Below are 121,896 nucleotides of genomic sequence, written 5' to 3' on the forward strand. Positions count from 1 at the left end.
GAGCTCTTTTCTTCCTTTAAATGTCTTCAGTTGGTAAATAACAGGTGGCCTTCCACTAGTCCTGGATGGTTTAATTTGCTCCTGAAACCCACAGATCTAGACCCCCCGCTCTTGGGCCCTCTGGGTGGTGTGCACACGTGTGTTACATGGCTCTGTGCCTAAAGCCAGGGACGCAGCAACCGGTGTGCCCATCGGCCAGGGATCCGGGCGGTCATTTAGTGAGCGCTCAGGTGCTGGCCCCTTAGGGAAGGGCGCGTTCATGAGAGCCCGCGTTCCATGGCGAAGGGAGGGAATGAGTGTGAGCCGTGGTCAGCCCGTCTGTGTTCACGGGGCTCCAGGGAAATCCACACAAAGCCTCCGTTACCTGGGGAGGAGGATCAGGCCGTGGTGGACAGGCTTCCTTTTTCTGGTATCTTCTTTCAGGCTTTTAAGACTGTAACTGTTTGTGTGTCAGGAAGGAAATGCCCTGTTTGGGGACATGGGAGTGAGATTTTGCTCCTTCACACCTCAGCATAAGGACAGTTGCTCATCGTGAGGGTCCCTGGGGCTGGTCTGGAGGCCGTCAGAGTGCACACAAAGCCCGGGGTCCAGGGAGGCCCCTTAAAACAGACCGTGGACCAGCTGGGCCTCTGGCAGGAGGTCTGTGTGGGGCACAGGCATATCTGGGTTTTCAACAAGCTCCCAGGTGCTGCTGTCAAGCCAAGAGCCAGTGCAGAGGCCCCGAGAGGGCACTCATCCGCCTACCCCAGGGGCAGATGGGGGCTCCGGGAGGAGAGGGGAGTGCAGCCCTGGGGCGGCCTAAAGTCCCCATGCTGGGCACCCTGAGCTGGTCAGAGCCGAGCTTTGAATATGGGCCACGTATTCTTTTCCCTTCCCCTGGTGCCATAAGAAAGTAGCACAGTCTGGGGCTTAGCTTGCAGGGGAACCTGCCTCCGCTCAGCTCTGGGGCAGCTCTGAGCGAGGCCAGGGCAAGCCAGTCTCCTGAGGCCCCCGTCCTCGGCTAGCAGATGGCGCTTCCCTGTGACTCTTCACACCATCTCCCCTCTGTCTGTGTCTGGTCTTGATAAGGACACCAGTCCTACCAGAGTGGGGGCCCAGCACCTCAGACTGACCCTGTTCAAACATGGCGCTGTCTGTAGGTGCTGGGGTTGGACAGGACACGACTTGGCCGAGACTGGATATGAAGCCCCGTGGGCACCCGCATCGCTCGCGGCTGGTGAGGAGGCGGATGGGGATGCAGCTCGGGAGGTGGGGGAGGCCGGCCGACTCTAGGAACTATCTAGGGTTCCGTCATGACTTCGTGGTTGGCGAGAATGTGTGTCATCTTTTCAAGCCATGCCTTCTGCATGCCGAGGCTGCAGGGGCCCGGCGGCTGCTTCCACACGCGCCTGTGACCACACAACCGCACGGTGCTGACGGGTGTTGTCCATGCTGCGCACTTAGCTTTGTCATTGGTCTGCTTGTCTGCAGGTTCAAAACTTCCATAAAACTTTTGAAACAACCCTCCAGATGAGCCTGGTTGGGTTCTGCCAGGAACCACAGCTGCAGGGGCCTGCACCTCGGGGGCTGGGCTCTTTCTGCCATAGTCGCTTCCTTCCGGTGGCCTCTGCGTGAGAACTGGTAGGCACTGAGGGCGAGTGCAGGGTCCCCGCTCGGGGACAGGGACAACTTAGGTTTCTGAGCAGCACTGTAACCTCTGCTCTCTGTCTGCAGAGGGCCCATCTCCTCATCTGGGCCGCTGTGCCGCAGCAGAGCCCTTGAGGGTTAAATAAACGCTGCCAGGCCCCCTGCCCGGCTGGGCCCAGACGCCCCCTCTCCGTGGCCTGCGTGTGAACCTACATGGGGCGCCTCCGCTGCCTCTGCAAGGACATGGTTTCTTTCCTTCTGTGTTCCCAGCCTTTAGCCAGATACCCAGCACATAGTAGGTACTCAGTCAATGCATCAAATGCGCAGATGGTTGTGCTGTGACTTGAGAGGCCTGGTCCCTCCCTGAGGTGCCACGGGGGGAGGTCAAGCAGCCTGTCCACCCTGCCGAAGTGGCGACCTGGACTTCCGAGCCAGCAGTGTCTGGGGGAGACGGAAGGCGGGGCCCACGCGGGCGTCTCAACTTCCTGGTACTCACAGGTAAAGGGAAAGAAATGTGTGGTGTTAGCTTTAATAATCGATCGGATGGCAGACTGACACCCAAGTATTTCCAAGGTAATATGTCAGCATACACTCTGTTAAATGTATCCAGGGCCGGCTCGAGGGAGGCGTGTGTGGCTGTGGGACAGTTCTCTATCTTTATTGCAGTTGTAGTCACACAAATTGACATTCATGATGGAGTGACCTAGGGTTAGACCCTGCATCCTGCCCCTGTCCTGGTTTGGGTGTCGTGGGACAGACATATAAGGTGTCCCCCTGGGGAAAGCTGGATGAAGGGTAACAGCTTTGACATTTGACACAGTTTGCGTTCTTTAAACAAGAAGTTGCTGAACTCTGTGTGTCTTCACGCCTGCACCCTGGCTCAGTCAGACGGGACGCGTTTGCCTGTGCTGGCAGCCACGCGTGGCCCGCGTCTGCTGCCCCGTCCCCTCCGGCCTGGTGTTTGGCAGGTGGAGTCCCAGAGGCTGGAGCTCTCACCGCCTGCCTGTCTGGGATGAGCTGCTGATGGTGGAGAAGGGCGCCTCCTCCCAGTCTGTTTTCGAATCTGTTAAGTGGGGATGACCGTGTGCCCCCCAGAGCTGTTGCAAAAGGTAAAGGAGATACGGCAGACTGAACCCAGCATGGGCCCAGGTCACCGTGCAATGGCTGGGAGCCGATGTCCACCAGTTACAGATTTAAAATCCAAAATGGCAGCTGCGTCTGGCTGTGCCTGATGTCACAAACCCCTGGCCTCTCTCTGCTCATTTTCCCTGAGTGATTGAATTCCCCGACATCTTTCCTCGTTTCCACGCTGGGCAGGAGATAGGGTGACCTCCCCTCAGCTCAGGCACCTGACTCCTGCTGCCTTAGATATGCTGGCCCTTTTGGAAAGACCTCGCTGGCTGCCCACACAGAGGCCAGACCTGAGAGATTCACACAGAGCCTCTTAGGAAGCCCAGGACTTCTTTGTGAGCCCTGGGCTGCCAGCAAGCGGCTGCTGTCACCATATAAGGCCATTCCCTCTGCCCCCGCCCAGCAGGGCATAGGTGAGCAGCAGCTGGGCTCACTAGGCCGCAAGTGCTCCTCCACCCAAGCGTGTGCATAAAGGCCTCAGCGATGGGGAACTTTTGAGGCCTTTTATGGCTTTAGAGGAAGACAGAAGATCTGCACACCACAAAAGCAGAACCGCAGCCTTCGCCTGAGAGACGTGGGTTGCACTCTGGGTGACACTTAGCACAAAGCCAGCGCTGCCTGAAGCCAGGGTGGCATGGCCATTGCCAGGCAGCTGCATGCCCACTCGAGTGACCCTGCTGTGGGTCCCGTGGGTGGTCAGAGGCACTGAGAGGAGCCACACAGGGCCTGCAGGGGATTCGGGTGGGGTGTGCGCTCCTGCCTGGGTGCACGTGGACTCCCCTGCTCCCGGCAGGCTGCTTGCCTCCTGTCCTGTGCCGTCTGCTGGACTCGGCCTCCACTCCCCCACTTCTTGCCCTCAGGGCTGGGTCCAGGGACGGCCCTGGAGGGGAGTGGACAGGAGGGTCAGGGGAGCAGGAAGGGAGGGAAGAAAGTGGAAGCTCATTCCGGGCAGAATGGAAAGGCCAGTGGAGGCTCAGAGCTGGGAAACGGGTGGTGGAGGCCGTGGGGCCCGGACTGGGGCCAGAGGGAGGGGCCTGCCCCAGACAGTAGGCAGTCACAGGACGGTGAGGAAGCCGTGAGGCGGGACCTGTCGGATCTGTTGGTGGAACTGAGCCTCTGTGGACGGAGCGGGTGAGAGCCAGCTCCCTTCCCACGTGGCAGTGGCTTCTGGATTCTGGAGCGCCTGCTGTGGCCCAGGTCCCCCCTGTCCTGTCTCATACTGCCTTCCCCAGCTGCCCTGTCCTGGAGACCCTGTCGCCCTCCGGGAGGCTGGTCAAGTGTTGCTTGGGCAATTCTAGGTGGGAAGCAGAAAGTGCCCAGGGTGGTTTGTGCTCTGAACTCGCCCTTCCCGCCAGGTTCCAGATTTCATCTTGCACCATGTGCCCTGCCCCCACCGCCCGACTGGCCGGACCAAGGGACAGGAAATAGTTTTCAAAAGAGGCAAAACTAACCTTCAAAAAGCATCAAAGAATGCGGCCCAGAAGGGAGAGACGGGGGCGTCGTGTCGCGGCAGAGACCAGGTGGTCAAGGTCAGAGCCACGGGGGTGTCACGGCAACCATGCCGACCCTCGATGTGTGGCACCTCTGTGGTCTTCGTCCCCCAGCCCACATTGCGAGAACATCGGTGGCGGGCACTTTACAAAACGCCTGACCAGATTGCTCAGTGCAACCAAGGCATCCACAACCAAGGACACTCTGAGAGACTCAATCCAGAGGAGTGTAAGGGGACAAGGTGGCTAAATGTCATCTGGGATCCTGGAACCAAAGAAGGACGTCAGGAGAGGGAAACTGAGGCAATCTGAATAGAAGACAGCCTTGAGTAACCGACGACGTATCGGTGTTGGCTCATGGATGGTGATTCACGAATCAGTGAAGAAGATGTGTATGGGGGCTGAGATGGGGGGGTCCCACAGAGCCCTCGGAGTCAAACCTAAAGCCACCTCTTCTAGCTACATCAGAAGGCAGGGCAGAGCATTTTCTGGTGACCGCGAGCGCCACCTTGTGGTCACATGGCCACATTGGCCCTGGTCAACCTCTGCAGGAAAAAGATCAGGAAGGCTCAGCCCCATCGTGAGCCAGTTGCCCCTCGGATTCGGAAAGGGAAAAGGTCTGCTTCCTGCCCTGTGGTGGCTCCTAATCCGGAGCAGGGAACAGGCAGGTCACCCACGGGGCTACTTATCAGCACAGTCTGCGCCTTTGCCTTGGGTTGGTCTGAGCTGACAAATCCTGGGGTACTTGGCCCAAGACATCCTCCTGGGGCAACCAGCTCTATTTCCTGCTGTCCTTCAAACATGCTGGGGTGTGATGGGGTCAGCTGCCCCTTTGTTCCCCAAGAAAAGCTTAGACCTTCCCATGATTTCTTTCCTGTTTGTTGTTAGGAAATTAGGTCCCAGGGTCACCTTAGCTTGACAGCAATGGCAACTCGTAAGTTAACATGTGTGGTCGCAGTCAGTGAGACCCTGGCCTGGCTTTCCCCTCTGGGAGGTGGCGTTCCTCTTCCTTGTGCCCCTCCTCCCGGCAGCTGCTGTTTTTGACTGGGGTTGCCAAGTAAAATCAGGATGCCTAGCTAATTTGAATTTCAGATAAATAATCACAATCATCTTTTTTTAGTGTAATTATGTCTCATGAAATATTTGGAACTGTTGATGTTAAAATTCATTATTTATCTGAAATAAAACTTAGCTGAACAGCCTGTGTCTTTATTTGCTCCAATTATTATTTTTTAAATTTTTATTTATTTTTGGTACCAGGGTTGAACCCAGCAGCACTTAACCACCGAGCCACATCCCAAGCCCTTTTTACCTTTTTAAATTTTGAGTTGGGGTCTTGCTAAGTTGCCAAGGCTGGCTTTCAACTTGAGATCCTCCTGCCTCAGCCTCCTGGGCTGCCAGGATTCCAGGGCTCCACCAACCGGCTTTACTCCAGTTCTTGACCAGCCCAGTTGGGCCCCCTCTGGGTGGCAGGGAAGGTGAGGGGTGGGGCAGAACACCTCTACCTGCCTGGTTCCCGGGAGTGGTGGTCTCTGACAGCTGCTGTTGTCCACAGGCTAATGACCCAGGACACACTGAGGCATCCCCCAGGGCTCTGCAGGCTGGAGCAGGTGACCAGGGCTGCGCTTCCTCTCCAGGCCGATTCTGGGGCCCCTCTGTCTTCACGCAGAGTTCAGCCTCTTCGGTGCCTCCTTCCCTCTGCTTCTGGCTTCCATCTGGACACCCTTGGGTCCCCTCTCTCCATGAGAAACCCTGTGGTGACAGGGGCCCACCTGAGTCACCTGGGACACTCTCACTCGAGGTCCTTGCCCATCTCATCTACAGTCCCTTTTGCCACTTGAGCCCACAGTCAGCGTTCTGGGGATCAGGAGATGGACATCTCTGGGGCTAAGCCGCCTCCCACAGGTAGCCAGCTGGCCTCGGGCTGTCTGCGCCTGGCCCTGCCTGGTTCTGTCTGACCTGGCTCACGGCCGTCCCTGCACCCTCTGCACCCCTCCTGATGGGTCCCCTAGCTGACTGATGCCACCGCTCTGACCGGCACCCTCCCTCTTCACTTGTGTGAAGGTCCCTGCAGTCTCTCCTGCTGGGCCTTTGCTACTCTGGGAGGCCCCTTCTGTGTTGGCTCCAGGTACCGTGCCTTCCGTACCCAGGTCCCCACCTGGGCTTGGGGACAGGTGGGCACTTTCCAGGAGCAGATGCTCTGCCCCCGCTGTCACTCAGCCGCTTCACAAGTCACACGGACATTGACTGGAGCCTCCTGAGAGGAGCCACCAAGGCCTCCCGCCCCACCGCTCTCAGGGGAAACGGAATTCCAGCCTCTGAATCTCTCCCCAAGCACCCCCATCTCCAGGGACGTGAGCCTTTCACACCACTGTCCGGGAGGGTTCGAAACGTTGCGTACTTGCTACGAGGAGTTTTTGGTGAAATTCACCTAAGACAAAATCAGCCCTTTGGAAACGTCCAGTTCAGTGACGCTAGCTCACTCGCGCGGGGTGCCTCCACCAGCCGAGAAGCATTCTAACCTCCTCGGACGCCCGCCAGCATTAGCAGATCCTCCCACTCTTCCTCCCACCCTGGCCCTGGGCTGCCACCAGTCCCCTCTCCCAGGCTTTGCGGGACGGACATGTCACGTGAATGGGGTGAGCACTGAGGGGCCCCCTCGCATCCTGTTCCCAGGTTCCTCTGTACTCCCGCCTCTCAGTGCTTCATTCCGCACCTCTGGAGCGCCAGGTGTGTTCCCCCGGTGGAGATCCGTACTTGGCTCATTCACCCGATGACGGTTCGGAGTCCACCTTTGGGCCCTGCGCTCCTCCTCCTACGGAGGGGACACCTGGCTCAGGTGTGGCTGTAGGCCTAGAGGAACGCCTGGTCTGGGGTTGCTCGGCTCTTTGAGGAACCGCCAGGCTGTTTCCGGGGTGCTGGTCCAGGACCGCGCTCCCGCCTCTGCGCGGACACTCCCTATTTCCTTAAGTTCTCGCCATCCTAGCGGGTAGGCGTATGTTTTATCTTTTTTCTTTTCTACTTTGAAATGCTGCATATGGTCCAGCATGCTTTGTGCGATTTGCTAACTGTGAGCCACGTGTGGTGATCTGAACCTGAATTAAAACCAATCTAAATTCAATAAAATCAAAACATCTTTCTGTTCCATGTCTGAATGTGGCTCACACAGCACAGCGATGAGGAATCTCTGCCCTCATGGATGTTCACGGGGCAGCGCTGGGGGCCCCTCCCTTGGAAGGCAACCTCAACTGTATTTCCTGTTGGGTGATGGCCTCCCTAGCGCTTTGTCAGCCCAAATGGAGGCTCCCTGGATCTTTCCGGAGACTGGTAGTCCGAGCACGTGGAGCGTGTGGGGAGAGACAGTGGCTGCCCGCTGCAGAGGGTGCCTGGCAGGCAGCTCAGACCTTCCGTGGAGGTGTCAAAGTTGGACTTTGTGTCACCTGCCAACCTTGCTAGCAGGGCACCCCCATGGATGGCAAGGCCAGAAGTCAGGACCTTGGGGAGCAAAGGCGAGATCAGCGCCCCAAGTTGGCATAAACACGGGAGCCAGGCCCCAGCACACAGCTGCTGCTTGTGGGGACTCCCAGGGAGCGGCTACAATAGCACCATGGGTGTTGAAAGGGTCTTTGTATGAGAATTTCAAGTCCTTCGAATCTCCCCTGATTCTAAAGCCACGGAAGGTGCCTGTCCCAGCAGGGGAGCAGCTGCTTGTTATGGCTAGGTGACGCCACACTAGCAGCTGGCAACACCTCCCGCTATATAAACTCCCACACCCCTGCCCTTAGGCCACTACTCCCCCACCCCCACATCTTCATCTCCACCCAGATTCCCAGATGCAACTGCAAATGTGCAGAAAGCATGGAGGCCAGGACTCGGGGACTCCTGTGTTCCAGTACCCTGTGTCTTGACCATCAGGAGTCCTGTCTGCAGGTGACAGACACCTATCTGGAGCCAGCAGAGGTGAAGAGTCACTGGTGTACAAGAGGTGGCGTTGGCTGGGCTTGGGCATCTGTTTCTCCTGAGGCCTTGGCTTCACGGGTCAGAGGGATTTCTCCGTGAGGGATCATGTCTTGTGAGCGGTTGTCAGTCAGGTCCACAGCCCTCAGGCAGGAAGGGATTCTGTTTTTGTCCCAACTAAATGGCCAGGAAACATCTGATTGGCAAGCAGCAGGGTGCCTGGGTCCCTCAGAATCAGCTCACTGGCGTCAACCTCACCACAAGTGCAGGCAAAAGCTCCCTGGCCGCCCCTCCTTGTATCCTGCAGGAGGAGTTGGGGCCCTGAGGCTTCACCCATGTCGCTGGGGATGGTGGGTCCCCGGCAACCCTTCCTGCCCTAGTCGCAGGAGGGCTGAGCCCGACCAAAGCGCTCCCCAGAGGAGGAGTACTTAGAAATGGCCCTGCTGAGCGTGCTGGCCACTCCCCTGCCTCCAGTATCAGCTGGAGTCCTTTTCTGAGGTCACCTCTTGCAACAGGTGTTCCTGACCACCCCTCAGTTCTGCAAGGAGACAGGCAGACCTGGCAGGAGCATTGGTCAGGCGCCTACATTCTCCTGGAGAGAAGAAGAAATAGACACAGTGAAACCAAACAGCGGCGGAGAGCGGCGAGGGCGACGCCAAGGCGCAAGAAGCCCAGCAGCCCTCCCGGGGTGGCGAGGGCAGCCGGTCCTGGGGGCCAGCAGGCTTCAGTCAGGCTAGGCAGGAATGGGCAGGAGGTGGCCTGTTCTGCTCTAGGCCACTCTGGCAGCTGGCTGGGGTGGAGTTTACAGAAGGGGACACGCAGGTCCCTGAGACCAGAATGGGTGGCAGGTGGAAGAGAATGGGGCAGGGCCTGGGGACCTTGCAGCAGAGCCCAAAGGGTTCAGAACCATGGATCTGAGCTTGCCTGGGACGGCTCTGGTGCCCGGGTCAGGGAGCAGTGAGGAGGCAGCGAGGCCGGAGCAGAACAGCAGGAGGGAGGCTCTCTTCCCCACCTCTTTCTCGCCCAGTGCTTGTGCCCAGTGCTGGAGCCGTCTTATGGGGCTGGGGTTTTCTCTTCAGAATCCCTTTCCCGGGACTCAGCTATGATAAACCACCTGCCCTCTGTGTGAGCAGCCCAAGTCCTGCCCTGAGGTGAGCTGCTCTCGGGAGGTTCTTGCTGCTTCCCTCAGTGCAGGGCCTGCTGGGGACTGGCCCCACGCGGCCTCCAGGAACCCAGAGCCAGGCAGAGAAGTGATTCCTCGCAACTGAACCAGATGGCACGTGCACTGCATCAGAAAGAGCCCTGGACACGGGGCCAGGGGTCCCCATGCTCCAGCTGCGTGTCCCTGGAAGTCACTTAACTTCTCTGAACCCTGGTTTCTCCGTGACGGGCATAATGGAGTATTTGGGGCGTCATGGATGTGGCTCTGATTCTCATAGGACAGGACATGGAGAGGCAGTAGCCCTGACACAATGAAGGAAGATGTCCAGTGGCCTCAGTTCTCAGGACTAGAAATCCTGTTCGTAGTTCCCACCCGGTTTCTTGCTTATAGCCTGTGCACCTCCACCTCTCTGGTCTTTATTTTTTCCTTGATTTTCCCATAGCCACACCCCCACCATGAGATCAGCACCTCCAGCTCCTTCAGCAGGTGGGGGCTGGGTGATGGAGGAGGAGTGCCCAGGCAGGGCAGTGGGCTCACTGCTGGCTCGTCACCCCTTGCACAGCGGTGGTGTGCCACACGCCTGCGTACACTGGAAGGACAGTGCTGCCCCTGTGGATCTTACAGCTGTCCCAGCCCAACCTGGGTTGCTCCTGTAGTCTGTCAGGTGCGCTAACCTGGGCCGCTCACTTGAAGAGGCCAAGAATTTCCACATGGCGGAGCTCAGGTCAAGTTCAGATGAGGCTGTGTGCGAAGGGGCCAGCAACAGGTCTTTGCAAAGTGGACCTCCGAGTTAAGGCGCTGTGGGTCACAATGTCCAGAACCTGCTCGCCAGGAGCCACTCTGGGCTGCAACTCTGGCCCCCACTCCAGTCACTGCCACCACAGTCCTCTAGGAGGAGCAGCTGAGTCCTTCCGAGCCACAGAATTTCAAACCACAAATTCCTGGGGATGACTTTAGAAAGCAGAGTCCTCAGTAGGAAGGCAGTGTTGTCATTCAAGGGGGTCATTGTAGAGAAATCAATCCTGCTCCTCTTTTTACCAGCCTTTTGGTTGCTTTTATCTGTCTGTTATCCCAGCTTGGCAAGTGGCCAGGAAGGGTTTTTACAGTCCTCACTGTCCAGAGGGCAAGACTCAGTGTGTTAAGCGCTCCATTGGTAGCAGCATGGGGTGGGGGGTGGATTGGTGGAGGCAAGGAGGCCATTACCAAGGTCCAGCCTGAACCACCTGGTCCTTGGGACAAGAAAGGAAGTGAGCAGGTGCAGGTCATATCTCAGAGGTGAAACAGATTTAGTAGCCAAAATAGGGAGAGGAGGAGGAAGCTTCCAATGACTCCAGTCTCTTGTTGGGCTGTGGAAGGTGGTTGGAAGTAAACGGAAGAAGCAGTTTGAGGGAAGGGGCTGATCAGGCTTGCTGAGTGGGAGGTGCCTGTGGAACAGCCTCGCAGAGATGCCAAAAACCAATCTACCGGGTCAGAGTCCAGGTGAGCAAACCTGCTGGACATGCAGGTTTGGTGCTCAACAGAGGGCAGGTGAGAAAGGGTGCGCTCTCAGGAGCATGCATGGGGTAGGAAGAGGGGAAGGAAGAAGCAGGAGGGGCTCCAGAGGAGTAGAAGCCAGCAGAGCCTGGGAGAAGGTGGGAGGAAGGAATGAGCACCCCGGAAGCCAGGAAGAACTGATGAGGAGGCAAGAGTGCCGCACTCAACCCTGCATGCCAGGGCTCAGTGCCCTCTGGTCAGTGACAGGGTCCCCAGGACAGACTTTCCGTGGGATTAGGAAATGAGCAGAGGGTGAAGAAATGGAAGCTATGGTGTCAAGACATTTTGGAATGAGGGGTAGTGAAGCTGAAAAAGGGCCCGCAGAGGTCGGGGAGTGTTCACCCAAACTGGGCTGAACGCTCGACTGGGAGGAACTGGTAGGCCAGCCGGGTGGAAGGCGGCCCCGGGGAAGGCTCTAGGTCAGGAAGGAATCTCCCTCAGGACCAGAGGGTGGGGTGTCGAGGACAGGGGGCTCTGTCTTCGGAGGCAAGCGGAGCAGGGTCCTCAGCTGGGTCCCCTTTTGGGTCACTCTCCGGGGCTGTGTTCTGCCCCCAGCTCAGCCTCGCTCCGCGCTCAGCTCCCCTGTTCTAGCCCGGTCCGGGCGCCTCTCCTCCCCAGCAGCCCTGTCGGCCCAGGCACTGCCTCTCCACGCTAGCCACGCTCCCAGCTGCGGCGGCGGCTCGCTCCTTCTTGGGACTCGGGTCCACGGCGCCCGGCCCCGCCCACACCGCTGCAGCCCGCCCACTCCCCTAAGGCGCCTCGCCATTGGCTGACTTCGTTCCTGGGGCTCCGCCTCCAGATTCCGCTTCCTTGATTGGGGCACTTGACCGCCTTTCAGAACCGTTGCCAGGGAACGGGCCCGGCAGGGGAGACTCCCCAGAGGAAATTCCGCCTGCTGCGGGACCCCCTGGACCCACCGGAAGGCAGGCAAGGTCCGTGCAGGTCGGTGAGCTGAGCGGGAGGCGCGGGCCAGGCTCCACCGGGGTGCGGAAGAGGGCAGAGCGTGTTCCGAGTGGGCCTGAGCCCAGCGGCTCCCGGGCTGCCCAAGCCTGTCCAGGCCCCCGGAGTGTGCCTGGGGACAGCTCAGAGGGAGGGAGGGCCTCCCGTGTGGTCCTTCTGAGCACAGAACACTGGCCTTCTGCCATCTGTGTAGTCAGATTAGAAGGTCCCCAGAAGTGCCCTCCCATGGTCAAGGCCAGCTGTCCGGAAGGGAGAGCCCTGAGAGAATGTGATCATTGACACAGGAAGGAAGCAGTGCATCTGTGGAGGCAGCAGCGAGTGGGCTATATATGGAGGGTGTGGGGGCCAGTTTTCCTGGCTTGTCCGTCACATGGAGCTGATAACCAAAATCATAGCTAAGGAAGAGGAGAAGAAAGTGCTCCCAGGACACAACCCTTTGAGCCCAGGATGGAGGGAGGGAAGCCAGCCTTGGGCCAGCAGGAACTCCTTGCTTGTGCTCAAGCTGCCCCTTGCAGAAGGACCTCTGGACTCTGGGGCATAAAGAGGACTTAAAGTTGGTTGGTTCTGATGGAGTGGTTGGAGTGTCCCCAGAGAGGGGACATGGAGAGCCATGTTTGTGGCTTTAAGGATGATGGCCTCTTGGAGGTAGAGGGTTTGAGACTGCCAACCAGGGTGGAGCCCACTCATAACAGGACTGATCCTGAGAAGCTTGCAAAGGAGTCCACAGAGCATCCTGGGACACCGCAGGAAGTGTGCCCAGAAAAGACGCGGCTCATTTACCCAGCCATCTGCAGTGCCTTAGCGCAGGACTGCTTCCCTTGTTCCCAGCCCCAGACAAGGAGCTGCCTCCGCTTGTCTCAGCTATTTCTGTCTTTGCCCTTCCAGTGCCCTGGATTGCTTTATTCAATCCTTCGGCCTTGTGTTAAATTATTCACTGATGATTGTGAAAGCACTCCAAGCCAGGCTTCATTCCAGAGCCTGGCCATAGGTACAGGGACACGGCAGAGGGATTTCACACTGAAGGAGCAAGATGGGATCTTCTCTGGATCCAGCATGGGCAAGTGGGAATTTACAGCCAAGGAACGGGTCGGGGTCTGTGGACAGAAAACGACCAGAGGCTACGTCAGGAGTGAGGGGGATTCTGGCTAGCCTGACCTCACCGAGTTCTTGCAGAAGACAGGCCAGGGGTGGAAAAGACAGGCCAGGGGTGGAAAAGACAGGCCAGGGTGATCGGATGTCACCCGGGGGCTGGTGGAGGATGAAGAACCTTCTTTTCCACCCCAACACTGATGGCAGAGGTTTCTGGCCTGATTAAAGAGGCTGTGGCCGGGAGGGATCAGCTATGGGACCTGCGTGCCATTGCTATTTCTTTTTTCTTTTTTTAATGTTTTTAGTTGTAGATGGACACAATATCTTTATTTTACTTATTTACTTATATGTGGTGCTGAGGGTGGAACTCAATGCCTCACACGTGTCAGGCAAGCGCTCACCACTGAGCCACAGCCCAGCCCCATTACGGTTTATCCACACAGCCTTGCAGGGGCTATAAAGAAGACAGGTTGCCCTGAGTTCTTTTGTGATATGTCTCGTCATCAGGGCTCTGTGGGCACAGGGACAGCCATGCAGGGCACAGGGCTGTGTCCTCCAGTGACTGGTCCCTCCCTCATAGCTCTTTGATTCTAGGCTGCCCGCCTCCTGGAGGCCACACACCGACCTCCCTCCTCCTTGAAGAACCGGTATTGCCAGCAGGGCTGTGCTCTGGGCCCTTCCTGGCCGCTCCTGGTGCTGCCCTGCTCCGGTCTCTGGCTGGTCCGTGGCCTCCCTGGTGGTGCTTACCCGGGCCAGTTCCTTCCTCACAGTCGCTGGGGCCTGGTGAGATCCGGCCAGGCCTGCAGGCCTGCTGTCTTCAGACCCCAGAGGAGGAGCGTTTCTAGGAGAGCAGGAAGGCCAGGCCCTCGCACCCTGCCTGCCCGCACCAGACCTCGCCTGCTGACCACCATTTCACCCCTGTGCTGTCCCCAGGGACACTGTACACTCTGGTGTGTGGTTTTCCCACGGGCCCATCCCCACCGCTCCGGCTGCCCTCTTCCGGCTCCTGCAGGCAAAGCCTGTGCCAGGCTTTCTCTGGTGGGGCCTGGCACCGACGGCTGGTGAGTAAGGTCAGGAGGCCGTGACCTGGGGGAGGCGGGACTGTGGCTTCCTTGTGGCACTCCTCGGTGGGAGGAGGCCTCTTAGCCTTGACCCCTTGGTAGAGGATTCCTTCATTTTGGATGGGGAGGGAGTTTTCCCAGGATTTGGGAATCTGAGGTGTGGTGTGGACATGGCTCATTTCTTAAAGGGACTGGAGGTGGCATTGGTGCAGGGCTCGTCCCTGCTGCCAGCCTTCCTGGGGCTCAGCTGTTTTCCTCTCGAGGTGGATGTCGTCTGCCTGTGTGCACTGAGTCGCTGCAGTGCCCGATGTGGTGGGCTGGGGACTGCAGAGCTGGGGTCCTGAGCCTGCCCCTCAGCTGGTCAGGTTGTGGGCGGGTGAGTGGCACTGACCCATGGGGCTCCTGATGCTTGGGGCAGTGAAGCCCCATGGGAACTGGTGTAGGGAGCCCGGGCTGCTGCTCGGCACCCAGCCAGACTGGCTCCGAGGTGTGTACATGGGGACCCCCAGGGAGGCAGGAACAAGCCATGTCCTGAGAGGGTGGCAGGGAACGGCACAGGGGCCTGTCACCTGAAGCTCAGATGCTGGCCATGTGGCCGTGGACCCATCTCTGTTGCGACTTTCAGATCTGAGTGGGGAGTCGGGCTGGGAGGAGCTGTGGTGGGGCTTCGCCTGCCGCGATGGAGGATAAAGCCAGAGGAGGAGACGGGCAGGGCCCACTCCCTGGTGGGGCCACAGAGGAGGCGACCTCCGAGCAGAGACGGAGGAACCAGCCTGGGCCGCTTGGTGGAATAGCTTTGGGGTCAGCGGCCCACCTGACCATGGTCACGTTCAGGGGGCAGCAGGGCCCAGCGGGGCAGGGGAGGGGCTTGCACTGCCTCTTGGCCAGGGTGTCTGAGGGCGGCAGGAAAAGCTGGGACACTGAGCAGCCTTGGAAACCAAAGGCGAGGCAGGGAGGCCCTGTGAGCCAGACGGAGCAGAGGAGGCCACCCTGGGGACCTCCATTCTGATGCCCATGATGCTCCAGGCCACCCTGGGAGCCACCAGAGGCCTCCAGGGCTCAGCCCTGGCCAGAAGCTGTTCTCTCCAGACCTTTCTCTCCTGGTCACCGGGAAGTCCTTAGTCTCCACCCTCGGGGTGAGCGGCGGCCTTCGGTCTGCAGGAAGACGTGGGAAGCGTGATGCTCGGGATGAAGGCCCAGCTAGCGATGAAACGTAACCCGCCAGGCACATTGTCACGCGTTTGTCATCATGCAGGTTTCCCCAGAGCAACGAGACAGGCTGCAGGGAGGATTCTAGCACCAGCTTTTTGGTGACTTGGCAAATTCACAACTTTTGAGAAAATCTTGAGCTTCCCCTGTGAGAGGAGAGAAAATAGGAACCTAAAAACACATCTGGCCACGCTGTCCTGGTTTATCAGCAGCACAGGCCGGGCTGCGGCCATCTGGCCTCCAGGGCTGGGGCAGCTTTGCACCTTGGGGTCTCGTCTGCCTCTTGACCGGTCGTGAGTGCTGGCATTCACCCCACGAGCGGTGTTTGACGCTGCCCTCACTTGTCTGTCCTGCAGGGAGCCCACCGGGTACGGCAGAGATGGGGAACAGCAGGAGCCGTGCGGAGCCGGAGCGCTGCCCCCAGTTCCTTCCCGAGGAGCAGGCGGAGGTCGACTCGCTGTTCGATGCCCTGTCGTCGGGCGAGGACAGCTCTGAGCCCTCGTCCAGGTCCTTCTCACTGCGGGCGCTGAAGGCAAGAACGGCAGCCGCACCTGGTGCTGTGTTGGGCGCAGGGGTCTGTGCACCGTGGCCCTGGGCCGGAGGGAGCACTCAGGGGTCGGCCCTCCGTGAAGAGCCGAGGGCTGTGTGGTGTCCCACGGCTTCTGGGCCGCTCCCTGTCATGTAGTATCATGTAGAAGCAGCCATTGGCCACATCGAAAGATCCCCTCCTCGTTATTGAAGTCACTATAGTCATATTTGTATGGAAGAAAGGCTCTGGGGACTGCCACAGTGTTTGGGGCACTTCTGGCTTGAGCTGATTTGGGGCGTGCCTCCTGCCCCGGAGCTTGTCTCCTGGCCACCCTCCCCGACACAGGGTGGTAGGCTGGGGGACAGGGCTGCCTCAGCACCTCGGGTGCAGTGTGCCCTGGGATCCTCAGTGCTCGGATGCGACAGTGCTCCTCACATTATATTGAAGCCTCACATTGAGGGTCTCCTTCAGGGAGGTGCCACTGGCCATTTCCATGGGACCCTCAGCTGGAGTTCAGGTGCTCAGGCTGAGATGTCAGGAGGTGGGGAGTGCGGGTCTGTGAGGCCCAGAAGAGCAGAAGGCAGCCGACCTGCGTCGGGCCCACCCACACTTGGCAGACGAGGAAGCTGGCCAGGGAGGTTTTGGGCTCCAGCTGCAGGCGCAGGCCCACGTGTGTGCCTGTGTCTCCTCTAGACCAGGAGCGCCCTGTGGGCCTGGGCACCCGCAGCTGGAGCTGAGAGGACCAGGGCCAGGACCTGACTGACTGCACTGGACTAAGGGTTGACCTGGCCACTGAGGGTCTGCTGCCCAGGGAGGGCTTAGTGTGCTTTGCATCAGAACCCTGGAAACTGACAGAAACAGGAGCTCCTTCCGAGTGTGACGCATGGGAGCTGCAGAGGACTGACGCGGTGGCGACCGGCACGCGCAGCCCTGTTGGAGCTCCACGCCTGTGTTCTTTTCTTCTTATTTATAACCCCTGGTCAAGTTGTGTTTGATGCTGGAGCCAGAAAGAAAAACAGTATTTGCATGATATCATTATTAAGGTTCTGATTAAGAAACTGAAAAGTTTAGTACAAATAATTAAAAATGCCTCTCGAGCGCAGAGTTGGGAGAGCCGTAGCCTGCCTAGGTGTCCGGCAATGCCTAACGCAGAGGCCAGTTAGCCCTGCACAGACGTGGTGCGTAGGCGTGGCAGGGTCTGACCGAGGTGGTCTTCCAGGAGGAGTAACGAGAGGTGACAGCAGAGGCAGGAAAGACATGGTCAACCTGGGAGACTGCAGTGTGGCAAGCAGGACAGGAGCCGAGGGAGGGGTCTGTGAGCCGGGCACTGCCTGCGAGTCCTGGGAGGAGGCGCAGCTGCTGAGAGCACCGTGGTCCCAGCCCCCACGTGGTCCTATTTCCCCGTGACTCCACCAAGTTGAACTTGTGCCTTCTCCAGCCCTTTCTCCTGCTCGTCCCCAACAGAACCACATTGGGGAAGCCCTTCCTCCAGAGATGGTCACCAGACTGTACGACGGCATGCAGAGAGTCAACCCGACGCGGAGCGCACATGGGCCCAGCCAGGGCGTCTCTCAGGAGCAGTTCACGGTGTCCATGTCCCACCTGCTGAAAGGCAACTCTGAGGAGAAGAGTCTCATGATTCTGAAGATGATTTCTGCCAAGGAAGGTCCCGTGACAGTCAGAGAACTCCAGCAGGTAGAGAGGACGCGGCCCCCGGTGCCTCCCGAGAGTCTTGGCCTGGGCCGGGGACCTGGGGCAGCGACTCTGCTGAGATGTCCACTCTCGGGGAAGCCTAGACCTCACAGCCGTTTGGCTGAGGCCAGGACTCCTGGACAAAGGCCGTGGCAAGACTTGCGGTCAGCCAGGTGTGTCCCTAGAAGGATGGGAACCTGTGTGAGTCAGTGACGTCCCCACATTGCAGTCCACCCCGTGGGGCCTTAGAGAGGACTGGCCTGCCCCACAGTGGTGTCTTGGGGTCTCGGGTCACAGTGGACAGTTGTTCATGGTGGATTCTTGATCTTCAAGTTTACAGAGGATCTGGTTGGCTCTGTGGAGCACGTGCTGGCCCATAGGCAGGAGCTGAGGGGCTGGACCCGGAAGAAGGCCCCCGGGGCCCCCACCAGGGTGCAGGCGCTGGCTGCTCACCTGCTGTCTGAGATGAAGCTTCCAGGCAAGTGCCCGAGCATCCTCGCTACGCGGCTGCGTGGTAGAGGGGGTGGGGCCGGCCCCTGGGCGTGTGGGAGTGCCTGGAATTCCCGAGATCCGTGCTCCTGCAGAAGCACTGGTGCGCCCCACCTGGTTACTGACGTGGCCAGTTAGAATCCTGCCCCCCACGTCTCCCCTTTGGGCAGTCTGGATAAATGCTTCTCAATTTTTTGTGGGTCTCCTCAGAACCAGCTTTTGGTTCTATTGATTTTTTTGTTTGCATTTTTCTACTATTTCATGTATTTTTGCCCTAGTCTTTTGTTTTCTTCCTTCTGTTTGCATTCGGCTTAGGTTTGTTGTCTTTTCCTAATTTTTTAGGGTATGGGGGAGATGACTGATCCGAGATCTCTCTTCCCTGCAGGCAGCGTCAGTGTAGGCAGCTCTGAATTTCCCTCCAAATGCTGCTGTAGCTGCTCCCCATGAGTTTTTGGGTTTGTTTCATTCATCTGAGAGTTTTCTAATGTCCCTTTGGCCTAATTTTTTTTTTTTGGCCTATTGGCTATTTAGAAGTGTTCTTTGATTTTGACATGCCATGAATTCCTCAAATTGCCTTTGGCTACTAATTTTTAATTTTATCCCTTCATGATTGGGGAACGTACTTTGTACGATTTATTGAGACATCTTTTCTGGCCTAGAATATGGCCTACTTGGGGTAATGTCCATCATATACTTGAGAAGTATGTATTCTCTCCTATTGTATATAACAGTATATATTTAAATTTACTTGGGATTTGGGATTTCAATCTCTCTGCAAAGTAGACTTGTTTTATGAATATGTTACTCTTTTATTATAAAGCCAGATTTTAATTTTACTAAAAATTGGTTTTTCTAGTTTAAAAATAAGTTATATTTCAAACATTTAGGCAAGGTATTTGGAATGTGGACAGAACAAAAATGTACACATATCAGTATCATATGGGTGAACTATTCATTAGTTTAAAGATAGTAGTTTTTAAAAGAAGAATCATAAAAAGAGAAAACTTAAGTTGTATTTTAAGGAGAAAAAGTTAAATCAAACAATTAAAATTATCCTTAAGTTTTCATGTAATAAACAGGTAATGAGAAATACGTTTGAAAACCAGTTTAATAAGGAATGATAGGAATCTGAAGCAGCATACGAGTTGGTAAGAGGATGATTGAGTAGTCGAGTTTCTACATTTCCTGGCAAGTCAGATGGGCAGGAGCTAGAGGAACACCGTTCTTTGAGTTGAGCTTCCCAGTTTCCGTGGGTTGGGAGGTTTTTTGTGTTTGCCATGCTGATGGAACCCAGGGCCTTGTGCTCGTAAGGCAAGCGCTCTACCTACTGAGCTGTATCCCCAGCCTGGGTTGGAAGTTTTAACAGCTGAGGATCGAGACTTCACACGTGCCAGCGAGTTTAAAATACAGAGGCGCCCCTGGCCCCACAGGGGAAACCACACAGGGGCCTTATGGCATTGCGTCCATTGTGCCCAGGGGAAACGGAGGCTGCTTTGTCCCAGGTGTGTCCTGCAACATCACCCTGTCACCTCACTCTGTAGGTGAGAGGACAACAGCATTAGCTGTTCCCAGACCAACTAGAGGGTCCCCGTGAGTGACCGGCTGCCCCCCACCCCACCCTGCCTTGATAGTGCCACCCGTCCCCAGTCCTTCTCCTGACCCTTGGGGATGCAACCCTGGTAGGTCCCGGTTGCCGAGGCGCTGGGGACGGGGCCCCCTTATGAGGGCCTGCTGTGCTGTGGGCCTCTGAGGGGCAGCTTGGTGGGGAAGGAGGAGATGGGAGTCGAAGTCAGGTTGTTGAGATCAGCACTGAAGGAATAAGGCAGGCCCCACGTGAAATTCCAAATTTTCCAGTAGCCGCATTTAAAATAGTAGGAAGAAACAAGTGGAGTTGATTTTAATACGTCCTGAATAGAATCTTGACATGTAATCAATGTAAAAATAGAGCACGGAGCTATTTTTCAGTCTTCTTTGTACCAAGGTTTGAAATTGGGTGAGTCTGGCGCTTAGACTCACCTCCGTTCAGGTGAGCCACCTCTGCGTCCACGGTCACGCCCGGTCCCCAGCTCCTGCCTCAGTCTGTGCGCTTAGTCGCCGGAAGGTGCTGTGCTGGCCCGTGACGCCCATCTCCCTCCCAGATGGCAGCAGGCTGCTGGGGGCTCACTGGCTGGACGGTGCCTGTGACCGAGCCGCGATCGAGGACTGGGTGTTCAGGGTTCCCCACGTGGCCACGTTCCTGAGGGTGGTCATCCACCAAGGCTTCCTGGTCCTGTGTTCGTCCCTCGATCTGGCCACGCTGGTGCCCGAGTGCCAGGTGGGCCACGGGCGGGAGTTGGAGAGCATTCTGGACGTGCTCGCGGTCATCTTCCTCAACTCCTGCCTGGCCCAGGGGCAGCGGCACCGCTGGCGCCTGCTCTTCTCCTCGCAGCTCCACGGGCAGAGCTTCTCGCAGCTCTGCGGGCACATCACGCACCAGGGGCCCTGCCTGACGCTCCTCGAGGACCAGGACGGACACGTGTTCGGTGGCTTTGCCTCCTGCTCCTGGGAGGTCAAGCCGCAGTTCCAAGGTGAGCCTGGAGACCCCTCCTCGGGCAGCACAGCTCTGGGGGAGCGCCTGCTGGCCGCTGCCGCACTGGAGGCCGCTGGGCATTGGGGGACACGGAGGCACTGCCGGCCAGGCCTTCTCCTGGCTCCTCCAGGTGTCATGGACACGAGGGGCGTGGCAAGGCCATCCCCCCCCCCATGGTGCTCTCTGGTGCCTCAGGCCCCCTAGTCCTGGCTGTGGGGTGAGGTAGGCAGGTGGGTGTCCCCGGGCCAGCTTTCAGGCGGGGACAGAGGCCCAGCCTCACAACCAGGAGAGGCTGGACTGCAGATGTCCAGGAGGGACCTGCAGATCCTTCTTTCAGAAACTTTCAGTTGCTCCCTGGACCGACTGACCCCCTTCTGACCCCCTCCCTGCTGCGTGTTTGCATGGCTCCTTTGCTTCCGGCCTGTCATTCGTTGGAGGTTGGAAGCCGCACGCCTGCTACCAAAGGCTGAGTCCGTTCTTCCCCTTCCCGGGAGCAGAGCTGAGGGCACCACGCTCGCCCCTGCCCAGGGTGCTCTCTGCACTCACGGGCGGCCGCCTGCACCAGAAGGCCACGTGTCCCAGAAGGCCCCACCTCGCCTCGCACTCTGGAGCAGAGCTCCTGGAGGCCAGGACGTGTGTGTCCCTGAGTGTCTGTGTATGTCCCTGTGCAGGGTGTGGCAGGGCACCACCCCAGGGAGCTTGGTCAGAGGCCGGCGGCCGTGTCCCTGGGATTGTGGGAGAGAAGAGCAGGTGAAGGCTGGTGCCTCTGCCCCCTAGGTCCGGCCGTTTGTAGAATCTGGTTTATTTCTGGGTTACAGAATGTTCCAGATCTTTAATCTAGTTCTGGGACTGGTGGCAATGCTGTATGCCACTGTCCTTGCACATGGGCTTTTCTGGAAGTGACAGCCTGAGGCCTACATGCCCACCTCCCCACCTTAGTGGCTCGGGGAGCCCAGGCTGCGCTGCCTGGCTGCAGCTCGAGCTCCGTGTTAGGACATGAACAGGCCGAGAGTCGACCACAGATGAGACTCCGCTGCCTCCCGCGCCCTGAGGACTTCAGGTTGGCTCTGCTGGTCTCAGAGGTCCACACACACCGACCCTGTCCTGGCACAGTGGGCGTGAAGGGCCTGTGGGTGGCCGGTGGTGGGAATGTGGAACGTTGACGGGCCACCCTTTCAAACGCGACCTCGTTCTGCTCTGGAATGTGGGGAGGAAGCTCCAGCTGAGGCAGCCTAGGCCTGCGGTGGCCGGCCCTGGTTTAGGTCACCTTCAGAGGCTGTGTCCCCTTGTGCTCCAGGCTCAGGGAGAAGCGGCGGGCGGGGCTTCTTTGGGTGCATCCCGTGGTGCGGTTGGAAAGACTCCAGGCTTGTGGAGCAGACAGGCCTGGTCCCTGCTCCGGCCCTTGGCGAGGTGCTCACTCTCTGGGCTTCAGTTCCCAGAAGCCCGTGACAGTCACATGCCGCCTGTGTCCGTGGCACAGCTGGACGCCTGGTGGTGAGCATCCTCCACCACCCAGCGGTAGAACCTCCCCATGACCTGGAGGCCCCAGTGTCCACGCGGCTTTCCTGCTGCCAGCAGGCCCCTGCTGGACCAGGTGGGGCCCACTGCAGCGTGGGCCCACGCCGTGGCCTGTCACCTCCCCTAGCAGGCCCCGTAAGTGTCGGTTAAAGAACAGCTTTAGGACCACAGAACAAAGTGACGCCCCTCTGAAGCCCAGGGCCCGGGGGCAGGGGAGGGAGGTGCAGCGGGGACCACGCAGTTCCTAGTGTCCACAGTCCTCTGCCCTCGACTGCTGACACAGGTGCGACCAGGGCCTCTGTCCAGGATGGCCCTTCTGAGTGTGGCCAGGTGACTCTCCAGGTTGACCACCCTCCTTCCCCACCCGGACACCCACAGGCGCTCAGGGGACCCATGGCCCCTGCTGTGCCCCAGGCTCGTCCCCATGTGGGGGCCTTCCTCCAAGAGAGGCGTGGCCCTGCCATCTCCGGCACGTCCTTCCCGCCTTGCAGGCCGCTGATGTGCTGCCTGAGGGCCACCTGACCCCAACCGCGGGGCCCACGGTCTGTCTGGGTTGGAGGTCGGGGCGTTACTTGCTTGCACTCTGCCTGCTGAAGGACGTCCTTGTCCCCATGGTCCCCTGGACCCTGGACGCCCTCTGTTCCTGCCCACTGCTTCCTGTGACCCCTCCCACCCCACAGGCAGCCAACTCCAGGCTCCATGTGCTTCTTCCTCCCTCGGCCGAGGCAGAGGTTTGACAGTCATGGGCGTTTCCGGGGCCCTGTGTCCATGCACAGTCCTTGGGCACTGGGATGGGGCAGGCAGATCGGGGTGGTACCTCGCCAGCGTGCCCTGTGGGCGAGGCAGGGGCTTCACCCGCCTCCGGTGCTGCGGGCTGGTGGAGGGCAGGAGCCCTGGACTGAGGACCCGTCACTTCCAAGGCTTGCCCAGTGCTGCCTTTTTAATCAGTCAATCAATTTATTGGTCCTGGGGATGGAACCCAGGGACGCTAACCACCGAGCCGCATCCCCAGCCCTTTTCATGTTTATTTAGAGACAGGGTCTCGCTTTGTTGCGAAGTGCCTCACTAAGTTGCTGAGGCTGGCTTTGAACTTGCAATCCTCCTGTCTCGGCCTCCCAAGCCGCGGGGATGACAGGAATGCGCTACTGCACCCGGCCAGTGCTTCTTCAAGTGGACAGTGTGCTCACACCTGTGCCCTTGGATGACAGTGGATACCACTTCTCACTGTCCCTCCCCTTCCCAGCTGCCCTTATCTGTGAGGTACTCTGTGTCTGCAGCTTCTCTGTCTCCAGGGTGGTGGTCTTTTAGGTGGCAGATGGCCGATGCCCCGTCATACGTACACTCTGGCAGGCTGGGCAGTGTCCTGTGGTGCCACCTGTCCCCTGCTCCTAAGTTCTGAGGAGGCTTGTGCGTCCCAACTCTGTGACCCTGGATGATCTGAACCAATTCTAGTCAACAGTGGGCAGAGTTCCTACCTGGGATCCCCCTGGCAGGAGCTAAAAGGTGTCCCCAAAGCAGAAGGCATGATCCTATTCACTGCCAGTCCAATCCCTTGGCCCCCAGCCCAGCCCCCTGGGTCCCCAGGCAGCCAGGAGCTGTGCAGGGTCTGCACTCACCGTCTGATCCCTGAGAGGCCAGCAGCTGGGCGTGTGGCAGTCTCGGGCTCTCGAGGGTGGCCAAGGTCTTTCCTGTGGTGTCTGCTCTTGGTGTCCAGCTCAGACAGTGACCCAGTTTACACGGCTCTGTCACCTCCAGGGGATGACCGGTGCTTCCTGTTCTCCATCTCCCCCAGCATGGCCGTGTACGAGCACACGGGCTACAATGACCACTTCATGTACTTGAACTGCGGGCAGCAGACCATCCCCAATGGACTGGTGAGAGCGGGGAGCAGGGCGGGTGGGGTCCTTCCCGATGCTTGCGGACGCGCTGCCTCCTCCACCAGCGCCAGTGCCTGGTGGCGTTTGCTCCTCGCATGCACTGCGTCCGTTCGTCTGTCCCCGTCTCAGGAGTGGGAGGGAGCAGCCACTCAGGCCAGTGTCTCAGGGAAGGCTATGGCCTCTGCGGGCCTCTCAGTGGTGTGTGCAAATGGAGAATTCAGCCTCTTTTCCAGGCTCCCACGGTGGACCATGCGGGTGGCAGACCTGTCACTAGGAGCCCAGCCAGGCTGGGGGACCCCATGCTGGGGTCCTGGGCAGTTGGGCTGGCTGGCGGCTCATGAGACAGCATGTGGGGCTCAAACTGAGGTGGCCGAGGCTGCTGGCTGGTCCTTGCTTCAGTGTGGTGATCAACTGCAGGAAGAAGCGGCAGAGGGGGAGGCCGAGGGTGGAGGCCAAGTGGGCACAGGTAGGCCATGGGCCAGATGCACTCCAGGCAGATGCTCAGCTTGGCCTAAGAGCCGTGTCTTCGGCCAGTCTCTCTGCTCTGCTTGCGGAGCCCAGAGCTGAGGAGGCTGTCCCCTGGAGGTTCCTTTCCGAGCTGCTGCCAGGGGCGGTGGAGGAACATGAACAGGCCACCAGCGTTTAAGCCCCAAACACCTTGGGCTTCAGTTTTAGGGACTGCCAGTCACGGTGCCACGGGCCGAAGGCACTAAGAGTTGAACAGACTCAAACTGGGCCCTCCTCTTGCCCCAAAGCAGAACGAGGGCACGCTACCCATTTCACCTGGGACCAGGGAAGGGACTCGATGGCGGTGCACCAAGGTTGACACGCAGGCAGTGGCACCGCGAGGGGGAGGGCAGGGTTTGGGCGCCCACTCTGGCTACCCCCTCTCTGCCCTACAGCCCTACACCCTGGGCTGTTCCTGCCTGGCGGGTGAGGAGCAGGGACCCGGGCCTGGCTTCCAGCATCGCCCGCACTCACCTCTGCCCTCGACTGAGCAGCCGGGGGCTCTGGGCTGAGGAGCGTCTTACAGCTGCTGGTCCCGGGCCTCGGCACGGCAGAACCAGGGAGCTGTGGGGCGGCACCGGGGACACCAGCGAGTGCTCTGGCCACGGGCGGGGCACTTCAACAGCAGCGCTGATATATTCAGTCTAGAAAAGACGACTGCCTTGGGTCCCCTCCCCTCCACGCTGGGCGTCCGGGAGAGGGGCCGGGCCGGCCCGAGGAGCCGCTGATGCCCCGGGGGCTTCCTTTGCAGGGCATGGGAGGGCAGCACCATTACTTTGGGCTTTGGGTAGATGCTGACTTCGGGAAGGGACACAGCAAGGCCAAGCCCACGTGCACCACCTACAACAGCCCGCAGCTGTCCGCCAAGGAGAACTTCCTGTTTGACAAGATGGAGGTGTGGGCCGTGGGAGACCCCTCGGAGTCGCAGCTGGTGAGTGCCAGGACCTCGAACGTGGGCCTCTCCATTTTCTTGCTCGATCCCTCCGCTCCTGCTCGTGGAGGTCGATCCCGCTTCCTTTCTGGGGATGCTGCAGGCGCGTGGCACAGCTGGGTTTGGCGCTCTCCTGGAAGCGGGGCCCTGCCTGGGGTATGCACCTGGGTGGCCCTTTGCCCTCCCCGCCTGTCTGCAAGACCAGGAGGCCTGGGTTCCTTGTGGCTCCCTGGTTCTGCCTGGTTGGGTCCTCTGCACCCCGGTGAGCTGAACAGGGGCGGGAAACACTGCTGCGTCCCAGTTCTTGGGAGCTGCTCACCTCTCTGCACGTCATGACCACCCTCTCCCCTACTCCCCAAGGTCCAGGGCAAAAAGAGCATCCTCGACATTGACCTGGAGGCCAAGGCCCTGCTGGAGATCAGTGGGCGGACTCGCCACAGCGAAGGGATCCGGGAGGCCCAGGTCACCACCAGTGAGGAGGACGCCTAGGCAGCGGGGCTTCCAGAGCTTGGACGCAGACGTCCCTGGGCACAGCGCGCTTGGCCTTCCCCGGGTGGAGCGCGGGGGCCTCGGACCTGCCTGCCCACGCTGGCCCAACTCCGTGGAGCCACGCGGCTCGCCTGGACTCCCTGGACGGGCTTCAGCAGAACACCCTGTGCCAAGACGATCCCTCTGCTGCCACGGATGGATCCGGGAGGTCATCTCCTGGAAATCCCAAGTGTCGGATCAGCAAGTCAATCCTAGGCTTTGTTCACGTCTCATCAATGAAATCCCAAGACACAGACATTTGGAACTCCGCTGGAACTGGGGATTATGGGGATGTGACTTCTTGTCATGCTGGAGTTCCACCGCTGGCCACCTGGCCTCTGCTCAGGCCATCCTGATTAGTGCCTTGATCGTCCACTTGACTGGTAAAGGACGGACGTTTGGACGAGAATCTTGGTGTTTGTGGGAACAGCTTCCTCTGGCGTGGAATTCGTGCTTCTATACGAAGAGCCTGCTGTGGGGAGGTGGCTGGAGTGTAGGGGACGCGCCCCTCGGTGGCGGGACCTCGCTTGTGTCAGGGCTCTGCCTCTGGCTTTCCCGCACAGACCTGCACAGTGAGCGATGGGAAAAGCAGGGGTTCGCAGAGACGCCAGGTGGTGGCTCTGTTGCTAACCCACATGTGGGCCACCCTTGGGGTCCTGAGGCTGGAGCCACCCGTAAGTCAGTGGCGAGTGACACCCCGGGCTGCTGGGTTGAGGCCTCCAGGCACCGGCCGTGTCCCAGCCCCAGTGTCACCCCTGGTGGGGCGCTGCCCCGGGGGATGGTGGGGCGCTGCCCCGGGGGATGGTGGGGCGCTGCAGGCTGGCCTTACGCCCCGGTGTGCTCCGTGCTGTGGATGACGAGGGTGGGCACAGCTGCCTCTCCTACCCTCCGACGGGGGCTGCAGAGCTGCACGGGGGTGAGCGGGTGCTGCTGAGGCCCCTCCTCCTAACAGCAGCCATGAGCTCCGAGCGCCCCAGGGACGGTCCCCTTTGTGTCTGGCAGGGTTCAGGAGCTGCGGCCCTTTGGTACATAGCCTGCCTGGATTAAAAGCCATACTGAACTGAGCTGTTTGCACTTCACGGATTCCCTGTTCTCCCAGGGGCTGTGGGCCTTCCGCTGAATCCCACCCTGAGGCGGAGGCCTCGTCGATCAGTGCAGAGGGTGCAGCGTGACCCACAGGGACTCGCTCCCCGTCGTCCTCTTCCTAAGGAGCCAGTTTTCAGTGGCTTGTGGGGCATTCCCTGGTCTTCCTGAGAGGACAGTCCCTACCACGGATCCCAAGAGCTAGGTCCCCAGTGGTCACTTTGTTTTGGATTTTTAAAAAATGCACAGTTAACTACGTCAGCAGGTCTACAGGGGTGCGCCTCGACACACGTCACTGCTGGGGCCGCCACGCCGCGCACCCCTTGCTTCTTGACCTTGTGCCTGTCCCCCCTGAGCACGCCAGGGCCTGAGGAGCTCGTGGTCTTGTTGATCAGAGGTGGAGCGTTAGGGTTTGGATGCGAGGGCCCCCGGAGCTCGGGTGAGACGACGCAGGACGTTCAGAGTGACGTGATCGGCTGATCATGAGAGCGTGACCCCATCAGTAATCAGTGCATCGGGCAGATGGGTGATCCCAGCGGATTCATGGTGGTGCCTGGAGGCAGGGCCCTGGGGACTGGGGTGACCCTGCCTGCGCGGACCGGAGAGCTGTCTGCTTCCTGGCCTTCGTGAACTGCGCCGCCCTCCTCCACCGCGCCCTTCCTCCTTGACGCTCTGCCTCACTTGGCCCCAGAGTGTGGAGTCAGCCGACCGCGGACTGAACCCCTGACACCGCGAGCCAAGTGAGTTTTCCTCCTCGACCTCGTTCTTGCCAGGTCCTTTGGTCACAGTGATGGAAAGCCAACACAGGTCAGACGAAGAACTCGGACTGGTAAGGGCTGCGGGTCTCCCTACAAGTGAGGACTGTGCACAGCCCAGAAAGTGCTAGAAGGAAGAGGTAAAGCAATGTATTATTTGCATGAAAAAGTCGCATGTGTACGAAGTTACATGTGCACAGGAGGGAGGTGTCACAGCAGTGAGTCCTCTGGCCTCAGGCAGAACCTCCGATGGTCCTCCCAGCACGGGCCACCGCTGAACAGAACGTCACCCACGGTCCGTCCCTCACCCTCGCGTCTCTAACAGGCCCGCTCCGGGTCCCCATCTTCTCCGCCTGTGTCTTTGGCTGCTCCTGCCCCTGCAGCACGCGGTGCGGAAGGCTGCGGCGAGTGTCCTCAGGTGCGTCTTGGTGTGGTCCTGTCTGCAGGATGAACCCGAGGACACCGAGTGCTGGGTACAAGGCGCACCCTTTTTCATTACTTAGACATCGGCAAGTCAACCACCCCTGGAGCTCCTTCCAACTCCCAATGTGCCCGCAGGACTGTTGACACGTTCTCAGTGACACCCCAGTGCCATCTAGTTTTCGTCACTTACAGGTGAAAACTGTAGCTTTAAAATACCACACGGGACCGTGAACAGCTTCGATCTTCAGAAGACGCCTGTGACCTGGGTTCTCGGATGTGGCTCTTTTCCTTCGCGATTTCGAGAGTGCTGCAGTGAACAAGCAGAGAGCCCCTGCTGTGCCTGGCGGGTGTCTCTGCTCTCTGTCGGCTTTGTGGCCCTGATTGGTGCCAGGGTTCAGGTCACATTCGGCTGCCTTCCTTGAGGCTTTTGGGGTGTGCAGTCTGCTTAGGAAATCTCCCTCCTCCCTGAGGAAACAAACCCTTCTACTTCCACGGCTCCCATTGTTGTGTCTGAGATCTTCAGTCCGTTTGAATGCATTTTAAAATGTGGCCTCCATCTTACCCCAAAATAAAGTCCTGGCACCTGTGATAGGACGTGGTGCATCTGGTCCCCACTGACTTGAAATGCCACAGCTCACCGCCTGCATTTCTGCAAGTTGAGGTCTCTCTCATTTGTCTTAATAGCTGGAGCTTCATGCTAAGGAGGTTCAGGGAGAGCCACCTCCCTCCTGCTGGCTTCTGGGACTCTCCAGTGTGTTTGCTTATTTTTCTGAGCTCGGATGGCACGGTGACCACTCCTTCACACGTTGGTAGTAGTCTGTCGAGTAGCTCTGTCCATGTTGATCGATGTTTCCTGTGGGCATCTGGCTCATGTGGACTCTTGTGTCCAAGAACAGGAACCCCGGGCCTGCTAGGTGAATTTTTGTGGTCATTCCTGGAGCTGTGAGTGGACGTTTCTCTGAACAGATGGCCGTTTGGACATAGGAAAGCTTTTTTGTACACAGCTGCATCCCAGTGACTGCCACCCAGGTCCTGGAGGTGGCTCCAGTATGGGCTCCACTCCCGGTCTGACCGGGAGGCCTGCGAGACCCAAGATGGTGCTCGCCGTGAATCCTGCTGGTTTTGGCAGTTTGTTGGCGTTTGAAACGGTCACTACTGCCCTAGAACTAAGGGCGCTTCCGCACTTCCCCGCTGCCGTGCCCGGGGCCGAACCACCCCGGGCGTTAAGAACAGTGACACGCCTCACTCTGACCCGATGGAGGTGCAGCCTGGGTCAAGCCCCGGGCTGGCATTCGCCTTGAGTCACTCCACGGGTGGCTCCTCACGGAGGGGAGGCCTCCGCGTGCTCGGGTTTGGAGAACTTGCTGGCGGACGCTGACTTCTGTGAGAAGCTTTTTCACTTTAGCATCCCTGTGTTCTGCCTCTGAACTGTTAACAAGGAACAGGAAACCAAGAGGTTCGCAGAGATGAGCCGTCCACACCGCTGTCAATAACAAGGAATAGGAAACCAAGAGGTTCGCAGGGATGAACCGTCCACACCGCTGTCAATAACAAGGAACAGGAAACCAAGAGGTTCGCAGAGATGAGCCGTCCACACCGCTGTCAATAACAAGGAATAGGAAACCAAGAGGTTCGCAGGGATGAACCGTCCACACCGCTGTCAATAACAAGGAACAGGAAACCAAGAGGTTCGCAGAGATGAGCCGTCCACACCACTGTCAATAACAAGGAACAGGAAACCAAGAGGTTCGCAGAGATGAGCCGTCCACACCGCTGTCAATAACAAGGAATAGGAAACCAAGAGGTTCGCAGGGACGAACCGTCCACACCGCTGTCAATAACAAGGAATAGGAAACCAAGAGGTTCGCAGGGACGAACCGTCCGCACCGCTGTCAACCTGGTCAGGCTCGTCGCACCTGAGCCATGTGAGCGGCCGGTCGGCGTCCTTTCTAATGGACTTCAGGGACATCGTGCTTTCCTGTCTAGTGCTGGGATTGAAACCACAATAATCAGGCTCATCATCGCGTTTGTAAAAATGCCCCAAACCACCATTCGAGGAGGCGCTGCAGCCTCAGAGGACAAGGACGGGCACTGTGGTTACCCCCGGCCGCCTCTGGAGGGGCCCCGTGTGTCACCAGCTGGGCTGTGCAGCCTTGAGCTGTGGCATGAACAGGCACAGACACAGTTAATAAAAACCAGTGTGATTTAATAAATAGTGGATGTTCCACGTGGCTCCTCCCGGGTGGCCCAGAGCCCCGCTGGGGAGGGACGGGCAGCTGCAGCCTCCAGAGTGGCCAGGGACTCCTGCAGGTTCCCCAGAGGACACAGGGCACACTGCTGCTGCACCGCCTAGCAGCCTCCCTCCGACGCCCACGCTGTGCCAGGGCCACGGGCACCGAACACAGATCACGCAGGGATGCCACCGGGCAGCGGCTGTCACACGTCCTCCTGGCGCGGCCTGGCTGTCCCGGCTCCGGAGCAGGATTTCTCACAGAGCTTGAGGAGCTCGGACAGGATGAAGACGGAAGAGGCCAGTCCCGTCAGGAACAGCAGGTCTGCAGGAGAGGCCAGAGGCGGTCAGCCGGGCCGTGGCCTGCGGCCCCTGGGCCCCCAGCGGCCCCCAGAGCCCGGGCCTCCTCTCCTTCCATCTCTGATAAGGGGCCGAGGAGCCCGGGCTGCTGCTGAGGACCTTCCCTCCCCGGGCGGGTCCCGGGCCCCCTTCCAGGACCAGGGCTCGCAGGCTGCCGGGTGGGACCTGGTGAGCCGAGCCTCTTCCCACGTCCGGAGCCTCCGTCAGAAACCTCTCTGGGGTTCCATCCCTTTTGCCTGCTCCTCCAGGGCACCCGCTGGTGGCTAACATGGAACGTGGATCACCAGGGAGGCGTCCATTCCTTGTCTGACCCCTGGTCTCGAGTGCGGTGCCCGCAGCGCCTCGACCTGGGATCATCTCAGGACCTCCTGAGCGGGGCCAGAGCCACAGCCTTGGGGACTCCCCGGGCACTACCGCGCTGGCCTCCCCCACCCTCTGCGCCTCGGTGGGGCTGGCCAAGGCAGGCCTGATCCAGCAGGGAGCGGGGACAAGCCCTCGGGTCACTGCTGCCCTCCAGGGGGCCTCCACACACCCCTTCCTTGCTGGGTGAGGGGACTGTTCACTCCCCTGCTAGCCTGTCTGAGGATGTGGACATCCCGGATTCCACGCCAGGTGTCCGCAGGGACTATGGAGAGCCATGGTCTCTAAATCATGTCCCTTTTAGCAAGAACTGTAGGGTGGCCCAGCTTCTTGCTTCCAGGTAAGCAGATGTCAAAGTCACAAGAGCCTTAGGGTCCAGACCACCTCCCCAGCTGAGGGGACAATCAAGGGCTGAGCTTAGACCGTCCCTCCCCCCGCAGCCTGGGGCCTCATGTGGCTGTCCTCCTCCTGCCCTGAGGGCCAGGTGCCGACCCCCTTCGCCCTGGGACCTACTTAGCGAAGGGCCCTCTTCCTGAGCTTCCTCCGCCTTCTCTGCGTCCCCTTCCTTCACGTCTCCCTCCTCCCAGATCCGACGCAGGGCGGCTGCCCACCTGCTGTGGCGGGAGGGCCTCGGCGTCTCAGAGCCCACCACCCACTGCCCAGGTGCTGGGGCGGCCCAAGCCCGCTCACCGAGTGCTCCCAGGTTCTCGGTCTGGAAGACCTTCTGCAGGGGTGGGACGTAGATCACGGCCAGCTGCCCCAGGAGGGACCCCAGGATGGAGTAGAGGAACATGCGGTTCCTGAGGAAGCCGATCTCCAGTATCAGCTTGGTCTGTGGGGGAGGCTGCGCGTGGGTACATCACAGCGGGGCGGCCCTGCCCTGTGACAGGAGCTGCGCGAGGCTAGACAGACGGGCTCAGAGGGTGACCCCTCCGGGGAGGAGACCAGTGGGCGGCTCTGCTGAGCCCCTGGCCTCGTTAGGAGGATGGCAGGGAACGCGGAGCCGGCCCTCCTCACCTGAGAGCGGCAGGTCAGGGCGTTGAAGAGATCGAAAAGCACGAAGCAGGTGAAGGTCATGGTGGTGGTGCGCGGGGTGCTGGTGCCGTCTTCCGGGATCTGGAACACGCACAGGTGGGCGCATGAGGCCGCCGAGCCCGGGTGCCTCATCCTCTGGAGTCGAGGACAGAGCCGGTGTCCCAGACCAGGCCCAGGACCAGCCGCCTCCTCCCACCCTGAGCTCCATGGAGGTGCAGCAGACGTCTCCTGACCACAGACCGACGTGTGGCCGCCCGAGGACCTGGGCACATCATGGGTCCTCCAGCAGGGCAGGGGATGGGCACCTCTAGGGGGCGGCCATTCCAAGGAGATAGGACACGCTAGCTAACCCACACAGCAGGAAGTCGGGTGCTCCAAGGAGGACAGGACAGCTGGCCCCAAAGAAAACCATGGCCTTCGAGGCCCCGAGGCTGGACATTGAGAACCCTCCTCAGCTCCACTGGGCAGCTCTCTGGGCATCCCCCGCCTCAACCTCCCCTCCTGCGTGGGGTCCTCTCTGGCCCCAGGGCACTTCCACTCCCCGTAGTGTGTTTTAAACTGAATGGGGATGGGCATGGTAGTGCACGCCTATCATCGTAGCAACTCAGGAGGCTGAGGCAGGAGGATCGCAAGTTCGAGGCCAGATGGATTCCCAGCCTCAGTGCCCAGCTTTGCCACTGCAGGACTCAGCCAGGGCTCCTGCCCCTGCAGGCCATGATGAGTGGACCCAGGAAAAGACACCATGGAAGATAAAACAGGATAACCCCTTAGGTTCCCAGTTGTTTCCTGGTGACAACAAAAACAGTGGGGGCTGCCGTCTCCTCGAGGAGGCTCAGTCCCAGTCTGTCTCAGGCTGCCGTCCCCTCGAGGAGGCTCAGTCCCAGTCTGTCTCAGGCTGCCGTCCCCTCGAGGAGGCTCAGTCCCAGTTCACACCGGCCTCCGCCTGGCTGGGCTCCCGCGGGCGGCGGTTCCTCCCACTCTCGTGCCACCATCTCCCTTCCTGTGCGCGTGCTCCTGTCCCCGCTGGTGGTCCCGAGTGCTCTGTCGGCCTACGCGCCTCTCCCTGGCCCGGGCAGGGACGTCCCTCTGCCATGGGGCACTGGACGCACCTCCTTCCAGAAGACGAACAGGGTCCCGCTGATGATGGTGGCAGCAGACATGAGGGTCTTCAGGATGAGGCCCCGGCTCAGGATGGTGTCCCTGACGCTCCGCGGGGGCTGCCTCAGTGTGTCCCTGTCCACGGGCTCCACCCCCAAGCTGTTCCCAAGACAAGTGACACTTTGACCCTCACCAGAAGCGGCGGAGGACCTGGGCCCAGGCACGGGACCCGGAGTGCCCACCAGCATCTCCCCACCTCCCAGCCCCTGGGCACCGTCCAGACGCCCCTCACCCCTGGCCACCTGACTGTCCTCGAGGGTGAGCTGCCCAGGGGGCCATGGCACCTGGTACCCGCCTTCCTTCTGCCAGGCGTCTCAGCCACTCTGGGGTCCCAGCACCCCAGGGCCTGAGCTGCTCGGCAGGGGCTGGAGAAGCAGCAGGAGGCTCAGCCGGCCATGGCGGGTGGCAGGGGCTCTCGTAGAGGAGGCCACGCCTGGGCCTGGGCGCGAGCTGGGGACAGGTCTGCCTGTGACACGGCGCCTGCCCTGCCTTTGGCCACGGGGGCTGCGCCCCAAAGCCTCTTTCCCCAGCACCTTCGCGCCTGAGGCCCCCTTCCCACCTTCCTGCCCCTGGGGTGCCGGCCCCAGGCCAGCAGCCAGGCTGCAGCTGGGAGCAAAACCAAGCCCACCTCTGAAGCCCCGTCGCCTCCCGGGTGGTTCTCGGGGCCTCCTGGGGGGGACTGGGCCTCGTCCCTGCAGGCCTGGGGGTAGGGCACCGGTCCCCGCTGGCCGCCTCACCTCTGTGCGGGCGGCCCGTCCATGATGATGTTGACCCACAGGATCTGCATGGCGTTGAGGGGGCTGGGCAGGTTGAGCGCCGTGGACAGCGCGATGAGGCTCAGGGCGGAGAGGCTCCTGCGGGCACAGGCGGATGTCGGCGGCCGCTCGGCTGACACCCGAGGACAGCGGCAGCGGGCGGGGCCACTCACGTGCTCAGCTGGAACCGCAGGAAGTTCTTGATGTTGTAGAAGATCCCCTTGCCTTCCTCCACCGCGCTCCTGGGAGGAGGGACCGTGTGGCAGAGCGGCCCGGGGAGGCCCCTGGGTGGCCCTGAGCTCGCGTGAGCCCGCCGGGCCCCCTGGAGGGCACCTGGGGACACGTCCTCAGGGGTTGCCCTCACAGCGCCCAGAGGCCCCGCGTTCCTGCCCCGGGTTCCGTTCACGTGGTGCGCTCAACACCTCCGAGGCCGGGCCACTCCTGGCTCAGCCCCTGCAGGGCTGAAAGATCAGGGCAGCGGGCCATCGAGACAGGGAGGCCGGTGAAACCTGAGCGTCACACCGGAGGTGGCCGGGGACCTCCCGAGTCCTCAGAGGCTCCACCCGGTCTCTAACGTGGAGACCCATCACCCCCAGGACCCTGCTTTCAGAGGCACCCGGGGTGGGACACTGCCACAGAGCCGAGCCTCCGCAGGCAGCTCTCTGGGGCTCCGTGCCTGCCCCACCGTCCCTCCTCTGGCCACCGGCCTTTTGCACACTCGTCCACCTGGCGAAGAGCTCACATGATGGTGGAGAAGTCGTCGTCCACCAGGATCATGGTGGCGGCCTCTTTGCTGACGTCAGTCCCCGCCTGCCCCATGGCTATCCCGATGTCTGCGGACTTCAGGGCCACCGCGTCGTTCACTCCGTCCCCCGTCATGGCCACGATGGCCCCGGACTCCTGCAGAGCCTTTGGGAAGGAAGGGCAGGCGCTGGGGCTGCAGCCCGGGCCCCTCCTCCCAGCCCCTTCCGCCTGCACTGGCCCCGCAGGCTGTGCGGTGGCCTCAGAGCCCCTGCCTGGGGGACAGCGGAGTCCACGCCAGCTCCGTCTGCACCAGCTGCGGGAACCAGGCAAGACCTTGAACCGCCCCACCTCGGCTTCCCGCTGTAGCGTGGGAGCCACCGTGGCCGCCTCACGGGGCGGAGCAGCCCAGTTAGGGACGGACATGGCAGAGCCACACCGTCCACTGAGACTCCAAAAGGTTCCCCTACTGTGGACGAGCTGTCATGGTTTGGATCTGAATGTTCCCAACAGCTCGTGTGTGGAAGGCACAGTCCCCAGGCAGCCGTGCTGAGGTGGGGCCTTGGGAAGGTGGCTGCTGTCCCCACCACAGGGGGCTTGGGGCTGTCATGAAAGCCAGTTGGCGCTCCTTCCCAGCAGCTCTGCTCCACCACCGGCTCCCGGCCCACCATGACATTCCGCCTCCTGCAGGCCAGGAACAAGGGAGCCCTGGACGGAGAACCCCACAACCAGGAGCAAAACGAACCTTTCCTCCTTATAACTGCTCTCAGGTGCTCTGCCACAGCAAGGGGACTAGCAGATAAGGGGGGTTTGCCCTGAAACCATGATGGCCCAGCATGTCTGGTTTTGAGGAATAACTAAGATTATGCAAGTGACACAAAAATACCAAAAATAAACCAACCAAGGCCAAAATAACATGAAAGGAAAAAACAAAACAAAACACAGAAAACCCACAGGCTCAGGAGCGGGTTCTCAGCACCGTGCAGGGAGGCCAGCACCTTCCACGACCCTGTCCTTTCTGATGCACAATCAAGATGACAGGCTTTTTCTTGGGCACTTGCCCTGTGACAGGAGCCAGTGAGACCAGTAGCACCCCCGTTTTACAATGAACCCAAGACGTGAACTTTAACCAGGGTCACGCCAAGGGGCAGCCTGCTCGGGACGGCTCCTGCCGCCCCACTTCCCTCCGAGCCACCCGGTTCCCCATCCTGTTTCCCTGTACATGGCCAATGCCCCCCTGGGCCCATTTCCATCTCCTGAAAGGGCCCCAGGTGCCATCTGGGCTCGCGCCTGCCCTGCCAGAGTGACGTTCCCCAGAGTCCCACGCAGCCGAACACGGCCAGGTGGCAGCACTCTGCCGTGGGCCTGGCAGGTGGGGACCCAGAGCAGATCCACAGCTGAGATGCAGCCGCCCACCCTGGACTGTCGCTCAAGGGGCCAGTGAGCGCTGGGGCCACCGTCCAGGCACCCGAGGGTGGCACAGCCCGGGTCTGCTCGCCCACCTACCTTTATGATCTTGAGCTTGTGCTGTGGGCTGGTCCTGAAGAACACGGACACCTGCACACAGCCAAGTGAGCAGCAGTCACCAAACATGGCGCCCCAGACGCCCCGGCCCGGCCACACCCCGGGACAGCCCACCTGCCCGACGCAGGCCGCCAGCGCACTCTGCTCCATGCTGGCCACCTCCTCCCCGGACATGGCCCTCAGCTTCCCCTTGCTCAGGCCGATGCTTCTTCCTTCAGGGAGAATTGGCGCTGAGGGACCACACAGGGCCCGAGACTGTGGCCCGCCTCCCGCCCATCATTGCACGTCCCCATGTCACTCCCTACTGTGAGGGTGGAAATGACAATGAGACCACAATGCCGCATACTGAGCACCTGCTGTTACTGATCTCAGTCCCCGCCCCTGAACTGACGAACAACAGGCCTTCTTCTCCCCTCTTTAAAGGGGGAGAAACAGGTGAGTTCCTCGAGGTCACACAGCGAGTAAGTGGTGACACAGGACCTGATACGGTTCTGATTTGAAAGCCCATGATCTTTGCATAGCACTAGACTGCCTTGAGAGAGAGTGGGAAGGGCCAATGTGTGACAACACTCACAAGCATAGTAATTAGAGTAGGAGGAGGAGGAGGCCTGTTGCCTGATGAAGAGACTGAGGGTCATAGTGGTTCAGTGATTTGCCAAGGGCACACAGCCAGTGGCAGAAGCCAGATTGAAATGTACATTGCGCATGATGCTGCCTGTGAGGTGAAGTGAGATCATAGATAAAGGGCCCTTGACACACGGTTGGTCCTCAATTTACATGAGGAACCTTTCCCCTCTTGGAAAACCTGCCAGTATTTTGCAAACAGATACACCTCAGAAGAGGGAGCAGCAGAGCTCAGGGCAGTGAATCTCAGAATCTTTTTTTTTTTTTTTGGTACCAGGATTCAACCCAGGGGTGCTCTATCACCCCAGCCCTTTTTATTTTGAGACAAGCTCTCTCTAAGTTGCTGGGGGTTTTGCTAAGTTGCCCAGGGTGGCCTCAAACTTATGATCCTCCTGCCTCAGCCTTCCAAATTCCTGGGATTACAGGCACGGGCCATGCGGCCAGCTCGTTTCGAGGTGCTGGGGTGGAACCCGAGACCCCACGTTGCGGCACAGAGCTCTGCCACTCGGCGTCACCCTGGCCCTCTGGATTTCTGCTCCGCCCTGGGAGGAGGCCGGGCCGCTCTGGCGGGGACGGAGGGCGGGCAGCAGCCCCTCACCTATGGCCAAGGCCGTCTCCAGAGCGTCTCCTGTTACCATCTTCACGGACACGCCGGACTCCGACAGCACCTGGACGGCTTCCTTCACGCCCACCCGCGGCGGGTCGATGATGCCCACCAGGCCCAGGAAGGTCAGCCTACCCAGCTCGGGCCCAGACGCGAGGGCCAGCACTGCCGAGAGACCAAGACCCAAGGCGGAGTCACCGGGGCGCAGGATGGTTCCTCGCCCCAGCCAGCCCTCAGCGGGCCCAGGCCTGTCTGCAAGGGGCTCGGGCGTCTCCCAGGGGTCCCGGCCCAGCGCGAGCAAGTGGCCGAGAGGAAGACATCCATCGCTGGTGGCCTCGAGTCCCGACCCCGCCCAGCCTGGCCCCGGAGCCTGGACACTGGCCCCGCCTGGCCGCAGTCCCCAGTGGTGCCCTCCCAACCACACTGCCCGGTGCGCCAGTCAGCAGGCCGGCCACGAGTCAGAGCCTCTGTCCCCAAGGGGAACCGGAGGGCGAGCCGGGCCCTCTCCTGTCCCCACAGAACGGACGTGAGTGTTTCCAGAGCCCTCTGAGGAGGGACAGGTGGCACATGACACAAAGGGAAGTGGACTCATCTCCGCCCCCAGCGAGGGCAGCCGCTCTGGCCGTGAAAGGAAGTGTCCGCCTGGGTCCTGAAGGGCTGTTGGTGTCCCTGACCCAAAGTGGCGGCCAGGCAGAGGGTCAGGGGAGGCCCTGCCCCTGAGCAGGAGGGGAGGCCCCGCATCTGCTGGGCCGGGAAGCCATGGCTCCTGCCTGGCTCCCTGAGCCCCACGCAGCACGCTGCCTGCCTGCCTCTGGTGGGAGGCCCGGCGACCAGCCAGGGCACATGCACCACATCCACGCCTGGCGCCGGCCGACACCGCGGGTGCACTGACCCCGCACTGACCCCGCAGGCCCAGCGACCCCATCCTCTTCTCCTCCTGCAGGCAGAGCGCCCTCTGCTGGGGCGTCAGGGGCAGGGCCAGGCCCGCGTGGCCGTAGCTGCCGCAGGAGCGCAGGACCTCCTCCAGGGCCCCCTTCATGAAGTAGACGTCCTCCCCGTCCTGGAAGAGAGGGGCCGCCGTCAGGGGGCCCGCAGCACTGAGTGACCTCCACCCTGCTCCGCCCGCGGGTCCTGAGACACGCAGAGCTGCCCACGGGTCACTGCTGGTGACTGGCAAGGAACCCCGTGCGTGTCTGGGAATCCGCGTGCTGGGGTGCCGTGTGGCCCACAGAGTGGGGGCCGCCCCGGTCCACGTCGGGTCCCCTCGTCAATGTCGCAGCTCCCGCGTGATTGGCCAGGCGGATGCCCGGCCAGGGCTGCACTCAGGCTGCTGAGTGCCGGCGGCCTGCCCGGGGCTGGCCCTGGCTAGTCTACGCGGCCGTTCCTGGCCCAGGAGCGCCAACCCGTGACAGCGACCCCTGCTTGTTAAGGTTGGCCTCACGCACAGAGGCGCTCCTTGCGGGCACAGGGCCCCCGGCTCCTCAGCATCGGCTGGGTGCCCGCCCTGCCCAGGGAACCCACGGCGGGCGGACGGCAGCGGCTGGGGCAGAGTTCCCAGGACACGGCATCGAGGGAGATTTTACGGGAGAAAGACAAGTCACCCCCACGGGGCAGCAGGAGCCTGCACCGGCGCTGGTGGCCGGTGAGACCAGGACAGTCCATCCGCTGTGAAGGACCCTGCCTGGGCAGGGCGGCGGGCAGGAGGAGGGCCAGAAGCGGAGGAGCTTTCATTTCATCGTGTCCCGTTTCTGCGTCATGTTTTCTCACTGGAACTTGTGACCATTGGTTTTGGGGGGACGGTCGGAAGGCATGAAGAATCCACGGCCCCTTGGAAGCACTCAAGGTCGCAGGTGCGTCCCCAGGGCCCGGGTCGGGCAGGAGCCACGGAGCCACCAGACCCAGCGCAGGAAGGAGGGCGGCCGGGGGGCGCACAGAACTTCTTTCCTTCAAAAGCTCTTTTCCTTGCAGACAATGGCAGAGCCACAGGAACCTGCCATGGCAGCCGTGGACCCCTCCGGGGAGCTGGAGCCCGGGTGTGCGCCCTAGGCACCGCCTGCAGCCTGCACGGGGGGTGCGTGAGCCCCTCGTTCCCGCCGTGGGGCCAGTGCCCGCCAGCCACGAGGGGTTTGGTTCCCCTGCTGTGGCCTCAGGTGGGCTCACAAGTGCACCAGAACTTGGCTCAGGGATGTGAAGAGAGGCCGGGAAGTCAGCCCAGGGGGCGGGCGCAGAGAGCAGGTGCCTCTGGCCGCTCCAGGCACAGCACAGGACAGCCACACCCCGGCACACGGTCCCTGGTCCCACGCCTGCGGTTTCTGACGCGGGAGGGCAGAGGGGCCTGGGAGTCTGCATTTGTAACAGATTCCCAGGTGAGGCCGATGCCCGCGGGCACTCTGGGAACCGCTGCTGCAGAGGAGGAGCCCGGAAGAGGCCCCGGGGAGGCAGGGCCGGGGCTGCCTCCACGTCCCCTTGACGCCTACACGTCAATTCTGGAGCTAATTCTGGAGCAGGGAGGGGAGCACAGGATCGGAAGCCCCGCTCACCTCGCTCTTGGGGCTGCACCTCACCGCCATCCACTTCTGCTCCGAGCTGAAGGGAATCTCCTCTTTCCTCACGTATGAATCTCTAATGCTGCTTAAGTCCATCTAGGATCACGAAATGGGACGTTTCAGGCGTCATCGAAGCCGGGCTCTATGCGAGGCTTGGTCTGTGTCCATCACTCATTCAGACCACCTCGGGCAGGAGTCCGAGCGCTGAGCTCCCAGGGCCGCTGTCCTCCAGGCCTGCCCAGATAGAAGCCCCTCTCTTCTCTTGTCCCAGGGTCTCGCCTGGGTGTCTACCCGGAACCTGCTTAGAAACAAAACCTACCCGGTCTCTGCAGGACTTGAAGGCACAGCGCCTTCCCTAAAAGGACCCCTGGTCAGCGAGTGGCCCTGCTGCCCCAGGCCTCCAGGCCAGGCCTGTCACCCATGTGCTTTCTGGTGGCTTTAGGGCCAGTTACTTGGAACACACACCTACATTTCCCAAAACGCAAACTAGTCCCAGCCACGCACAGGACTCACAAGGGAATGGGGCGCGCGTGTGGAAAAGGGACGTCCAAAAGACCCCGAGGGTGTGCTGATCCCGGCCCCGTGAGCATGGCCTTGCTTGGGAGCAGGGACCTGGCAGCTGTGAAGCCCAGACCAGCTCGTCATGGTGGCCTCCCGAGAGCACCAATGTGAGGAGAGGGACATGCGGGAAGGCATGTGGGACACGGTCAGAGCCCGGGCGATGCAGCCCCAGCCGGGGACACCTGGGCTCCGTGGCAGCAGGGCTGGGCGGGACAGACCCTGCCCCACCCGGGTCCCACTTCTGGTCCCAGAGCTGCGACGCCTGTGGCTTCGAGCCAGCCGGTTTGTGTCACTGTGTCCTGCTATCCACCGGAAAACCCACTCAGGGGTGGCGAGGGCCAGGCCCTGGAGCCCCGGGGCCACCCGAGACTAACAGCTCAGCCCCGTGCCTGTGGAGCTGGCAGCCGCAGGGGGACTGGACAGTCAGGCCAGGTCATCGCTTCCTTTCTGGGCCATGAGGAGTCACTGGGTGGGCTGGCCCAGCACTGTTTAGGGGAACGCGTCCCACGCCCCCGACATGTTCCAGCGGAACCGTCTTCTGGGAGCGTAAGCAGAACAGGAGGGACAGTGCCTCGGTGTCCTTGGGGGGGGGAGGGGCGCTTTGCTGGCCCATCCAGGGACTCACTGAGGACCACTGACCCCCCAACCTGCCCTCCTGGAAGCCAGTGCAGTGGACATGGAGGAGGCCGAGGGCTCCTGCTGGAGGGAGGGACAGGTGACAGGCAGGCTCAGGGTAGGGAAGTGAGCTGGGCACCTGGACAGCAGACGTGCCCAAGGAAGAAGACAGCGAGGGGAACCCGGGAGTCAGAGCCAGAGGAAGGAAGGGCGGCAGGTCACAGCCCACGAGGGAGCACGGCCAGTGTCCAATGGCGGGGCGGCGGCGGGGCCAGAACTCGCAGGTAAGCTCCCTGAGCAGGCTTTGCCCTGACTCGACCTTGACCTGGGTCTGATTAGACCTCCGGCAGAGTCGAAGGTCCAGCCACAACAGAGGGGACGATAGACGGCTGGCCCTGGAGAAGGACGGGTGCTGGCAGGGGCCCCAGCCCCTTCCCTCGGTCCTTCTCTCATCTCTGCCTCTCCCCCTGGCCTTCCCCACTGTCCTTCTCCTCCAGTTTTGCTGCTGCCTCTGCTGGTTGCTCCCTAAGCAGGAGGCACAGCCGCCCACCCACCGACCCCCTCAAGCTCCACCCACCCCTCCCCGCCTGTGCACACCTGGGGGTGGGTGCCAGGCACAGAATGGGGAGCATTCTGCAGAGCACAGAGGCTAAAGGGGGAGCCCTGCTGTCCATCGAATGTACACAAAGCACCCAGGCCCTCCTGGTTGGGCCTCAGCAGAGCAGTGAGGGCACGTGGATGAGTCTGGTCCCTCTGTCTGTCTCCCCGACACCCACAGCGGCTGAGCCTTGGGATGCTCAGGATCCCTCTGTAGCCCTGGGAAGGGCTAGAGACCCGCAGAACTTTGCAGAGCCTCAGGGCCTCCTGAGCCCAGCTCCTCCAGGGCAGCTCCGTTACTGAGCTTCCTGCAGGTCGGCCAGGAGCAACACTCCCGTCTCACCCAGCTCCCGAGAGAGCTCCCCACCGCCAGGCCCTACCTTCATGGCCAGCGCGACCAAGGCGCCCTCCGTGGGCTGGCCCACCACCGTGTTCTTCTCGATGACAGCGTTGTTGGCCACACAGCCTGCCTGAAGGGGGATTTCCCAGAGGTCTGCGGTGAGTTCCGGGAGCAGCTCCCGGGGCCCGGGGCTCGCTCAGGACGGTGAAGTCGGCACTGCGGGCGTGGCCTGCGCTCAGAGCTGGGCTGGGGGACACGCCATTCCTCCAAGCAAATCAGCATCCTGGCCCTTCAGAGGAAACAGCTCTTCCCGCCTAGGCAGGGGCCAGTTCCCCAAAGCCCTGGTCTGGGACACCAGGAAGGCGGGTCTGAGCAAGGGGTGTGACCACGAAGGCTGGGCAGCTGCTAAAGCCTGAGCAACGCTCTGGGGGTGCATCCCTGCTGAGCGGCTATCAGTCCAAACACAGCAGAAAACGGAGAAGAGAAGCTACAAGAGTGAGGGCCACGCCCAGCTCCCCTCCCGTGCCGGGGTGCGTCCAGTGCTCCCCCGCATCCCTGAGCCTGTTTCTCAGGCTGCAAAACAGAGACACGGTCCTTGTCATCATGAAGTGGCAGCCCGGGACCTGAGCAGGTGGGCACTCACTGAGTGTCACAGAGGAGGAGACGGGGACCCCATGGAGGGCACTGCTGTGCGGAGGGGACGGGATGGCCAGGCACTGCAGCCACGCATTGCCTGCATCGCCTGCTCGTTCCCAGCCCACCCAGCTCCCCAGGCAGGGGCGCTTCAGAGCCCCAGTGGGCAGTCCCCAGACTCTTCCCTGCTGTCTGTTTCCAACTGTGACAGCCTAACCCTGGGTGTGGCCCTGCCAAGAACCAGTTGGTCCAGCTCTGGGGCCCTCGTCAGAACCCCGCTGGCCCCGTGTCTGCACACGTCACCATGCTGCCCAACACTCACCTCCACCAGCTTCCCCACAGAGACGTTGGAAAATTCCTTAATGACTTCCTTGGACGGTAGAAGACACACAGTCCCTTTGCCGTTATACCCGACTCCGCTGACCTGCCAGGGCACAGCAGAAGCAGGGATGCCACCGAGAGTCACACCAGACTCCCCTGGACAGCCCAGTCTCTCCCCTGGAGTCCACGGCCAGGACATCGGCCTGCACAGGAGGAGGAGTGCTGCGGGATGCCTGTCACTCAGGGGCAGGGGTGTCGGGCCACGTGCTGCAGGCCGCCAGGCCATGGCCAAGAGCATCCCGCAGAAGCGTGGGCGAGCACTCTGACCTGCAGCGCAGTGGAAGGCGCTTTCACCGGAGCCGGAGAGCGGACACTCGGCCCGAGCCGCCACCCCACCACGCAGCTGCCACCCCACAGCACGTCCGCCATCCGCGGTAGCTATCGGAGGCACGTCCGCACAGGTGGACGCGGCAGTGTGCCGTGAAACTTAGCTGGTGAAAGTAGCCACTGGCCACGGGCCCTAATTTGCTGACCCCTTGCTCTGGAAAAGCACCATGCATACAGCTGCGGTTCCGGGGCTCACAACGGCGCCGGGCTCACCACAGGGAGGAGCGAGGCGGCTCGAGCGTCCTGCCGGGTCCCCGGGGAGCCGCAGGAGTTTTCTAGCTTTGACATTTTGTAACGAGGGCTGGGAGGTCACTCAGCAGTGGAGCCCTGCCTGGCACGCTGCAGGCCCTGGGTCCCTCCCCAGCCCTGCACAATACATACACCCATTTCATAACGTGAGCATTACAAACAACCAAGAAACGAAGAAGGGCACCTTCCACCTGCTGGGGCTGCAGGACGACCCGGGCACTTCTTCCTCCCTTGCCCTGGAAGTGGCCGTGTGTCTTCCCCGGGAAGGAGAGGATCCCTGGTGGACTCACCTCCGCGCGGAGCCCGTCGGAAGTGACAAGCTGGGTCACCGTCATTTCATTGGCCGTCAGTGTCCCCGTCTTATCAGAGCAGATGACGTTGCAGCAGCCTGGTACACAGAACATTGGTTAGAGAGAAAAGGAGTCGCCGCCACCAAACCTAGGCCCGGGGGCATGGAGGTCCAAGGGCCTCCGCCCAGAGCGCCCCCCGCAGACCACAGGAACCGCTCCAGTGGAAGCCCTCACCCAGCGTCTCCACGATGGGCAGCTTCCTCACGATGACCCGCTTCTTGGCCATCCGGAGCACTCCCAGGACCAGCGTCACCATGACAACGATGGGCAGACCCTCTGGAATGGCCGCCACAGCCAGGCTGGATGGAACGGTCCAAAGGGCCACACTTACCACGTACTCAAGGACCCGTGCGTCCCCCTGGGGTTGGCAATGCCGTAAGCTAGTGAGGCCTGTCCCCCTCCTCGTCTCCGTCCCCAGTCCCATGGTGAGCCCAGCTTCCTCTACAGCAGCCGCTGCCCGGAGCTCTGCCCGCAGACCCTGCCTGGGAGGTGACCTCTCCTGCTAGGCAGCCGCATCTGGGTAGGAAGCAGCGGCTATGGCCGTGTTTTACTGCTTCTGCACTTAAATTATCCTCATTTATTAGAGAGACAAAGTCTCTGGACCCTTGAATACAATTTCTAGAATTAGCAGTAAGTGGGAGGTTGGTCTGGAGGCTCCCCTGGGTCACTCGGGTTTCATTGTTCTAGTGACTTAGATACTTCCTGCGAGGAACCTAGAGGAGGAGATCAAAGTCAGGAGACACCGAGCACCTTTGCCGCTGAGTCGCTGCGCTGTGGTGACTGCTCCCTTCCCCTCTCTGGACCGCGCGACCCGCCTCCCAGAGCAGAGGTTGACCGGGTAAGAGGAGCACGCGGGCCAGGCTGGACCAGCGAGTTGCTGCTCTTGGGAATGTCCCCTCCCTCGGTGCATCCACAGGTGATGGGCCACCAGGCGAGGCCTTTCTGGCTTGGGTGTGCCAAGGCTCCGCCACACGGGGACCAAAGGATCCCGCGTTCTGCCCTCTGGGAATGGAGGGACGCTGCGCCAGGCCCGGGGTCTGCCCGAGGACTCTGCTGCACACTGCGCCTGGGTGAGCCTCGCAAACAGGCGGCCGATGAGCAGCTGGGCGCCCGGGTCAGGTAGCACGGCACGTCCAGAATGGGCGGCTCGCCCCAGAGACGGGGAGCAGGGTCTGGAGGGCGGGTGGGGCACGGCGTGACGGGGGCGCAGGGTTTCCTTTTGGGTGATAAGAAAATGTTCTAAGAGGATGGCGGCTGCTCCTGGAGATCACCCCAGAAACGTGGGGTCGGTGTGAGGGCGAGTGGGGTCGCAGCAAGCCGCGTCAGAAAGAAGGAACAGCAGCCTCAGCCAGGGACTGCGAGGGGCGCTGAGCAGACCCTCCCAGCCAGGGCCCCACCTGTGCCCCGCCGAGGGGTGGGACGTGGGGCCTCAGTGAAGCTTCAAGAACTTCATCAATGGAACCACTTGGGACGGTGGAGACTATCTGGGGGGCCGGAAGTGACAGGGACCGAGGTCTTTCCCACGGGGACTCTGCAGGAGCCCCACAAGACACAGCCGAGAGCAGGCCTCTCCAGAACAGGGCTCGCGTCCCAGCCCGGGGCCAGGCCCTGAGGAATGAGCCAGGGCCACTCGATGATGCTGGGCACTGGAAGCCCGCAGCCCAGGCCCTGCCCAGGACAACCCCACGGCCACGCCCCGCTGTGCCAGGGCCGCTCTGCTTCCCGAGGGAAGCCCCACCAGTGGAGTCCCAATCCTTAAACATCAGCAGCAAAACAGCTGGAGTGGGCACACTTCCTGACGACCTCCGCTGGGGTGGCCGGTTTCGCCCCCTGTACCACCGGGCACAGGGCAGCGGTACTCAGCCGAGGTCTGCTGACGGAACGCACGTCAGCAGGGGACCCTGGCCGGCCTCTCACACGGCCAGGCCTCGGCCTGGCGGGGGAGAAGTCAGAAAGCCCGCAGGGGACGCTCACTCAACGCAAACCACGTGTGGCCGCCACAGGCACCCCCGCCTGGTGCACACCGAGAAAGCAAAGGGCACAGCCAAGCATGAATGGCACAGAGCTTCTTATCACGAGGCCGTAAGAAGCCGTCGGATTTCAGAGGAGCTCAATGTGGACGAAGAATGTGCATCGTGGAATTTAACAGATATAGCGTATGAATGGCGCCCTTCACCCAGAGACAATGCACCATTCAGGAACACATTATATAAACCGAGGTCACTGTGTGGCTTAGGGGCTGTGCCGGCTCCCGTGGTGACAGTGAGGCGGCCTCCTTAGTCTACGGCATGGCTGGCAAGGCCAGCCAGGCAAACATTTGCAGAGGGTTGTGGTGGTGACTCCCCCATCATGCCTGGGAGGGCACCGTGCATGTCCCTGGACGTGTCCACGGTAATAAAAGATTAATCCACAAACCAGTAAAGATTAGAACAGGCCCGGAAAAGCACGTTCCTTGATCATCATGAATGTCACTCAGGGTACAAAGGAATTAGGATACAGTTTTTAAAAGAATAATTCATTTTACCCAGTTTGGAAAACCCCCTCTGTGCTTGCCACCTTCTGATTGGTGTTTGAGGTGACTTTAATCTGCCACTAAAAAATGAAAAGTACTCCCCCATTTTTTTTTGGCAGTACTAGGAATGGAGCCCCCGGGGTCCCCCGGGGAACCCACCCCTCCCAGGTGCTTTTGAGGCAGGGTCTAGCTAAGTTGCCCAGGCTGGCCTCGAACTTCTGATCCTCCTGCCTTGGTCTCCCAAGTCGCTGGATGACAAGCACAGTCCCCACGCCCAGCTGAACCCCACCCTTCCAACAGCACAGGTGCAGGCAGCGATTTCCCTCCAGTGCGAGTTCACGGTGAATCAAGGGGAGTGAACAAGTTGAAAAGGAGCCTTAGGACAAGGGACCAGCGATGGCCAACAGCACTGGAGCTGGGGCGGTACCCAGAAACCTCCTTTGCTGTTACGCTGAAAGCTCCCGACAGTCCTTCAGCTCTCAGAACCCCGCCCGGCTGTGAGGTGGGGACAGGAGGCCTTGGTCTTTCAGGGAGTTTTGAGGCACTTGGGTCTGAGGGCTCTGCTCTCCCCAGGAGCCCTTGAGGCCCAGACCTCCTCCTCCTGCCTCTGAAGGCTCTGTCCCCGGAGCGCGCTGTTCAGGTGTCTCCAGCCAGCGCGCCACCCGTGCCCCGCCTGCGCCCTCCCACTCCAGCCCCTGCCCTGGGGGAAGCTTCTGAGCCCAGTCTCACTGCTCAGGGGTCTCCCGACCACTGTGCCACTGCCCTGGAAGGTCGCAGTCTCAGGCGCCTCCCCACTGGTCAGGGGCTGGAGGTCTGCTGAACAAGCCCCCCAGAGGCCCTCAGGCCCTGTGCCGCGGTTGCCTTGGACTCCGTGATCCGCAGCGCAGCTCACCCGCTCCCACGGGCCCCTTCCTCCTGCCTCCCTCTTCTCTGTCACAATCTGGGACCCGCCTCTCCGTCTCCTCCGGCCTCTATGCCAAGGCCGACCTACAGCAGAGAGGCCTGGTGTGTCCTGACGCGGAGGGTTCCCACGGCGGGGTTGGGACCAGGAGGGGGAAGGGCCACGAGCTGCCTCACCCCAGCTGTCACCTGGGGGTACCATGGGGCCCAGCACTCGCCCCCGGCAGTGCTCCGATGCCAAGCTCCGTCCTCCCCAACCGGCCTCCGCATGTGCCTTTCCCGGCCTGACTCGCCCTTCCTGCTCCTCTGTAACTGGCTCCCTCTCAACCCTGTGCCTTTGACTCGGCCTGGAAACCATCCCTGGCACAGTCCTGGGTCACGTCTCCTCCCACCTCCCTTTCAAGCTCCCTCTCGGCAGCGGGTTCCTCCCGTGGCAGGGCTGTCCGCGTTGGGGCCGGGCTCTCGCTGAGCTGTAATTATTATGAACACGCATTTACATCGCGAGCCTCTCCTGTCCTCGCTAGCCCGAAAGCCACGAGGGCAGGGACCACGGCTCAGTCAGCACTTGGGCGATGTACACAGAGAGCCGGCAGATGCTCAGGCAGCATCTGTGGGGCAACTAAGGAGCTGCTGGCTGCCACGGGCGGGCGGGAGGGCTCCTACCCTGCCCGACTGCACGCTTCCGAGCCTTTCCTCACTCCTGCAGTCTGGAGCCAGCAGCAAGGCTGGAGCCCAACCTGCTCCCCACGCTGTGCCATGAACCGTCCCCGAGCAGCCGCGCTAGCCCAGCAGGACGGAGGCGCCACCCTGCTCTCCCCGTCACAGGAGACCCGGGGTCACAGGGGTCGGCCCAGGTCCCTGCCCCTTCGGCTTCTTGAAGGTGAGGCCTGACCCCACCGGCAGCCTCAGCCCCGCACTACTCTCCGCGTGATGGTCCCGGGGCCCTGGCTCATGCCTCCTGACCTCGCCCTCCCCAGCGCAGGCCCTCGGCAACCCATCCGCTGTGACGGTGACCCACCCAGGCCCTAAGCCCGATATCGCCAGCATTTGGAACAGGGTCCTTGGGGATGTGATCAGGTTAAGACGAGGCCTCGGGTGCCCACCCCGGTCCAGTGTGACTGGCATCTTGCTGGCCAGTGGCTGAGGCAGATCCCCACCCAGGCAGGGCAGTCAGGGTCCCGCTTTTAGCCCACGGGCAAAGGGGTCGAGAAGGGCTGGGCCCCAGCTCTCATCCATGCTGCAGGAAGTGCTGGGCCTGGGCAGGCCCTGGGTCTCCCCACCGTCCTGCCCCACCTCTGCCGCGGGAGCCTTACCTGACACCAATGGTGAACATGCTGAGCAGCGGCTTGCCCTGCAGCCAGCCGAGGACCAGGAGCAGACCTGGGGAGAGACAGCACGGCCTGTGCGCACTCCGGGGGCCACGGGCACCGCCTGGTGCGGCCAGTGCTCACCTGTGGGGTGAGCAACACCCTCAAGTGCTTGGCCGCTCACTTTTCATTTTTTTTTTTTTTTTTTGGTGCTAGGGATCGAACCCAGGGCCTTGTGCTTACAAGGCGAGCACTCTACCAACTGAACTATCTCCCCAGCCCCTCACTCTTCCTTTTTAAGGAAGGTATTTTATGCCTAAAAAAAATCTGCCTTTGGAACCAACCTAGATGCCCTTCAATTGATGAATGGATAAAGAAATCGTGGTATATATATACACAATGGAATATTACTCAGCCATAAAGAATAATAAAATTATGGCATTTGCAGGCAAATGGATGAAATTGGAGAATATCATGCTAAGTGAGATAAGCCAATCTCAAAAATCCAAAGGACGAATGATCTCTCTAAGTGGATGATGACACATAATGGGGGGGTGGGAGGGAGGCAAGAATGGAGGAAGGAGGGACTGTATAGAGGGAAAAGAGGGGTGGGAGGGGTGGGGGGGAAGGGGAAAATAACAATGAATCAAATACCATTACCCTATGTAAGTGTATGATTACATAAATGGTATGCCTCTACTTCATGTACAGAGAAACAAGTTGTATCCCATTTGTTTACAATTAAAAAAAAGAAAAAGAAAAAAAGAAAAAAAAATCTGCCTTTACTTTTTCAGGAAAGGTTCCAGCCAAGTTCAAGTTAAAGAGACAACGGGCTTGTGTTAGCTGTTTGCAGTATTCACATCCCAGGTTACTGTACAATTTATGTATTACTTCAAATGCTTCCCCACGTGCTGTATGCAGCCAGGTCCCCCAGGGTGCTTGGTGTGCAACGATAGCTAGTCCTGGGATGGGGGGTGGGCCACTGCTTTTCCTGGGGGGCGGCAGGACCCTGGGGATGGAGCCCAGGGCCTCAGGCATAGGCCTAGAGGCAAGCGCTCTACCACCAGCTACAGCCCTGACCTGGGCTGCGCGTCCTAAGTCATTTTATCCTGTGTGTTCCTGGTTGAATTTTCCAGGAGAGACGCAGGGTGCCGTCTACCTTGACCACCTGCCTTGAAGTGCGTTCACTGGGCATTTGTCCCTGGGGTGCTGAGGGGGAGCAGTCAGGACTCTTAGGCAGGCGCAGGTGTCGGGGGAGCTGGGTTTGCCTGTCACGTGGTCTCCGAGGCAACTCAACTCCGCCTGCAGCTGTGACAGCCGCACAGCCCAAGAAGCGGCAGGCCTGCGCCCCTGCGGAGCGCCACCCAAGAGCACCGATGCTGGAATCGCGTACCATTTCCACTACTACTCTTGCTTTGAGTTTCAAAAAGTTGTTTGGAATGTGAGAGGCATTCCCTGCTTGCCGGACATACAAAACAGGCAGTCGACCGGCCGAGTCGGCCTGGGAGCCACCCTCTCCAACTCCTGCTCTAGAGTGTTCCAGAGGCCTGGGGGTAGCCAGGGCCCCGGGGAATTTTACTCTGCCAGAAATGTCTGATGCGTGTGCAACCCCAAATTGACGCCTCTGGGTGGCCAGGTACACAAAAAGCCTGTTGCGAGGAGGGGCGCTGCTTCTCCGAGAAGGTTCTCTGGCTCGTGGTTTTGGCCAGACTCAGGCAGCGCCTGTCCATCTGCTCCCTTATCGATCAAATAAACGAAGGCTGACCGAGAATCGAGCTCAGCCAGGTGCTGACCCTGAAGGCTGGGAGTGAAGGACACAGCTGGAGGCTGGAGCTGGACAGAGCAGGAAGGAGGTGAGGGGCCCTCGCAGCCCCGTGGGATGTCAGGGCTGAGGCCTAGTCCAGCTCTGAAGCCCCGCAGTGATGTGGTGTGTTGCCGAAAGACCGGGCAGCGCCAGCCCAAGCACCGCTCGGAGGCCAGAAGCGCGGCTGGGTTCGCGGCTGAACTGTTTTCTAGCCTCCCTTGCCGCTAGGGAGGCCTGTGACGCCATTCTGGCTGAGGGAAACGGGCAGAAGTGACGACTCCGCCGGGAAATGCCTCGAAAGCTCCCCAGGAGCCCACTGCTGTTCCCCAGGGGCTGGCGCAGTGGAAAGGTGGCCTCCAAGGACCGGGAGGGAGGCAGGGGAGCAACAGGCAGGGGCCCCGCCAGGGCGGCATTTGAGGGAGCTCCAGGAAAGCCCCTGGCGCAGGAACGTGCCCCCACTGCCTCTGAAGCCACCTGGCAGTCACTCAGCCGCTCTGAGGCGAAACCTCTTGCAGCTGTTGGAGCGTCTCTGACCCCGACCCTGAGAGCCTGGAGGGACACCTGGGGGCTGCCCCAGGACAGTCCCCAGGTCTCCTGGGCCCTGCAGGAAACCATGTGGCTCACCAATGATGCCGAAGGAGAAGAGCGTCAGTTGCTTCCCCAGCTTGTCCATGCTCTTCTGTAGAGGAGTCTTCGGCGTCTGGAAGGGAGAGAACCGTGCGCTTAGTAGGCGTGATCCCAGCAGCGAGACCCAGGCTGCCTTTTCTTTTTGCGGTGCTGGGGTTGAACCCAGGGCCTCGTGCGTGCGAGGCCAGCACTCTACCAACCGAGCTGCATCCCAGCCCTTACCTCTTCAGCCTGCATCATCCTAAACACTTCCCCGAACTGAGACTTCTCCCCTGTTCCGATCACGATCCCCTGTGCTCGGGAGAAGGGGAGGAGAGCGGTGTAACGGGAGGCAGGGAGGCTGGGCGCGGGAGGCCCCCAGGGCCGCGGCTTACCTGGCCCTTCCCGCACTGCACCAGGGTGCCCATGAAGACGATGTTGCTGGGCGAGCTGAGGTCCGCCCCGCCCGCCAGGGGGCTGTCCGTCTTGCTGCACGGCTCGGCCTCTCCAGTAAAACTGGACTCGTCCACCAGGAGGCCTGTGACCTAGGGCACAAGGGGAGACACCACGGGAGCTGCCCCTGGCTCTGCCTGTTGGGTTCAGCTGCCCAGAATGGCATCTAGCACCTTAACGGATGTCCGGCAGGGAAGGGCGCGGGCTCGGGAATGAGCGTCAGACTCAGGGCCTCCCTGCCTCCGCCAGCCGCAAGACCTTTGCACACGCCGCCCCCTTGGAAAACAAATCTCCCACCGCCTCTGAAAGCTACTCAGATCCCCACACGACTGAGAGCACAAGGCAAGGGTTCTTCTACAGGAAACTCTCAAAGCGCCTGAGCCTCCTCCCAACCCAGCAGGCCACCCACAGCCGCGGTCCCCGTGGGCTGTGGTTCCCCAGAGTCCTGCACAGTGACCACGTGTTCTGGTTCGGATGCAGCTTCAGGGTCCCCCAGGGTCTGTGTGTTGAAATCCAGTCCCCAGGTGAGGCATCAAGAGGGTGGAGACATCTGCCTGGTGTTCAGAGTGACCTCTGGAGGGACAGGACTAGGAAGGGTCAGCAGGGTGGAGCCCCGTGACCGAATCCTGGTGGCCTTCCAGAGAGGGGCGAGAACAGAAGGGGGCCGGTGCCCACGCCTCCTCTTGCCATCTGACGCCTGGGCTGCCCTGGCACTGCCAGCAGGAAGGGCCCGCCCGAGCAGGCCTCCACCCAACCTCCAGAGCCATGAGCCAGAATGGGCCTCTGTCCTCAGGAGCGGCTCAGCTGGGAGCTCACCGCTGTGGCTCTGAGCGAGGGTCTCAGGGACACGCTGAGGTTAGGTCAGCAGAAGCGCCCACAGGGGCAGGGAAGCACCCACGCCCCCAGGAAGGAGCCACCTGCCAGCCTGGGCTGAGGACCCCAAGGCTCAGACCTCTCGGCGCTCACGGCCCACTGTCCTCTCCATTTACACCTGGAGACACCGAGGCACAGAGGGACTGAGCATCTTGCACAAGTGTCCACAGAGATTTGAGCGGAGTCTGTTCCAGAACCCGCGCTCTTCGCCATCTCTCACGATCGCCTTTGGGCACAGAGCAGCGCACCCCACTCGAGACGCTGGTGGCCAGACCATCGTGAGGCACGGCTGAGGACACTTAAGGGGCCCCGGATGGGCGGTATCCCCGGGTCCTGGTCACAACACAGAGAGGGACACCATCTTCCACAAGCCCACACAGGCCTGAGAGTTCCAATTCAGACCAAATTCAACAGCCATTTTTGAGAAACACGTGCCCTGCTGCTTCTAGTCACCAAGGGAGGCAGGGCCACCCCTGCCTGGGCAATGCCCATCTCCTCCCTGACTGACCAGAGCCCACGGCCGGGAGCTGCAGTCCACATGCCCAGCCTCCCAGCCCTGGCCCTCTCACTCTTGGGACAGTGAGGAGCGAGGGGAAGTCATAATGTTCCTGGGACCGTCTCTGAAGGTGACTCAACCCCCTCGAGGTCATGACAACAAGCACGTCCCTGCCTAGGGAGACGCGGCCACTGCATGTCACGTGGGCTGCTGGAGCCGAGGAAGGCCGTAGGGACACTAGGGATGTGAGAAAAGGGTGCACTCTGTTGAGGATGGACAGAGACGGATCGCCCGCCGTGACCGACATGGCTGAGCAAGGTCACCGTCATCACAGAGGGGCTGCGGCCCCTCACCAGCTTCTCAACCTCTCGGTAAATCCACAGTGTTTCTGAAGGTTTTCTTCTCTTTTCTTTTGAGGAAGGGGACAGAGAAGAGACCAAGGCGACTCTGCAGAGTGGGCAGGGAAGCAGAGGTGGCAGGTGCTCAGAGGGGCCGGAGTGGCTGCCTCGGGCTGGAGAGGGACCTCTGCCCCCAGCCCCAGGAGGAGGGGGCCAAGTAACTCAGAGACCCAGTGACCGCTGGGGTGAAGCCAGGGTGTGGGGGACGCCCTATAGGGCCAAGGCTGGAGGAGGGACGAGGGGCGAGCGGGCTGGTGGCAGGTGGGAGAGGGTCCAGGCAGGAAGGGCCCTGAGGGGAGGCCTGGTGCGGGGTGAGCAGCGTTTGACTGGCCGAGGTCAGGCCCTGGCGCAGAACTCAGGCCTCTGCGAGCATCGCTGAGCCTTTCCTTTGCCTTGGAGGACAGCCCCAGCTGCTGTCTCCAGGAAGCCCTGGCCGTCCCGGCCGGCGAGCCTCGCAGTCGGGAATCCTGGGCTCCTGCGCCCACCCAGCAGCCCCGCAGTCTCTTAAGGAGATGAGGGAATTTTCACACGGTGGCGAGCACAGACGCACAGCCTGTGACACACGGTCACGTGTCACTTAACCACAGGGACGTGCTCCGAGATACACGTCCTCAGGGGCCCTCACCACTGTGCCCACGTTGCAGGGCACTGGGACCTATGGCGACTGGGGCGTCGCAGCGGGTGATGGGGCTGCAGGTAGCACGGCTTGTTAGCTCTCTGTACAAGGAAAGCCAAGGGCCAGGGCTCTGGACGGGGAGGAGCAGCTGACCCTGTGGGGCCACGGTGCAGAGCTTCTGGTGACCCAGGGGACAGGATCTCAGGGCAGGGATCGGGGCACGAGGGAGGATGTGAGCTGGCCACAAACAGGACCGGGTCCCAGGCCCTCACCTGGTAGTTGCCACCCCGGCGGGCCTGGCCTGAGCAGGGACGCAGAGCTGCGTCCCCCGGGGCTGCACCAGGGCTGACCCAGCAGAGCGGGACTCCCGCCCAGCGATGCCTGGAGCTGAGAGCTCCAGCTCTGCTCCCGCTAATTCCAGAGGCAGGGAGAGCCAGCGCACCCTGCTTCCTGCCGGGCCACGAGGACCTCCGGCCTGCCTGTGGAAGAGAAGGCGCGTTGCTGTCCCTAGGAACCCTGGGGACGGCTGTGGTTACTTTGAGAGCTTTGCACATCCATGCTTCCCGCACCCCCTGGACCTGAGACGAGTGTCTAGCAAAGCACTTCTGGATCGCGGAGCTTGGCGGCTGGTACGAAGGTTCCCCTGAGTCAGCAGAGCAAGCGACTGTCCAGTGGAGCGCCCGTGACGTCGCCTCGCCTTATCAGTACCCAGGGGACATCTGAACTCCCCATAAGAAGGGCAGGAGGGAGCCCAAGGTGTCATTCAGAACTCAAAACGCTGCTGACGCCACACGGTGGGCCACAGCAAATCTCCTCCTCACAGTGACCCTGTGAACCCGAGACGAAGAAGAAACTGAGGCTCAGAGAGGCAAGTCCCTCTGAGTTGCACTCTGGGAGATGCAGGGTCAGGGCACCAACCCAGCAGCCAAGCTCACCCCCCTGTGCCCCTGCCAGGAGCTGATGGGCACTCTGCACCAAGACCATTTAGTCTCAGCAACCCCACTGCGAGCATCGGCACCCCCTTTAACAGAGGAGGAAATGGAGGAACAGAGACCTTAAGTGACTTTCTCAAGGTCACACAGTGTGGTTTGCAGACCGGGTTCAAACCCAGGCTCAAGCTCAGGCCTAGGGCACCGATGCCTTTCTTCGTGGCCTCTCCCTGTCCCACACTGGCACCGTGGCTGCCCGGTGTCCAGACCCCAGCCCCTGCCTGGAGGGAGTCCACCTTCACCAGGCCCGCCCTGTCCACAGGGAGTCCCCGTGGCCCTGCCTGGGCTCCACTGGCGCGGGCCTTGGCCTCCGCCCCTCTCCGAGCACCTGTCCCTTCCAGTGCCTCTGAGGGTCCAGCTGTGGCCGGGTCCACATGTCAGTCAGACTCAGCCCTTCACCACAGCTGTGAGCCCCACGCTCCTGGGGGGTTTGCAGAGCAGACCGCTCCGTGGCCGTGTGCGCTGGGCAGGGCCTCGCCTTTCCCTGAGCGTGCGAGGAACTCAGGGAGCCTGGACAGTTCCGTGAGGCTGCCCCACCCCATGCCAGGAGGACGCTGCGGCTGCCCTTTCTGTGTTCCCGCCTCCTGGTTGCCGGGCAGTGATCGACGTGATCGACGCCCGTGTCTTCCCTCATCCCCACTGTGCGCCACTGCAGGCTGGCAACTAGGAAACCTCCTCGCCAGCCTCGTCCACGGGGGACACACTCTGAGCCCCCATGATGCCTGTCCACGGGTAGCACCGAAGCTCAGAGATGGCAGGTGTCACCGTACGCACCACCTCGGGGGCATCTGACTCGTGAACCAGGCGAGTCAGAGGTCAGCAGTGGTGACTAGCAGCCAGCTGGACCATGCTGACCACACGCTGGGTAAGAACTCAGGACGCGCAGGGTGACAGTGACCAGGTTGACTCGGGCCACCGAGGCCCCAGGGTGAAGCCACGGTGGTGTGTGGGGGAGACTTACTCACATGAGAAGAAGCACTTGGCAAACCCTGGGTGAGGCGCTCAATGCTCAGAATCAGCGCTTGCTACCGTGGATTGGCTCGTGGGCTCGTGGGCATGTGGGCACGTGTGCATGTGCATGTCCCGGGGTGGGAACATGGGCACTCACCTCCGTGAGGCGGATGTCCGCAGGGATCCGGTCACCAACGGAGAGGGACACGATGTCTCCGGGAACCAGGTCTCGCGCGAGCAGGTGCTGGAGCGTCCCCTCCCTGGTGCTGCATTGGGTGGGAGAGACAGGCAGTGTGCTGACCGCGGCTTCCGTGCCCTCTGACGGGCTGGGGAGGCAGCAGTGAGGCGCGCTGGCCTTTCAATGTGGACAAGCCCTGTGGCTTCACAGTCTCGTTTTTCTTTAAACTTGGGGACCCTGGACATCATTCAAGAAATGAGGCTACTGCCTTTTACTCTGCCTGCAAGCATGACCGGGCCACTAGCTTTCTGGAAGCTTCCACGGGGACAGGTCATCAGTTCTGAGGCCTCCTAATGAGCTCCAGTGAGCCACCTCCTGTGCTTAGAGGACACAGCACTCTGAGGGCAGAGCCCAGCTCGGAGGTTAGGGGACAGCCTGGGCGGACCTGGGGCCAGCCTCAATGCCCACACATTCAGGACCACCTTCCCCAGGGCATGGCCATCTGCCCTGGGACACAGACAGCTGTGCAGTAAGGGCTCCCCTGGAACTCACTCCCCACGGCCCTGGTCAGTCCAGCGGCCTCCTCTCCCCCTCTGCCCTCCTTGGTTCACCCACACTGGGCAGCCAGGGAGCTCGGGCAACGCAGGAGTCAGGCCACTGCTCACTCCTGCTCTGAACCCTCCAAGCCTCTCCCAGGACCTTGGAATCAAACCCAAGTCCTGCTGAGTCCTCCCGGTGGTCCACCACCTGCCAGCCCTGCTCCTGGTTCCATCCAGTCCTGAACACACCCAGCAACTTCTGGTCTCCAGGGCTCTGCAGGCTTCGACTGATGGAGTAGCCATTCCCTTCTTAGTGCACAGTTAGGTCTTGCTCAGGATCCACCCTTCTCCCAGCGCCATGAGCTCCAGCAGTGGGTCCTGCCTGGCTAGCTCGGCACAGTGGGCCCATCTCCACCTGCACAGGCTTAGACATGGACACTCACGCCACCCTGGCCCCTGGGGCTCAGGAAAGGTCTCCTCACACCATACACATACAAACGGCCTCTTCTGTGGGACCTTAGCATGTTTGGCTATGAAGCCTAGAGCCATGGCAGCCTCTTCAGGACCATGAGGAGAGCCACGCAGAGAACAAAGCCAAAGAGCTAAAGATGGCCGAGCAAAGGGTAAAGAGACCAGGCCTCGGTGCCAGATGGATTAACCAATAACTAACTCCACTGACCCTGCCTTAGAGCCCTTGTTATGAGAAAAGTCAATCTCCTGTGGTTTGTACAAATGAGCTTCCTGTTCCTTGTAGCCAAGAGCACCTCTGGAAGATCCACCTGTTGTTCCTGCTGCTCTCCCGTGGCTGGTTCCTCTTCCGCAGACCTCGACCAAATGTCAGCTCCTCCGTAAATGTCAGGTCAGGGCAGCTGGTGACAGCTAGAGTTGTCCCCGCCCGCCTCGATCACCACTACATCTCTGCGGGCTTTGGGCTCGGGAGCCCCCACCGCACCCACGGCATCCTGCTTCCAAACTGCCTGCTAGGCCGTGAGCTCCCAAGGCTGGGCCTTCACTCCATCCTCTGGTGCCGCCTCAGTGCAGTCTCCCCTGGCACACAGTAGGCGCTCAATAAATATGTGAAGACTGCACAGAGAATGGAGGCAATCCGAAGGGGCCACAGGGCGGAGCCCCTGCCTGGTGAGCAGGTCTGGGACACGGTGCTCCGACGACTTCCGTGCTCTTCCAACTCCCCGCGGCCCACCTCTGCCGCTCAGGGGAACGGGATTCCTTCAGAAGTGGCTGCTGGGACGTCAGTAATGCAACTGTCCGCCCGCCCGAGAGGCCAAGGCTGGGTGTTTAAACCATGCCGACCGTGTGCTGAGGTTCTTCCCCAGATGTGTCCTTCAGAACCACAGCGAGCTGCCGTCCTCCTGAGTTTAAGAGCTCGGGTCGGGAGGAGGCTCCGTCGCCTCGTTTCAAGCAACAACAGGTTCCCAGGAGGCCACCTCGGCCTGGGAGGGCCGCGACCGCGAGCAGGGTCGGGAGAAGACTTTGCCCTTCTGTGCAGTCACTCCACTCTTTACAAGGACATAAACATGAACTGTTGGCAAGCTGAGAATCAAACTCGGAGGCCGCCGCCCTTCCTTCCTGTGAGCTTCCTTTCAGGCCCTGGCGGAGGGTCTGCCCGAGCCGCCCAAGACCCCTCCCTGGGCCGCATCTGAAGTCCACAGTAGGCACGCACGGTGGGATGCTGCACCGAACGGGTCAGAGGGTGTTCTGGAAGCTTCTCTGGCACCAGGCTGCATAAGGCGTGACGGACGGTCTGCGTCCATCATGTGATGGAACATTCTGGTAAGAGCTGCGGCAGTGCTTGTCAGAATGGGAACGTCCAGGCAGGCGAGAGGCTCCTAGGGCAGCGGAGCAAACGCCCGGTGCTCACACCCCCCGTCCACGCCGCCCAGCGGCTGTGCTGCTGCCCAGGTGTGCCGAGCCCTGGGACTGGACCTCTTCTGAGTCACCCTCTGAGAACCCAGGACCCCTCCCTGCCCCTCCCCTGAGAGAAAGTGCACCCACTCCCCAGGTTCTACCCAAGCCCCTCCTGTACCGACAGCCCCGAGGCTGAGCACCCTGGTTTATACACCGATGATGGAGTGGAGGCCCAGAGAGGTTGAATGACCTGTCCGAGGCCACACAGCCACCAGTTGTCCAGACAGACTAGGTCTCATAACTCCTAGTGGACAAGACAAAGGACACGACTTCTGCAGAGCGTCTGCCAAGCTCACCGGCCCACCGACTCCTCTGAGCCTCAAGGTCCCAGGGAAGCCCCGACTCACCAGTTACATTCCGGAGGAACCAGCTTGGTCAGCTCTTCCAGAGACTTCTCCGACCTATACTCCTGGCGGGAATCACATGGGACAGGCTGCTCAAAGCGGGGCAGGCCATGAGCAGCCCCTGCCCAGGTCACCTGCCGGGCACTGGGAAATACACACCTGGACAAAGGCCACAGTGACCACGATGAGGACAGCCTGGGGGAGGAGGGGATGGGCATGAGCGAGGCCAGGAGGCTGGGAGGCCAGAGCCCGGGGGAGGCCGGTGCCTTCCAGACACGCTTCCTTTCCTTTCATGAGGAAATTTAGGAAACAGACACGGTGTCCTCCTACCCGACCCCCCGAAAGAGCAAAAAACTCCCACTGGGTCACAATTCCTGAGGGGCCCATGTTGGGTCCCCATCTAGATTTTTCTGCACAGAACATGCGCAACACAACAGCGTGTGATGGGGCATCCTCCTTCACAAACCGCCATTCCCGCTCAGTGCCACCTGGAGGACACGGCTCCACGCCTGCCAGCGAGGGTGTGGCCGCAGCCGTTTGAGCAAAGCTGGGGTCGTGTGCGGAGGGGTCTGCTTTGGATTTTAAAAGAACGATTTGCACAAATGGCAAGCGGGGGTGACCGCCGTGGAGGCGGTCAGCAGCGGCCCTCACACTGTGGCCCAGGGACGAGGCCAGCGGTGGTCACCGGCTGGAGGAAGCCGTCAGGGAACGACGGCTCGGAGGCAGGGTCTCCTGGGGGCTGCTGAAGGCGTCTGGAGATCCACAGAGGTGACGGCTGCCAGAGGAAGGGGTGGACTGCGGTCCACTGAATCAGCCGCTTTAAAATGACCCGGCGTTTATGTGAATTTCATCCTAATAAAACATTTTAAAAGACGCACCTTTTTTTTTAAAAGGTGCTTATCTCTGGGTCATGGGTCAAGGGCAGCCACTCCTGACAAGGTAAACATGTAGCCCAGGACCAGCCCTTCCATCCCAGGGAGCACGGAAAGGAGCTCCCTGCCACCCTCTTCCTAGCAAAGAACTCGAAGCAAGCTCATGTCCACCAAGAGGACTGGCCAGGTCACACCTTGATATTGGGGTAAAAAAAGATGTGCATTTGCTTTCTTTTTCCCTCTATTTTTTTTTTTTTCCACAGTCGACTCTCTTTCTCTCGTGAGCAGAGAGTGGCCCCTGGGCAGCCTCGTCGGGAGCGGGTGCCTCGCACTCACCATGGCGATGCTGACCGCGTCCTCATACTCTTTGGTGAGGACGCTCACCAGGGCAGACCCCAGCAGCAGCAGGATCAGGGGGTTCTTAAACTGGAAGACAGGGGACGGACAGGCAGGCTCTTAGTGTCGGAGGCCAGCCTGGGCGTCTCACCTCAGTCCTCAGGCAAGGCCAGGCTTCCGGTCAGCCCTTCCCTGGCTGAGAGCTCAGGTGCTGCCTGAAATCCCACCGCCGAGCCCTCCTGACACGTCCCCATCCAGACGCGGGCCCCGCCTCCGAGTCTTGGTCCCGCCTTCCACATCTCCCCGAGCAGGGACCCGTGGCGGGACGCCAGCCAACATGGCCAAGTTCTCTCTTGCCACACAAGCCCCTCCGCCCTGCACGTCACAGACCCAAGCATGGACACCAGTCTGATCCTGAAACAGCCTCTGCAGGACGCGGTGATGTTCCCTGCAGAACAGGTGTTCCAAAGTCCCGGAAGCACTTTCTCACGCGTACCTGCCCTTCGCTTGCGGGAGGCTCGTGTTACAGACACGAGCACAGGTACCAGCACAGGGAAACAGGAAGGAGGAGAGCACAGCAAAGGTCAGGATCAGAAAGGGTCCACATTCAGCGAGCCAGTCACGGCGGTTTGAAGCAGGGCTACGTGTCGGATGCTGGGCTTCCCGACAGCCGGGGCACGAAGGGAAATGTGGTCACACGTGTCGCTGCTCTTGGAACGAGCAGCGCTCCAGCTTCGGGCCAGAGCGGCGGTGGGGCTCCGAGCCCGGCCTCGCCCCCACGGCCCCCACGAGCTGCTCCTCTGCAGAGCTCTGGGGGCAGCACACCGCAGCCCTGAGTCGGGTCTCCCAGACGGTGACGCTTCAGGGTGAGCAGCCCAAAGCCACTGCCCCTTCTTAGCTAGACTCTTCTACGAGGCTGCCCAGCTGCCTCCACTGACCACAGGACACTTCCCCAGGACTCAGGCCACATCCGTCCTGAGGTCCCTAGTCCTCTCGGGGCCTAGAACTGGCCTGCAGGGTGGCGTGCTGGGCCAGGTCTCAGCAATCTGAGCCTCCACCATGACCCCGAGACACCCCACACCTCTGACTCCACCAAGCCCCAGGGGCTCCTGGTGGGTGAGCTCTGTCGATGCAGGCAGAGTGGCCAGCACCTCGAAGGCGCTCGATAAGTGTGGCCACCAGGAGAGCCAGACCGATCATGAAAGGCACTTGGTGACGGACTGAACGCAGGACAGTGGCCACCCAGGAAGATGGACCCAGATCTAGGCCTCAAATCAATGGGCAGTTTGCCAATTTATCTTCACCAGGACTGGGCTGGGCTGGGCTGGAATGGGGGTCTCCACAGAGAGAGAGCCACACCTCGAAGCCAGTGTGCCCATGAACCCCAGCACCTAGCCCTGACCACAGGGAGTGGGGTCAGTAGACAGGACAGCAGAGGAACTTCCCACAGAAACCTGAGACCTGCACCAAAGTGTCCAAGACAGACCTCACTGACAAAGTTACAGCCTTCCTCATGAGGGTGAGGTCCTCAGTACGCAAACAAACCATCCACAGACTGTGAGGACCTCTGAGGGCGCCTTAAGGGACATGCCGCCCAATGGCAGTGCAGTGGGTGGGCTCTGTCAGACCCCAATTCTAGCAAACCAACCACAAAGCGCCAAGTTCCAGGCATGTGGGGAAACCAACCGAGGACACAGGGACCCTCCGGTACCCCTGCTTGGAAAATAAGCAACCTAAGGCTCGAAAGCCACAGGCTGGCCCTGGGACCCACGTCCAGGAGAACCAGCCTGAGTCCAGCCAAACTGCTGGGCTTGACCAGGGCCAGGTGGCCCCCAGGGAAGAGGGTGGGACAGGCTTTACCAGCGCTGGACACTGCCAGGCTTAGGTAACACGCAAGCCAGCGCTATCTATTACTCTCATTTTCTCACCAGGAAAAGCTGAGGCCCGCGGGAGAGGTGTTGAGTAACCTGTTCAGACACCTGAGCGGAGGCCGGGATTTGACCCGGGCTATCCGATTCTAATCAATGATCTTACTTTCTTTCTCTTTTTTTTTTTTTTTTTTTTTTTTTTTTGCTCCCCACTGAGCTCCAGCACCAGCCCTGGGGCCAGCCAATTCTCATCTGCTGACCCTGGGCCTAATGGGAACTCAGGAGACAGCAGCGGCCCGCCCCATAAGGTGGCAAGTCCCATCACGAGAGACAGACACCTGGCCAAGCAGGAGCTGGACAGGGAAGCCAGAAGTGAGCCCAGGACCCCGGAACCCCAGCCACACGCAGCCTGTGCCCCTGCCGGAGTCCACAGAGGCCAGCTTGCGCACAGAGGGTATGACGGACAAGCAGGTCTCTCTGTAAGAGATCTGAGATGTCGCTCTGGAGGGGCCCTGGCTGGCCGTGGAGGCGAGCCCTTGGTGGGAGGAAAAGGCTCAGAGCACGTGTTGACAGGGAAAGGTGGGAAAGAGGACCACCAGGGGAAATGGGGAGGGAGCGGGGGTCCTAGTGGCAAAGGCGGCCCCAGCTGCAGGGGAGAGGGACCCCGCACAGCCATCTGGGCCTCTTCTCCCTCTTCCCAACACTAGAGTTCCGGGCAGCTCCAGGGCTGGCCAGCCACCTGCCCACCTCGGAACCCATTTTGGTGGCAGAATGCTTCCCTGAAGCACATCCTCCAGGCCCTCAGAGTTGCCCAGTGAGCACGGGGACCACAAGGACATGGAGGTGAAGGATGCTGATGGGACTGGGGTTGGTCCTATCCATGGAGGCAACGGGAAGACAGCTGCCCAGGAGCCCAGGAGCCAGGGAATGGGGAGGAGCTGGAACCCAGCCACCCGGTGCCCTGAGGCTTCTGGGAAGCTCCTGCTGATGGGCCTTCCTGCCTGGTCCCGGTGGCAGGTGCGACCTCCAGAGAGGAACCTACAGCGCCTCTGCGCTCTCGTCTGCTTCCCGTGGGCCTCTTCGGCACCACACTACCGCAAGGATGCAGGTTCTGGAGCCAGAGCCTGCTGCACCCGTCAACCGCCCCTTACTGCTCCGTGTGACCTTAGGGTCGGGTTGTCAGATAAAACACCGGACACCCAATGTAACTCTCAGACGAACAAGGACCAGTTAAAAAGCGTGCTTATGTCTATTGCAAAACTCGGGACATGCACACTTCAAACCGCCTCTTATCTCCATGAAATCCACAAGTAACAGGGCATCCGATATTTTCATTTTCTAATTCTGGTAACCCTGCACGCACTGGGGAAATAGTTGAGTGTCTCTGCACTTCTCTCTCCCCTCTCCAAAACGGGAGGAGGATGAGGAGGAGGACTAAGTGGGCCTGGCTCACGGTAGGTGCCCTCCTGGCCATAGCACCGGACTGTTGGCCACCTACGTGAGGTGCCCTCTGCCAGCTCAGAGCAGCCTGAAGGAAGGGCGAGACTTCTTACCTTGTAGAGCACCCACCCCAGCCCCAGGCAGGTCCTGTCCAAGACACCTTCAGTCAATATTTACAGAGGGTCTGGAGCTCCCCCGCCTGGCCTGGGCACCTGTGGACCCACCTGATCCAGGTACTTCTTCCATGCAGGCTCGGCGTTGTCAGTCACAAACTCGTTCCAGCCGTGGACCAGCCTGCGCTGTGTCACCGCGAACTCCGACAGTCCCTTGTGCAAGTCCACCTGGAAGGAGCCGGCCGTGCTGGAGCTCACCGAGGCCTTGCCAGGACCGCCCCAGCAGCAGACCCCCTCCACAGCCAGCCCCTTCTGCAGGGGACAAGGACAGGCTCGTTTCCAGAAGAGAGGGGTTCATTCAGAGACCCCAGCGGATGAGGCAGAGCAGGAAGGGAAATGCACAGATCCTTCTATGGTGACAGTAGAGACGGCACGGGGCCACAAGTTAGCAACGGGGACTGCGTGTGGGATTCCGGAAGTGCAGGAACACGTGTTTTCTTTTTTTTTTTATAAGCCTTGAGAGTGTAAATGGAAAACAATCTGACATTTCCTCAAAAAATGAAGCTCACCATTAGCTTTTGGCCCAGCAATTTTACTACCACGTCCATACACCCCACAGAACCGAAAGTGGGTCTCAGAGAGGTCTGCATACCGCGCTCTGGCAGAGGAGGGGACCCGTGCCCACTGACGGGCGCCTGGGTGAACAGGTTTGGGGTGCACATGCAGTCCAGTGTTCTTCAGCTCTAAAAGGAAGGAACTGCTGACCTGGGCCACGTGGATGGAGCTTGGGGGCATCAGTTAACTGAACCAAACCAGCGACTCCCCTTAGGTCAGGTTCCTGCGCAGGCTGGGGCTGGGGGTGGCATTTAATAGGGACAGTTTCCACCTCGCAAGAGGAGACTTGTTCCGAGATGGAGAGCGTTGACCACCACACCACAGCGAGAGTGTTCTCAATGCTCAAACGGAGGCTCACAGGTGGTGCCAACCGTGAACACTGCTGTGGATCTTACCGCCACCAAAATTGCGCAAAGGGAGGCAGTCAGGACGCCCTGGCGACGGTACTTGCTAAAGGAAGGGCTTGTGCATTCACGGTGCCAGGCGCACCTGCAAGCTCTCCGCTAGAACTAAGGGAGCTGATTTAAGAGTCACTAGTAACACAGGGCAGCGGTGTTGTCTGGCTGGTGGCTAAGGTCTCCCTGTTTGTAAATGTCAACAGGGAAGCTGCATATGGTGGCAGAGACAGCAGGGAAGCTGAACTGACTTCCCGATTCTTCTGAATAGGGAAAGAAAAGCAAGCAGGTTTTCTAGGTGGGAAAATCTGGGCAGGGAAGAAAATATTTCCTTCCCACCGAACACTGACGAGCAGGACTTGAGACAGACTTTTGGATTCTCAGGAAAAGACTGGCCTCAAACAGCGACTTCCGGCTTCCTTGAAAGCATGACATGTGCCCTTTTAAAATCAAACCGGGGTGCTCCACCACTGAGCTACCCCCTCAACCCTTTCTATTTTTGAGATAGGGTCTCACTAACTTGCCGGGCTGGCTGACCTTGGGACCTCCTGTCTCAGCCTCCCGAGTGGCTGCGATGACGGGCAAGCCCACCCTGCCAACATCTGCTCAGAAGATGAGAGAAGGAAGGCCAGCCCGGCCCACACCTCCCAGGGGGGTTCTGGGGGCTGCTTTTGCCTGGCAGGGCTGGGGATTCAAATGCACCTGAGAAGCCTGTGAGAATTTGGTAGAAGTAACTGGCAATTCCAGGGGTCATGAGAGATGAAGGATGGGGATCCAGACGGTGGAGGCAGCGCTGGAACCACATGCCTGGGTCCACCCTGGGCTGCCCTGCTTTCCTGCCTGTGGCTCCTGCCTTTCTGCCTCCAGCCCTCTCCAGTGCTGAGCGTGAAGGACGCTGGCCTCTAGGGAGTGCCCCAGGAGGGTTAGCTGAGTGGCAGTAGCCCTGACGAGACTCTCCCTGGAAGCGGTACTTTCCTGCAACCATGACTTAACTGCGTGCACACAAGTCTAGAGCTCCGTGGGGCACTGGGCGCTTCGCCTCGATCTACAAACCCCACACAACCAGCACCAGAGTGGGTACAGTTCTTACATGAAACGCTCTGGCCAAATCCTCTTTGTGGCACTTGCACGCTTCCTTGGGTGGCAGAGCTGTGACTGCCCTCTCTCTCTCGGAGGCTTTCAGCTCACACTGTCCATCAATCTGTGGAAAGAGCGGCATTACTGGTTAGCAAAGGGAAGCGTGCACGGATGTGTCTTTTTAAAGCATAACACACCAATGGGAAGTGCGTGTCCTTCACGAACAGCTTGAATTCGCACACGCATGGGTCGCCTGTGACCAGCCTCCTCTGGAGACAGCAGTACTGGCCTGGAAGTGCCTTCATGCTGCCGCCTACCTGAAGGGCAACCACCCTCACACTGTCCATCACAGGCTGTTGTTGCAGGGGTGTGAACCCTACAGAAACGGTGACATGTGTCGGACATACTCTTCCATGCCTGATCTTTCATTCAATGTCATTAGTGAGGGTGACGCCTGATGTTGCAGGTAGCAATGGCTTGCTCATCTCCCAGGGTGCTTAGTGTTGTACCTGGCGAGCAGATCACAACCTCTTCATCCATTCTCCTGTTGATGGACAGTTGTGCTACTTCCCGTCAGGGGCTACTACTGATGCATCTGTTTTTGGCAAACTTGTTTAATAGAATAGAACTCGCAAGGCCTCAGAACAGGGGGTAATTCACATATTTAGAACTGGAACCTTGAGGCAATGGGAATCTAGGTCAATTATACACCACATTGTAGAGAGCGCATCCTGTTGACAAGAGGAGGTATCACAGCCTGGTTCTATGAGACACTGTAACTAACCCAGGATAAGGCTGGGGGCTCCCAGTCAGCTCTGGGAGTCCATGTGGAGAGACACAGGCCTGGGAGGAAGCCACAGGGAACACCGGAGGCTCTGGGTGGCTGTAACAGCACAGCGAGGTCTCGGAATCAGGACAGGCGAGGTGTTTCTGCAACACTTCCTGGTATTTGGCCACCCAGGACATGATAGCCATCTCTTCCTCTTCCAGCAGGTTATTGCAAACCGGGAAGGAGGAAAGGTAGGGGGGCATTGACCAAGTTCTTCCCGTAGCGGGAACAGAGATGCAAGCTCCTCTCTCCTCCTTGCCAGCCGCCTCTCCCCAGCCCCAAACCAGGAAGCGCAGCAGTGACTCTGGGCTCATCCCACAGGCGCCTAGTCTCCTGTGGGCCCTCCCGCATCAGCAGCGTGTGCTCTGCACCTTAAGGGAAGATGTGCGCCAGCCCCTGAGACAGATGCCCCTGCTCTAAGACCCAGTTCCGCTGGACCAACTGCAGTGCTCGGTTCCAGCCCTAGCCCAGCTGTTCTTGGGCTTTCCGGTTCTCTATGGCCATGACTACACCCCAGTCACTTTTCAGGCAGTATCCAGAGTGACACTGAACGTCACACATGTGCGCGTGTGCACGCCCCGCCCTCCCTCCTGGAAGCAGGGGCAGACTCCAGTCGCTCTCAGTATGAAACCCACTCCCTTCAATTCGCTGCCACAGATGCCACCTCAGCCCCTCAGCTCCTGGCAACCACAGGTCGATTTTCTGTCTGTGAGGTTTTAACTACGCACATTTCATATAAATGGAACCATACCCTATGTGACCTTCTGGTCTCTGTGTTTCCTTTATGATCCCAAAGTATTATTTTTTGTGGCAAACAGATTCTGTGGGCAGCTGGGGCTGGTGACGTGGAGCAGGGCCTTCCTTAGTCCCAAGGGGACAATCTAGGACATGGGTACTCCTCAGAGCGGCTTCGCCAGCACGCACAGCTCAGGGCTGACATCTAATCACCAGAGGCTCCTGAGGGAGCCACAAAGGGCAAATGTGGCCCCAGCTGACACACGCTGGCTGAACAGGGGGACTCAGAGCCAGGGCGTGGGGCCTGCAGGCAAGCAGCCTCCCTGGCCTGGCCCTCCTGCTCCCAGCCAGCTCGGGGGCTTCCATTCCCCTTGACGCTGAGACCCCAGCGAGCGGGGGCAGGAGCTTTTCCACACCCTCCTGCATGCCTGCTTCCTCCTCTGCAGAGGGGTCCCGCAGCACGGGCCATGGGGTCGGGGGATAGCAAACAGGACGCCTGAGCCCAGTGCCTGGCACCTGGGAGCACCAAGCACAGGTGAGCTGAGGGTGACGGGGATGGCAAGAGATGGGGACAGCAGGGTCCTCGTCCTTGGTGATCGGAACAGGGCTGGCAGGCTCAGCACACAAGAACACAGCCCCCCAGGAGGCCCTAGGGCCAGATGCACAGTCAATATTTTTGACTCTTTGGCATAAGGTGGGCCAATTACCGCACAGGACCTGTATATACTCAAAAACTTGTTGTCATTTGTTTGAAACTCAGGTGTGACTGTGTGTTCTGTGTGAATCAGGCCACACAAGTATGAGCAAGCTGAGAGAATCAGGGAGCTGGGAGAGAGGAGAGGGCCAGGCGAGATCCGGGAGGAGCGAAGAGGGGCCTTCGGGCCGGGGAGGAACAGGCGTGAACAGACACTGCCTGGGGACTCAGTGCCTCTGTTGGCGAGAGCACTCGGCCCTGGGTTCCAGAGGGAGAGGTGAGGCAGAGAGAAGCTGGGCCCAGGCCCTTCAGGAAGTGTGCATAACACGCAGCTGTCAGACCCATGAGCAGGAGGCGGCAATACAGGGCTGGTGAGGACCAGGAGCCATCAGCCGCCTCGTGAGCGGACGCCAGGGCGTGTGCACCCCACCAGGGACGCACCCACCTCCTTCCAGGCACATCCCTGTGGACCGTCCAGTTTTACCTCAATCTGGTCTCAATCTCAGCATGGTCCTCACGCTGTGGGCTTCAGCCCAGCGTCACCTGGACCCTTTCAGAAATGCAGATTTTAGAGTCCCATCCAGGACTCGATCCGGCAGAGGCTGCAGGGTGGCTGGCAGCCTGTGTTTTAACACGTTCTCTCAGCCTCCAGATGCATTCCAAAGTTGCCACTGGTTTGCTGTGAAAATACCCCTGCTGTGGTCTACTCCAGACCACTGAGGAGGGAGGACGAGCCAGAGGGTATGGAAAATCCCCCGGCACTCCATGCGCACCCGCCAGGGTCCCTTTGAGGGCCTCCATTTTGGAGGAGAAAAAGGCTGGGCAGTGGGCCAAGGACCAGAGGGAGCACCCTGGGTTCCAAGCAGGGTGGGGTCCTCTGGTCCCTAGAAGCAGGGTGGGCGGGGTGCAGCCTCAAGGCTGGTGCCTACAGTCCTTCTAGGAGCTGGGCAGACAAGGAAGGAGAAGGCCCGAGGCAGGGCTGGCCCAGAACAGTAGCTACCAGAATGTCATGGCCATAAAAGGCCACCCCACCCAGCTCGCATGGCACTAGGCTGTGACATCAGAGGCCAAACACACGTGGCCATCTCGTTCACGCCTCACACCAGCCCTCGATGGTCTTACAGATGAAGAAAAGGCTGAAGTGGTGGACTGCAGGATTGGCCCAGCCACTACTTCCAGTCACTATCTAGAAAACAGGAGGAAACCCCTTGGTGGGTCTTGAGCTGTGGAAATGGGAGAAATGGATGGGGAGACCTTCCAAGTGGAGCCAAAGAGGTGGGGACAGGAGACAGACAGGGAGACAGACATGCTGAGCCTGAATTCTGAGCCCCCTCCCACCCCAGAGCACATGCACACCAACCCGGACCCTGAGACTGTGCCCCATGACGTGACAAAAGGAACTTTGTGATGAGATTGAGGATCTTGAGATGGGAGATGGTCCTGGATGTGGGCAATGTCACCACAAGGTCCTTGTGAGAGGGGGGTCAGGGGAGAAGCTGCAGAAGGCAGGAGCTAGGTTCCCCCTGGCTGCTCCAGAAGGACCCTGCCCTGCCCTCACCTCCATGTTAACCTAGGGGACCCACGCTGGACCTCTGTCCTGCAGAACTGGCAGATAATACTTGGGTGCTATTTTAAGCCACCAGTTTGTGGTGCTATTACAGCAGCAAAGGAAAACCACCCTGCCTGCACCAGAGGAACCGACTCTCTGAGCCCCAGACCCTGGTGCCTCCCCGCCCAGCACCGCTGTCCTGCCTGCCGCCCTCCTTAGAGGTGACTGACACTGACTTCTGTTGGTGGGGTTTGCTCTGCTGCCTTGGAAGTTCATGTAAATGTCACACGCGGGCTCTTGCAACTGGCTTCTCTTGCTGAATATGGTCCCAATTGTCCACCATGTTGTGCCATTAAAGATGAATTCCTTCTCTTCGCTGCTGTCCAGAGTCCCATGCATTCCACTGCCCGGGTACAGCGCAGTTTATCTAATGACTGTGTGTGGCTGGCACGTAGGTCGTATCCAGCTTGGGCAGTGACAGCCCACATGACCGTGACCGTTCCCGGGCGAACGTTCTGGTGGACACAAGCCCTCAGATGTACCCGGGCATGGCACTGCTGGGTCGCAGGGCATTCTGAGTCCAGTTACAGTGGACACTGCCATGCTGTTGTCTCAACTGGTGGAACACAGCCTAGAGGTGAAGAGGAGAGGAAGGGCCTGGGGCACCACGAGGACACTGGCCTATGCAGAGCAGCCAGTCAGTGTCCATGCCAGGCCCACCTCAGGCGGGACCCACGGGCACTGGGACTCGGGTTGTCTCTGGGCTCAGAGACTGGGTGGCTGCAGGCAGAGCCTGTGGGACACTGTTCTGGGCCTCCTTGAACCTGAACCACAGTGTAAACTGCTGATTCACAGAAATCCGGCTCTGTGGTGCCTGGGGGCAGCGCCCAGGCAGGAGCAACGGATTCCCAGCCAGGACAGGCTGGAAGGCTGGGACAGGGCAGAGGAGGGAGAGGCTCCGTGAGGGGACAGTGTGTGCAAAGCCCTGACCAGAGGCCGTGCTGGGCAGAGAGCAGCTCGGGAGCCTCCGGTCACGGGCACCCCAGGCAGGGATCCACCTGCCGAACTGAAGACCCTGTGCACAAGTGGGAAGCGGGGCACCATGGGAGAACTCAGGTGGCCTGCCCAGGGCTTTTAGCATTAGGGGAAAAGAGAATCTGAAATGCAGTAAACGGGGCAGGAGCACAGCCAGGTCATCTGCTGGCTCCCAGCTCTGATTCTGGGTCTCCCACACATCTGCTGTGTGACCCTCCACAAACCCCTTGACTTCTCTGAGTCTCATTTCCTCCTGTGCAAACTGGACCTATTGAGACCACACCACCAGGACTGCTGTGAGCAAGGGCAGGGAGAGCTCAGCCTTGGTCAAGAGGGGTTCAGAGGGCGTTTCCAGGCCCTAGATTAAGTCCAGGTGGTAGGCATGCATGTGTGTGCGTGCGTGTGTTGGTGTGGGCCTCGGGGAGCAGAGAATGCTCAGTGTGTCTGGCTCGCAGAGGCCTGTGTGTGGGCCAGGGTTACTGGGGAGCGGAGGGCAGTTGGCAAGATGCGGAGACTGGCTACGCACAGACTGGTGGCGGCTGGGTTCTCATGGAGGGTCACAAATGCACCAGAAGCCAGCACGGGCTCTGGGAGCGGCTGGGTCAGAATCTATGGCTCACACAAAATTAAACACAGATGCAAACTAAATAAAGTCCTGACAGCGTGCACACCCCGAGAGGGCCTGGAAGCCACGGCGCCGCCTGGACACAGCAGCAGCAGAGAATCTCACGACAGATCTCGATTTCTAAACACGTTTCTTTCTGCAAAGAGCACCAAGGCCCCGGGGGCAGAGGCTGACTCCTGACCTGGGGCGGGGAAGGGTTAGGGTAGCCTGGAATTTCCTCTTAACTCACAAAGGACGAGATGATGTTCACAGGGAGCTAGGCAGAGTCGAGAGGGCACAGAAGGCCCAGGAAGGGGCTCTGCCAGCCACATCAGGGACAATCTGAGCATATGGACGTAACTAAGCACGGCGACTGACCTCACATGATCAAATAGGACGTGCCCTCACACTTGTGAACGAGCGGATGACCGTCAGCGCGGGTTGGCTCTTAGAGCAAACAGGGACGTGGAATCAGGAGCCCACTCAGCGAGCCCAGGGGTGGAAGGGAACAGAGGGGACACCGGCACACAGAGCCATCTCCCCCTGACATGCTTACAGCACAAAGGGGACACGCTAGCTCTGCAGAGGAGGACCTGGCAGATACCACCTCAGCCAAGGGCTGGGGACAACAGCGTCCCAGCCTCCCAACGCAGGCAGAGGGAGGACAGGACCCCACCCCACGACGTCCTGCCAGAAGTGCACAGCCTGAGTCTGACCACAAGGACAGATGGTCTGCAGGACTGTGACCTTCAAGAATGTCAAGGACATGACAGACAAGGAAGACCCAAGGAGCCACTCCGCCCAGGGCGAGTGGGAGACCTGTCAAGCATGGGCACCGCGCCCTGGACTGGATCCTTCTGTCATGGAGCAGCTGTGAGTGGAGTCTGCTAACCAGGTGGTCACAGTGGTGGATGTCCAGGGCTCTGCTATGGCCACGGGGACACAGACGGGGAAGTGTCTAGGGGTGGTGGAGCACCTTCCTGCAATTTATGTCCAAAGTGGGCAGCGAGGGTGTATGCCCAAGCACCGTGGCCGCGTGTTGGTGACGGGACCTGGCCCAGGTGTCCCCGAGCCTGCGCTGTGCCCTCTGGCTCGCTCTCTCCTAGGTTCAGGTTCGACCTGCACTTATGGAGCATGGACGGCCCAGACAGCTGCTCATCACCTGCGCACATCTGCTCCTCAACCTGACAGACGCCCAGGTGGGCAGGTCTGTGCCCACCTTGATGGGTGGGCCAAGGGAGGCCCCAGAGCAGCGTGCCTCAGCAGGGCCCTGGCAGGTGCTGGGTGAGGGTTGGGCCCCAGGCCGCCATCCGGGGGAGGCTTCCCAGCCGCCACCTCCCGGCCCATCTGCTTACTCAGAACAACTGGCGCTTCCCTTGCTCCCGGGCCCAGTGTCTGCAAGAGGGTCTCCCACAGAAGGATGTCATCGGATGAACGAGAAGCTGACTGTCTAGAGCAGAGGTCCTGGGGAGGGGCCAGCTCAGAGTGCAGAGATTCACACAGCTCTTCTTTTTTAAACACTAGGGGCTGAGCCCAGGGGTGCTTTCCACTGGGCTACTCTCCCCCAGCCCTTTTTGCTTTTCTTTCTTTTTTTAGGGTGGGGCTTTGCTCTTGTTCCTGTTCTGATTAGTTATACACGACAGCAGAACACATTCTGTACTTTTCATTTTGATGCAGGGTCTTGCTAAGCTGCCGAGGCTGGCCTTGAACTTGCGCTCCTCCTACCTCTGGAGTCACTGGGATTATAGGTATGCCCACCATGCCTGGGGTTTCTGAAGCTCTTAGGAGCCCCCAGGCCCAGGGTTCCCAGGTGCTGCTCTGGCCCCAGTCATGCCTGGAGACCCCTGGTCAGCACAAAGAGTGGGGGAGGCCAGAGGAAGGTCGTGTGGAGGTGGAAAGAGGAACAGAATGGCGTCACCAGCACCCGCCTCCTGGCCATCACCTGAGCCCACGCACTGGGCAGCGTGTGCTCTGCAGGGCCTGGGTGTCCAGCACCCTGCTGCTACTGTCACTGGGCAAAGAACCTTTTCACAAATATGACCTACACGACTTCCACGGAGCAGGCATCGGAGGGCTGACGAGAAACCTGCAGGCCCAGCTCTCCACGGTCCGTGCAATAAACCCACTGCCACGTGAGGCGTGCGAACGTGGAGACTGAGCAGACCTGCCTCCGTACTCAGAGCCAGCCAGGGTGCTGGCTGGGGTGGCTCGGGTCAGCGCTCCCTGCCCCACACCCCCGAGAGCCCCAAACCCAGTCTGGACAAAGCCAAAGATGGGAGGATCCCGAGAAGCACATGGGGTCGTCCTGGGAGCAACGTGCGGAACAACCGACCTGATGAACAGGAGGCCGGTGCCAGCGGTTGGACCAGAGCGCGCGATCGTGTCCCAGTGTCTCCCCCTCCAGAATCACGAATCTCGGCCACAGTCCCTGAGTGCATCGAGGGCACCGTGGGCCAAACTCCGCGTGCTCTGCTCTCCCCTGCTCCAGCAGGTCAGCGAAGCCCAGTGGAAGTCAGGGCAGCTCACTTCCCACCAAGCACCGGGGCGTCCAGGACCTCAGATACATAACCCCAGGAGGCTCTGCAAGCGCCACAGAAAAGCACAGAGCTTTCGCCCGTGGCCACAGCTCCCCAGAGAGAACACCCTTCCAGGCGCTTCCTACGAGGAACGTGTCCTGGCTATCACTCCACCCCACCCCATTCCTGGGAAGAAGCCCTACCCCAGGACCCTGGGACGTTCCTGTGACCCCGGGACATGCCTCTACTGCAGACAGGGTCTGACAGGGGTCACTGGAGTGGGGCCCAATCCAACTGTACTGCAGTCCCTATAGGAACTGGAGGTCAAGACACAGACAGAGGGAGGAGACGCAGGGAGAGCCTGGGCCAGCCCGTCCTCTTCTCCACTGGAGGATGCCTCACATGGTGGCTGGGAACATGTTCCTGCCTCTGGGCTGGGCCCCTGGGCCCCAGTGGGGCAAAGCTATCTACGGCACCCTGCCAGTCACATCAGCCCCCAGGCACCCCGCAGATGCTCTGGGCTTGGGCGCCCCTGAGCGTGCTTTCTGCCGACTCTTCCTGGCCGCCTGTCAGTGGGAAGAGAGGCAGACGCTGAGGCCTTCAGACACGGTCAAGGCCCTGCCTCTGCCTCCCGAGACCTCACTGCCGGAACGTTCCAGCGCTGGGCTCCCTCGCACACGCGGTAACGCGGAGCCGTGATGTGAGCCAGCACACATGCGCACCCGTGACCATCACACACACCTAGCAGAAGACGGAGTCACCAAGCGCCTCGTGGAACTGGTGAGTCAAGTGTAAATCACCGGAACTTGGAGGGTGGAGCCGCGTTACCAGCAGGGACTGTGCTGAGGTGCAGGCTCCGCACCCAGAACCCTGCCGCGGACCGAGCACCAAGAGTGGCGTCGAGCACAGCTGAGCACGAGGGAAGAAAGCCTCCGCGGGCCCAGCGCGCCCCTCATCTGCCAGTGACCCGCCAGCTCCGCGGTCATCAAGTGGCCTTTCAGAGCGGGATTCGCAGGCTGCTTGCTGACAGGTGGACTCGAGTCTGAGGGTGATCTTCCTAAACTGGAAGGAATTCCTGACATATGGAAGTGTAATTCTGTACACAAGCATGAAAGTAGAAGATCTTGGCACGAGGGTCATCAAAGTGAAGGGGTCTAGAGAAAGAGCAGAGCTCAGCAGAAACCCCGACCACGACAGGCAGTTCTTGGGCAGACGACAGGTCCGAGGGCTTGGCTTTTTTATCTGAATCATCTCATGTCAGAAATATTTCTTTCCACACTGTGGAGGGCTGCTCCTGAGACACCCCTCGCCATTGGTCCCTGCACCCCCACCCTGCATCCATGCCGTCGTGTGATCCCGTCCGGTTGAGGGTGGACGGGGCCTGGACTTGCTGCAGTGATCAGAGGACGGCAGAAGTTAGGAACCTCATTCCCAAGGCTGGTGACGCGCTGAGGTGTCCGACTCTGGACGCTCTCCTGTCCTCCTCAGTTTCTACCTGCCATGCCATAGGCAGCCCTGTGGGGAGACCCACGTGACGAGGGAACAGACCTGCAAACAGCCACAGGGTGGGCTTGGAGGTGGCCCAGCCAGTGAGACCCAGAGCCAGGAGCACTCAGCTGGGCAGCACCCAGGTGGAGCCCACGGGAACTGCGGGATAACACAAGTGGCAACAGTGTGACTTGTTATCCAGTACGACATAAGTAAGCGAACCACTGGACACCGCTCACTGACATCCCTGATGGGATTCCATAGATCACCAGTCCCATTAAAATAAGGTTGCTCTCTTTGTACTTTATAATTTTGTTATGAACTTGATTTGATTTTATAGCTGAGTTAAAAGCATGTAGCTATTTTTATTGCAAGTTTTTGCCTATTCGTATTGAATTCACACTTCAATACATGAAGACAATACTGGGGTGTGCAATCCATTTCTTTAAGATGTCCACGTATTTGAGAATCACAGATGATTCTCGCTGAGTGTGCACAAGCCCAGGCTGAGGATGAGTGTGCAGTCTCCAGAATTCCATCTCGCGCTCTCTCTCCCTGGGGCTGGTATGCTCCACAAAAACACGATTCTGCTGTAACATGCTCCTGATGTCTGGCACGTCTCTGGATGACGAGTGCCACAGTCTGACTTAAAACCCTGCGAGGTCCCAACGCCGTGGGGATGAAGCCCAGATTCTTGCTACCGAGGATCTGGGGGTCAGCTCGGCAGCCCCACTCTCCCCTCACATGGTGCCTCCCTCACTCTGCCTTGATCCCCATCCACCCCGCGGTGCCTGCTCTTCCCCCTCCTGTTAAACATCACTTCTGCCAGCGCCTACACACCTGTCACTATGGTCAACTGTGACCCTCCGCTCAGTACCCACCTCTGCCCACCAGGATGATGCCCCGAGGCTAGGGAGTACATGCACCCTTCTCAGCACCCCATCCCTGGGCACGTGCACTGAACCTGGGCTAGATGAGTGGGTGCCCATGGCTCAGGCCCTTCTGCTGGAACTCAGGCCTGGTTCTGGAGCGCCCAGGAGGATGAATGGGCTCGGCAGCCCAGAAGGCAGTGCAGGCTCCAGCCAAGCCTGCCTCGGGGAAGAGATGGGAGCCCTGAGGGAGAGACTGCTTCCCCAGAGTTGGCACCGAGTCATCCCGGAAGCAGGAATTTCTGGGCCAACGTTCTCCTTCCCTTAATGTCAGGTCAGCAAAGAGAAGCTTTGGAAAAATCAAGGAGTCTCTTGGACACCTTTCTTTTCATTACCCTGAAATGTAGCAAGAGTGAGCCCTCTCTGGAGTCAGGAGGTCTGTGCTTAAATTTGGCCTTTGATGTCTCTATCTCAGGACCTTCCCTGTCTTGGCCACCTGTACCCTGTCCAGTTTCTCTGCTGTTAAATTCCCCTTGCAGCTAAGACCACCAGGTCAGAAATGAAACCTCTTGGGTTCTCTGCTGACTGTCAGTCTCCCCAAAGGACTTTGTGCTGTGCATTCCTCTAGCCTGGCAAAACTGGCCAATGTTCAGTGAGAATGAAAACTGGCCAGCAGTGAGCCTCAGCATCCTTGCTGACCACTCTCTGCAATAAATGTCACCTGCAGGCAGAGGCCCTCCAGGAGCCCCAGCAAGTTCTCAGGAATAGTTCCTATTCCAGGTGGGCTGACTTGGCCAAGTGGCTGGGACGTGTGCCGGGCGACTCAGTGGCCTCCAGGATGTGGTACGCGCTGGGTATTCATAGAGAGTTACGATGACTATGAGCACCGTGGCGAACACTACTTCTTTCCCAAACTTTGAGAGCGTTCAGAGGACACAAGTGCAGGAGCTAAGGAGGAGCCTGACCCGGCAGGACGAGGGGCCTCCGGCTCCCTCTCTCATTGCTCTCCCCATTCACCTTCATTGGGGTTTCCTGTGTTCACATGGACTGAGGACCTTTGGAGACAGCACACCTGTCCCTTAGCCGGCCTTCCTGCCTCCCCTGCCTCCCTGGGACTCTGCACTGTGAATTATCCCACAACCCAAGGCTCACTGGGTCCCTCAGGATGCTGCTGAACCTGGGTCCACAGCCAGATGGGAGACCCATCTGACCTTGGAGGGTCTTCTGGAGAGCTCTGGAGGAATGAAGTCCACCTGGCAGAGAGATCAGAATCTCCCCAGCATCTCCATTTGGGTTACACTGTCCTTGTCCTGCATACCTAGGTATCGTATAAAACCTGATCACAACCAACTAATATCAGGAGTTCTTGCATGATACCCAGCCAGACACCAAAACCAAAAGATGGAAAGAAAAAAAATAGGAAAAGCAGGAAAGGCAATCTGTGTTGGCAAACTGACTCCAAACTCCTTCAACAGAAGGCTGTGAGTTGAGAAACGATTTCAGCAAATGGCTTCGACACTGTGTCCTATCAATGCTAATGCACATCATCACAGGAAAAGTGACCAGTCCTGCAGTCCATAAGTCCTTACTACCCTAACACCAGAACTCTCATGGCAACACTGATTTATAAAATACTCCCTGTAAGTGAACAAATATTTAAGGATCGACCACTGGCATTCTTTGGGAGAAAAAAATTTAAAATGTTACAAGTATTTTTCAGCCAATGTTTTCATTAAAAATTAAATTTAACCGTGAAGTCCCCTTCACTGGTGAAAAGGCCACTGCAGGGTGTCCCCCTTCTGAGCAAGCTCAGGGGACTTTCAGAAGCTTTAGTTTTGACTGGCCAGTTAAGCTCAGCCCTTGGATCTTGTAAGGCATTCAACTGGCGAAGCGACACCCAGCTGCCAGAGTCAGGTGGCAGGAAGGGCTTTCTTTGCCAGCTCAGCCAGTTGGCCCCCTGAGAAGCTCTGGGCCCTAGGACCCTGCTAATTTATCCTAGAGGGTCCCCTGAGCCTCAAAGTCCACATGCAAATTAAAGATTTCTAAAAAGTGTGCTCACGCTGTGGGAGGAGAAGCCGGGGGGTGGGGTGCCATCACTTTGATTTCTACTACTATTGCTAAACCTGTGGCAACTTTTTTTTTAAGCTCTAATCCCCGCCGCCCCCTAATCCCTGTAGCTTTAAAAACCCACCCAGCAGACTGGGTCTGCAGATGGAGGGACTGACATTCTCTGAAATCGGAGAAGCCAGCTTCGGCTCCTCGCCGGGTCCCAGGCTGGCTGCGTGCCCTTCTCGGCCCCAGTTTCTCCTCCACAAAATGGGCTGTCGCGGTGGGTGGGTGGCTGCGGCGGGGACCGCTTCTCTCTAGGGCCGGGGGCGGCGCCGAGCTGGAGCCCAGTGCACAGCGCGCAGGGGCGGCGAGGGTCGCCCAGACTCACCAGGGTTTCCACCTCGTCCCTCTCCAGCGCCTGGTACTGGTGGCCCTGGCCCCAGAACGCGAGTTTCTGCAGGAACTTGAAGCGCCTCTCGACCATGGTGAGCGCGCGAGTCGCCGGCGGCCGCCCCTGCCTGCGTCTCTCGCCCTAGCCAAGCGGCGGCCGGCTGCCCAAGCCTCCCGGGCCAGGCAGGTTACCAGGTAGCTACTACCTGCCCGCCCAGGTGAGACCCCGCCCCTGGGCGGGGCTGCGCACGGGGCGGCGCCCGGCGTCCCTGCCCCCGCCCCGCGAGTTCTCCTGGGGCCCCTGATCCCTGGAACAGGCGACCACGGCCAGGGGAACAGCTGTGTTCCTCAGATCCTGGGCTGTTCCCAAACTTGTCAGATCACAAGAAACACCTGAAGTGGGGAAGTCCCCAGGGCAAAGGCTCATTTAAAAATCCTGTTCTCCTAGCCTCCCCACCCTGAGTCTTGGGTATGGGTTTGGGCAGGACAGGGAGTCTATTGAGGAGCCAAGCTGGTCAACACTGACATATGGACAGCGGGATGGCCATGGAGCTGAGTCAGACTCCTACCTGCTGCTGTGTGACTCTGGATGAGTCACCTGGCCTCTCTGAGCCACCAGGTCTCCTTGTAACTGAAGTGGAGCACAAGGCTAAGACCTCACCTCCAGGGCCCTGGGTGGGAATCCTAGCAGCAGGAGAGTTGGTGGGCTACTGCCACCTTTGGCCAACATGGCCCCTTGTCCTCATCTGCAGGTCTCTGGTGCCCGCTAACGGCAGGACCTCAGGAGGTCTCCTGGACTTTCTGAGCTGTGGTTCACTGCTTTGTCAATGGCCACCAGGACAGTGCCTCCTCTGGTGAAATTGAGGGTCCAGGGGGCAGTGTGGCATGGGGTGGGACAGGGCTTGGCATACAGTATGTTCTCACCCGCATCGTTACAAGGCAGCAGCTGGGCTTACAGGGCCCCCAGGCAGGAGAGTGGGTGTGCAGGGTAGAGGGGTCCAGCTGCCAAGTGACTTGGCTTCGGGTGGGACTAGAATCCCTGACTAGACCTGCACTGAGTAGAGGTGGCTTTGGGGAAGGCCGTGCCCCCTGCCCTCAGAGTCCTCATCTGTTGAGGGAGGAACTTCTGGGCTATGGGAGATGACATGTGTGTTTGTCCTTACAACTGAGCGGCCCCTTCTGAGCAAATATTTGCCACCGACTTCAACTGCTCCCCAAGGGGCGGCCACCCAGCCCGTTCCACCTGACGGGAAGTTCCTGCGGTTCTTCCTGTCTCCCCTGAATCTCCCCTTTTAACTAAAACTAAAGAGGCTCCTCCCTGTGCAGCATCCCCCACCCTCCCCCTTCCTCCTCAGCTTCAGCTTCGGGAAGGTGCAGGATCCTGGGAGGAGCGGCCTCTGTGGCGAGCAGTCAGGTTTGCATCCCCATCCTGTTCTCACTTCAGAGGGTGTTACCCTGGGCAACTTTCTTCCCTCCCTGCTCCTCAGTTTACTCATCCTTAAAATGAGGATGTCACTACCTACTGGTGTGAATCAGGGCCCCAGCAGGAGAAAGCACCCTAAAACAGCAATGTGGGGGGAGTTTGAGAAACAGATGGTTTCCAAAGGTGGGCAGGGTGCCGGGAGAGCAGAGCGAGTGTGCCGTGGCTCGAGGTCAGCGACAGGGAGAGTTGCTGCCACACAGGCCTCGAGGGCAGTCACCTGGAGAGGGCAGCTGTGCGGACCAAGAACTCCCAGGGAGGGTGTGGCTCTGCACCAAAGCCAGCAGGCAAGGGAGACAGGGACCCAGACACCTGGGCCAGGAGCCCGGAAGGTGGACAGGACTCTGCAGGGGCCAAGGGGAGGTGCCCAGAACTGACCTCACGCCCACTGTGCAGGTCAGGCTGACCTGGCTCCAGGGGGCCCTGACCTGGCAAGTCCTCAGGAGAGTCCTGGGTGACACAGAGGCACACATGGTGACCTGTCAGGTTCCTTCCAACGAGCTTTCCATGGTTTTAAGATAGCGCTGGATCCCAGGCAGTACACCTGTCGGCAAGGAATCTCCAGCCTTCCCAAGAGTGCCGGCCAGGGATCCTCCTTCAGGTGGCCTGGCAGCCACCATGGGCAGGCAGGACACTGGCCTCTGCCTTCCTGAGACACCTGTTTCTCAGATCCCGTCACCACGGTCCCTGTCCAACCCAGAGACGGCAAGGTTGGAATGGCTGGAGAGCGCCCAGGGCACGCAGGAGGGAGTTCTCTGTGGTGGATGTCGGGAGGGAAAACAAGTGAAGCCCAGAGTGAACCCTGGAGAAAGCAGCTGTGACTGCAAGTGGCTTACATGTGTTTCAAGTCCAGTTTTGCATGGCGATTAGTCCATGTAGCCTGCCACACCTCTGCTGCAGGTTCCCTTGCTGAGCCTCTGATGGACTTGCATGCCCTTCCTGTAAGGATCTAGAGGGCACTAGAAAAGTTGGTGTGTCATGGCGCACACCTGCCATCCCAGAGGCTCGGGAGGTTGAGGCAGGAGGATTGCGAGTTCAAAGCCAGCCTCAGCAACTTAGGGAAGGTCATAAACAACTCAGCGAGAACCTCTCTCAAAATAAAAGACAAAAAAGGGCTGGGCTGGGGCTGGAGTACTCCTGGGTTCAATCCCCACTACCAGACTAACAAACAGAAGAGCCAAAGTCCATGGTTGGTATTTCCCTGTGATTAGGTCCGTGTCCATCCACCCTGACTTTCTAGGACTTGGCTCTTGTCCTTGTTTGGTTGAGACTGTTATCTGACACAAGAAGGCAGAGGGGAGTTGAGAGTCTCCTTTCCTGGCACGTTTTCCCTCGTGTCCCTGAATCTTTTGCGCGCTACACAATCGGTGACTCTGACCTCCCCTGGGAGGGACGCTCTCGGCCCCTCCCCTGCTGTTTGACAGGCACTCTCTGCTGTCCTTCATCTTTGACTTGATTTTGGAACGAGCAGGGTTACTCCAACGCCCCTGCCCTCAGGCAGCTACACCTACTGTTTATAACGGTCATCAGGGTCCCTCTTAGCCCCTCACTTCACTTAGAGTCCATAGTCATCTCGGTCAACTTTGGAATTTTCTTCCTCTCCAAGTTTGTTTGCTAGTTTGTTTTTTCTGCCTGGACAATTCTAGAGCCCACACTCAAGGAATCTCCTGAGATAAGACAGCTGCCTGGACTTCCTGAGGGTGGCAGCTGAGCATGACCCTACCTGGCACACGGGCCGGGGCTGAGAGCCCAGGGCGGGACCTGACCAGGCATCTGGTCTTTCTTGAAGTGTCTGCCGCAGGCGTGGAGGGCACGGGGCCCGCCCGTCGACTCCCGCTCACTCTCTCTGACAGTGGTGTCATTTCATTACCCACCAACTGTCTCCTGACAATGCACCTGTCACACAGGCACCTGGCATTTATTTGGTAATAAACTTCACTCACAGGTCTGGCGTGGACGGCGGCCTTTTCAGGAAGAGTGTGCTATACAAAGGTTGTTTGAGACACCTTGTGAGGCGTTGGGAGTTAGTCGGAGCTATGGCCTCTTGCACAGGCCCTCCGTACTTCCTGTTTGTGAAGAACTGTGTACTCAGGCAACAAGACTCTCACAGGTGGGGAAATCCGAACGCTGGAGGTAAAGCCATTTCATTCAACAGATATTGTTGAGCAGCAAGGCACAAACGCGTCCCATCCTGACCCCTGGAAACGGAGTTGACCTTGTCTGGAGAGGGGGTCTTCATGAAGTACTTCTGCTGAGGACCTCAGGAGCCATGCTGGCTTAGCAGGGTGTGCCCCGACTCCGGTGGCAGGCGGGAGAAAAGCCAGGTGGGGGTGGAGGCAGGAGCTGGAGCCAAGGCCCTAGCTCAGGGACACCGAGGGACCTGAGGCTGGGAGAGGCAGGAAGGAGCCTCCCCTGGAGCCTGCACACGGCACTGGCTCTGCGACCCCTGGGTTTCAGACTCCTGGCCTCCAGAGCAAACATCTGGTATTCTGGCCACCCATGCAGTGGCCATTTTCTCCAGCAGCTGGGAGGCCAATGCAACAGGCAGTGCCACCAGTAAACAGGGTGACCCAGGAGGGAGGGAGGGGCCCTGTGCAGAGGTGCAGGAGGACTCCAAGCAGACAGGGGCAAAGCCAGCGTCCAGGTTAGGGGACCCTGGTGCAAACCGCCCCTGCATCTTCATCCATGCCACGGTCACACCCCCAGGCCCTCCCGAGCACCACTCCCTCACAGCTCCATGTCACTTCTCCCAGACAGACTTGGGCCAGCACCTCCCACAGCTGTGGCCTTGCTGGGCTTCCTGGGGCTTCATTCCACCAGGAGGGACAGGCTCAGACCTGTGGAACATGATGCCAGGGGCCAGTGACACTGAGGCCAAGAGGTCAACATAGCAGGGATGCCCGGCCCTCCTCCTCCCACGGTGCAGCAGGCGTCAGCAGCCGCTGGCCGGCTCAGACATATCCCCCGGGCTGGGCAGGCCTGGGCTCCTCGTCACCTTCCACTAGCCACCATAGTGATTGGCACCTGGCACATGAATAAATCTATTTACCAAAGGCTGTTCAGAGGAGGAAGGAATGACCTTGGGCAGGGGTGACTTATGGAACTTTCTAGAAGGTGGAGAGGTAACTGAGGATCTCCCTGTGGGGTGAGGAGGCAGAATAATCAAGTACTCAGGGGGAGAATGCCGGCCTCAGGCCCCACTCTGCCCTTCTTCATGTCCTCTCCTCACACTTCCCCAGGTCAGTGGCTGATGGCTGGTAGGATTTTGTCCACTACATAATTTGGCATTGGTTAAATATAAAGGGCTTCTCTCTTTTGGAGCAGTTTCAGGTGTACAGAAAAGTTACCCAGGAATTAGAGTCCCGTGTGCCACCTTGAGTGTCTCCTGTCAGCGCGCAGCGTCCGTGTGTGTAGATCGCAGCGGTGGACTTGGCTGTGGCTGAAGTCCATTGTTCCCTCGGGTCCCTCTGGTGTCACGCATTTGGTGGGTTTTGACAGATCATAATGACATGCGCCCGCCTTCCGGGGTTGCAGGGACACTCATTGCCCAAAGCCCCCGGCTCCCCCTCTTCCGCGCCCTGGACCCCTGGCAGCCCCCAACCTTCTCACTATCTGCAGATTCACCTTTTCCAGACTGTTCGACTGTTGGAAATTTGACCTCTTTGAAAATTTAATCCTATTTCAAAAATCCAAGAGCAACTCCGAGAGCCTGGAGAATTCCCGTCTGAAGCAGAGCGGCCCGGGGTCCGAGGGGGAACCCGCCACTCCTGCTCCCCACCTCCCCTTTTGACGGGAGTGATCTGTTTTGGCTGAGAGTCCTGGTGTCCTGATCACACTCCACACCTGATTCTGTCGCCCCCAGGGTTAGAGTCCAGTCCCCTTCAAATCCCTGCAGGCCCCAGTTTCAGACTCTGTCCCCATCTGTGCAGTTCTGCCACCCATGCCCCTTCTTCCCCAGCCCCTGCCTGGCCTGTTCTTTGGCCCTGCTGACTCCTGCTCACCCTCTAGGTTTTAATGGGATGGTGGCTTCTCCTGAGAGGCCCTCTGAATCCCTGGACCAGTGAGATGTCCTCAGGGGACTCCCACTGCCCCCGGGGTTCCCACAGAGTGCTGGCCCTTCACCAGCACTTAAGAGGGCATTGTGTACTGAGCACCCAAAACATCAGTAGCAAGCCGAAGCACACGTGGTCTGTCCGCATGGCAGACACTCCCCGGCCTCAGGTAGGACCCAGGCACCAGCACACGCTAACACACGGACGAGCCTTGGAGGCATCACACTAAGAGGCTGAGAGACTCTGGACAGGAAAGGCTGTGGACCACATGGCTTTCACTGACAAGAGCCCCTGGACACTAGTCCACAGGGACAGGAAGTCGACTGCGCACTGCCTGCTGCGGGACATGGAGAGTCTTCTCAGACTGATGGGAATGTTCTGGAATTGGGCAGAGGCATGGTTGCTTGACCTTGTGAATACACTAAAACCCACTGAATTTGGTGAAAGCGGTAAATTTTGTTATGTGAAGTTTATCTTAATAAAAATATTTTGAAAGTTGCCTGGACGTGGGTGTCACCTTGCAGTGAAGCCAGACCGTCCATCCTGGCCCACAGGGCCCCCTGCCAAGCCCTCCTTCTGCTGCAGCCCTGTCTGGCAGTTTGTCACCCAAGTCGAGCTCAGTCCTGTGCCCTCCCGCTGGGCACTGAGGCCCTCCACCTGGCACTCTCCCCCAGCTGCTCCTGGAGACCCACCCTCCCTTCTTCAGGCCAGGAGCCAGCCGTCCCTCTGCACCCCACCTGAAGCACGTGCCTGCTGCCCTGCTGCTCGCCTGGCCACGTGAGCAGAACTTGCCATTCCCGTGTGTCCCTCCAGGGAGAACTTCCATCAATAAGAAGCTGTGTCACAGGGAGACAGGTGAACAGTTTAATGAGGAAGAGGGTGTCTGGGTGTCCCCCAAGAGCGTGCCCACAGGTGCTTGCTAACCACAGTGGGAAATGTCACCGTGCAGGGGAGAAACCTGGCAGACCAGCCTAACCAAGAGAGCCGCCTTGCCACCCCGGGCACCGGCACGTGGCACGTGTGCCCTGGCTCCAGGCACAGAGGACGCATGTCACTTCTGCCCAAAAGTTCAAGCCTCATCCCATCGTGGGAAGATGCCGCATGCAGAGGGAGGGTGTCTTAGGAAATAACTGCCTCCGTCCTTCAAGGAAAGGTCATGGAATGTTCCAGATCCAAGGAGACTGACCAGTCCTCACAGTCAAGTGCTACCCAGGGTCCCCGATCAGATTCTGGACTAGGAAAACACGTCTTTATCTTCTGCCAGCAGGGGTTTAGCGGGACTGCCAGGGAGTTGCAGTAAGGTCTGAGGATGACGGTGTGGCACCATGTGGCTTTGGGACTGTGGCCACTGCACCACGGTTATATGAGAGAATGTTCCTGGGGTTTGGAAAATATACCCTGAAGGTTTTAGGGGCAAAAGAAGGAGATGGGGAGAGAGATTGCATAGACTGGGGGATCCAGTGAAGGACATCGGAGCCTCCAAGTCACATACTGTAGGATTCTACTCACATCACGTCCTTGAAATGGCAGAATTGTAGAGATAGAGTGCAAAGTAGGGATGGCGAGGGTGTGGTGACAAAGGGACAGTGTGGGACATCTGCGTGGTGCCAGGACAGTCCCATGTCCTGATGAGGTGGTGGCTGCACGCGTCTCCACAATTGACCAAACCACAGAGGTCACACGCCCACACTGCAGCAACGTCACGTTCCTGGCTCTGACACGGCACGGCATTCAGGTAAGATGTAACTCCCAGGGAAACTGAGGGAAGGGTACCCAGGACCGCTCTGTTCAATCTTGGTAGCTTCCTATAAATCAGCTGTTACTTCAAAATAAACCTTAAGAGTAAGCAGTGCCCACCTCCATCTCCCCGTCCCCAGTTCCTCTGCCATGTCCCCCAAAGCGTTTCTGCTCACTGACTGGACCTAGTGTTCTGCTCACCGTCTGTCCCCTGGGTGGTCAACTCCACCTGGCCCAGGCAGAATCTGTCTCCGGTTTTATTCCGAGCACTGGGAAGAGAGTCTGGCATGGAGTAGGTGCTTTAAACTTAGTTCTCTTGATAACTGAGTGAGAAAGTTGTGACCAGAGGCAGCAAACCCCTTGGCCATGGTGAACCCAAAGGGAGCCAGGGCCAGGGCCACGACCACGTTCTTGCACCCTGGAAGACCCCATGCTCCCGGGGCACAGGACTAGATGCCATTACCGCCCACGGGGTGAGCGCCCTCCTTGGCTGCCCTTGATGCCATTTTCGCCAGAACCACTAGACACAAAGAGACTTTTGATTGACAGTCTGGGTGGCAAAGGAGTGGGCACCACGAGCCCAGCCCAACAGCAGGGAAGCAAATATTTACCGAGGGCCTGCGATTGGAGGGGCTTGGGGTCGGGAGCAGCACCGGCGACCAGTGCAGCGGCCCTGGCTCTGCGTGTCCCTCTCACTCAGTCCTCAGGGCAGATCCACTTGTGCTCAGCGTCCCTGTCCTACAGACGTCCTGGCGGCGGCAGCCAGGGCCTCCCTTACAGCGAGAGTCATGCTCCGCTCCCTCCGACACAGCGCCTGAGGCTTGGGAGGCCTCGCTGCACTCCCGGACTGCACTGCCTGGAAGCGGAAGTCAGAAGGGCCCAAAAAGATTCGGAGCCCCAGGGATCTCTTGACCAGCACTGGGCTCCTGCAAGGCAGGAAAACCCGCTCCCACCTCTGGTGGGGACACACCTGGCCAAGGCCTCACTCACCTGCAGGCAGCCTGGGCCTGGGCCCCGGCCCCTCCGCATCCTCCACTGTGGCAGCTTCCGCTGGGGGTGCTTCCTCACCGTCCCTTGCACACAAGTGTCGTCCAAGGGCCCCTTCCGGAACCTGGTGCAAGCCAGGATCCAAGGCACGCAGTGATCAGGAACCCAGTCAGAGCCACACGGTCAAAAGAAGAGGGACAGCCAGGTGTTGAGTCCCGGCTTCTGCCACCCTCCTAACCATCAGGCTGCACTGCCTCCAGATAGAGGGGCTCTGTCCGTCCATCTGTCCACCACCTGTTTTGAGCATCCCTTGGGCAGGCACGGAAGGAGGGCGCAGCAGGACAGAGCGTGGGGCAGATGAGGGCGACTGGGATTCTCGCTCCCGGGCCACGTGCAAGGCAGCCCCAGCTGGTCACTGCCTGGAAGTGGCCGTGAGAGCACCCCTGGGCGCTGTGTCCTGCTGGACACCGGGCTCAGAGGGCAGGTGGGCTCTCCACCCTCCTAGAGCTCTGAAAACCACTTGGCGTGGGTTCCAGTCTCACTGTGCAGAGTCCAGCCTGGTCTGACAACGTGGAGTGGGGGCCACCAGGAGGGTTTGGTTGCTCAATAGCCGTGGCTGTTGTTTGGGCCACAATGAGGACAGGAAATCATAGCAAGCTCGGTCTTGGCTGGCTCTGGAGGCAACACCCTTGAAGGTGGCCCTCTGCCCGTCTCCAGAAGAGGACTTGCGTCACACCCTCCCATGGGAAAGCCTGTGGGGAGGGCGAGTCAGACCCAGCTAGATTGTCCTAGGGGCCTGGCGGTGGCCCTCACCTTCCTGGCCTGGCCTCTCCTCTCTGGAGGGATCAATTAACACAGCTTGCAGGTGGTCACAGAGGCTCCAGGAACATTACCAGCCCCAGGCCCCTGGGTGGACCTGCAGGGCTTTCAGGTGTGCTTGGAGGTTGGGTGGTGCTCTGGGCAGACGCAGGCCTTGTGGATTTGTGTACACTAATGGCAGAGGGTGGGCACCCTTCCAGCGCAGGAGGCATTGGGTGATCAGCAACGCTGGCTGTGGGGGTCCCACTGCTGGGAACTTCCAGGTCTGGGGTCCTTGGAGCCCTACAAGCTTCAGGGTCTTCCACGGGTCTTTGGGGCCAAGTTGGGCAGTGGGAGGACACGGGTGGGAGAGTTTCAGCAGACAGAAGCACTGGTGGGGACATTTAGGGGCCACATCCAGCCGGGCCAATTCCACCTCTACCACTGACTTCCTGAGTCCTTGACGAACTGCCCCACCCCCGAGGGTCACTTCTTACCAATTAGATCAGAAGAATCGGACTGCCCATCCCCCAGGGCTGCTGAGGACAGGAAGGACCTGGATTAAAGGAGGTGAGGGGAGGACTCCCTGTTCAGCACCTGCTCCTGACCTTGAGTCTGAGGGCTTGTCCCACGTGCAGGGTCCCTCTCCCCAAAGTTACCCTATTGTTCCTATGCTCGATGATCTTTAAGGGTTTCATACATTTGTTTTAATTGAAAAATACAATTCTGCCGCTTCAGGGCCTGGCTGGCATCGTGAGACATGACAGCTCAGAGGATAAACCCTCCTGGCTTGCTGCTTCTGCATGGGACGTCGGGCAGTAGCCACAGGACACCCCGTGGCCCACCATGGTCAGTTCCCCTCAGCTTCACTGGCTGGCAGTCAGCAAGCAACAGAAGCCGACTTGTATTAAGCAAAAAAGGGTCACAGAACCCAGAAGGGCAGAGGCCGGGCTGGGGAGCAGGGGGAAGCAACGGCCCTCGAGGGGGCAGCTGATGAGCAGGGCCCCCACAGGCATCCTCCCCAGGGGAGGTGGGACGCTGACCTCACCCGTCTGCCTGGCCACCCAGCCACAGCCACCAGTGCCTTGTGTGCCCAGCACCGTGGGAAGGTTGACAGCAAAGGCCGCAGGGGTCTGCCGGAGCCAGGTGCTGGACAGTGGCCTGCCTGCCCCTCCTCATGCCCAGCATCGTCTCTCCTGGGGTCCCCTGAAGCTAACCTGAGACATGGCTTGAAGACAGGCGGTGTTGGCAGGAGGTGGTCCTAGGAACCCTCAGGGGGAGCGGGGGCTGGGGTACCGACCCCCAACCTCCCTCCCTCCCAGGTTGGGGTCTCCCTGGCAGCTGAACCTCAAGCTTGTGGGTGACCAGTGTGTCCATGCTTCCTCCACCTCCAGACTTCCCATCCGCTCTACGCCCTGGTGGCTGCTGTAACTGAGGATCACAAATCGGCTTAAAACAACACCGACTGACTCTCACAGTTGTGGAGACGGGCATCTGGCCAGCCTCCCTGGACTAAAATCAAGGAGCCAGGTATGGGCCCAGCTGCTCCCTCTGGAGGCTCCGGGGGTCTGTGTCCTGGTCTTTCCGGCCTCTCCAGGAGCCTGTGGCCTGGGCTCCGTCCCCTCCTCCCTCTTCAAAGCCAGGGCCAGAGCAACTCCACTCCCCTCTCCCGCTGCTGACCCCTGCCTTTCCCTTGTAAGGACCTGCATGACCACACTGGGCCCCCAGTGGCCAGGCTCTCCCCAGCTCCTGCCCCCCACCACTCCTGCACAGTCCCGTTGCAGTGTGGGTAGGTAGACTTGAGGTGCCGGGATCAGGACCCGCCCTTCCTTGGGGGCCACCATTCAGCTTCCTGGGCCCTGACATGACTCCTTGCCTGGGAACACTTCCTCCACAGGCCCTCCTGCCATCAGTGGGGTGGGAGGGCAGAGAGCAGAGTCCTGCCCTTCACTCACCAGCTCTCAGGACCAGGCCAGCCTCCCAGCCTCTGCGGGTAATAACTCATGTTTTAACCTAGTTCTGTGAACTCCAGGCACAGATGGGCTCCCATCCCGGCTCCTGCTGTCCTGCGGAAGCTCGGGTTCTGTGGGCAGTGGGCCTCTGGCTGGCCTCTGAGTTCCTGGGCACATCCTCTACCCATGGCTCGCTATCCACCATGATAAGGTGCTCCAAGGCCACCACCTGTCGGTTGGCCTGCTGAGGCGGCCCTCCAAACGTGCATATTTTTTCTAGAAAAAACAAAATCGAAGGCAAGCCAACAGCAGCAACACCACTGTCCTGTGCCTGTTCTGGTCACTGCTTCTGAGCTGGGATCTGGCAGGGCCCCCGCACTGGGCAGCTACTGGCCAGGTGGGAGCGGCCAGCACAGTGGCCATTACTGAGCCGCCCTCACTGGCCCTCTATGATCCCAGCGCCATAGGCGAGTATTTAAAAACACCTTGAGGCTCCGAGACACCTCTCTCTGGATGGCATGCTGACTCCCTCACCTGCTTACCCAGCTGGGTGGCTCGGCCCCCCAGTGTGAACCCATGACCCTTCTTGGTTCTGGAAGATGGTCAGGGAACAGGTCCACCAGGTAAAAAAAAACAGCCTTTATTACTCTGCTCAGTTTCTCGTGGGAAAGAAGCTTGAGAGTCCAGCCAGGCCCTATTAAAACTCATGTGTCTCCTGTCCCCAAGCCTTGGGGACACTCAAGCCTGGGGTGAGTGTGAGTTTGCTCAGAAGCCAGCCCCAACCTCCTGGCCTGCTCCATTGCTGTGGCCTGATCTCCCAACTGGGCAGGAGAGGAGAACCTGCCAGGGCTCGCAGGGACGGCTCTTCCAGCTCAGAGGTCCCCTCTTGTCCTCTCTGTAGGACTCTGGGGAGCAATTCCTCAGCGGCCCTTCCAGAGGCATCTAAAGAGCGTCACTCGGCAACCACGGCTCATTCTTGCCATCTTCTCCAGGTTGCTGTCCTACAGCCTCCCTGCCTCAGGGACTCCCTGCCCAGCAGGCCCCAAGCCGAAGGCACCCTTGGACCCCGAGTCCTGTGCTCCCAATCTGCAGGGCAGCCTCCAACTTCCCATTCTCCCCCAGCCCCTACCCCGCAAGCCAGACTCCAGGTGACATGGCAGACCTGGCCCCGGGGTCCCTGATGCATGCAGACCTACTGGGCCCCTGCCATCCCTGTTTGGGTAAGGAGAGTGGAACCCAGCGCCATGCTGGGCGGCCCCAGGAGCCAGTGAGCTGTGTCCACGCTTTACTGCCCCACTCCTCACAGTGGCCTGGGGGCCTGTGCTACTATTCACTTGTGTTGTGGACTAGGAGACTGGGAGGTCCCCGGTTTCCCAAGCTGGCAGTAGGCTGGAGCTGGGGCTTCCACCCACAAGCGGGCACTGCCTACCGCCAGCCTCTGGGTGTCCCCAGGGAAGGAGCCAGAAGCTGCTTAAAGGGCAGCTACTGGATGCCCGAGGGGCCACTTCTGGGGCCTTCTCTCTCCTCAGTGGCAGTCTCTGACGGGAGCCTGCGGCAGAATCCACGCGGTGCCTGAGGCCTGGAGTCCCACGCTCCCGGTGCCAGCAGGCCTGGGATGGGCCCGAGACTGCATGCCACTCCGGTGATGCTGCTGCTGGTTCCAGGAACCTCACTTTGCGAAGTTCTGCTCTAGTGAACTGATCACCAAGCAAGACGAGGACTAGGTTGGGGCCATCCTGGTACCCCCCAGGACACGTGGCATGGTATCCTGGGGGGTTCAATGTGGACTTTCCAAACCGGGCCCTGTGGTGAAGACCGCCCGGCTACGTTAACACCAACCAATCAGTAGTCTTCAGCTTGGGATCCGCGTTGTGAAGCACTTACAGGTGCCATCAGTGACACCCAAGAACTGCCTTCGAGCCTGCAACCCCTCGCCTGGCGAGCTCTAAGGGCAGAGGAAACGGGAAGCTGGTGCTAAGCACTAAGAGCTTCATGGCGCCATCTTCCACGCGGGCTCTAACTGAAAATGCTGACCACGAACCTCATGGCCTTCAGGCAGGGAACTGCTCTGGGTCCCGCTGCAACCTGGGAGGCAGCCGTGCCTCGGTGGACAAGGAGCAGCGCGGGTGGCCAAGGAGACTGCCGTTGGGCAGGGGCATTGGACAGTGCTGAGAGGCCGTGGTTGCCTGCTTCCCTCTGCCCTCCCTTGCCTCACAGGCTGGCTCTGCCTACTGGGCAGGGTGTGGCCTGTCCAAGTCCTTGGATTGAACTTGCAACTTGCCAGAGCCTGGCCTCTGGGAGCAGGAGGCCTGGGCATGGAATGCAGCGGTCAAGCTGTGAAGGCCTCCCATAGGCCCAGGCAGGATGGCCACTGAGGAGCTTTGCACTGCCCCATGCCCTGGCCACTGGGTCTGGGGCAGGACTTCCCTGGCCTCCAGTCGAAGGTGGTTGAGATCTACCAGATTCTGCGGGCCCTTGAGCAGGCCACGGGGGCCAACCCAAGGGTCTCTGTCATCTTCAGCTGGTATGGGGTTTACTTTGGTTTTGGTTGCAAATAAGAGAAGCCCCTTGATTCTAGCCTAAGCCAAAGTCGGGGCAGCCTGTCGGGGTTTCGACCGGACCCCTGGCCCTAGGTGGAGCCTGGCCAAGATGGCGCCTGGCAAGCTGCCAGTGCGGTTGAAAAACTGCTATTCTGCACGTATACAACTAATTTCACCTTGAGGAAGTCTCAGTAATTGGTCAGGGCCTCTGCATGATTCTTGCGTGATTCTTAGGTGCTTCAAGTTATACCCATATACGTCTATCTTCTCCCCACATATCATGAATATTCTAATTAGTTGATATTACCTATATAAGTGACAATAACTTCCCAAAAAGAGGAAGAAAAAGAAGAATCAGCTGTTAATAAGGAAGTTTGCCACCCATCACGTCTCCGGGTCGTTCTTGCTGGCGAGAGCGACAGCAGCCGGCTGCTGGGGACCACAGAGTTTGCCTTGGACCTCTGGACACAGGTGGGGGCAGCTTCCTGTCATCGGACACAGGGCTTCTCTCCTCTCCTTCCCCTCCCGTCTCTTCCTCCCCCTCCTTCTCCTCTCTGCTGGTCTCTTCCTTCTCCTCTTCCCTCTCTCCCCTCCTCTGCATCTAAAAGGCGGGACGTGACCCCCCCCACAGCTCCAGGCGTCTCCCCCTCTGCTCCCGCCACCAGCAGTGTGGGCTCACGTGCCCAGCACTTCTGCCCGCCAGGGCCTGGCAAAGCACTTCACTGCCAGGATTTCGACTGAGCCCTTAGTTGTTATGACGCAGTGATGTTTTCATCGTTCCATTGTTTCAGAGAAGGAAAGAGAAGTGTCTGAAAGTCCAGGAAGCTGCCCAAGCCGCACAGGCAGGAGTCCACTCCAGGCCAGCCCCGGAGCATTGCTCTGTTCCTGCTGTTTACAGCATCCTGTGTGTGGCCATGTGTGGCAGCAGCCCTCCCTGAGCCCAGCCCCTCCTGGGGGCCCAGCACTCACACACGGTGGCCTCCTGGACCCAGTACTGCCGCCCAAGGCCCCCTGTGCCTCCCGCTCCAGAGGTAAGCTGAACGGCAGGGACTCAGAGGGCCACCCTGGCTCTGATGGCGTGGGTCACAGCCTCTCAGAATTCGTCACCCAGTAGGCCTCAAAGCTGCCAGTGGGGGCATCTCTGCTGGTGTCTGTCCTTCACTGTGGCCTCCTAAAGGGAGACCCACCTGCCTTCTCCTGAGACCAACTTACTGATCTCTGTGAGAACCTTCTAGAGAAAAGACAGGGTGGGGAGTTAATACGGAAGCTCTGTTGGAAAACCCCAGGAAGGAATGTGCCGGAGTCAGCATGACCGGGGCACAGAGGGATCATTCAATGAAGTCTGCTCCCGCGGGAAGCTGCGTTCAGGGGCCCTGGCCAGGTGAGGCCATTACGCTCCCCCAGCTTCCTGGTGCCCTCCTCCCGTGGCCAGGAGGTTCCTTCCTGCAGCTGTGCTCCGAGGCCTGCGGGCGGGAGGCACAAAGTCCTGGCAGCCCTGACCTGGCCGCTGCCCGTACTGTGGAACCGTCCCAGGCCAGTGGAGAAGCCGCCCGACCTCGACTGCCTCCTCGATCCCCGAGAACTCGTGTGGCGAGAAAGGGGACTCCAGACAGGGATTTGGAGAAGAGAAGCCGCCTCTCCGGCTCTGGCAGAGTGGGAGGACAGCAGGGGCCCTGACGCCCCGGTAACCTGCCTGGCCAGGCACTCGCTGTGCAGCCGGGGCCGGTGGTCAGCTTCCCCCAGCCCATTGGTGAGCCGGGCAGTAAACCTCCGGCCAGGAGGAGGTGGCAGTGCCGTCAGCATCTCGTGGCGATGGCCACACACACAGTGAGATCAAGACGGACCGACGCCCGAGCCTCTGAGGGTGCCCTGGGGCTGGCACTGCCTTCAGCCCTGCTTTGACGTGAGATGCCATCGCAGGAGACGTCACCCCGGGAGAGGATCGTGGAGGGCACATGTCCCTGGACCTGTGTTAGTGTGTCACTGAAGGGTGGCCTCGTTGACCTCAGCGCCGGGTCGTCACTGAAGCAGGACAGGTCTGATGGGCATCGACAACAGCAAACATCAGCGAGGACCCTGGGCCGTGAGCCCCTGCAGTGCAACGCAGGGCCCTGGCCACAGCTCTGCCACTGGTTCCAGCTGGGCTTTGTCATTGACACACTTTGCGTCCAGTCCTGGGCGGGGGCTCCCGTGACACTCGGCCTCTCTGCCTCTTAGCCCTGGGAGTCCTTGTAGCCCTCGTCCCTTTGGGCCTGGGGAGCCACTACAGGAGTAGACCCCACTTCAAAGGGTGGCAACTGAGGTGCAGGGGGCAGCGCCCTTCATCCAGGGCACACCAGGGCCACCGTGGGACGCAGCTCCAGAGTGGGCGTGCTGTCTGCTGGAAGGCGCAGATGATCAGGCCCCTGTGGCAGGTTTTGGGAGGATGGATGCCGCATGCCAGGCCCACACTACCCCACCCCAGCAACTCCCAAACACAGCCGCTCTTATTTCACAGCAGGGGAAACCGAGGCTGCGCAAGGGTAAGTACCTAGCCCAGGACTGGATCTGACAGAGCAAGCTCCGTCTGCTGGTCTCTCCACCCCATCTTGTGGGCAGCCAGCCCCGCTCCAGGAAGAGGGGACAGAGTTAGCCTCCCCTGGATGCTAGGGCCCTGGAAAGACGGCTCACCACCCTGTGTCCTGCCTCCCCGGGGACTCGGAGGCAGGGAGAGAAGGCTCTGACATGCCGGGACGGAGGCTCAGGCACTCACGATGTCATGCCAGGAATCCTTTGAGGGTGGGACGGCCCAGGTCTCCTGTCTGAGAGTCCCACACCATCCGTCACCCCACACACTTCCTCCCCACAAAACTGCTGCTGTCCTGAGGACCTGCAGGCCCCGGTGGCAGGAGGGAGGCCGAGGCCTCTGCTCAGCTCGGAGCATTAGCAGGCTTGTGGGGCTCAAGGATTCTGATCTCGTTCTGCATGTGGTCAGGTGATTGGGGCAGAAGGCAGACGGTGGGTGACGTGGGCATGCGTCGTTCTGCGGGAGGGAGGGGGGTTGTTACACTGCCTGGTGAGGTCCTGGCTCTCAGGTTGTGGGAAGAAATAAGTTCCCTTAAGGAAGGCGAGGTTTACATCGATGTCAACATGAGTTGCCTTGAGGAATCCTGCAGAGGACCTCCGTGGGGACAGCAGAGGCCAGGACCAGAGCCACTGCTAACTCACTGCGTCCCCTGCCTGGATCGTCTGAATCCACTAGCCTGGGGTTGACAAATGCCCCTGGGAGTTCCGACCCCAGCCAGGGCCATCAGAGCTGGGGACGGAGGCCTGGGGACTGCCACAAAGTGAGCCAGGAGTCATGAGGACAGCGGAGGCTCCTGGGGCTGCCCTGCCCCTCACGGGTAGGAGCTGGGAGCCTCATAACACTCTGACTCCTGGGCACCCTCATGGGCCAACGCCACGAGTGTCACAGGCCGCCATGTCCTTTGCAAGACCAATAAGTGCTCCCTCGTGCAACAGTTTCTAAATTTAGAGATGTCGGCAGCGACAGCAGATCACCAAAGCGCCCCGGGGTCCTTCTGCAGGGCTGCACGGCCCGGGGCCAGCCCGTGGGGTCAGACGTCTTTAGGTCCTGAAGTCCAAGCTACCCGGGGGAAGCCCCTGGTTCCTCACCCACAGTCCGCCATCTTCCTCCTACTCTGCTTCCCCCACGTTCTGATAAATGGCTCTCAGGCAGCCCTGCTCCCAGGATCTGAAGAGGCATCCAGGCTGCAGGAGGCAGTCACCTGGCCCCGTGTTCCCAGACTCCAGGAGCAGAGCGGAGCTGACACCTCATCCTGACAACACCCTGTCTGCCCCACGGTGGTTAAAACAGGGGCAAAGGTTTCCAAACCACCCGACACCCAGCACCGGGTGGCTACTGCCATTCAGGCTTCGGGACATCCACTCTAAGGTCATCGAGTGAATCCGCTTGAGCAGGAAGTTCATTTCCATTATATCAAGGGTGGATTTATTTGGAGAGCACTTGGGAGGGGCGAGCGCCTTCCAGTCACACCTGGAAGGAATCTGCAGAAAGCACGGTGTGGCCGAGCCCCACCTGGGAAGGAGCTATTGGCCTCACCGTCAGAGGTGCCTTCCCAGGCAGAGCCCACGTGGAGCTGCAGGGGCCTGCGTCCAGGGCGGTGAGCAGGACCCAGAGCTGGCCAGGGGCTCCCACAGTCCTGCTCCAGCCAGGGGCAAGCTGAGACGGGGCCAGGAGCGCTGGGGGTCAAGCCACTTTCCTGCATCGAAGGCTGGGTGGAGAGTGGGGAACATTCTTGTGCCTGGGCTGTAAAGAGGCAGAGAAGGAAGGAGCGTGAGCCGCAGTGGGCAGGAGCGAGTCGTGAGCCTGCTCTGTCTCTTCCTCCCTGGACCCAGCACAAGCACCAAAAAGACCCCAGCCTCCAGGAAGATCTTAACTCCTGGAGCATCTTGGGGGTCTTCCGACTCCGTTCCTAACACGCACCTGGACATCGTTCCCATTTTACAGGTGGGGAAACACACGTGGGGAGTCGAGTCACTTGCTGAAGGTCACAGGGCGCACGAGCAGGAATTTAAGGCAGGCCCTGCTGCCTCCCCAGGCCCTCCTTCCACAGATGTGCTCAGCTAAGTCTCAGCCCCCGACTTCCCCACCGAGCGTCCCAGACACGCGTGGTGTCAGACACTCCAGAAACGGTTCTGGTCACCAGCAGGGAGCAGACACGCTGATGGGTCCCCATGGGCTCCAGATCTTCCTGCACGACTGAGCCCTGAGTATTCTGGAACCTGAAATCTGCTGTTTTCCTTTCAAGGACACCTGGTTGTTCCCCGCCCTGGTGGACTGTCATCTGCCCTGTGGGGCTGGTGGCTGTATCAGGGCCGGGACATCGACCTGGCAGCACCTGGGAGCAGAGCTGTCACCTCACCTCCGCGGGGTCCTCAGGGCTGAGATCTACCCCTGGGACCTCCGCTCCCTCCCCCGCCCCGTTCTCAGCCAGCTGTCCCCAGGCGCGCCTCTTGTCCTCAATCTTGGCTCAGTGTCACCCTTGGCTGGGCTCCCCCGACCCCCATGGAGGCAGCTCCAAGCCCGCCAGCTCCTCTGCACCGTGTCACCTGTCACTCCCTCGTCTACCAGCGACTCCACCTGTCAGTCAGGTTTCCTTCCAGGAAGCGACCCCCAGGGGAGCAGCGGCTCTGCAGGGTTGATTCACCACGCGGCCCAGCACCATGCCTGGCATGTAGCAGACAGCCAGGAGCTGCTGCCGGGTACTGGTGCCCGGGGGACAGTGGTACTGCTGGGCAGCAGTGGGCAGGCAGGCAAAGCTAAGGGACGTCGCAGGCACTGTTGGCCCCGGACTGGAAGCACAGTTGCCACCCTGCGGTCTTGGCTTAGGTCTCTACGGCCACAGGACGCTTCCAATAGGGACGACTTCATCTCCCTGGGTCCCCTGGGGAGCCGCCAGGGGATCTGAACCTCCACCAGCAGGTGCAGCCCGCCTGCCTGCGACTCGGCCAGGTGCTGCAGACAGCCGCCTGGCTCCCGGCGCTGGCCACCCTCCCGCTGGCCCCCTCACCTGCTTGCTGCTGCTCTATTGGAAGCTCCTCTGCGGCCCCTTTCCAGGTTCTGCCACGTATTTCGAGTCACCCTCTGTAAAAAGAAGTGTCCAGTCTGGTGAAATGCCTGCCTTGCCTCACCCGTGATGCCAAGCTACCTCCACATCCCTCCACTGGCCTGGTGAACGGGCCCTGAGCCCCTCCCCCAGGAGGTCGCTGGGTCCAGCCTGAGCCCCTCCGTCACTCAGCAGCGGCCCCGCCCCCCGCCACGCACCTGCTCATCACCCTCAGCCTCGGGGTTGCCACACGTGGCCCTCCTCGCCCGCGGTTTCCTAGTCTCTGGGGAGCTTTCCTGACCCCTCCTGAGGGAGGTTTCCTTGACACCCTGGTCTAAGGTGTCCTGGTGGTACCCAGTATGTGATGTCAGGAGCCTATGTCACCACTGCCATCAAGCAACCACTTGGACCCTGTTAATGTTTGGGTTTCCTGCCTGATGCTAGCTGTGTGCGGGAAGCAACTGGTCCCGGTGAGACGTGGCCCCACCTCCAGCACAGAATGATAAGCGATGCTTGGTAACGTGCTGTTGGTCCCTGATGAAGATGCTGGCGGATGGAAGGAGAGGTGGGGGCACGGAAAATGAGCGGATGATTGCAGGATGACTAGAGAGCTGGGGGACGGACGGTGTTGGCCATCTTTTCCCCAAACGAAGGTGCAGGGATGGTCCCAGGTTCTGGCACGTCCACTCCAGGCTCTGACCTTCAGCAAAGGCCTTGCTGGCCATGAGCCCACGTCCGCTGCCCCAATTCCATACCCACCACCGGACGGCACGGCCGCTTCTGTATTTCTCAGACTGACTTCCTGGTCTGTGCCCTAGATCTCAGACTTGGGCTTTCACTCCTTCCTCTTCACCCAGTGCATGCTGTCCCTTTTCGTGCCCTCTGCGAAGAAGGAATGGTCTCTTCCCTCACCTGGATATTCTTTGTAGAACGTGTGTCTCAGGAACCGCCCATCTGGAAAACAGAGATCAAGCTTCGTCCCGGAGCTCAAGAGGCCTAAATAACAACACTTTCTTAGGTTCTTCTTCTCCTCTGTGTGCAGCTGAAGTTTTCCAGAGGTCCTGGGGTGGTGCCCCCACAACGAGGGAATGCAGACGCGCCCGGGGAACCGCCCCTGTTCACTCATGAATTATAGGGGACTGCGGGAGGGTGGCACGCGTCCCCTTCTTAGGCTTGTGCCTTCTGGAAATGCCACAGAGAAACACCATTTCAAATGGGGGAGATGTTCTGGCACCCGTCCTGACTTGGGCTACTGCAGTGATCATGACTGATCTTGCCCAGGGGTCTTGTCCACAGCTGCCAGGGACAAGACGTGCAGAAGTGGGACACGGGCCCTCGGGTGCGTGGCCTCGAGGCCTGACTGAGGGGCCCTTTGACTCTGGGTCTCCGAAGCTCCTGACTCTGGCCAGCCAGGCTTCTCCGCGCAGAAGCAGGCCGACCTCTCCGCCTCCACCTGCACAAGGCACAGTGGTCTCAGGCACAGGTGGCCAGCACCCTAGAGCATGCGCTCTGCTGACCTGGTTGCTGCCTCGTGGCCAGAGGCAGACACTAGTGACGGCAAGCTGAGCAGCCCCGTCCAGGTCCCGCGAGTTAAGGGCTTTCAGACAATTCCAACCCTGGGAGTCTAAATCAGATCTCTAGGTGGACAGGGAAGAGCCGGAGTTCGCTGACCCAGTGTCCTGCTCGGCTCCTCGGGCTTTGCTCTCAGTGGGTCCCCACAACTGCATGAAGTAGTTGCATGCTAGATGAGGAGACTGAGGCTCAGCCAGGGGAAGAGACTGACCCCAAGGCCACCCAGCCAGGAAATGCAGAGCTGGGATCTGCAGCCAGTCTGCTGGTTAGAGAGCCACCTGTCCCCCTGGCGGGACCTGAAAGCAGAAGCTGGATGGCTGGAGGTGGGAGGGGCTCTGGGCCGCTCAGGGGTCCCATCTCCACGGTGGGGAGGGTCCGGCAGAGCAGGCACAGGGCATGGGGCACTGCTCACCTGCTGGCCGCCGCTGCTTCACGCACTGCCCCCGGTTGGGGATGCCCCGGGCCACGTCCCCGGGGCTCAGAATGTGGCACTCGTAGCCTGAGGGACATTGCAGTGGCTCGGCCCCGTCCTCCGTGGTGCTGCACGCCTCTGCTGTGGGGACATGCCGCGCCTCAGTGCCCTGCCTGGTGAGGTGCCCCACACCTGCACTGGCTCCAGGCTGCAGCCTGCGCCTCCCCTACTGCAGCTGGCACACACACCTGGAAGCACAGGGGTGCACACACACACAGGCCGTCCAGTCACAGATCCCAGCACGCCCACACACGCTCACGGGCACACCCTGCAACACGCAGATGCGCACCCAGGCACACCTGCACACTCACATCCCGACACACAGTCACGTACACGTGCTCACCCCACAAACCCTGCACCAGCAAGGAGCCCCTTATGATGCGAGGGTCTGGGAAGCAGCCGAGCCCCCTCCCTTGCCCTCTCTACCCAGGAAGGAGGCCCCGTGGTCGGGGAGAGTCAAGGCCCTCCTTCTGTCCTGGGGCTGTGGCACCTTCTGACTGGGGCGGGGGGGTCTGGAGGGCGAGCATTTGGTTGAGTCCCGTGCAGGGACAGAGGACCTGGGCTCTGCGGGGTCCCACAGCTACCTTGTAGCACCTCCTCGGGGCCGTCCAGGAGCCAGCCATTGCCACCAAGCCACCGCGGTTTTGGCTGCACCAGCCAGTCTAGAACTGACAGAGGACAGGGTCAGGGGCCGCCCAGGCAGTGGGGCTCGGCCCGTCTCTGGGCTGGGAGCCTCCCTCTCCCGGCCTCAGAGGCTCCCAGCACACCTCAGCCTCGTGGAGTGCCCTGCAGCACTCAGACGGGCTGCTCCCCACCTTCAGCCCCAGTGTCCTCAGCCTCGAGGCTGAGAGACCTCACGAGACGCGGTCCCTCATAGTGACCCCACTGACAAACATGAGCCGCGCTTGCTGTCGGCCGCAGAACGAATGTGAGGAGTGAAGAACGTGAGTGGCTTTTATCAGCCAAAGACCTTTGAGGCATTTGAGGCACTGGGGACACAGCAGGAGGAGAAGCAGACAAAACTGCCCTGCGGGGCTGACCCTGGAGGGGAGCAAGTCAGGACAAGCAAGGGGAGAGTGGGCAGGGAGGAGGGGCAGCTGGAGGAGGGACCACCATCCCCAGAGGGGTCTCCCCGGAGAGTGGTCCCTGGGAAGAGCTGAAGGAGGCCAGGAAGAGGCTGTGTATGTCAGGGCGGAAGTTCTGGGTGGGACCCTGCACGTGGGCCCGGGTGTCAGAGCAGGGCCCACATCCCTGTACTCTGGGCTTCTGGACCTGTGGCAATGTGCACCTCTCTTCAGTCAGAGGACTGGACTAAAACTGCAGGTATGCTGCTGTGTGACCTTGAGCAAGTGACTCCATTCCTCTGAGTTTCAGTGTCTTCAGCTGTAAATGAAACTGATAAGCACCTCCACCCCATGCAGCTGTCTGAGCATGAAACGAAATGTATGGGAGACTACTGGGAGTGCCTGGCACAGTTGCATAGTTTGTGCATAGATCAAATCACTTGGCCTAGGAAGTAAGGCCTGGGTGCATTCCATAGGAAGGGACACCCCAGTGTGTGTGTGTGTGCGCGCGCGCGTGTGTGTGTGTGTGTGTGTACACCAGCACGCGCATGCCGCTTATGTGCTCTTCCACCAGGAGGGGGTGCCATACCATCTTTCTTGTAAAGGCTGGGTGGGAGCCAGCCGGTCCCTGAGCGCCTGCCCGACCCTGCCCAGAGGCAGACTCAGTAGGGGAGCATAATAATGAGAGTTATTAAGTGTGCTGAGAACCCTGTCATGGCTGTGCCCTCCCTCAACCCAAAGAACACAAGGTGCAGTCCATCTTGCCTCCCGAAGCCTCCCTGGCCTCGGTGGGCAGCCCGATCTCGATCTCGGAGCTGCCTGCAGTAATCCCTGCTCTCGGGAACCTGGAGGCTTTGGGGAAAGGAGCTCCAAACAGGCGGCTGCCTAAAGGGTCTGCCGGAGCAGAGCGGTCCCCCGCCAGTCCGCCGCACCCAGGAAATAGGTACCCACCCAGCTCAGGGCCTTGCAGGCTATCCGCCCTCCTCACCCAAACTTCTTCCCAAAAGGGATCTGAACTCCCTGGCCAGGTGTGCCCCAGGGCTGTTTCTCCGGAGAGAGGGTGTGGGGTCAACAAACTTACAGGCTTAGCGCTCTGGCTCTCCAGCCCGGTTTCCCGCCCTTCAGGCAGGGGGTGAGCTGCAGGGCCCTCTCAGCCCTGCAGACAGGAGGCTGAAGGAAGTGACAGCGAGTTCCCAGATTTGAACCCTGGGCACCCCATCTGCACTGTTGAGCACCCTGGGCACCTGTCGCCTGGAGAGAAGGGCCTGGTGGGGGTCCCAGGAATGTGGGGTCCGGGCAACACTGCCAGATATTTTTAAGAAAAGCCCCCGTCTGGGTGTTTTGGGGACTCCCCTCCCCCCGTCCCTGTCTTCCCAGGAGGCGGCGTCTTCCGTGACACCGGCCTGGGGGAGGTCGGCCCCGCCCACGGGAGGGGCTCAGTAAGTCCCCTGGACTTGCACCCAGGGAGCACAGGCGGGGCAGTGAGCAGCCCCTGGTGGCCGGGATTACGCGCAGGCGCTCTGCTGCGTCCCAGGCAGGGCTCAAGGTCCACCTGCCCCCCTCCCGCGCCGCCCTACCTGGCGGGGGCGGCACAGCCTCCAGGCAGGCGTAGGCACAGCCGTTGTAGCAGCAGCGCCGGTGGCGCGGGCACTCGGAGTCGGCCTGGCAGCGCGCAGCCTGGCAGGCGCCAGGGGGCAGTGTCCGCGGGGGCGGCGGGCAGCGGTCAGCGCGGGCCTGCCGGGGCCCACCCGGCGCGCCCACCTCCTCGGCCTGCTGGACAAGGGAAAGCGGTCAGCCGAGCCAAGCCAGAGCGTTTGAGCCGTGGTACCTCTGTGAGCCTGTGCTTTCTGGCGTGGAAAACTGATCCCTGGGGATCAGCCTCAGAGGGTCGTCTGGGGGTTAAAAATGCGACGTTTGTCTGTAACAGCCCCAGACCGAGGGGTCTCTGTGCCGTGGCCTGTGGGTGCTGGTTGGTTCCACCAGGGGCTCTGGGGCCTGCCCTGCCTCTTGACTTCACGTGGATTACAGTGTTTGATTCGTGGGAATTCAGAGCTGGACACTTGAGATTTCTGTACTTTGCAATATTGCTTCAATAAAAGGTTAAAAAGATAAAATGTGGTTAACCCAGGGAATGCCCGGGACAAGCACTCTAGAGGTGGGGCCAGGAGACTTCTCATTCCAGCCCTGCTGGAAACAACCCAAGTGGCCACCAGCTGATCAGCCTGCTCTGTCCACACAGGGGAGCGTTGTTGGACCACAAACGTAAATGAAGGTCTGACACACAGGACCACCCGGATGGACCTGGAGACGATCTCCAGCAGCTGGACACTGAGGGCAACGTCCTGTGGAACATCCACGCAGAGCAGGCAAATCCGTGGATAAAGGACGTGGATGAGTCTCCCATGCCATCTGGGGGGATGGAGTGGGCCAGGGGCGCAGGTGCTTTGGGGGTGATGAAAACATTCTAATACTGAGCACAGCATTGGCTGCACGACTGTGTGTGAATTGCACATTTTGGGTGGAGTGTGTGACCTGTAGCCAATAAAGACGTTCCTAGGGACAATCACGCTGCCGGCCTCTTGAACCCCCAGATGTGGCTCTCCCTCCTCCAAACCCCATGGGTCCCCTTGGGAACCTGAAGCCATGCTACTGCACAGTGCTGGTCAACAAAGGGGAGCCTCTCCTCCCTGTATGCCACCCAACCCACCTCCAGGAGACCAGACCAGGCAACGTGTGCTCAACTGACGGGCGTGGTATTGCCGGGTCATGCCAGGGGAGCCCAGGACAGTAAGGCCGAGCTGAGGCTTGCAGCCCCCCGGAGCATCAGGAGGAAGGAGGTCTCTGAGTCCAGCCAGGACACACCATCCAAGCCCCCGTTTCATCTAGACCTGAGCACATAGCACGCATGCAGCTGCTGAGCTTCCTTGGCAGAGTGGCACCAGCCCTCCAGGCCTTGCCTGCTGTGCCAGGGCCTCTCCTCCAGCTCTGCAGAGAACCACGTCCAGGACCCATCTCCCCCTCACCTCGGGAATGTGCTTCCTTTACCCAACCCTCCCAGCCAGGATGGCGCCCACGCCCTCCCCACTGCCCCACTCGCCACCCCTGCTGTGGGTGTGTGAGCACACCTGCTTCCTGTGTAGAGGCAGGGAGCAACCCCGCGAGGAGGAGTCTTCTGCGTCTGCCTCCTCAGGTAGAGACCAGGCCCCAAGACAACTCTTGCTCCCTGCAGCCTGTAAATGCAACCTCATAGGATAAAGAGGGCTCTGTGGGTTTGATCCGGGATCTCATGGGATCCTGGGTTATCCAATTATAAGTGTCCTATAGAGGGGGGAAGGGGAAGAGTGCAAGTGCACACACGCGCACGCGTGCGCACACACACACACACACACACACACACAGAAGGCCACATGAAGATGGAGGCGGAGCCCGGGGTGGTGAGACCGGGAGCCAGGAGTGGTGGTGGCCAGCCTCACCGAAAGCTAGATGAAGCAAGGACGGATCTTCCCCTGGAGCCTCCAGAGACAGCATGACCATGCCACACCAGGATCTCCGCACAGTGAGACTGAGGCTGAGCTTCTGGCCTCCACACTCAAGAGAATATATTCCTGTTGATTTAGGCCTCTCTGGTTTTGGTCATTTGTTATTGGCAACCTCAGAAAACTTGGCTCACTGCTTGGCACATTCTATCAATGTCTGTGAGTGAATGCCTCTTGAGGTCCCAGTTCCCATGACCTCCAGAGCAGTCTCCACCTTGTCCTCCCTGCCTCCACTTCTGCCCCTTTTGCATTCTCCAAACCGCAGCTCAGAGGGGCTTTTTGAAAGGCATCTATGGATGGGATCACTCTTGTGCTCTGAGGCCTACAGTTTCCCAGCACCCTTAGGACCAAATCCCAGCTCCCCCTTGACCTTCGAGTTCAGTGCCAGTGCGGAGCTCCTCTGGTATACCACCCCCACGCAGCTACGGCCCTGACACTGCCCTCTCCTCCAACCCTCTACCCTCGAGAGCAGCCCCATCTCCCCTTGGATGGCAACGGCTCCTTCCTGTCCTGCTCAGCCGGGACCTCCAGACTGAAGCCTCTAACCCTGCCCTGGTAGCACCTGCCAGCTGTCCTCTTCCCCCAACTGACCTGCCTCCTCCAGCACAGCAGAGGGCAGCTGCTGGGCTCTGCAGCTGGCCAGCTGGGTTCAGATCCAGCTCAGCCACTCACAGGCTGTCTGACTTTGGGCAAGCACTGTTTCCCCCTCAGGGGGACGTCACCAGCACTCCCTCCTGGCGCTGTGTGAGGACTAAACCATTTAGACACAGCATAGGGCTGATTGGTATCTTCCCCTGGGGACACAGCCCTGTTCTCGGCCTGGAAGATTCTGCCTGCTTCTCTGTTCTGTCGGGCAGGCCACTCCTCAGTTCTTAGCTGAAATCTCCTCTTGACGCATCTCTGCCGGGACTCAGCGAGGGCATGGATGTTCCTGGTCCAGGCCTCCTCTAGGACCGGGAGGGTCACCAGATGCCCTTTTGCACCTGAATGGCAGATCCCGCACACCGGGTGTGCTGCTGCTGACGGCCTGCAGGGGGCGCGGGCCAGGGGACCGGGTCCCGCCCGGGCACATCCCAGTAGGTGGCATCAGAGCCCAGCGCTTCCAGCGTCGCCGCGTGCCGCCCGGACCAATGCAAGTGGGCGGGGACAGCTGGGGAGGGCGGGCTCCCGGCCCGCTGCGGCCCGGAGAATCCACCTTTTGTCCCTTAGGAGAATGGTCTTTAAATTTGTGCTAAGCAGCAGCGAGCCCTGGAGGGAGGGCACCGCGGCCGGGGGGCGGGGCTCGCGTTGGGGGCGTCCGCTGACCGGCGGCCTCTGCGCTCCGCCCTCTCCGCGCCCCTTCCGGGGGCTCGCGCATTCCTGCACCACCGCCAAGCGCTCCCGCGCGCAGGGGCACGATCCCACGCCACCAGCTCTCCGAGCCATTTTCTAGAATTAACTAAATTGGAGCCGTGTTGGGGCCTCTCCAGCTTTAATCCTGATCCAAGGCGACGGCTGCCCCAGCCCCTCGGAGGCGGCTGGGGGGCGCCGCTTGTTTTCGCAAGGGGCCTCATTTACAGAATTAATGGAGCCCAGGGGTGAGGAGGCTCCTCGCCCTCCCTGCCTCCCTTCCCGTGACGTCCTCGGGGTGACCCCAGAGGCCCGGGGCTATGCAGAGATTCATTTTAGATGTGCCCTGTTCTCCAGGGAAATTCAAATGCGGTTCTCAGAATTTGGACAGAACAAAAGGGATAAGCGCCTGGGCGTGGACTCTCCCGTTATTTACCGCGGCCCATCCAGCAGATGGTCTGGGCGATAAAGAAGCGCAGCGCCCAGGGCCAGATTAAAGGCTTAATGTTTTGGAAAGCGCTCGACGTCAGGCAGGCCCAGTGACCTCAGGAGAGCTCTGAGCAGCCCCTGTGCCCTGGGGTCTGAGAAAGAGCCTCCTCAAAGAGCTCGCCCCACCTCCTCCCGCCCCAACTGAAGGGCTTAGCAGCCTAAGTCCTGCGGTCAGCAGGGCGAGCCCGCCCACCTCCCTTCTCTGCGTCTCCCACCACTGCCCCCTCACCTCTCCAGCCGCCTGCCCCAACACGGCCCTAGAGCACATGAGCCCAACCCTGCCTCTGGGCCTTCACAGTGGCTGTCCCCCCACCCTGCTGCCCACTGCCCAGGACACTGGCCTGCTGGGCACTCACCCCCAGGCCTCTGCTCACATAGCTGCCCCTCTCCGTGGCCCAACACAGCTTCCAGCCCCTCACCACCCTTGGCCCTGTGCATTGCACCTGAGTTGACGGTCTACTTCCCGCTGAGACGTGCCCTCCTGGGGACGGAACTTGGACTTGGCCTCACCTGTGTCCCAGGCTCCTAAAACAGTGCCTGGCACCCACACGCGGGCCCTGAGTGTTCACCATGGCCTAGTGACTGTTGGGACCACACGGTGATGATGGGCACAGCTCCTGGCAGCTTGCAGGCCCCCTTCCACGTGGGTGACAGATACAGACTGACTGATGTCCTCGCCGTATCCTGAGGACACAGAGCACAGAGTCACAATGCAGAGCTGCCAGGCTCAGAACCTGGGCCCTGTGCCCTCGGTCCACAGCGTGGCAGAAGAGGCAGGCTTCTCCAACTGACTTGGCTCATGATCCCCTGCTTACCCCTCTGAGGGCCTGGTGTTATCAGCCCACTGACAGATGGGGAAACCGAGGCACGGGTGCTCAAGCACCGCCCTGCGCAAAGGGAGGCAGCCCTAGTGAGGAGAGCAGGCAACCAGTGTCTGGAGCGCGGACCTGGGAGGTGCTTCCCAGCCCTGCCTACTGACGCCCTGGTGCCTCCACAGGGCTGCCCCTCACTCCAGGCCTCTGCCCTCCCCTGCGGCAGCTCCAGCTCAGGACGCAGGCAGGAAACCACTGCGCCCCCCACGGGCATTCTGGAAACACTCACTGCCACCCCAGCCTGCCCTCCTCTGCCACCTACTCAGCCACTGGGCTGAAAATGACATAATGGCACGTTAAGTCCCCCAGAGAAAGAGGCAGGTCCCCCAACCGAAAACTTCCTCCGCAAAGGCCACAGAGCAGCCTCTGGTATAGTCTAGGTCCACACAGCTGCCCAGCGGCTCAGAGCTTCTGGCTCTACATTCCTGACTCTGCCAAAAACCACCCCTTAAGGATTCTCACCAATGGCCGCCTCGTCACTCCTGGGAGATACTGTTGGTGGCCTCCATGGATCTACAGAGCTGCCTCCCACATCCTTAGGAAGCAGGTGAAGGAAATGCCAGGGCCGGGCTCCAACAGCGGGGAGCCCATGTCAGCGGGGAGCCCATTCTGCAAGTTCAAGTTCAAACTCAACTCACCTGGCCACCAGCCAAAGGAGGCCAGCTCATGACGCAGGCCCCTGCATCAGGACATCACAGACCTTGGAGGGGAGGACGTGGACCCACCCTGGACGCACTCACCATGTGTCATGTTCCTCTGTGGGAACGCAGAGGTGTGAGACGTGTGAGCCCGCCAGGCGCCACGGCTGCGAGACACCCAGGAGGCAAGTCTAGGAGTGGGTCGGGGGTTGGGGCTGCAGGGGAGCAGCAGCCACTTTGGGGACAGGTCTCCCGGGGTGACAGGCGTGCTGTGCAAGTAGAGAGGCAGGGCTGCCTGAGGCACAGACCTACCAAGTGCCACCGCAGTGTCCACCCTCCAAGGGTTAACTTTACACCACGCGTTTCCTCTCAGGAAAGAGCCATCTCAATGCAGCCCACCGAGAAGCGTGCGCAACGGCTCTGTGGATGAGTCTAGACGCACTCGGGCCCAAGTGCCCGCAGAGCTTGCATCGGTGGGAAGAACTGAGGTCATCTGTACTGATTTATAACTTTCTGCGCTGTCTGATTTTTTTTTTTTTTTTACAGTAAACAGCACTATTGTAATAATCAGAAGAAAGTGTGCCCAGCCATTTCCATGTAGGGAGAAAGCACAGACCTGCCAAGCCGCCGCTCACCCCGGACGCCCTCAGGGCTCACTCCCTTCCTTCCCCGAGCAAGAGCTGTACCCTGCTTTGGAATGTTCCAGACCAATAAAAATGCACCCAGGACTGGCTTGCTTGGTGGAGGAAGAAAGCCAATTCTCCTCTAGCAGTACTCGTTCTTCCTCTGGAATTTGGACGTCAAAGATTTAAAAATAAGTCTCTCCCTGGAACACAGGGCCGGGGTTCAGCGTGCGCATGAATGCCACTTTCCAGCACTGGGGCCTCCGCGCGGGCTCTGGGAGCAGGACTGGGTGCAGGACTGGGTGCAGGGCTAACGGGATTTTCTCAGAGTCAGAAGGCCAGCGTCTCACCAGACTGCAGACCGCACCAAGGCACCCGCCAGCACCCGAGGGCCCGCCGAGCCTCCCCAGCTCCCGGTCTGCTCTGGAAGGTTGTGACCTGGTTCACTAGGGCAGGCCCAACGCCCAGCCTGCTACGCTGCAGGCTCTCGGCCAGACCTGGGAAGCAGGGAGGGAGCTGAACCTGACTTTGTCCCTGTCCTGGAACTGCTTGCTTCTAGGACAGGGACAGATGCCACCCAGTGCGTGGCACAGATCAGGTGGACCCCTGCTATTCTCGTCACCTGCAGAGGCAGCTGGGAAACCACACAGGTCACACTGATAACGAAGGTGGAGCCACAGCCTGAAGGGGAGGCCAGAAAGCAAGGACTGTCACGGAGGAGGGGCCACCAGGCCGACCTGAGTGGCTGGAAGTCAGCGTGGAGCAGACACACCTGCACGGGGCCCCGGGGACACAGGCGGCCTGCCCACACCCCACGGCGGGCCCTGGCATCTTGGCAACATTCACACACGTAGCTGAATGCACACCACGTGGAGGACCTGGCCCTGGGCTGGGCACAGAGCTGAAGGTCCAGGTCCTCCCTGAGCCCCACAGTACTGTGCCCATGTTCCAGGTGAGGAAACTGAGGCCCAGGGACGGGGGAGTCTCTGCAGGTCCTGCAGCTGAGGGCAATGGGCCAGGACCCCTCGTCAGGAACCTCCCAGCGGGGCTGTGAGGCCAGGCCGCTGCCCTCTGGCAACTCTGGATGGTGAGATGCCAGTGGAACTCAGGAAGTCAACAGCCCCCCTGACCAAGAGATCCGGCCCCCACACAAGTGTGACTGTGCCGTCGGACGGGCTCAGGGACGGGAGGAGTCTGGAAGGGGTGCGGGCGCCCTGGGCCGCTGGGGCTCTCACTCCCGCTCTCTGGGGCTGAGTTTCGAGGTGTGCCAAGGCCAGGCTGGCTGGCTTGGGGCCACGGACGGAGGGGTGCGAAGAGGCCCACCCCGGCTCCCGGCCCTGCGGAGCTACAGCGGGAGCAGGAGCCCCTGAGCGGAGGAGCCCCGCCCGCCTCTAACAGGCGCCTGCGGTTTGTAACAGTGACTGTTAAGTAAGAGCAGCTTCCCGAGCACACAGGAGGCTCCACACAGTACCCATGATTGACCGCGCCCTGTCCAGCCCAGATCCACCACCCTCCAGGGGCCAGGGCCAGGGCTGTGGGCAGGGTGGAGCCACACAGGAAGGTTTGCCTTTGAGCCCATTGGGACTGCCTCCCATCAACCCCCAGTTCCCTGTGGGACACTTGAAATTAGAATCAGGACTGTCCTGGCTGCCATCTGGTCCTCCACCGTCACTTCTCTGAAGCCCAGAGAGGGGCAGTGAATGGCCCGAGGTAGCACAGCTCACTTGAGATGTTGCTGTGGTGATTCTGGGCCTGGTGAGCTGCCCAGCCCCCTGTCTGAGGTAGCAGCCTGTCCTTCCCCAGGGCTCTCCCTGAGACACATGTGCTTACACAAACCTCTCCAGTGTCCACGCTCTGGGGAGGGACCAATGTCTGTGTTTAGCCAGGGACAGACTGTGGACAGCGGCGTCCTGACCAACAGGGGCGCTACATACTTGGGAGGATAAAAACGACCTGCCGCCCAGCCGAGGGCTCAGGGGGTCGAGGTGCACAGGGCCTCCCCCCTGGCAGCCGGGAGCCCTCCCGCTGGCCAGGACTGGCCTGGCGTTCCCAGCCTCCGAGCCTTCCTCCAGGAGTGTCCTTCTGCCTCCTTCCTTTACCCTCCTGCCGCCAGGGTCCCCGCCTCCTCCAGGAAGGCCTTGGTGACCACTCCCTCCTCCGAATGCCTGCCAGCCCTCCCGAGCCTTCCCGGGGCGCCCGCCCCACCTGGAGAGCGTAGGTCCTGGAGTCCAGATTAGGCCCCACGCGCACACCGTTCCTGCGGTCCTCAAACGGACTCCGCCCCTGCTCTTCGGGGAACTCCTGCCCACCCCTCGAAGCCCCAGGCCCAGCGTCTCCACCCTAAGGAACCTCCTGACTCCTGGGCATAGGCCAGGGCCTTCTCCTGCTCTGTGCACTGGCTCCCGAGTTGGCCCCGATGTCCTGGTGCTGACCCAGGGGCGGGCACCGGGCAGGGCACAAGGAGCGAACACTGAGCAAAACCAGATCTGGCCCTGCCAGAGGAACCCGTGCCCATCTGGAGGCCAGCACCCGCCACCGAGGCATCTGATCTGAAGCCTCGGCGCCCGGTCCTCTGGCTGCGAGCAGATGCCAGGATCCTGCCGCGGGCACAGGAGTGCCAGGGCCGGGCTCTTGGGCCTCTGCCCCCAGATGTCCAGCTGCACATACGAGCCCCTTGGGACACCTGAATCACACCTGCCCTCGGTCCCTGCTGGTCCCTTCCTGCCCTGCTTCTCTCCCGGGCACCGGGCGGTTTCCGTTCTCTCTCATTCTCTGCTGCCCTCCTCTTTACGCGAATTCCCCAGCAGGGATTCAGTGCCCACATCCCCACAGCCCTGGACAGCACCTGGTAAGCGGCGTCAACTGAAACCTATTAGCTGAGAGGAGTGCATGGCTCTCTTTTACAGATAAGATTGCTGGTGCTCAGAGATATCAAGCAACTTGCCTGACGTCACGCAGCTGGGGAGAAGCAGAGCTGCCCTCGTATCCAGCCAACTGGCCCCAGGGCTCATGCTCACCGCTGGCTATCTCTAGCTGTTCCTTGGAACTGCTGTCATCTGTCCCAGGACACCGCCCCCTCGGGCCAGTTGTCACCTCCATCCCACACCTACAGGACCCCACAGGACCCTTCCCCAGAGCGGTTTCGGCTCAGCATGTACTGAATGGTAATGGCCACCTGGATTCACGGCTGTGCCCAGCAGTGGGTCAGTGGTGGAGGCACGCTGGGTTAAGTCCTCCGCCTTAACCAGGTGCTGCTCTGCAGAAGGCGGCTCTGGGGACCAGCCAGAAGCCAGGCTCTGCTCTCTGCTCATCCGCAGGGTCCGTCGCCTCTCACCCCGGCGGGGGCCTCTGAGGGCAGCAGTCCCGCCTGCCCACCCACGACTGACACACTTGGACGGAGTGGACGCTCTGCTGCGTTTGGGGCACCCCAGGGGAGCTCACAGGCCTGGACGGCCTGGCCCGGCTGCCTCCCGCGGGGCCGCCTGGCCCTCCCCGGCACTTACGTGGGGCTTCTCGGCCAGCCTCCCGCGCAGCGCCCGTCTCCAGAGCTTCCCGGTGGAGCCGTCTGCGAGCAGGAGCAGGAAGCCCAGAGCCCAGAGGACCTTCCTGCGGCAGCTGCCCATCCCGCTGGTAACAGGCATTTCCTCTGGGGCCAGCGACCTTCCAGACACTCGGGAGGAGGGACCCTCGCTGGGTGGGGCCTGTAAGTGGAACAGCAGTGGGAGCGTCCCCGCCTGGTCTCTGCTCGGCTTCTCTCAGCTGCACTCCGCAGGGTCCCTCGGATCCTGGATCCTGCGTCTGCACCCCACACGTGCCCCCTCCTCAAGGGTGGCTGGAAGGCCAGGTTATTTTTAGGTTGCCCTATAACCTCTGACCCCAGAATCCGACCTACAAGGGCGGCTGCAGCCCAGACAGCTCAGATGGCCACAGCGCAGGAGAAGGGGGCACCAGGCTGGCCCGGCCGCTCTCTCCCCAAGAACTTCCTCGTAGCAGCCTCTGTAGCAGCCTCTGCCCGGCTGGGCACCTGCGGATGGGTGGGGGCTGAGCTGCTCTCTCCAGGTTCTGAGCGGGGCAGGAACTGTCCACACAGAAGCCCAGGTGGGGCCGGGAGCTTGGCTGCTCACACCTGGCCCCTCCCTCTCTGCAGGGGGCACGGGCGGTTCCTACTGGCACGCTCTGCGCTCTTCAAAGTTCCCAGAAGCCACGTGCACGAGGCACAAAGCGCACATGGGTACCAAGACCCCACAGAGGTCAGCACGTGCACCCTCAGGGCCCAGCCAGCGCGCTGGGCTCTTCCGCTCCCTGAAGGCAGTTGGGCCCCCACTTACGGAGGCGGAGTGGCAGGCCCTTGCTCCGCGCAGAGGTGGCCTCAGCCCTTAGGTCTGGGAGCAGCAGCCTCCGCTTGCCGCTGCTCCTTCTCGCCCGTGAAATGGGCACAACAGCACCTGCTGGAGGCCCTGAGGGCTCCAGGGGCCGTGGCCGCACGCCACTGGCACAGAACCCAGCTGGCAGAAGGCAGCTCCTTCTTCCTAGCGGCTCCTCCTGCTGCCCCGCTGGGGTGGCCCTGGAACCATCAGGTGCAAACACGCAGTCAGTGGCAGCCACCTCGGAAGCCCTTCCCGCACTGAATGCACTTAGGTCGCACGTGAGCCCCAGAGGGGAACTATCTACTTCATCCCCGCACAGAGAGGCCAAGACACCTGCCCGGTGAGCACAGGCCCCAAGCACAGCCAAATCCAAGGCAGCCTTCGCCACCAGAGCCACAGGAGGCACTGAGTGAGGACGGGAGTGAGCGTCCCGGCACCCGATGCTGCTTGCCTCCTGCTCCTCTCCGCCTGGTCACCTTAGCCTGGTTCCAGAAGAGCCCTTCATTTGTCCTGAGACGACACCTGTCCCCACACTCACTCCTGTTCTGTTCTCCTTCTGCTCCTGGGGTGAGGTCTCCACCCTCTGCTGTTCCCCCGAGGCTGCCTCTTGAGAAGTCAGGGATGGTCAGCGGAGGCAGGAGAGCTGTCCACCACTGGAAGGGCCACCTGGGCCTCGGTCTCCTCCTCTGTGAGTCAGGCATGGAGCTGGAACCTGCGCTTGGTGACCGTGGGGGTCGAACGCCTCTCACGTGGCTCTGCTCTTCCTCCTCCCTTCTCCCTTTCCCTTTTCCTGTCCTGTCCACGTCACACTCTCGGATGTCACATTCTTAGCCCATTTCCTGTCTCTGCGTGGGTGGCCTCATTTCTGCCAAGAGCCAACTCCCTCCCCTGGGGCATTTGACGCCACAAGGCGCCTCAGCCTGGCCTCTCGGCCTCCTCGCTGGTCCTGGAGGACGCCAGGCTTGGTTCCTGCTGTTCCTGCTGCCGGAACGTGTTTCTGCCCAGCACGACGCCAGACTCCCGTCACCTCCTCCAGACCTCTGCGCGGAAGCTGCTCCAAGGGTCTCCTCTGACCCGGGACCCGCCCTCTCCCCAAAGCACACACAACAAGGGTCCCTCGCAGGAGGCCCAGGTCCCGAGGCCCTACTGCCTCTGCGCAACCTCATATGCCAAAGGGACGTCACCGCCGTGACTGAGCCAGAGACCTGGAAGTGGGGAGGGCACTGGGGATCCACAGGTAGGGCCGCCGTCAGGCGGGCAGGAGCAGGAGGGCAGGGTCAGAGGGCCCTGATGGTGCGACCAGAGGTGAGGGAGGCCGGGTAGCACAGGACTGCGAAGACGAGACACGGTGGCTTTGAAGGCAGAGCGAGAGCCCGGTGCCGAGGAACATGGAGGCCTGCAGAAGCCGCCAAGGCCGGAGCCCTGCCCACACGAGAGTCTGAGCCGAGAGTCCTGCTGGGCTGCAGTCGCTGGGCTGCTGGACAGCAGGCGGCAGGCCTGTGTTGCTTGAGGCACTCATCGCAGGCCATTCGCACAGAGCAGAGGAGGAGGCCAGACTCCAGCAGGACTTAGGCTGCAGGTCCCAGCTGCGCCCGACCCCTGTCTGGCCTGGAGTGGCCCCTCAGCACTCTGCACTGCTGGGCCGCTGCAGAGGACGGCCTTCGTCATCGGGACCCTGCAAGGACTTATCCTGTTCCCGGGACAAAGATGTGGAGGGTCATAAGTCAGGTCCAGTTATGGCTGAACTCAAAAGCACTTTCATCCACAGCAGCAAAGGGCCAGGCACACAGCAGGCGCTCAGTAAATGCTCCCTGCTTGAGATATCCGTCCCACACCAGGTGTTTGGCTCGGAGGCACAGGAGGTGCTGAGCTGACGGTCAGTGGAGTCCCTGTGCCGTCGACTCACACAGTGACCCTCTGAAGCCATCAAGGGTGCAGGGCGGCTGCTCGGGTCTGTGGGAGGAAAAGCCCAGGAGGAGATGCAAGCTCGGGGCAAATCCCCCAGGAGACCGGCCGTCCTCCCATCAGGGCTGAGGCCAAGTCTCAGCCCGACAGCCAGGCAGGGGCCCTGCCAGCTGGGCCTGGGCTGCCGGCCAAGGCCTGGGTCCCATCACGACTCAGGGCCAGCACCCTCCCGGGCTCCCGCCCAGCCTCAGAACTCCGTGTCCCAGGCAGTGAGGCCCTCCCCATTCACTCCAGCTGGGCAACCTGAACTTGACCCCAGCCTGGTGGCCTGTCCCCCTGGGTGCTCACCAGCTCCTCCTGCAATTTCCCACAGCCCTGGGCGAGGTTCCTTGGGAGCCTAGGAGTCGGCAGGCCTTTCCTATCCTCTGCCAAGAGGGTCCTCTGGGGAGGCCGGCCTGCGGGATCTGCCTGCCGGGGCTTCTCTCTCAGGGAAATGGTACCTGCAAACGTGCAGAGCACAGTGCTTGGGCTCACTCTGAGGAGACAGAACGCAGGTCTAGGGGAACCCTGCCCCTCCACCCAAGGAAAAACACCCCTGCCTCACGTTACTCTCCTTCCCCAGGGACGCAGAACATTTGTATGTGGTGAGCAGATCAGATAAAGGTGACATTAATTACACTTCAGACTAAAATGTGAATGACTTCCAACAGAAACATCCTGGTGTGAGGAGGATCAGAATGCATCCATTCCTTCATTCAAACGTGAGCATCTGCTATGCCTCAGGCCTGGGGAAACCAGGGAGAGCGAAACTAGGCCCGACCCCTGCCTCCGGGGGCTTACTGCCAACTGCAGGAGCCAGATGTTAATCAGTGTTTTAATGAACGTCCTGTTTCACAGATGAGGAAACCGTCTCAGATCAGCCCCTGAGAGGCTTAAGAACTTCCACTGGTGAGTCCATCTGACTTCCAGGAAGATGTCCCCACTGGCCTTGTCTCACAGTGAGCTAAGAACTTGCCCTTGCTGGAAACCATGGTGTCACCCGATCAGAGGGTCAGAGTGCAGCAGGAGCTGTCCAGCCAGAGCTGAGATGCCAGAGGCTTCCCTGGGGTGGGACCCGGGTCTGAGAGCCAGGTGAAGAGCAGTGGGGGCCTCCTATCCAGGGGACAAGGTGGCACTGTGAAGCAGGCCATCGCTGGACAGGTGTGGGCCTCACCTGGGCGGCTGAGGGCACCACACAGAGAGCTGGTGCTTACCAACCCAGGCGCTTCTGCCTCTTCGCCTCTTCCTCTGTTTAAAGAACAGTAGCTCTGATATGTTACAAGTGCGACCACCAACCTAGATGGTGTTCTTCTTCCCTCTGGATTTTAAGAGAAAGTCAAACGCCTTCCTGGGTCGTTCAACGTCTCCTAGACCGTGCGTGCGGTCTGTGTCCAACACCGAGCTGTGTGGTCTGTGGCCAGCTCGGCTCTGTCTCAAGGACCCAGTGAGATGGTTAGAAGAGCCCAGAGCCGCTCAGTGCCCAGAGGCGCCTGCCAGCTGCAGGCTCCCTCCGGGCTGAGCTCTTTGCACAGAGCAGGACAGCAGGTCCAGAGGCTCCTCTGGCTGCACAAGGGCCTCAGAGCACCTGCCCCGCCCTCTCTAGGCCAGGAATGGAAACAGGCCTTGGGCTGCACTGCCTGGCTCTGCAAGGGTAGGCCTTGGCCGCAGGCCACCCTGTTACCCTGTTACTGACCTCACTTAGCAGTCTCAGGTCCCTACCCGGCTTGCTGTCCTCCCGGCCAGGGAACACCCAGCTCCTCCCTCCTGCCCACAGCCACCCATCAGGGCCAGACCACTAGGAACAGAACCCTGGGCTCTGACCCACACGGCCGCCCATGCTTCACTTAGCCAACCGGATGGCCGCAGGGAAAGGGGCCGCTTTCAAGGAGGGGGACCGTGAGGCCAAGTGTACTGGAACACAGTGAGCCTGGTCCAGCCCTGCCTCTGCCCCAAGCCGAGCACTGACCCTCCACAGGCCCCTCCACCCCGGCGGCAGCATGGCCCTTCCTGGGACGCTCTTGACTTTAAGGGCAGGAGCTGGACCCACCGCTGAAGTAGCACTGTGACTCAGGCATGCGCTTTTGCTTTTCTCTCAAAAACAAATCTGACTGGGATCTGTCCCCATCCCTTCCCTCACTGGAGACCCCGCACGGCCTCTTAGGACCAGGTCAACGGTGGGCAGCTCCAGGGGCCTGGCGGGGCCAGTGTTCCTCAGCCTGGCTGCGTGTCAGTGTGCCCTGCAGGGGCTGAGACCACACTCTGTCCAGGTCCAGCCCAAACCAAAGGAATCAGAGTTCAATTCAATTAACTCCAAACTCACCATTTTCAAAGTCCCCCACCGATGTCCATGAGCATCCCAGGCCCAGGAGCCCTGACAAATCTGGCCCCTCCCGACCTGCCCCCACCCGACCTGGGAGCCCGTGTCCTCCACCCCTGACTCCCCAGGCCCAGCATGCTGGCCACCCACAAGTACAATGGCTGAGCACCCTGTGTGGTTTGCAGGTAGCTGGTGCCCCAGGGACAGGCGTGCTGGACGCTGGGTTCTCAGGTGTTGGAGGTGGTGGGAACTTTAACAGCTGGGGCCCAAGGAGAGGTGCAGGTGTGGGGCAGTTCTGTGGGACCCGAGTGAGCTCCCAGGAACGTGGGTCTGTAAGCGAGCATCCCCAGCCCCTGGCTTCCTGGGTCCATGCCGTCTCTCTTCCCACACGCCTCCTGGCTGTCCTCACAGGGGAGGGATTTGAGACACCCCCGCCCAGCACCCAATCTCCTGACCCACAGGACTGGACCCACCCCTATGTGGCCCTGCCCTGAGACCACTGGTTCCACAGCCCAGGCTCTTGCTGGGCCGTGTCCTGGGAGAGGGGACATGCAAGGGAGCAATGCCCCTCTGGGCGGCTAGCTGCCCTGCAGGGCTTCTCTCTGCACCGCTGACATTGGGGCAGCATTGTTCTCCAGCGTGGGGACAGTCGCAGGCATCGCGACCCTAGTCTCTGCTGCCAAGATGCATCCTCCCCACCCAACCCCAGTCGCGACAACCAGGGGTCCACAGACATTGCCAAGTGTCCCCCACTCAAATCATCCCCCACGGAAACTCCCTGCCCTAAACCTGCGTCACTCACCAGCCTGGAGGATAAAGTGGAGTCGGGATGCCGGCTGAGGGCCCTGATAAGTCCATGTGTTCAATGCACTTCTGTGCAGGCACATGCATACACGTGTGTGCACGCACACCCACAACACACGCACACACACGAGTTTACAGAATAAAACTAAACCATCAGACTGGAAGATGCCCAGAGAACACGGGCCCTGAGGTTCTGGGGTCTGAGTGTGACCGAGGCTCGCCTCTCCTCCACCGGGTGCCACGGGAAGTCCTGTCTTCCCAAGCCTCGTCTTAAGACGGAGACAAGCAGGTCCTGGATCCCAGGCCTGGTCGAACGCACCAGGGGCACAGAGGCACGTGTCCAGGTCACAGAGAGCATCAAACACAGCCCGTCATGGGTAACAACGCCCTTCCACACCTCGGGGTCCCGCGGATCCTGGTGAAGGAAGCTCCCTCAGGCAGAGCTGGGCAGAGAACACACAGAAGTCTCTTACACTGTCAGGCAGTGTTTAAAAGTAAGGTGGTACGGAAACACGAAGGGCGGAATACGTAAAGAACTCATAACTTAAAAATCAGACTCAATTTAAAAATGGGAAAGGGGTTCCAAAACACATTTGTCCAAAGAAGATTTACATTTGGCCAGGAAGCTCATGAAAAAACACTCGACATTGTTATTGGTAAGCGAACCCGGCTCTAAACCACAGTGAGCCCCAGCTCAGCCCACTAGCTCAGCTGGAATAAGGAAATAATCGGCTCTGGTGAGGATACAGGAAAACGGACCCCTGTGCAGGGCGCCGTGGAAACGGCTCGCTGGATCCTCCAAAAGCCAAACACAGAGCTATGACCCGACCCAGCGACTTGTGCCTAGGTGCCCGCCCGGAGGAACCCAAGAGGGCACTCACACAGAACCTGCTGTCCACGACAGCCAGAGGTGGACGACCCCCCTGAGCCCCCACCGATGAGCAGATGGACCAAACGTGAGCCAGCGGTGGGGCGGATCCCGTCTGGCAGTGTGAGGAATGAGGTCCCGAGACACACCACAGCTCAAGGGCGCGTCAGAAAGATCACGCGTGTGGAAGAGCCAGACACGTGCGCAATGTCCTGGAGAGGCATGTCACAGTGAGCCAGGGACCGAGCCGTCTCCTGGGGCTGGAGGGCGAGGGAATCGGGAGGGACTGCCAGGTGGGGATTCCGCTTGGGGTGATGGAAATGTCCTAGGACACAGAAGGACGATGTTGACAACACTGTGAACATGCTAAATGCCACTAAATCTTACACTCTAAAATGGTTGACCTGTGAGTTTTCAATAAAATTAGGGGAGAAATTAGAAAAACCAGGCTAGCAGAGATTGGGGTGCAACCTCTGGCCCACACCCCAGGAGGGCAGAAAAGCTTGATGGCCAAGCTGCCTGTGCGTCCTGACCCCACCTGCCTTGGTGGCCCGGGGTGTGGGGTGTGGGTGGAGGGGCTCAAGTTTCTCTCTGGGGCCCCAAATCAGCCCTCCAGTGAGAGGTGGCGTTGGCTCCACAAGAACCGAGCCAGGCAAACTCACCCAGCAGTGCATCTGCCAACCACATCACCCAGCTGTGACTCCAGAACAGCCCAGGTCAGAGCCTCCCGCCACCTGGGCAGGCGAGCCTGGGACTTCCCAACTCCCCCAAGGGCTCTCTCCGCACCCAGGAAAGTAACCGATTCCAGTGTCCCAGGGTTGGCTCCTCTGTGCCCCACAGAAGGCCCAGAGATGAGGTGGGCACTCGGCACAGTGGGACCTGGACAAAATGTGCTCAAGCCGTCCTCACTATGAAGGGGACCATCCAGTAGGAGACAAAGACCAAGGAAAACAGGTAATTGGTGTCGGGTGCTGAGGGGCACAGAAGTCCTGGAGCCTGAGCTGGGGCGCTGTGTGGTGGAACGCCCTGAGGAACACTGTTCCAGGCAGTCACTGCTAAACTCATGGAAAAGAGGGCCAGCAAGTCAAGAGGAGGTGCCGGCACCATCCCTGCCGGGAGGTAAGCTCCTGAGTCTCCAGGGCTAAGCCGGTTCTCCTCCAGGAATGAGAGGTGGGGCTGAACAAAGGAGGGAAGATAGAAAACAGACCCGCAGTGGTGATGGGGATGCGTCCCCAGGAACCCCGACCCCTCACTGACTGGCTTAAGCCCATCTTGTGTTTCCACCTCCTCTTGTTGATGATTGGTCCAGAAATGTGTCCATCACCTGATTTGGGCCAATGAGGTGTGAGAGGAAGTCATTTAAGGGGCTTCTGGGCCCGTGGTCCTCATACTTGAGAGATGCCAGAGAAAAGGTTTTCTTGTGTATCTGAACTTTACCTCCTCAGGATTCCACGTCAGGATCTGTAGCAGCCACCTTGTGACCGTGAGGTCAGCCAATGAGAGGATGAAGAAAATACCGAAATGACAGTGTTTAGGGGAGAAAACCCTGAGTCCTGGGTGATATTGCTGAGCTGTTGAATTTAGTCTGCCCTGGAGCCATCCTGCCTCTGGACTTCCTGTTCCCTGAGACAAACTAACCTTCCTTAGGGTTGAGCCTGCTGAGTCGGAGCTTTTCATCAGCGACTGTCGCATAGATGCGCCCTGACTGCAATGTGCCACTCTCCTCCTCCCAGGCGGATGAGCAGCTGTGAGAGAGGACAAAAGGGGAGAGAGTGGGGGCAACTAATATTTCCTGAGCATCTATTATGGGCCACATTGTACCAAGCGTTGTACGTGGGTCTCTCTTCTGACCAATGCTCTGGGTGCTTTTTATCCCCACTTAACAGAAGAGGAAGCTGCGGTGGAAGGTGAAGCCACTTGCCTGATTCCACCTGGGGGACCAGGACATAAGCCCAGATCTGCCTTTGCAGGGGGTCCACCTGCTTGCTGAAGGGCAGTGTGATGGAGCTGCCCTGGCAGGGGAGGGGACGTTTATCTTGAGCTGAGCTTTTTAAACCTTTTCTGTCAATATCCCTCATTGCCTAAGAGTTGAGGACACTGATCTGCCCCATGACCAGCAGCCCTCTACTGCCAGGAGCCTTCCTGAGGGAGACTGGGGACTCCATAGGGTCCCACCCAATGGTGGGCACCATGGTCATGATGACCCCACAGAGATTCCCCCCTTTCTGCTTGCCTCTTGGTGGTCACTATGATCAGGCCACTGGTGCAGTGATCTACAGAGACAGCAGGACACACTGGCTGGGACCTTGAACGACATGCCATCTGGGCAGGAGTTTAAGGAAGAAAAGAGAAAGAGGCCTTGATCCTTACCCCGCAGTGCCTGGTGCAAACAAGTCTACCACGTGGCAAAAGCAGGCTTTCACATAAGGAATCCCAGCACACGGCAGCTCAATGCTTTTGCCTGGCAGGGCACATAGGGCCCCAACCCTATGGGCAGGGGGACAGTGACAGCCCCTACCTCTACCTCATCCACACCTCAAGAACCAGCTCCCAGTAGCTGCTAACTCTCGTTTATTCAGTTCATTTTTAACGAAGAGAGTGCGTTTTGTGCCAGTCTGTGGGAAAGCTGAAGAGGGTCTGGGCACTGGAAGTAGAAGATTTGTGCAGGGAACTGGCTTTGCAGGTGACAGAGGCGGAGAAGCCTGCAAGGGGGAGGAGAAGCTGAGATCAACAGCCGTGAGAACTGCTGCCCCACGCCAGGCAGGGGGACCAAAGGGTGGGTAGGGGTTCCTGCACCTAGGAGCTGGGTCACCAGAAGCAGCTGGGCGCGCGTCCTAGTGGAGACCAGAGGGTGAAAAGCCTCCAGGGTGATGGAGCACCTGCTGCCCTGCTAGACTCACCATTGCCATCCACACCCTGGTCCCTCGGGCTTCCCCTCCTCACTGCACAGGAAAATGAAGATGGTCACAATGACCCGCTAGCCCCGAGAGAGATGGCGCTGGGCGCTTGTGTAGATTCTCTCTTATGCCAAGCGCCTCTCACACTCAGTCCTCAGGATAACTCTGCGAGGCGGGACTTTACTGTCCCTATTTCATAGATGGAGCAACTGAGGCTTGGAGAAGTTACGTAACTTGCCTAAGGTCACCCAGCTGGGTCATGGTCAAGCCGGCTCCATTACTGTCAGGACCCTGTCATCCCAGAATCTCTGTCTTTGGTTACCCTGACATCTCACACCATGGAGGTGTGCCCCATGTGCGGGACATGGGTCCTCCCACCTGCTCACACACCAGTGCCTCAAATCACCAGGCCCCAAGGATTCTTCCACACAACCGCCCAGATCCCATCTCCTGGGCCAGCCTGGCCCATGTTGG

General features: G+C 60.1%; 3 protein-coding genes across 17 annotated transcripts; 1 reads left to right on the plus strand and 2 right to left on the minus strand.

Moving 5' to 3' along the window:
• Window positions 1-11,716: 11,716 nt before the first annotated feature.
• Meak7 (MTOR associated protein, eak-7 homolog) lies at window positions 11,717-27,289 on the plus strand. 5 transcript variants are annotated; one of them, XM_047527369.1, is made up of 9 exons: window positions 11,728-11,831; window positions 13,882-14,009; window positions 15,575-15,750; window positions 17,212-17,442; window positions 17,773-17,917; window positions 20,067-20,495; window positions 23,771-23,889; window positions 25,191-25,330; window positions 25,691-27,289. In XM_047527369.1, exons 3-9 carry the CDS (start codon window positions 15,598-15,600, stop codon window positions 26,790-26,792), a joined length of 2,319 nt encoding a protein of 772 aa, XP_047383325.1. In that variant the 5' UTR covers window positions 11,728-11,831; window positions 13,882-14,009; window positions 15,575-15,597; the 3' UTR covers window positions 26,793-27,289. The 5 variants fall into 5 exon arrangements, with proteins under 5 accessions (XP_047383328.1, XP_047383325.1, XP_047383329.1 ...); XM_047527373.1 differs by having other exon boundaries at window positions 25,151-25,330; window positions 25,691-25,960; XM_047527370.1 differs by having other exon boundaries at window positions 11,754-11,841.
• Window positions 27,290-30,248: 2,959 nt separating this feature from the next.
• Atp2c2 (ATPase secretory pathway Ca2+ transporting 2) lies at window positions 30,249-86,802 on the minus strand. Of its 2 annotated transcripts, none has more exons than XM_047527368.1 (27): window positions 86,735-86,802; window positions 65,731-65,841; window positions 63,742-63,858; window positions 60,210-60,299; window positions 59,161-59,196; window positions 59,005-59,066; window positions 56,172-56,280; window positions 51,634-51,783; window positions 51,482-51,550; window positions 51,257-51,332; window positions 48,835-48,901; window positions 44,284-44,408; window positions 44,050-44,147; window positions 43,125-43,226; window positions 42,210-42,299; window positions 40,051-40,152; window positions 38,414-38,570; window positions 37,505-37,675; window positions 36,397-36,494; window positions 36,265-36,315; window positions 34,760-34,926; window positions 34,191-34,259; window positions 34,000-34,116; window positions 33,214-33,361; window positions 32,087-32,185; window positions 31,760-31,901; window positions 30,249-30,674 (listed from the first exon to the last, which is right to left on the minus strand). In XM_047527368.1, exons 1-27 carry the CDS (start codon window positions 86,771-86,773, stop codon window positions 30,556-30,558), a joined length of 2,781 nt encoding a protein of 926 aa, XP_047383324.1. In that variant the 5' UTR covers window positions 86,774-86,802; the 3' UTR covers window positions 30,249-30,555. The 2 variants fall into 2 exon arrangements, with proteins under 2 accessions (XP_047383324.1, XP_047383323.1); XM_047527367.1 differs by lacking the exon at window positions 86,735-86,802 and adding an exon at window positions 78,474-78,733.
• Window positions 86,803-95,995: 9,193 nt separating this feature from the next.
• On the minus strand, window positions 95,996-113,387 carry Wfdc1 (WAP four-disulfide core domain 1). Of its 10 annotated transcripts, none has more exons than XM_047528296.1 (8): window positions 113,131-113,387; window positions 111,729-111,926; window positions 102,316-102,511; window positions 100,259-100,342; window positions 99,615-99,755; window positions 98,543-98,626; window positions 97,595-97,668; window positions 95,996-96,330 (listed from the first exon to the last, which is right to left on the minus strand). In XM_047528296.1, the coding sequence occupies exons 2-7, from the start codon at window positions 111,864-111,866 to the stop codon at window positions 97,610-97,612; spliced, it is 702 nt and encodes a 233-aa protein (XP_047384252.1). In that variant the 5' UTR covers window positions 111,867-111,926; window positions 113,131-113,387; the 3' UTR covers window positions 95,996-96,330; window positions 97,595-97,609. The 10 variants fall into 10 exon arrangements, with proteins under 10 accessions (XP_047384252.1, XP_047384257.1, XP_047384254.1 ...); XM_047528301.1 differs by lacking the exon at window positions 113,131-113,387 and adding an exon at window positions 112,118-112,644 and having other exon boundaries at window positions 99,615-99,752; XM_047528298.1 differs by lacking the exon at window positions 113,131-113,387 and adding an exon at window positions 112,118-112,477 and having other exon boundaries at window positions 97,599-97,668.
• Between the last annotated feature and the right edge of the window lie 8,509 nt (window positions 113,388-121,896).

Source organism: Sciurus carolinensis, chromosome 16, assembly GCF_902686445.1.
Source record: "Sciurus carolinensis chromosome 16, mSciCar1.2, whole genome shotgun sequence".
Taxonomy (NCBI): domain Eukaryota; kingdom Metazoa; phylum Chordata; class Mammalia; order Rodentia; family Sciuridae; genus Sciurus; species Sciurus carolinensis.

What these genes read in the sequence shown, in the direction of transcription:
- Atp2c2 (XM_047527367.1), bottom strand. Translation starts at nt 78,569, where the DNA reads ATGGTCGAGAGGCGCTTCAAGTTCCTGCAGAAACTCGCGTTCTGGGGC. An exon ending in CGGACATCCGCCTCACGGAG is followed by an intron (nt 51,784 to 56,171) that starts GTGAGTGCCCAT and finishes CTTGTGCCCTAG; the next exon opens with GTCACAGGCCTCCTGGTGGA. An exon ending in CCCTGACCTGCCGCTCTCAG is followed by an intron (nt 31,902 to 32,086) that starts GTGAGGAGGGCC and finishes CCTCCCCCACAG; the next exon opens with ACCAAGCTGATACTGGAGAT.
- Meak7 (XM_047527372.1), top strand. Translation starts at nt 15,598, where the DNA reads ATGGGGAACAGCAGGAGCCGTGCGGAGCCGGAGCGCTGCCCCCAGTTC. An exon ending in CAGTCAGAGAACTCCAGCAG is followed by an intron (nt 17,443 to 17,772) that starts GTAGAGAGGACG and finishes TTGATCTTCAAG; the next exon opens with TTTACAGAGGATCTGGTTGG. An exon ending in ACCCCTCGGAGTCGCAGCTG is followed by an intron (nt 25,331 to 25,690) that starts GTGAGTGCCAGG and finishes CTACTCCCCAAG; the next exon opens with GTCCAGGGCAAAAAGAGCAT.
- Wfdc1 (XM_047528296.1), bottom strand. Translation starts at nt 111,866, where the DNA reads ATGCCTGTTACCAGCGGGATGGGCAGCTGCCGCAGGAAGGTCCTCTGG. An exon ending in CCCCGAGGAGGTGCTACAAG is followed by an intron (nt 99,756 to 100,258) that starts GTAGCTGTGGGA and finishes ATGTCCCCACAG; the next exon opens with CAGAGGCGTGCAGCACCACG. An exon ending in GAAGCAGCGGCGGCCAGCAG is followed by an intron (nt 98,627 to 99,614) that starts GTGAGCAGTGCC and finishes GTTGTTATTTAG; the next exon opens with GCCTCTTGAGCTCCGGGACG.